We start from the raw sequence: 111029 nt of genomic DNA, 5'->3' as shown, positions 1-111029 counted from the left end.
TGTATTAGAGTACGGGAGGGAGGAGAAAGGGGTAAAGAGTAAAATAGACTATGATTATACACTATTGTTGGAAAAAATGTATTTTGATTTGGATTCGTACGAGTCTTTAAAAATCAATATAAAACATTCAAAAAGTAAGTTTTATTCTGATCTGTGCTGGATCTTTTAAATTTAACCTTCTACCACTTAGTATTTGTTTAATTTCCACATAGTAATGATCAACAACGGCCTTGTTCATGCTTACTGCAGTTTGTAATGATCAACAACGACCTTGTTCACGCTTACTGCAGTTTTGTAATGATCAACAATGGCCTTGTTTACGCTTACTACAGTTTGTAATGATCAACAACGGCCTTGTTCACGCTTACTGCAGTTTTGTAATGATCAACAACAGCCTTGTTCATGCTTACTGCAGTTTTGTAATGATCAACAATGGCCTTGTTCACGCTTACTGCAGTTTTGTAATGATCAACAACGGCCTTGTTCATGCTTACTGCAGATTTATAATGATCAACAACGGCCTTGTTCACGCTTACTGCAGTTTTGTAATGATCAACAACAGCCTTGTTCACGCTTACTGCAGTTTTGTAATGATCAACAATGGCCTTGATCAAATTTACTGCAGTTTGTAATGATCAACAACGGCCTTGTTCATGCTTACTGCAGTTTTGTAATGATCAACAATAGCCTTGTTCACACTTACTGCAGTTTGTAATGATCAACAACGGCCTTGTTCACGCTTACAGCAGTTTTATAATGATCAACAACAAACAGCCTTGTTCACGCTTACTGCAGTTTTGTAATGATCAACAACAGCTTTGTTCACGCTTACTGCAGTTTTGTAATGATCAACGACGGCCTTGTTCATGCTTACTGCAGTTTGTAATGATCAACAACGACCTTGTTCACGCTTACTGCAGTTTTGTAATGATCAACAATGGCCTTGTTCACACTTACTGCAGTTTGTAATGATCAACAACGGCCTTGTTCACGCTTACTGCAGTTTTGTAATGATCAACAACAGCCTTGTTCACGCTTACTGCAGTTTTGTAATGATCAACAATGGCCTTGATCAAACTTACTGCAGTTTGTAATGATCAACAACGGCCTTGTTCACGCTTACTGCAGTTTTGTAATGATCAACAATAGCCTTGTTCACACTTACTGCAGTTTGTAATGATCAACAACGGCCTTGTTCACGCTTACTGCAGTTTTATAATGATCAACAACAGCCTTGTTCATGCTTACTGCAGTTTTGTAATGATCAACAATGACCTTGTTCACGCTTACTGCAGTTTTGTAATGATCAACAACGGCCTTGTTCACGCTTACTGCAGTTTTGTAATGATCAACAACAGCCTTGTTCATGCTTACTGCAGTTTTGTAATGATCAACAATGGCCTTGATCAAACTTACTGCAGTTTGTAATGATCAACAACGGCCTTGTTCACGCTTACTGCAGTTTTGTAATGATCAACAATAGCCTTGTTCACACTTACTGCAGTTTGTAATGATCAACAACGGCCTTGTTAACGCTTACAGCAGTTTTATAATGATCAACAACAAACAGCCTTGTTCACGCTTACTGCAGTTTTGTAATGATCAACAACGACCTTGTTCACGCTTACTGCAGTTTTGTAATGATCAAAAATGCCCTTGTTCACACTTACTGCAGTTTGTAATGATCAACAACAGCTTTGTTCACGCTTACTGCAGTTTGTAATGATCAACAACAGCCTTGTTCACGCTTACTGCAGTTTTGTAATGATCAACGACGGCCTTGTTCACGCTTACTGCAGTTTTATAATGATCAACAACGGCCTTGTTCATGCTTACTGCAGTTTTGTAATGATCAACAACGGCCATGTTCACGCTTACTGCAGTTTTGTAATGATCAACAATGGCCTTGTTCACGCTTACTGCAGTTTGTAATGATCAACAACGGCCTTGTTCACGCTTACTGCAGTTTGTGCACATTAATCTCTCAAATGTAAAGAACAATTGTAGAAGGTCTTAGGTGGAGATTGGTTAGGTCAAGTTTTAGAATGTTACCTATTATTTAGTTGGAAATCTCCCTCCCAACCTATGATGGATTGAATTATATTATTTTGAGCGACAGTATTGTGGATGTAACATATTAAAGTTTTATTGCAATATTAATTACTTGAAAAGTTAACGAAATTACAGTAATTTCAAACATAACCATTGCTAATTTCAGTGGAATTTCAATTTACAGAAATTAAGTAGGGATTTTCCTCCAGTGATCCTGCTGTCTCTCGATATGCTCCTCATCTTCTCATTCCGTTTTGTTCATTGGCAATCTGAGCTCTAGATCCAAACCTCTGACACAATCAGGTGGCCTTGTGTCCAAGACCCTTTAGCAGCCCTTCTTGCCCTCAGCACCACCTCAAATCCCAGCTTTGATACCTGGTTCCTATGAGGTTAGGTGTGTCCTCTGACCAGTAGCTGCTCACAAACTGTGTGGGTCCCTCAGCTGCTGAACTCCTCCTGGTCTGCTGCTGTGGACACCACACTGCTTCTCCTTTTCAATGGGGGGTGTTATCAGCATTTCTGGTGCTCTGTGCCAGTTTGCTGCTCCCCCAGAGTCTGTAACCCCTCGTGGCTGCTGCCAAGCTCAGGTGCCTCTATCTTAGGCGCAGACCACGTGGTTTGCAGGATTATACTTGTAAACACAGTTGGCTCCTTTAATAGGCCTTTTAAAGCCCGTACAGATTCACCAGCATTAGGTCTGGGCATTGAACCCTTCAGAGCAGAACTCTGTCTCTGCTCTCCTGGGTCTGAACCAGTGGCAGCCATTTTTTTTTAACCTGTACCTTGGAGAGGTTGTCTAAAATAGGAAGTTGTAATGCTTTTTTTTAAACTTTATTTAAGATTTTATAACATGAATAACATATAGAATTACATTAAAAAAATTAAGAATAAATAATAAAATTACAATACAGTATCAGTAATCTAAATAAACTATACCCTCCCCAATAATTATTACACATTAATAACCCAACTCAAATTAGTCCAACCCCCCCTTTCCCCACCAAAATAAAGAGTGAAGAATTAATAAAGTTAATAATATATGTGAGAAAAAAAACCCACTTACAAAAAAAACAAAAACATAACCGATTAAAATACTAACAAAAAGAAAAGTAATTAATACTAAGATATCAGACTTAAAAAACATATTTAAATCAAACTTAAATGCATATATTTAACAAACGGGGTTAAGATGAAACATATATTTAACTCAAACTTAATATAAAAAATTAGTAAAGTTAGTAACATTATCTATCAAAAATTCTTAAACAATAATCAATTCTTAAAAAAACAATTGTAGCATGAAAAAAAAAGATGAAAAAAAATTTTCTCTATAGAGATAAACCTTCACCAAATATCAACTAACTTAACATCTATCATCATATTAGTCACATAAACCACCATCTTAAAACAAAATTTAAACCTCATTAAGCATTGTACAATTCAATTTTAGTACTCTTCCACCATTTTTCCCTTTTACTCTTGAATAGTAATCCAATAAAAGCTCCAATACCACATTTAAATATCCCCAATCATTACGTTAAAATTCAGATATCCAAATAATAAAAACACACCTACAACGAAATCTATATCTTCAACAAATGGAGCATAAACCACAAACAAAATTCAAGCCTCATTAAGAATTGTACAATTCAATTTATAACTTTCACCATTATTCCCTTCGTTCTATAATTAAAATAGCAAAATAATATACACCAGAATTACCACTCCTTTCACCTTAAAGTTAAAGAAAAAATATTAAAAAAAACTTATCCATCCCATTCACATTTAAATTTCAGATATTCCTTATCTACTGAATAAACTTTACAAAAAAAACTACATCAATTTTTAGTTTTTTAAACAATCAAATACTTTCTTATGCTTTTTTTATATTTAAACAAAAAAAAACCCTTCACTCTTTAATCTAATAATACAAAAAAAAAGGGAAAAAAAACGGGTAGGAGGTTAAAAATACCCCCTCCCGTCTAAACCGCGCAATGCGGTAACACCCAAAAAAAAATGGGTGTGAGATAACTCACACGTAACAGATGACTTTCAGGAAATAATGCCTATCCAGTTCTCTCCCACAACTCTCACTTCATCTTAAACTAACATCATCATTATTTAATATCCCTTTTTTTTAAAAAAAACATTAGAAAAAAAAAAGGACAACTCTTCTTTTAATCAGCTCCAACTGCCGAGTCACCATTACAACCATTCCTTTTTGGAGCACGGCTCTTTTCTTCCATCTCTTGTCTCCTTAGAGATCGCGGCGGATTATGTCTCTGTTGAAACTGAGTAATTGGCAGCTCTTGAGCAAATGCTATAGCTTCCTTTGGAGAATCAAAGAACTTTGGTTGGTAACCATCTTGAAAAACCTTCAAAACAGCTGGATATCTAAAGGTTGCCTTGTAACCTTTCTTCCACAACAACTCTTTAGCAGGATTGAATTCCCGTCGTTGGAACATAACTTTTTGACTCAAATCCGCATAGAAGAAAACTCGATTATTTTGAATCATCAAGGGTGATTTTCTCTGTTGTGCATTTCTAATAGCCACTCATAAAATTATTTCTCTGTCGTAATAATTCAAGCAACGAACCAAAACAGGTCTTGGACTTTGACCTGAAATAGGTCTTCTACGCAAGGCTCTGTGAGCACGTTCCAGTATTATACCTTCCGGGAAATGTTCTTGACCCAGCACCTGCGGAATCCATTCAGTAAAAAATTTTCTTGGGTCTGGTCCCTCCATACCTTCCGGCAAACCAATAATCTTTATATTGTTCCGTCTGGATTGGTTTTCCAAATAATCAATCTTTTTCACCAAATTTTTATTTTGAGTTTGTAAGTCTTCGACCATTTTGGTCACATCAAAAACTTGATCCCGTATTTCATCTATATCTTCTTCACACGAATTAAATTTATCTCTCACTTCAAGCTTAAAAGCTCCAAACTCAGCCATCTGTGTAGAATGTATTTTCACCAGAGTATTAAACCTAGTACCAAGTTCAGTCATAATCTTGGATAATCCCTGCATTGTATAAGATAATTTAGATTCAAGATTCACAAAAATCTTTTCAATTGGAAGAGATTTTGGCTCAACAGATTCCTGCTTCTTCTGCATAACCAAAGGATCTTTTGTTCCTTCCTTCATTCTGGTTGCCTTCCTTGTAGTATGACTGCGTGTGGAAACCCCAGCCACAGCCTCTCCAGCAGTGACTGGAGGACGCTGGCTAGGGTTTTCCCTAGTCCATAATGTATTAAGTTCTCCCAGTAGATCAAGTTTTATAGGTTCTTTTATCTCAAGAGATGCAGTTTGCAGCGCCACCTCTACAGTTGACAAATGCCTTTGAGTAACTCTTTGTTCTAAAGGCTGTTTGGTGCCCTCTTTAGGGGGCTCTACCGATGTAACATAGAGCTCTACATCCGAACACTGTACCTCTCTCCTGGGATCCATTTCACGCTGAGTCCCGGTGTCTTTCCTGTAGGTAGGCTCCAAAACTTGAACTTTTGGAAAATGTAGTTTTTTGATGATCTGTTGTCGTTTTTTTTTTGCTCTTTTCCACCAATTGTACCATCATAAGTTAAATTAACAGCACTGCAATTATCTAAACTTTTAAAGAATTTTAACGGGCATTTCTAGACAAAACAATAAGATAGAGTCAGGAGAGGACTGGAAGGCACGTCTGATCCTTACGCCATCTTGCCACGCCCCCGTTGTAATGCTAACTGTTCTGTCTGGGCCCATGATGGGGAGCAGCAAAGTGGCACAAGGGTGGCATATCTAGGTAAAATTGCAGCACCGAAATTTTCCCCCATTAAAACTTACTTCAACCCTTCACTCCTCAACCATCCCTCACCACTGCCACACCATCCACTTCGCCTTCCCTACCTGTTCCCACCGCCTCCGCTCTCAGCGATATGCTCCTCATCCTCTCATTCCGCTGACCCAGCATTTTGGGGGTAGGGAGGGACATGTGTATGAAAGCCGGTTGGCGGTCGCTGACTCTCCCTTCCCCCTTCCAAAGTCCCATGCCAACACTCAGTGCCCACCATGAGATGCCCAGTCCTTTGTGATGTCAGTGCCTGCCATCCTCCACTATGCAGAACCATTCATGAAAAGTATGCATGCTGTTGGTCTGTTGTTGCAGTGGTCCACTAGTTAAAATTCCCTGCTTGTTTGTTTTGCCTTACAATTTATGTACCTGTTCATTACATGAATGGGACAATGAAGTTGCCCAGTACATGAAATGAGCAGCAGGTACACAAATTGGCAAAACTAGACAGCCCCACGGAGTAAATTTCACTGTCAAGCTGGCAGAAAACAAATGGGCATTGCCTAGTACAGACTGAGGATCCAATAATTCCCCAATAGCACAGGTGTCAGAAAAACAACAATTTCTTGTTTGGTTTGCCTTTCGTGATATTCCATCAACCCTAAGTACTATCTATATCAGACCTGCCCCAGCATGAAGATTTGCATTTCAAGTTTGATTTTTTTTCCCACTGGAGAAAAGTCTGTAAATCATGGAGCAAGAACAAATTGCTGCAAGAACTCAGTGCGTTATGCAGTATATTCTGAAATTGTGTATTTAAATTATTCCAGAGAGCATTGAGACAAGGTACCTGCAATCCCTTTCTCAACTTTAGTGGCAGTATTAACCCTTTAGCTCAGTCAAAATAGCAACAGACATTTCAAACAGCTCCAGCATTCACGCTGTTACGAGCCCTAAGGACTCAAAACCAGCAGCATCAGAAATTCACCAAGACAATGGCTACTTAAACAAAATTTCTTTTATTTTCTTAATACAGAATAATAAGATCAATGTTTAACTTATCACTATCAAGTCACTTAATTTAACCCCCTCCTAATTCTAAGTGCGCATGTGTGTCAAAGATGGTTATTTTTTTCACTGTCCAGTCATTTACTGTTCACTTCTCCAAGTTTACTGGTATCAGGATCTGGTGCCTTAAGTTGTTACCAGTAATGACGGTCTTTGGTGGGTGCAGAGAGCTCTTCATTGTTCGTTGGGACACACAAACTGATTTCCTTCAATCAGCAACTGAAGGAAACGTGGCTTCTTCCAGGTTATCGCAAAGAGTTCTTCTTTTCCCCTATTTCAGGAGAACGCAACAACCAGCCACTAGAGCAATTTCGGAACTCAAAACCCATCTTGAAATGGGGTCTTTAGCAGGATTGTCACTCTGCCAGCCTTTCAATGACTGCTGCAGCTTTTATCTCCTTCTCTCTCTCTTTCTATTTCTCTTTCTGAAATGTGATGTTTCCTTGTGAAAAGTGATCTAAACTATCTAATCTTATTATGTTTTAAACATATTTTTTTATTCCCTTACAACACCCATAAGTCACAAAATTCCAAAAAAAATTCAGATTGAAATACAAATAAATTCAAGTTTAACAGAGGTGAACGAATTTACACTTAGATTATTTTTCCTATTTTAATTAACAAATTACAGCACTACATGAAAATTATAACTGCACCTTTCTTGGTTTCACTGATACAAATTGGTCTATGATCAACGTCCGTTTTTTTCCGTTTCTTCTCTTTCTACACTCAGCAGAGAAGAGCCATGGAATATGAAAGTATTAGTTTTAACTTGCTAAATGATCTGAATAGCAATGCAAAGATTAGGGAAGACACTCTCATCTACATTCTGAACAATAAATTTGAGAAGCTCTCTTCAGGTCTTCATATTTTCATGTTGGCTTGCCTTGAAAGTAACATTCTGCAATCCAAAATTTCTTCAGATAGCTGCTGTCCATCAACATCAAAGTTGTACAATTTGCTCAAATTTTCTTGAGGTTGTTACTCCTCAACATCGAGAAGTTTCGTGCAGATGAGTTAACCTTTCGTCCATTTCTCTGTGAAGACGGCCGAGTGTTCGTCTCATGACTCTTTTCATTTCCTCCTTTGCTATTAACCCAGCATCTCTTGATCTCTCATCAGCCATTCATTTCTATCACCTCTGGCGTCTTTCAACTTGAATATTCCATTCTTGACAGACAGAGTCCTTCTTCAAGTGACTCCCTGACCAGCACTTCTCTTTCATCATCAAAATCATCTTAGATGGCTTTTGTGGAAGTTAATGCTAGGATCCTGCAGCCTCTTTTGAATAAAGTCAATGCGAATGAGTACTTTGTTCCAAAATTATAGCAAAGTCAGAAAATTGTAACTCAACATGCTGCCTTGCGTCACTTCCTGGTTCACTAGCCTCGCTTTCATTGTTTGTCATGTCCTAGAGAACTTGAAGTATCTGCTCAAGGTGCTTGTTGACAGACTTCACTGCTTCTGTCCTTGCACTTCACCTGATTTCGCACTCCGACTTAACAACCACAGCGTTTTTGAGTTTTTCTCAGCGTTATGTTGAATAAAAGAAAAACACAGAGAGTTTCCATGGTTACAAAAATCATGACCATCATTATATCCTGCTTGGCTGCAGTGTGCATCCATCAAGTTGAGTGAATAATTGTCTCAATACACAAACACTGCCATGTTGTTGTCCATCCATCACAGCAGCATTGTATTAGCACTGTGACCGATAATCTTGTAGCTCTATTTCATCCTTCTCTAGTCTCAAGATGTCTTCAACCAAGCTCTCAGCATCCTTCTGGCTTACCTAGATAAAACCAAGGAAGGACTCTCAACACAGACTGTTTTCCTCTCAAAGTCAATGTCCATGTACCTCACTACTTCTGACATCTGCTCACAGTGTGCCTGATCAAGAGTCAAGTTGAACATGAGTCCATAGTACTTGGCTTTATAAATACTTCTCAGTAAACTCTGGCGAACAGTGGATGCTATCATGTGGTTGAATTTGTTCTGGACATCCGGTGACTTTCCACGTGAGTAAGGTGTTCCCTTATGATAGGATCAAAAATGGCTATTAGTTTCAGTAAGCCAAGGAAATTTCCCACATTGGAGTCATCATCTTCTAGCTAAGTAACTTCCTGTGTCCTTGCAAAACCAGTGATGCATCATCAATATTTGCAAAAGACTGAAGTTGTGAAAGTAACAGGGTTTTATTAACAATAGACTGTGTTATGAACTAACAACACTTTTCATTATATTTGGGACTAACAGAACTTTGTTAGCACTAACACAGGAACAGCAATGGAAAATTCACCAGACAATGATAAATTCAAAATAATAGTTCTTTTAATTAAACTATTAACAATATAATGTTTCTTACTTAACCCTACTATGTGCAAATGTAAGTGCGTGTGTGTTATTAAAGACCCACTCTGTAAAAGTCAATCTTTAAAAGTTCAGGATCATTTTAGTCTTGCTTGAAGGTCTTAATTTCTCAGTTCAGAAATAATTATAAAGCTTTTAAACATTATCTCTTCAGGCCTCTTTACTTACAATGTGGCTCTTCCACAATTAATTTGCCAACTCAGACAAGGGTTAAACAAATGTAGTTATCCTCTTCCATGATGAAGTCACAAACTAGACAAGGGTTAAACAAAGTTGCCATACAAAAATAGAAATCTGTGCTATCTTCCAGATTGATAGGAAAATGGACTTCCTTATTTCAAAAGCCACTGATTCTGTGTTCCCTTTTCCCAGGAGTAACACACAACAGCACCAATTCTGGGTACTGTAACTCAACCCTTGTGTTACAGGGGTTTTGACTTCTGTACTCTTTAAAATGAACTCTTCCAAAACTGAACTTAGAATGTCTGAATTTGGTAATGCAGTTCTCCAAACCATGTGACCATTACATCATCACCAAGGTGAGTCCCAATCCTTGGAAACCACATGACCATCAGTTTTATTTCTACCAAAATTCTGTTCCTTTTTCAAAAGCACTCCATATCCATAACAATCTCTGACCTCATCTCTGTTCAAGAGGCATAAGTGGCTTTGATTAAAAACAGATGGCTTCCTTCAGCAGTTTACTCAATTAATTACTCAAGATCCACTTGAAATCCATTATCTGTCCTTCCCAGACACATGGACTCCGAGAATGAACTCTCTTCTCTGAAAACAATGGTTCTCTATAAATGTGTATACCCTGTATCAACCCACAGGTAACTTACTAAGAATACATCAAAAATATTTTAACTCTATTTAATTTACTTTACTGAGACAATTGTTATATATGAGAAATATAGTTTAACATTAAACTAGATTAACATAAATCTGTTACAACTGGAACAGCCATAAACCTCATTGACTGATCAAGGCAGAGTGGAATGGGGGGGGGGGGGGTGTCCAGCTGGCAGCAGCCAATCATTGCATAACAGTGGTTTACCACAGCCAGGTTCTGAGTAGCAAGGAATACTATGCAGTGAAGGATTCTCGTCAAGATATCACCTCTCAATCAGTGACTGAAATCCCGTGTCAATAAATCCTCTGTTTCCAGCTACATTTCTTTCCACTGTGTGAAGCACTCCTGATGATTCTTGGGCATTTTCATGAACACTAATCCTTTCAGATGCTTTCCACTGGTTGAATTCACTTTCCTGCTCCAATGAGGATTGTTGGTCTGATCAGGAATAGAGAAGACAACAGATACAAAATGCAGACCTTTTAGAAAGGGGAATGCACCAGACATAAGAGGGTCGCTTCCTCACCATGACCATTTCCTAATTTCCTCTTGAACCACATTTTGTTCATTGAGCATTATTTATTGGTAGTAAAGGCCCCTCCAATTTCTGGAAATACTTCGAACCCAGTTTTATTATTTATGTTCTCAACGCATCAGGCAAAATTGCATTTCCAGTATCCTTGTCGAACTTCAGAAGTCCATTGTCATGCTGTTCGATCACTTCATGGCTTTTTGACACCATCCAGTTCAGTGTAGTCAGGTTCAATCTCATCAATAAACTCATCACAGCCATCGTCTTCCCTTCACGTTCTCTGTGACAGCCTCACTCCTAATCTCGTTGTGAGAAGCAGAGGTACCTTCACAGATTTCACTCGAGACAAAAATTGAGAACAAAGAACATTTATTATACTGTGAGAGATGGGAAAATTGATCTAAAATTATGAACATGGAAGAAACTAAAGTTCATCAGTAAATGGCTGTAACCAGTACAAACAGGATAAGCTTGGGGCTTAGGATGCAGGAAAGCAGAGTCAGCACGATTAACATAAGAATCTTCTAGTCTTTGTGACAAGACCATAAGACTAAGATAAGGAGTGGTAAGGAACAATAGAATGTAGGAAGTTGAGGTAGTCTGGATCAGATAAGGGTCTCCTAGCCCTGGACAGAAGTACCAAGTCCTACATATCTAATTAGCTAACCATACACAGATTTATACATATGAAATTAGCCAACCCTAGATAGAATGAGTCAACTCTGCATATCAAGAGACTGTAGACCCGAGAATCAGGAAGGTATGAATAAGGACAATAACATGAAGGGACACCGACAGGATACCCCCTGGTCCTCCAAGTATACTGAAATTGCACGTAGGCAGGCAGGATTGCCTAATGCCAAACCTCTCCAGCAGGAGGCAGAAGAATGTAAGGGGGAGGGTATTCCTATACTGAAATCAACTGTATAAAAGTTGGGTGAGCCCCAGTATGTGTGTGTATTCCCAGGGTAAGGGGAAGCACCCAACTTTGCATTGTTGTAGTAATAAATGTTCTTTGTTCTCAATTTTTGTCTCGAGCAATTTCTTTAAAGGTACTTTAATTTCTAACAAATGGGGGCTCGTCCGGGATCACACTCCCTCCACTGACAGAGTACCCCGACGACGAGAGTAGGTGCACCCCGGCTGATTCAGCTGGACTCACGGGCGACGGGTGGCTGGTCAGTGGAAGAAGCGAGTGATATCCGAGAAGAGGCATTGAGAACAAACGACGGAAGGAAGCGCACTAGAGCATTACTACTGGAACTCAGTAAGAGTAATTTTACTTGTTTATCTTTTTCTTTGGCTTGGCTTCGCGGACGAAGATTTATGGAGGGGGTAAAAAGTCCACGTCAGCTGCAGGCTCGTTTGTGGCTGACAAGTCCGATGCGGGACAGGCAGACACGATTGCAGCGGTTGCAGGGGAAAATTGGTTGGTTGGGGTTGGGTGTTGGGTTTTTCCTCCTTTGCCTTTTGTCAGTGAGGTGGGCTCTGCGGTCTTCTTCAAAGGAGGTTGCTGCCCGCCAAACTGTGAGACGCCAAGATGCACGGTTTGAGGCGTTATCAGCCCACTGGCGGTGGTCAATGTGGCAGGCACCAAGAGATTTCTTTAGGCAGTCCTTGTACCTTTTCTTTGGTGCACCTCTGTCACGGTGGCCAGTGGAGAGCTCGCCATATAACACGATCTTGGGAAGGCGATGGTCCTCCATTCTGGAGACGTGACCCATCCAGCGCAGCTGGATCTTCAGCAGCGTGGACTCGATGCTGTCGACCTCTGCCATCTCGAGTACTTCGACGTTAGGGATGTAAGCGCTCCAATGGATGTTGAGGATGGAGCGGAGACAACGCTGGTGGAAGCGTTCTAGGAGCCGTAGGTGGTGCCGGTAGAGGACCCATGATTCGGAGCCGAACAGGAGTGCGGGTATGACAACGGCTCTGTATACGCTTATCTTTGTGAGGTTTTTCAGTTGGTTGTTTTTCCAGATTCTTTTGTGTAGTCTTCCAAAGGCGCTATTTGCCTTGGCGAGTCTGTTGTCTATCTCGTTGTCGATCCTTGCATCTGATGAAATGGTGCAGCCGAGATAGGTAAACTGGTTGACCGTTTTGAGTTTTGTGTGCCCGATGGAGATGTGGGGGGGCTGGTAATCATGGTGGGGAGCTGGCTGATGGAGGACCACAGTTTTCTTCAGGCTGACTTCCAGGCCAAACATTTTGGCAGTTTCCACAAAGCAGGACGTCAAGCGCTGAAGAGCTGGCTCTGAATGGGCAACTAAAGCGGCATCATCTGCAAAGAGTAGTTCACGGACAAGTTTCTCTTGTGTCTTGGTGTGAGCTTGCAGGCGCCTCAGATTGAAGAGACTGCCATCCGTGCGGTACCGGATGTAAACAGCGTCTTCATTGTTGGGGTCTTTCATGGCTTGGTTCAGCATCATGCTGAAGAAGATTGAAAAGAGGGTTGGTGCCAGAACACAGCCTTGCTTCACGCCATTGTTAATGGAGAAGGGTTCAGAGAGCTCATTGCTGTATCTGACTCGACCTTGTTGGTTTTCGTGCAGTTGGATAATCATGTTGAGGAACTTTGGGGGACATCCGATGCGCTCTAGTATTTGCCAAAGCCCTTTCCTGTTTATAAGCATGGGAATAATGGGTAGAGAGTCCTGGTTCAGGATGTGAACACCAGATAGCTACGTACAGCCCGCTTGGGTTGATGTTATCTGAGTGGGGCACAGGAAAGACCCGTGGTAAAGAAAAACTGACAATGGTCAGGTATTGTTGTATTGAATGGGTTAAATACCCGGTTAAAGGGAGCTCCGTGTACTGGCCAAAATTCGGATCCGAGGATGAATGGATGTGTCAAGCTTTGAACCTATGGCTCTATCAAAACCAGAAAGACAATGTTGAGAGCGGGGAATATGCAGCCTGCTGGCTCAAGGGACCCATTGAACAACTGGTTTTGAATGAGAAAGAATTCAGGGATAAGAGAGAGGAGGAACCTTTTGTCCCTGAATCACAGGGTTGGGATGTGTTACATTCCCTCCCTCCACCTTATGTTCCTCCTATGCCGGCTCCTATCTTTCCTTCCCCTCCTATGACCTACCCTTCTGCACCTTCCCCACCTCCCCCACCACTAGAGAAGAGAGAAGAGAGCAGGAGTGGTATGATAACTTGCTCACAAAGCACTCGATTACCACCTCTGTTGGCAGGAGAGAGAGGTAACTTTAATTCAGAACAGCGTGAGACTCTTCAGGAAGAAAGGGCAGAACCCTTTGATTCATTTCCCAGGGAGCAGGAACCCAGACCTAATAAGCCAGAAACCAATTGGATGAGACCACTGCGGGACGTTCCCATGGGAGAGGGTCTCGGTTTCGTAAATGTGCCCCTGACCAGTACTGAAGTGCGTAACTTTAAGAAAGAACTGACCTCCCTGATAGAAGATCCCCAGGGATGTGCCGAACAGTTAGACCAATTTTTGGGACCAAATATATATACAATATGGGGGTCTCGACATAGAATCCCCAGCAGGGGAACAATTGGTACTAACAGATTTTGTTACCAACTCAGCCCCAGACATTAGGAGAAAATTACAAAAGACAGAAAATTGGCATGAGCAGGGAATAACCCAGCTTCTACAGATCACACAAAAAGCATTTGTCCAGTCATCTGAGGATAAGCAGAAAGCAAAGGCTAACATTTTGATGCAAGCAGTTAAAGTAATAGTAGATGAGTAACATGGAAAAGGCAGGGACTGTGTGCCAGCTCCTGAATGTTGGGAGAAGCGTCGGGAGTGGGAGAGTAGAGACCAGAGATAATTTCATAAATCACGACTTCCCACTTCAGTCACTGACCAATATTGATTAAAATTCATGCTAAAAATTAAATGTCATAAATGATCGTTTTTCAATACTGTAGAATTAGCGAATTTAACTACCAGTTAATTCCAATTTATGAAATAAATTGTATTTAAATGTGATTTTGCACAGGGAGTACCTGAGAGTTGTGATGTTATAACATTTGCAGGGAGAAATGTTTGCGCAAATAGGGTGAGTTCGACACATCTTATTTTAAGTGTATGTAAGATAAAGAAAGGATCTGATGTGTAAAGTGGCTGGATCAGCCAGTTGAAAGGGGAGTGTGCATGTCCCTTTAAGTGCACTGTGGCACTTGAAATTGAGGCTTCAGGCTCTTGTCTTGCAGTTAGAGGTATTTCTTCTACACATTCAGCAGTCAAGGTCCGTGAGTTTAAAGATCACCCACCTCTGGAGAATAAAGATACCTCTGGGGATTCCTATGGGGATTCCTATAAGTTTAATCATTCATTTCTCTGGTGCATTTTCCTCCGGAGTGAAATTAATGCCTCAGCACAATTTCTCTGTATTGCCGCTGTTATTTAATTCATGATAACTTTCCCCATTCATCAGGTTTATATTTAAATCCGGTAGTGCGGAAGTTACATTGTAAATAATCACGGAGGTAAACCCTGTGCGACTGGATTCAGCTTAATGGAGAAATAAACCTGCGAACTGGTCTATGGTGGTGTGTGAGTACTGCAATAGGTGGAATATGATTTACATTGGTGGCATCGTTCAGAACAATTGGGCGCATAGGAATAATAGCATTAATTACTCACAGATCTTGTACCTGATACTATTCACTACGTCCCGGCTTCAGGACTGGGAAATTGGCATGGTACAGAGAAATTGGCATGGCACCAATATTTCTTGATTCACTAATGACTCCACAAGCTCCAGGATTCATGCAGCTAAACTTTAAGTGCAATATTATAGAAACTAGCCGGTACTTAAATGATTGTGTGTGCAATCAACATTGGAAAAATATGAAAGGTAATACAGGTGCTCCCCTACTTATGATTTTACGATGACACAATAGCATGACTGTCATTTACTTTCATATAATGTGTTAAAGGTCATCACAAGCATCATTGATTTTTCCAATAAACTTTGATAATTTCTCTAAGGTGAATTTTTTTGTAGCCTCGTTGGTTAATCACATTTTCGGAAAGCTTACAGGGACTGTTGGGAGAGAGCAGGGTAGTGAGATCAGTATGAGGACTGATACAGTGCTGTCAATGTTAGACAAGGTACGTCTCCAATTAAGATTTTTTTTCAACTTATGCTGGGTCTGCTGGAACGCAACCCTATCGTAAATTGAGGAGCACCTGTGATGTTCTTCTATCTAAAGCCAGCTTTAGATAAACTCTTATCATTCTGACAAATCCAGGTCTAAGTCTAATTTTCCTCCAGCCTTTGAGCAAGCACTTCCACTGCTGCATCTTACTGATCACCTCCTCACCAATGAATCAGAAGACCATGGTGTATGGCACTCACTGCACAAGCAGTCTGAAAATGTGTACAAGCCTGTTCAACTTCATTTTACAAAATCAACAATCGGTTCCAGGCTCCCCAATGCTCTCTGTGGAGAGAAAATTGCCAGATTTTTACCCTTTTAATGCCCTTGGTTATGTTTGCCTCTTCTCAAAGATTACATGGCTGCACAGAGGAGCAAGGCTGAAAGTGCCTTGAAGTAATCTGTTGGCTGCACTTGTGACCTTTAGTCAGAAAATGCATGGGCTCTTGTCTCACTTTGGGTAGTGTAGCGGTTAGTTCAACTATATTACAGTGGCAGTGATGAGTAGATGGATGTGAGGGGGTTGGAGGGTTATGGGCAGGGAGTAGGTAGGTGGAACTAGTTGGAGTTTCATGTAAATCGGTGCGGACTAGAAGGGCCAATATGGCCTGTTTCTGTACTGTTATTGCTATATGGTTATTATATGGAATATGGTTGTGAGCTGTGGCACAAGGCATTTTACTTAAGGCAGAACTAAAGGTTGAATATGTTTCAAGTTCTCTTGCAGAGGCTCTTGTGCTATAATGTCTGTTATGTACTCTAACAAATTGCAGGGTTGTGCCCCATACAGACAAGCAGCTCCAACTGCATTTTAATAAGGTCTAACATATTCAAAACCCATGCAAATATGGTTTGTGTTTCATTTTACAATTTTTACACTAACACAAAGGAAAGTCAGATTGTTATTCATTTTATTAAAATCTAGTGATTGGTTATATGTAAAAGCATGGCAAGAGGATCAACTAAAACCTGCCTGGGATGGTCCCTTCTGTGTACTTTTAATTACAGACACCGCAGTAAGAACAAGAGAGAAAGGCTGGACCCACATTCAAAGAATTAAACCAGCTTCTGAACCACAACATCACGACACACAGATTCAACCCTCAACCTGGCGTGCAGTTCCTCATCCTTCAGACCTGAAACTTACACTGCGCCGTGACAAAGTGCCGTAATGTTACATTTATTGTGGTATTTTTTTAACTGTTTATACATTTATTGTTGTATTTTTAACTGTTTATTTTTTTAACTGTTTATTCATTTATTGGGGTATTGTTTGTTAACGTTTATGTCACTTCATTACTCGCTATGTTTTAAGTCCTCCTGGAATAGGGGCAGCAGAGGTTACAATTGTGCTCCTTTAGAATGTAGACAGGGCATAGATTTAATGTATAGTCATAGTGGGATATGGGTTAACAAGGGATTCCAATACGGACCAGGGGAACTGAACAGCTTTAGTGGAGTACATCTAATTTGTATCTTAGCCTACACAGGTATTAAAGACAGGAGTTTTAAAGCGATAGCACAAAGGACATGGTGGGACAAAGACAGACAGAATGGTAGTCAGGATTGTACATGTCGCAGAGAGAGAGAGTTAATATATATGCTAATGTACACAGACAGGCTGCAACTCACAAGTTCAATGATACCCATGCTAATGTTAGCAGACAAGCTGCAACACACAGTTAAATCACAAGAAACAATCCCCCCCCAGCTTGGTCTCCTTTCATCACCCCGTGAAGGGGAGCACCAGTTTCCAACAACGTGAGCTGCTTGACACTTTAATATCAGGCTCCAGACAGCCTTCGGAGATCGGTGGCCCTAGGGTTCGGGGCTGAAGAGGACATCAGATACTAGCCACAATTCAACGGAACCGCCTGACTACTGCCACTCGTTCGCTGCTGAAGGCAGCGTCTCTCACAGACTTCGTCAGGACAATGCTTACAAAAGTCGGGTGGTTAAAAGACACTGCTTCAATGTTTCAACGTGAATCTGCCCATGCCCATATTCAGACGTGGCAACTTCGGACTGATGTGGGATGGACTAGACTCTTTACTGAGAACTGCAGCCTGATACTCGCAACCCTAATAAGCAGCTGGACTCGCTACTCTGACCTTCATGGTGCTCCCCTACCTAAAGACTTTACACAGAGATTACAATTCGGTTATTGACCAGCTGGGTAAAACTACACCTTACACTTGAAAGATCAGTATTACTGATCTAAAAGAAAAGTGAGGAAGGGGGGGGGGGATCAGTCACACTGACACTAGTAACCAAAGATCAGTAACACTGATCATGGTGAAAGATCAGTATTACTGATCTAAAAGAAAAGTGAGGATTGTGAGAGATGGGAAAATTGATCTAAAATTATGAACATGGAAGAAACTAAAGTTCATCAGTAAATGGCTGTAACCAGTACAAACAGGATAAGCTTGGGGGTTAGGATGCAGGAAAGCAGAGTCAGCACGATTAACATAAGAATCTTCTAGTCTTTGTGACAAGACCATAAGACTAAGATAAGGAATGGTAAGGAACAATAGAATGTAGGAAGTTGAGGTAGTCTGGATCAGATAAGGGTCTCCTAGCCATGGACAGAAGTACCAAGTCCTACATATCTAATTAGCTAACCATACACAGATTTATACATATGAAATTAGCCAACCCTAGATAGAATGAGTCAACTCTGCATATCAAGAGACTGTAGCCCAGAGAATAAGGAAGGTGTGAATAAGGACAATAACATGAAGGGACACCGACAGGATACCCCCTGGTCCTCCAAGTATACTGAAATTGCACGTAGGCAGGCAGGATTGCCTAATGCCAAACCTCTCCAGCAGGAGGCAGAAGAATGTAAGGGGGAGGGTATTCCTATACTGAAATCAACTGTATAAAAGTTGGGTGAGCCCCAGTATGTGTGTGTATTCCCAGGGTAAGGGGAAGCACCCAACTTTGCATTGTTGTAGTAATAAATGTTCTTTGTTCTCAATTTTTGTCTCGAGCAATTTCTTTAAAGGTACTTTAATTTCTAACAATACTATTACAACAATGCAAAGTTGGGTGCTTCCCCTTACCCTGGGAATACACACTGATACGGGGGCTTACCCAACTTTTTATACATTTCATTTCAGTACAGAGGTACCTTCCCCCTTAACATTCTTCTGCCTCCTGGATTGGTTTAGCATTAGGTAATTCTGTCTACATGTATTCTAACTTCTTATCAGTTTCTGTGTCTTCCTGCAAACTTGTTTACCAGGAAATATCATGTCTTTGTTCTTTACTCATCAATCAACCCCCAAGACTTGCTAAATCTATCTACTTGCTATCCTGTTTTGAAGACCCCTATTTTATGATACTTGTTTAAACCTTCCTCACATTCCATGATCCCTTCACCCTGATTTAACCCATCATACTTCATTCTTAATTAGCACCTACTTGACTCCTCACATTCCAGTATCCCTTCATCCCGATTTAACCCATCATACTTCATTCTTAATTAGCACTTACTTGACTCCTCACATTCCAGTATCCCTTACAATCCACCCTTTTTCTTTAGCTACGCTTAGTAAACCCTCATTCGGTAGTGTTCTTTTAAGCTTGGTCCTTTTCCCAGCGAGTGAGTAAACGAACTGCAGCCTCAGCATCATCAGACGGAGTTTGGGAAGCATACAACATTTGGGTTGTAGTGACCTGACGAAGGGCCCGTTGAATTAAACACTGCACACAAGGCATTAGGCAGGGAATTATTATGAAGGCTAAAATAAAAAGTCCAGCTGCTATAAGGGCCGTGTATATCCAACTCCAGTCGCCAGTAAAAAGTTTAGTCCACCACATACTGGACCAAGGATGCCAAATCTGGACCGGGATATGGGAAAGTTTTCGAATTCCTGAAGAAATATTTTTTAATCGCCTGGCCATTGTCATCAATTTTCTTTTATTTTTAAATTTTTTTTTTAATTTTTTATTTTTCACACCATAAACCACATTGACCAAGATATATACATTTTCCTTTTGAAATATATACAGTGCCATTTTCTCCCCCTCCCTCCCTCCTCCCATCCCACCCTCCCTACCTCCCCCCTCATTCATTTAAAGTACAGAACCTAAGATACATTAAACCAGTCAAACAATGTTGTCATTCAATAAAAATAAACAAGAAATTCCATTGAGTCAATTCTTTTCATTTCCTTCTCCTTTCGTTATTTTAGGTGATAGATATCCCCGGTAGGTTTTCTCTATTGTGTTTCATGTATGGCTCCCATATTTGTTCAAACATTTCAATATTATTTCTTAAATTATATGTTATTTTTTCTAATGGAATACATTTATTCATTTCTATATACCATTGTTGTATTCTCAAGTTATCTTCTAATTTCCAAGTTGACATAATACATTTTTTTGCTACGGCTAGAGCTATCATAACAAATCTTTTTTGTGCACCATCCAAATCAAGACCAAATTCTTTGTTTTTTGTTACTTAGGAGGAAGATCTCTGGGTTTTTTGGTATATTGTTTTCTGTAATTTTATTTAATATTTGGTTTAGATCTTCCCAAAATGTTTCCACTTTCTCACATGTCCAGAATGCATGAATTGTTGTTCCCACTTCTTTTTTACAACGAAAACATCTGTCAGATACTGTTGGGTCCCATTTATTTAACTTTTGAGGTGTAATGTATACCCTGTGTATCCAGTTATATTGTATCAAAAGTAACCTCGTGTTTATTGTATTTCTCATAGTTCCAGAGCATAACTTCTCCCATGTTTCCTTCTTTATCTTTATGTTTAAATCTTGTTCCCATTTTTGTTTAGCTTTACCATTTGTTTCCTCATTCTCCTTTTCTTGCAGTTTAATATACATATTTGTTATAAGTTTTTTGATTATCATTGTATCTGTAATCACATATTCAAAATTACTTCCCTCTGGTAACCTCAGACTGCTTCCCAATTTGTCCTTCAAGTAGGATCTCAGTTGGTGGTATGCCAACACTGTATCTTGAGTTATATTATATTTATCCTTCATTTGTTCAAAAGATAGAAATTTATTTCCTGAAAAACAATTTTCTACTCTTTTGATCCCTTTTTTCTCCCATTCTCTAAAGGAAAGGTTATCTATTGTAAAAGGGATTAACTGATTTTGCGTCAGTATTAGTTTTGGTAATTGGTAATTTGTTTTATTCCTTTCTACATGAATCTTCTTCCAAATATTGAGCAGATGATGTAATACTGGAGAACTCCTACGTTGTACCAATTTTTCATCCCATTTATATAATATATGTTCAGATATCTTCTTCCCTATTTTATCTAGTTCTAATCTAGTCCAATCTGGCTTTTCCCTTGTTTGATAAAAATCTGATAGGTATCTTAATTGTGCGGCTCTATAATAATTTTTTAAATTTGTCAGTTCTAAGCCTCCTTGTTTATACCATTCTGTTAATTTATCTAGTGCTAGCCCCCTTTCCATAAAAAATTCCTTATTATTTTCTTTAACTCCTTGAAGAAGTTCTCTGTCAAGTGTATTGGCAATGCCTGAAATAGGTATTGTATCCTTGGGAAAATGTTCATTTTAATACAGTTTATCCTTCCTATTAGTGTTAGTGGTAAATCTTTCCAATGCTCTAAATTGTCCTGTAATTTTTTGATTAGTGGATAATAATTGAGTTTATATAGATGGCCGAGGTTTTTATTTATTTGTATACCTAGGTATCTTATTGCTTGCATTTGCCATCTGAATGGTGATTCCTTCTTAAATTTTGAGAAATCCGCATTATTCATTGGCATTGCTTCACTTTTATTTGTGTTAATCTTGTAACCCGACACTTCTCCATATTCCTTCAATTTCTTATGTAATTCTTTTATTGATAATTCTGGTTCTGTTAAATACAGAGGTCGACAGCATTGAGTCCACGCTGCTGAAGATCCAGCTGCGCTGGATGGGTCACGTCTCCAGAATCGCCTTCCCAAGATCGTGTTATATGGCGAGCTCTCCACTGGCCACCGTGACAGAGGTGCACCAAAGAAAAGGTACAAGGACTGCCTAAAGAAATCTCTTGGTGCCTGCCACATTGACCACCGCCAGTGGGCTGATATCGCCTCAAACCGTGCATCTTGGCGCCTCACAGTTTGGCGGGCAGCAACCTCCTTTGAAGAAGACCGCAGAGCCCACCTCACTGACAAAAGGCAAAGGAGGAAAAACCCAACACCCAACCCCAACCAACCAATTTTCCCCTGCAACCGCTGCAATCGTGTCTGCCTGTCCCGCATCGGACTTGTCAGCCACAAACGAGCCTGCAGCTGACGTGGACTTTTTACCCCCTCCATAAATCTTCGTCCGCGAAGCCAAGCCAAAGAAAGAAATATACTATAACATCATCCGCAAATAAACTGATTTTATATTCCTTGTCTTTTATTTTTATCCCTTTTATTTTATTTTCTGTTCTTATCAATTCTGCTAGTGGTTCTATAGCTAACGTGAACAATAAGGGTGATAGTGGGCATCCCTGCCTTGTTGATCTGCTTAAATTAAATTGCTTTGATATATATCCATTTACTGTCACTTTTGCCAATGGCCCATTATATAATGCTTTAATCCAATTAATATTTAATAATTAATAATTAATATAATTAAGAAACTGCCAAAATGTTTGGCCTGGAAGTCAGCCTGAAGAAAACTGAGGTCCTCCATCAGCCAATTCCCCACCATGACTACTAGCCCCCCCACATCTCCATCGGGCACACAAAACTCAAAACGGTCAACCAGTTTACCTATCTCGGCTGCACCATTTCATCAGATGCAAGGATCGACAATGAGATAGACAACAGACTCGCCAAGGCAAATAGCACCTTTGGAAGATTACACAAAAGAGTCTGGAAAAACAACCAACTGAAAAACCTCACAAAGATAAGCGTATACAGAGCCGTTGTCATACCCACACTCCTGTTCGGCTCCGAATCATGGGTCCTCTACCGGCATCACCTACGGCTCCTAGAACGCTTCCACCAGCGTTGTCTCCGCTCCATCCTCAACATTCATTGGAGCGCTTTCATCCCTAACGTCGAAGTACTCGAGATGGCAGAGGTCGACAGCATCGAGTCCACACTGCTGAAGATCCAGCTGCGCTGGGTAGGTCACGTCTCCAGAATGAGGACCATCGCCTTCCCAAGATCGTGTTATATGGCGAGCTCTCCACTGGCCACCGTGACAGAGGTGCACCAAAGAAAAGGTACAAGGACTGCCTAAAGAAATCTCTTGGTGCCTGCCACATTGACCACCGCCAGTGGGCTGATATCGCCTCAAACCGACCATCTTGGCACCTCACAGTTTGGCGGGCAGCAACCTCCTTTGAAGAAGACCGCAGAGCCCACCTCACTGACAAAAGGCAAAGTAGGAAAAACCCAACACCCAACCCCAACCAACCAATTTTCCCCTGCAACCGCTGCAACCATGTCTGCCTGTCCTGCATCGGACTTGTCAGCCACAAACGAGCCTGCAGCTGACGTGGACATTTACCCCCTCCATAAATCTTCGTCCGCGAAGCCAAGCCAAAGAAAAGAAGAAAGATACTTCTCTGGTAAACTGAATTTTTGCAATACTTTGAATAAATAATTCCATTCTACTCTGTCAAAGGCCTTCTCTGCGTGTAAAGCAACTGCTACTGTTGGTGCTTTACTCCCTTCTACTGCATGAATTAAGTTAATAAATTTACAAATATTGTCTGTTGTCCGTCTTTTTTTAATAAATCCAGTTTGGTCTAGATTTACCATTTTAGGTACATAATCTGCTAATCTGTTTGCTAATAGTTTAGCTATTATCTTATAATCTGTGTTAAGTAATGATATTGGTCTATATGACGTTGGTGCGAGTGGATCTTTCCCTGTCTTTGGTATTACTGTAATGATTGCTGTTTTACATGAATCTGGTAAGCTTTGTGTTTTGTCAATCTGGTTGATTACTTCCAGGAGGGGAGGAATTAATAAATCTTTAAATGTTTTATAGAATTCTATTGGGAATCCATCCTCTCCTTGTGTTTTATTATTTGGTAGTTTTTTTATTATCTCTTGTATTTCAACTATTTCAAATGGTTCTGTTAATTTATTTTGTTCCTCTATTTGTAATTTTGGTAGTTCAATTTTAGTTAAAAATTCATCTATTTTGTCTTCTTTCCCTTCGTTTTCAGTTTGGTATAATTGTTCATAGAATTCTCTGAAGTTTTCATTAATCTCCGTTGGATTATATGTGATTTGTTTGTCGTTTTTCCTTGATGCCAATACCATTCTCTTAGCTTGTTCTGTCTTAAGCTGCTATGCTAGAATTTTGTGCATTTTTTCCCCTAGTTCATAATATTTCTGTTTTGTCTTCATTATGTTCCTCTCCACCTTATATGTTTGTAGTGTTTCATATTTTATTTTTTTATCTGCCAATTCTCTTCTTTTAGTTGTGTCTTCCTTCATTGCTAATTCTTTTTCTATATTTACTATTTCCCTTTCCAACTGCTCTGTTTCCTGATTGTAATCCTTCTTCATCTTGGTTACATAACTTATTATTTGTCCTCTGATGAACGCTTTCATTGCGTCCCATAGTATAAACTTATCTTTCACTGATTCCGTATTTATTTCAAAGTATATTTTAATTTGTCTTTCAATGAATTCTCTAAAATCCTGCCTTTTAAGTAGCATTGAGTTTAATCTCCATCTATACATTCTTGGAGGGATGTCCTCTAACTCTATTGTCAATATCAAGGGTGAATCGTCCGATAATATTCTAGCTTTATATTCTGTTTTTCTTACTCTGTCTTGCATACGAGCTGATAACAGGAATAGGTCTATTCTTGAGTATGTTTTATGTCTACCCGAATAATATGAATATTCCTTTTCCTTTGGGTGTTGTTTTCTCCATATATCCAAAAGTTGCATTTCTTGCATCGATTTAATTATAAATTTGGTTACTTTGTTCTTTCTGTTAATTTTTTTTCCCAGTTTTATCCATATTTGAATCCAAATTAAGGTTGAAATCCCCTCCTATTAATATGTTCCCTTGCGTGTCTGCTATCTTCAAAAAAATATCTTGCATAAACTTTTGATCTTCTTCGTTAGGTGAATATACATTGAGTAGATTCCAAAACTACGAATATATCTGACATTTTATCCGCCTCACGGACTCGTCCCCTGAAACCCTCTGGGATCAGCTGAAGACTACCATACTGCAATCCACTGAAGAGGTACTGGGCTTCTCCTCCAGGAAAAACAAGGACTGGTTCGATGATAACAGCCAGGAAATCCAGGAGCTGCTGGCAAAGAAACGAGCTGACTACCAGGCTCACCTTACAAAGCCGTCCTGGCCAGAGAAGAAACAAGCCTTCCGTCGCGCATGCAGCCATCTTCAGCGCAAACTCCGGGAGATCCAAAATGAGTGGTGGACTAGCCTCGCCAAGCGAACCCAGCTCAGAGCGGACATTGGCGACTTCAGGGGTTTTTACAAGGCTCTAAAGGCTGTGTACGGCCCCTCACCCCAAGTCCAAAGCCCGCTGCGCAGCTCAGACGGCAAAGTCCTCCTCAGCGACAAGATCTCCATCCTCAACCGATGGTCAGAACACTTCCAATCTCTTTTCAGTGACAACCGCTCAGTCCAAGATTCTGCCCTGCTCCAGCACCCTCAACAGCCCCTAAGGCTAGAGCTGGATGAGGTCCTCACCCGGGAAGAGACAATATAAAGCAATTGAACAACTGAAAAGTGGCAAAGCAGCAGGTATGGATGGAAACCCCCCAGAGGTCTGGAAGGTTGGCGGCAAAACTCTGCATGTCAAACTGCATGAGTTTTTCAAGCTTTGTTGGGACCAAGGAAAACTGCCTCAGGACCTTCGTGATGCCATCATCATCACCCTGTACAAAAACAAAGGCGAGAAATCAGACTGCTCAAACTACAGGGGAATCACGCTGCTCTCTATTGCAGGTAAAATCTTCGCTAGGATTCTCCTAAATAGAATAATACCTAGTGTCGCCGAGAATGTTCTCCCAGAATCACAGTGCGGCTTTCACGCAAACAGAGGAACTACTGACATGGTCTTTGCCCTCAGACAGCTCCAAGAAAAGTGCAGAGAACAAAACAAAGGACTCTACATCACCTTTGTTGACCTCACCAAAGCCTTCGACACCGTGAGCAGGAAAGGGCTTTGGCAAATACTAGAGCGCATCGGATGCCCCCAAAGTTCCTCAACATGGTTATCCAACTGCACGAAAACCAACAAGGTCGGGTCAGATACAGCAATGAGCTCTCTGAACCCTTCTCCATTAACAATGGCGTGAAGCAAGGCTGCGTTCTCGCACCAACCCTCTTTTCAATCTTCTTCAGCATGATGCTGAACCAAGCCATGAAAGACCTCAACAATGAAGACGCTGTTTACATCCGGTACCGCACGGATGGCAGTCTCTTCAATCTGAGGCGCCTGCAAGCTCACACCAAGACACAAGAGCAACTTGTCCGTGAACTACTCTTTGCAGACGATGCCGCTTTAGTTGCCCATTCAGAGCCAGCTCTTCAGCGCTTGACGTCCTGTTTTGCGGAAACTGCCAAAATGTTTGGCCTGGAAGTCAGCCTGAAGAAAACTGAGGTCCTCCATCAGCCAGATCCCCACCATGACTACCAGCCCCCCCACATCTCCATCGGGCACACAAAACTCAAAACGGTCAACCAGTTTACCTATCTCGGCTGCACCATTTCATCAGATGCAAGGATCGACAACGAGATAGACAACAGACTCGCCAAGGCAAATAGCGCCTTTGGAAGACTACACAAAAGAGTCTGGAAAAACAACCAACTGAAAAACCTCACAAAGATAAGCGTATACAGAGCCGTTGTCATACCCACACTCCTGTTCTGAATCATGGGTCCTCTACCGGCATCACCTACGGCTCCCAGAACGCTTCCACCAGCGTTGTCTCCGCTCCATCCTTAACATTCATTGGAGTGTCTTCATCCCTAACATCGAAGTACTCGAGATGGCAGAGGCTAACAGCATCGAATCCATGCTGTTGAAGATCCAACTGCGCTGGGTAGGTCACGTCTCCAGAATGGAGGACCATCGCCTTCCCAAGATCGTGTTATATGGCGAGCTCTCCACTGGCCACCGTGACAGAGGTGCACCAAAGAAGAGGTACAAGGACTGCCTAAAGAAATCTCTTGGTGCCTGCCACATTGACCACCGCCAGTGGGCTGATATCGCCTCAAACCGTGCATCTTGGCGCCTCACAGTTCGGTGGGCAGCAACCTCCTTTGAAGAAGACCGCAGAGCCCACCTCACTGACAAAAGACAAAGGAGGAAAAACCCAACCCCAACCAACTAATTTTCCCCTGCAACCACTGCAACCGTGTCTGCCTCTCCCGCATCGGACTTGTCAGCCACAAACGAGCCTGCAGCTGACGTGGACATTTACGCCCTCCATAAATCTTCGTCCGCGAAGCCAAGCCAAAGATCTCCCTGCTGGATCTATTATTTCCTCTTCTATTTTAATTGGTACATTTTTACTGATTAATATAGCTACTCCTCTAGCTTTTGAATTATATGACGCTGCTGTTACATGTCCTACCCAATCTCTCTTTAATTTCTTATGCTCCATTTCAGTTAAATGTGTTTCTTGCATGAATGCTATATCAATTTTTTCTTTTTACAGTAAATTTAGCAGTTTCTTCCTTTTGATTTGGTTATGTATTCTGTTAATATTTAAAGTCATATAGTTTAACGTAGCCATTTCATACTTTGTTTATCTTCCCTTTCCGTTTCTCCATCATCACCTTTCCTTCTTATCCATTTCTGCTTTCTTGTTTTGAACACTTTATAAGACAACATTTCTGAAACATCAAACATTTTCCTTATTCTCCTATTTATAACTTCTTTAACCCCATTCTCCCCTCCCCCTCCTGAGTTGCCCTTTATCCCTTGTCGGGCAACCACATCTCCCCTCTCCATTTGGATTTGCGAATTCCCTCGCAAGCATCAACTGATTTTGCAGTGACCGTAACTCCTCCCCACCCAGCCCCCCCCGGAAAAGATTTCAATTTTCATATATAACAAAGGTCACTCTTTTAATTCCCTCCTTATTTCCTCTGTTCCCTTTCATTCCCTTATTAATTCTTATCTATACTCTATATATTTTCCTCTAAATACGGATACGCTCATGTACACACATATATACATACACATCTATATATATATACCCATATACACACATACATTTCGTTCATGGTCATTTTTACTCTCATTACATGTTTTAATCTCTCTGCTTGTTTTGTAGTTGTTCTGCAAATTTTCGTGCTTCCTCCGGATCCGAGAATAGTGTGTTTTGTTGCCCTGGAGTAACTATTTTAAGTACCGCTGGGTACTTTAACATAAATTTATATCCTTTTTTTCCATAGGATCGTTTTTGCTGTATTGAACTCCTTCCTCTTCTTCAGAAGTTCAAAACTTATGTCTGGATAGAAAAAAAATTTTTGACCTTTGTGTTCCAGTGGCTTTTTGTCTTCTCTTATTTTCTTCATTGCTTTCTCCAATATATTTTCTCTTGTTGTATATCTTAAGAATTTTACTAAAATGTATCTTGGCTTTTGCTGCGGTTGTGGTTTTGGGGCTAATGTTCTATGTGCCCTTTCTATTTCCATTTCTTCCTGTAATTCTGGTCTTCCTAGGACCCTGGGGATCCAATCTTTTATAAATTCTCTCATATTCTTGCCTTCTTCATCTTCCTTAAGGCCCACTATCTTTATATTATTTCTTCTATTATAGTTTTCCATTATATCTATCTTCTGAGCTAACAGCTCATGTGCCTCTTTAACTTTTTTATTAGATTCTTCTAATTTCTCTTTTAAGTCCTTTACTTCCATTTCTACGATTATTTCTTGTTCTTCCACATTATCCACTCTTTTTCCTATCTCTGATATGACCATCTCTATTTTATTCATTTTTTCTTCTGCACTCTTAATTCTTCTTTTTATTTCATTAAATTCTTGTAATTGCCATTCTTTTACTGATTCCATATATTCTTTAAAAAAATATATATCCATTGTCCTGCCTTTCCCTTCTTCTTCCATTTCTCTATGTTCTTCTTCTTCTTCTTCTTCCTCTGGGTTGGCCATCTGTTGTTTCCTTGTTTTCTTTTTGCTCTCTTCTTTCTCGTTCTCGTTGTTTTCAGTGTTCTCTTCCTGTTGCTGTGTTGCAGCTGTCACTCTCAGCTGTGGAGATCGACTCCTCAGCTGTTCCCCCCTCCCGTCAGTGTGTTTTTTTTCATGCGCGATTGCGCACTTTTAGTCAGCTCCGCGAGCCATTTTTGTAGTCCCGAGCTCGGGACTTCCACTGACTCGAGGGAGCGGGCTTCTCTCTCCGCGGCGGGCCTCTTCGGACAGGTAAGGCCTTCACCTTCTTCCGACGTTATTTCTTCTTCTCTTCTTCCCGTTGCTTTCGACTTTTCTCTCTTCGCTGCCATTTTCTTCTCACCTTTACTTTTACTTTGTTTTAATTTTTATTCTTGTACCTTTGTGCTTTGTGTGGTTTCCTTCAACTTTTCCGGAGAGGGCTGGAATTCCCTGACTGGCCACTACTCCATCACGTGACTCCTCGTCATCAATTTTCAAACAACAATTGGTAAGGTTCAGTTTTCCACAGACGCTGCCTTCAGCGGCCAACAAGTAATCAAGGGTCAGACGATTTTGATAAGCAGTAGCACGTATCTGTTGTTGCTCATCAGCCAATAAATTTAAGGCTGTCGCTGTCTGATTAGTGATAATTTCCAAAACTGCCTGGAGTCTGATCAAATGATTTAGTATATAAATGGGGGTTTGATATCCCCATGATCCATCCTGAGCCCAAGTAGCAGGGCCATAATATGAAATAATACGTTCAGTGGGCCAGTCTTCACCCCAACTTCCAATTTTAAGTTCTCTCTTTGGACGAGTATCCTGAGGAGATTGTGGGATCAGGCGCTTATATAACTTGGTGGAAAGGTGATGGTTGGCCTACAAAGGCAGTAAGACAAATTGAGGTTGAATGATTCCAAATCAACAAGTGCCGCTCCAATCAGGTTCTAAAAAGGTATAAGCCATATTCCCACAAATCCAATATAAACCCTCTGGTGCATATCCATGTGGGATAGTCTGGCTCCAGACTTGCTGAAGCGAGGGTATGCCCCGGTAAGGATTGTTACCTGAACAGTTCCATGTCAGTGGTGTCATTCATACTCTCATAAAGCACACAATCTGAATCTCTTTTCATAGAGAAATACCAGGTAGGGGTTGTGGGATACCAAACAGCTGTAGTATTCTTGAGCAGCTCAAGTCGTTTACAACTGGTATCCCCCTTATAGTGACGGCCTTCAGCCTTCCGGATGCATTCATCACTCAATGGATGATTTGCAAGATGCCAAGCTTGGGAGGGGCGTTCAATTTTATTCGTTGTACCATTAAAGCGTAGAAGTTCCCATATAGCCAAAGGCTCACCTTGCCAGGGCCAGGTACCATCTCTAGTTGGGCCTCCGCAAATCTAACAGTTCTTCAACCCCAGCAAGTCAGCTGTTTGTTGACTCAAATCTACCCACTTATTGTCACCTAACCGGTGAGTAGCAGCTTGTCTGCGAGCATTAGCATATATATCCCCGTTATCCCTACTCCAGGTATAGCCCTGACTAATATTTTGCTTATAATTCTCCCACCATCTTCTTTGTACCATATTTTTAGCACTTGTCTTTTTAATACCCGTAGAGGCCGGGACGCAGACCCAAGTCACTCCCCTAGGACAGTTTTGCTTCCCTGGTCCATGTTGGGATCCTAAATTAAAGCATATTAAATAAGGTACCCCACTGTGAATGCACTTCCTACCTGTGCCCCGTTTGCATTCTAAAGGTACACTCGTCCATTCTTCAAAGTAACTATCACCAATGCTGCCCCTATTCCAGGAGGACTTAATACATTGTGTACAACTGGGTAGTTTCCCAAAAATTGGGAACCAGCAAGAAAACAATACTGCAAATAGTAAAAATAACATTATAACAATTTTTTTCGGCGGAGCGTGACTTCCAGACTGGAAGGATGCGAGACTGCATGCCAGGTAGTGGGGACATTGTCAACGACTTTAGTCTGTGGATTAGCATGCTTAACACGTTGCACGTGAGTCCATCCCTTTTCTTTTGTTCGTACTGTAATCAAAAGTACACAATAAGGTTCTAGTTTATGGTCTTGCCACGCATTCACCAGCTTTAATGGAATGAATGGGATAGTCCAAGGGTGGGGTTTGAGCTAATAATCCCTTCTGTTTTAAGTCATTCAAAGAAGTGGAAAGCCCCTGTAAATATTTAGATATATATTGGTCGTTAGCCTCAGGGGTAGGGGAATCGGTGTGGAAGCCCATGTAGGGAAGACCAAACATTATCTCATATGGTGAGACAGCAAGGTCCTTACGAGGAGCTGTGCGAATCCTGATTAAAGCTAAAGGTAAGCATTTAACCCAGGAGAGGCCAGTTACCTCATGAAGTCGAGTGAGTTGATTTTTCAGGGTCTGATTCATCCGCTCAACACGGCCTGAACTCTGGGGGTGCCATGGGGTGTGTAACTGCCAATCTATCCCCAAGATTTTACACACATCCTGGAGTACCTGAGAGGTAAAATGAGTACCTGAGTCAATGGTTTGAACAATGCTGTAACGCGGAATAATAGCCTCTAGTTAGTAATATCCGGATAACGGTGCTAGCACGATCACTAGGGGTTGGGAAAGCCTCAACCCATCAAGTAAAATGATCCACCATCACCAGGAGATAGTTATAAACCCCTATCTTAGGTAATTTCGTGAAGTCAATCTGTATTCGTTGAAACGGGCGTATGGCCATATCACGACCCCCAGGCATTACATGGCGCATTACTTTCTTATTCACTGGCTGACAAATTGGACATCCCCGTGTACTTTGTTTGGCTATGGTGTATATTCCAGAACAATTAAAGGACCGTACAAAGGCATCAACAAGTGCCTGCGTTCCCCAGTGTGTCTGCTGGTGGAGCTGATCAATAATTTGACGAGCCAAGGCCTTATTCAGGACTTGGCATCCCTCTGCCGTCCACCATAACCCATCTGCAGTTTGACGCATTCCCTGGTTTTTCATATAAACCTCCTCTTCCTGTGAAAAGATGGGAGTCTTTTGAATCTCATGTGGGGTGGGGAGTAACAGCTGCATCTCTATTATTTTTGATAGTGCAGCCTGTTTGGCAGCTTCATCTGCCCATCTGTTACCCTGGGCTTCAGGACTGTCAATAATTTGATGGCCTCGTACATGAACTACAGCTATCTCCTCAGGTAACATAAGAGCATCTAAAGATTGAACAATTAAGTTCTCATGGATCAAATTTTGTCCTTTCCCGGTTATCATTCCCCGCTCTTTCCAAATCTTTCCGAAGGTGTGTACTACACCAAAAGCATATTTGGAGTTGGTATAGATTGTGCCCACCTTTCCCTCTAGACCCTGAAGAGCTCTACAGAGGGCATACAATTCACAGGATTGGGCCCGACCAAGTACGGGGGAGACGACCAGCATTAATCACAAGTCCTTCATTCCCATCCACTACACTATACCCACTATAACGAATGCCATCAATGCAGCGGGAAGATCCATCAATAAACCATCTTTCACCCTCTCGTAAAGGTTCATCGCTTAAATCATCTCTAATTTTAGTCTGTAAATCTATCACTTCTAAGCATACATGCTCTAAATCATCGGGGACAGTATCAGAATCTGGAGAAACCAAGAAGGCAGCTGGATTCTGATCTTTATTTGTAACCAGTGTCAAATCATCCCTATCCTTAAGGATTGCTTCATACTTCAAAATTCTGGAATCAGTAAGCCACCTTCCAGCATGTTGTAAGAGAATGGTGCGGACTGTGTGAGGGGTGTGAACTATCATCGGGGCACCAAACGTAATTTTTCGTCCTTCCTCTACTAAAATAGCAGTGGCTGCAATTGCTTGCACATTCTGGCCAACCACGACAAACAGGAACTAAAATCTTTGATAGAAAGGCAACTGGTTGTCTAAAGCCTGCCCACTCTTGTGTTAATACTCCCATGGCCACACCGTCTTTCGCATTGGTATATAGGTCAAATGGCTTATTTAGGTCAGGTAAGGCCAAAACCGGGGCACTAGCAAGATGCTGTTTCACCAAAGTAAAATCTTTAATCTCCTCCTCCGTCCAGACAACAGTTTCTCCCCCTTGAGTCGCAAGTTTATCATAAAGAAATTTGACCACGCTAGAATAATTCTCAATCCAAATTCTACAGTATCCCACCAAACCAAGGAATTTCCTAAATTCTTGAGCATTCTTTGGAAGCGGGACCTGCAAAATACCGTGTATTCTCTCTGGACTTGCCTTCCTAATTCCTTGACTAACCAAATGACCTAAGTATTTAACCTCAGATTGAACAAATTGCAACTTCGATTCACTCACTCTAAGACCATCATTCCCTAGAAAATTCAGTAAATCAACAGTGTATTGTTTAACCGAATCATACATTTCCCCCGTGATTAATAAATCATCAACATATTGTAGTAATTGACAATCCTCTCTCCGAGGGGCCTCATCTAGTACTTGTTCCAAAACTTGGCCAAACAAATTTGGTGATTCAGTAAAACCCCGGGGAAGGACCGTCCACCGGTATTGGTTTTTCTGTCCTGTAAAAGGATTTTCCCACTCAAATGCAAACATGTCCCTACTATCTATTGCCAAAGGACAGGTCCAGAAGACATCTTTGAGATCAATTACACTGAACCACTTACTATGGGGATCAATCTTACCCATCAACGTATAAGGGTTAGGTACAACCGGATAATGGGTAAGAATAATTTTGTTTAACTCTCTCAAATCCTGTACTAATCGGTATGTACCATCTGGTTTTTGGACAGGTAGAATTGGAGTATTAAAAGGTGACATACAGGGTTTGAGTATACCATCTTTCACCAATTGGTCAATTACTGGCTGCAGCCCCTTCCGGCCAGCCATAGGAATTGGATACTGTTTTCGTCGAACAACCTGGTCAGGGTCCTTTAGAGTAACTTGCAGGGGAGGAACATCTAACCCTCCTCTATTGCCTCTTTTCGCCCATACCCTAGGATTTATTAGTCCCCAATCCTCCTCCGTCAGTACATAAAATTGAACCCCGATACCTGATCCCTTTGGTCTTGTACCGATAGCCAATTGGTCCTGTAAATCACGTCCCAACAAGCAAACCCCAGCTTGGGGAACTAATAAAATATCCTCTGTTACAATTTTTCCTCCCATTTGTATCTTTACATTCTTTAATTTAGGGACCGCAAAATCTCTCCCCCCGACTCCCGAAATCATCACCGTTCCTTCTGTAGTAACACACTCGGGCCGTCATACAATACTAGACTGGGCTGCCCCAGAGTCTACTAGGAAAGTCATTTTGTCACCGTGGGGTCCTACGCTTAAACTTACCAATGGTTCTCCGTGCAGCCCCATGGTATGTATTGACTGAGAACCGTGACCCCCCTATTCATAATCTGCCTCCATCAATGCGTAAGATCGCGTCTCCCAGGCCCGCATCGGGCATTCCCTCTTAAAGTGTCCCTCCTTTTTACAATAATAGCAAACTAATGCTCCAGTCTCCCAATTTCTGCCAGGGTCTCCACGGGGTCCCGGGAACGGTCGCCATCCCCGGAATTCTCCTCTACCCCTACCTCTGCCCTGGTCTCTACTTCCCCACTCCCAGCGCTCCTCCCAACATCCCGGAGCTGACACACGGCTCCTAACACTTCCTTGCTTTCCATCCACAACTTCCTTTACTGCCTGCATCAAAATCTTAGCCTTCCCTTTCTGTTTTTCTTCAGACCTCTGGACGTATGCCCTTTGTGCGATCTGCAAAAGCTGTGATATTCCCTGTTCATGCCAATTCTCTGTCTTTTGTAATTTCTTCCTGATATCTGGGGGTGAATTTGTGACAAAACCCAACAATACCAACTGTTCACCTGCTGGGGATTCTATATCCAACCCCCCGTATTGCTGTATGGCCACACGTAATCTAGTCAGAAATGCAGAGGGGGTCTTCTTGGGGAACCTCAAATGCCTTCTTAAAGTTCTGTCCTTTTGGAACAGACTCCTTTATTCCTCTTATTAGATTAACCCTGAACTCATCTATTCGTGTGCGACCATCATTAGTAGTTTTATCCCAATTCGGGTTTACTAGGGGAAATTTAGCTTCTCCAGGTATCGCCTCTGGCCCACCTTGGTGTTCCCTATCCCAGACTCTGATCCCTGCCTGGCGGATCATTCCACGCTCGTCCAAAGTAAATAGAGCCTTAAAGATAGACATTAATTCATCCCAGGTATATATATTAGGCCCCAAAAATTGATCTAATTGTTCTGCACATCCCTGAGGGTCTTCTATCAGAGAGGTCATTTCCTTCTTAAAATTGCGCACTTAGTACTAGTCAAAGGCACATTCACAAATCCGAGACCCCCTGGATCCCCTCCCAAGGGAACCTCTCGTAAAGGTCTCATCCAGTTAGTTTCTGGCTTATCTCCTCCTCTATGATGGTTAGGTTCCTGCTCTCTGTGAGACAAATCAAAGAGTCCTGCCCCTTCCTCCCAAAGGGCCTCGTACTGTTCTTCTGAATGACCCTCACAATCAAAGTCTCCTCCCTCTCGTGTCAATTGAGGCGGTAATCTTGCACTCTGTGAGCGAGTCATCATACCACTCCTACTTTCTCCTTCTTTCTTTCTGTGGAGGAGGAGGAGGGGAAGGTGAAGAAGGGTAAAGCGTAGGGGAGGGGGAAGGAATGGGAGCCGGCACAGGGGAAACATAAGGTGGAGGAAGGGAATGTAACACATCCCATCCCTTTATTTTGGGTGCAGAAGGTTCCTTATCCTTCTTATTTCTAAATTCCTTCTCGCTCAAAATCATCTGATCAGACAATCCACTAAGCCAACAGGCTGCATATTCTCTACTCTCGGTATTATCTCCTTGATTTTGGTAGAGCCAGATGTTCAATGCCTGACACATCCAGTCCTCGTCGGATCTGAACTTTGGCCAATATACCGCACTCCCCTTTATCGGATTCTTAACCCATTCCTGACAATACCTGACCATGGTCTGCTTATCCTTCTCATGGGTTTTCCCCGCACCCCAATTGGATAACATTAATCCTAACGGATTATGTTTTGGTATCTTATTCCCCTTTCCTTCTTCAGGACTTTTTCCCTTGCTACTTCCTCCTCCCATATTAGCAGGAAAATAAAATTCCTCTTACCGGAATCCAGTAGCTATTCCTAGCGCGCTTCCTTAATGTCCTCCCGTCGTTTGTTCTCAATGCCTCTTCTCGGATATCACTCGCTTCGTCCTCTGACTAGCTACTCGTCGTCCGGGAGTCCAGCTGAATCAGCCGGGGTGCACCTACCCCCGTAGTCAGGTGCTCTTTCAGTGGAGGGAGTGCGATCCCGGACGACCCCCCAGTTGTGAGAAGCAGAGGTGCCTTCACAGATTTCACTCGAGACAAAAATTGAGAACAAAGAACATTTATTATACTATTACAACAATGCAAAGTTGGGTGCTTCCCCTTACCCTGGGAATACACACTGATACGGGGGCTTACCCAACTTTTTATACATTTCATTTCAGTACAGAGGTACCTTCCCCCTTAACATTCTTCTGCCTCCTGGATTGGTTTAGCATTAGGTAATTGTCTACATGTATTCTAACTTATCAGTTTCTGTGTCTTCCTGCAAACTTGTTTACCAGGAAATATCATGTCTTTGTTCTTTACTCATTAATCAACCCCCAAGACTTGCTTAATCTATCTACTTGCTATCCTGTTTTGAAGACCCCTATTTTATCATACTTGTTTAAACCTTCCTCACATTCCAGTATCCCTTCACCCCGATTTAACCCATCATACTTCATTCTTAATTAGCACTTACTTGACTCCTCACATTCCAGTATCCCTTACATCGTCATACTCAGATTTATCTGACTCTACTTCTTCCTCGGCTTGTGTCACATTTGCACTTGATCCAACTTTGGATTCTAACAAACTTGTAGCAGGTGCAGGTGATTCTACGGATCATGTCAAACGACGTGCTCCAGCCTTTTCATGGAGAACTTGCTCAACTTCTTGGCTCCCTCTACCTCCAACTTTGGTCTCTTCTGTCCTTCAGCTCCACTTTCCACCTTTTTCTTGAAGAAACGTTTCATGGTCGGGTGGGCGGGCATTGGGGATAAGATCAAAGCGGCCAGGCTCTAAGGTTAGATGTCAGGCAGCGCCGCAGCGGGGACAGGATCAGCGGTCGGGTCGGCGGGCGACGAGCACGAGGCGAAAGGCGAGGATCTGCTCTGTTGGGCTCAGCTTGGGAGTTCGAGATTGGGCGGGCAAGGACAGCGGTGCCCCTGCTGCCCCCTCCCTCCTTAAGTGGCGCCCAGGGCACACGGTCTGGCTGCCATACACGAGATACCTCTCTCAGGGCACTAGGATCAACAGTTTTAAAGGGCATGGTGGGGCGTGGGGGGCAAGAAGTAAGATAGAATTCGACTGCAGAGCAAGGGTCAAGAAGCCATCTGGCTAAAAATCGAAATCTCACTCAAATTAGAGCGCAGGGCCACACTTCAACCTCCTCTCAGGAAGGAGATGCTGCGCTGTAATTATGGGTTAAGACGAACTTTCTCACTGCACCGCGGGACACATGGCAAACTTGAAATGAGACTTGTTTTTTTGGATTTGGTGAATATAATAACTCACCATTTTTAATGGTGAAATAGCCATGGAAATGCATCTACTTGTCGCAATTGCATTTTGAACTGGAAATTGTCATCTGCAGTTTCCTTTTCCAAACGAGCTTTCGCTGCGAAATAGGCGGCCGTCTGCCTACAGTACCACCTCCCCACCGATAGGCGGGAGTGCTGCAGAATGAGGGGGGAAACGTTCAGCACGCGTCGCCTCTTGTTCACTCAGCGTCGGACAAAGGGGACGGGAAGGGGGGCTGGCGAGCGGCCGCTGCACGACTCGGCCGCGGTGTGCTCGAGCCTGTTGCCCGTGGCCCGGCCAGGAGCCCTCGCCCTCGCCATGGAGGCGGACATCCTGGACACGCTCAACGCCCTGGGGTGAGTCGCTGCGCCGCCGGTCCCTGCTGCCTCCAGCCGGACCTGGGCTCGGTTCATTATGGAAGGGGAAACAACGCGCCGAATTTTCAGAGCGACGACGTTGCAAACGGCGGCAGGAAAAGGTGGTTCGATCCAATGCTGGTGTCGAGCTCCGGACTCCCCTGTCCTCCTGGCTGCGGAAGGATGTTCAGGCTATGGAGCCAACAGCTCAAGGCCATGGAAATAGACGCTTGGCGGGAATTTTCTCTGGGGAAAAACCCCATCTGGGTTTAACTTCATGATGGGAATTCAAACTCATCAATGTGCTCATTGATTTGTGTTGAATGATTTCTCATCTGGTTGCGATCATTTTATGCTCTTCTGGAGAAGATTTTGGTTTTGTCCTGTCTGTGGGGGACTATTTCGAAGTATTTTATTTTCGTTAAGAGCACGTGAAATAGGAGTGGACCATTAGTCCCTTTCACACCGCCGATTGCGTGCGTGTGGGTTCACCGGCTAATTTAGCGGGTCTGTTCCTGGTAATCATGTGTGGTGTGAAGCGTCCCAAGCTGGCAGGGCGAGTTAAATTCAACTGGGCTCTGACACTTGTTTGGGGGGGGGGGGGGGGGGGGGGGGGGGGGGGGCAAGTGTTGGAGCCTGGCTGAGTTATAACTCACCAATCTCCTTCTTGTGAAAGCACAGCATTGTCACTGCTGGGGGCAGGGACCCCCCCCCCCCCCCTTAAAGTGCCAGGTTGCTGATTAACCAGGTAAATCATGGTGCAGTAGGAAAGGCTCCTGAGTGCAGCATGCCCAGTAAGTTTACCTGCTTCCAAGGAGGTTTGGCAGGGTGAAAGGCCGAACTGGCCGGGGACTTCACTTATCTGTCTCTTCCTCACCAACCCTTGTGATGCAAAATCTGATTCTTAAATAATTTTAATCAGGCTCTTTCTGCTTCCCTGAACATTGAATTCCACAGATTCACTTTTCTCTGGGAAAAGCAAGTTACTCTTCCATCTCTATCCTAAATTTGCTGCACTGAATTTTGAGGCTATGTGCCCCAGTTCCATTGCTGCCTCTATTTTATCCATTCCTTTCATAATTTTATTTGTTCAAGTTTATTTATTATCCAATTGCACAAGTACAACCAAAGGAAACAGTTCTTTGGTCCTCAGTGCAAAACCTGCAAACGCTCATACAACCAAGTGATGTATATGCAAAGTAAATGTTACATATATAAAAATAAATAGATATTGTTTAATAAATAGGGGAGACTCCGATGGATAGTATGAACAGTTCAGCCTGGTGTTACTGGCTCTGATACTCCTGTATCTCTTTCCCAAGTGGAGTAGCTAAAAGATGCTGCGTAGGGATCCTCAATGATTTTTGCATGCCTTGAAACAATGATCCTGATAGATCACATCCATAGTGGGGAGCGAGGCCCTTCTCTGTCACTCTTATGGTCCTGTTAACCATATAACCATTTACGGAGCGGAAACAGGCCATGTTGGCCTTTCGAGTCCGCACTGGTTCACTGATTTTGTGCGCCCTCTTCAGTGAACTTGCACTTTGCTTTAGTGCACAGAAGTACCTACCACATTTGTCATGATTTCTTTGGCCTTTTCAAGCTCCATTCGTGCATTTACAATGACTTTCTCTACATCCTGTATACGATTATTGGATCGGTCAGCCAAGTCTTCAGTATTATCTACAGTATCCTTTATGTTTTGCAGACGTCCCCACTGAGTGGATAGAGTGTTATTAATTTCAGCCAAGCGGTCCATGAGACTTTTGTCGTTTCATTGGCCAATCATATTTGAAGGGAAGCAAATGAAAACTGCTTCTGCACATTGAAGTACAAATTCTTGAGCACTGTATGTGCTGGCATACAGAATGAACTGAAACCTAAAAACGTCATCTTAAAATGAGTCGTCCCATCCATACTGCCTTAGTGAGTTGTACCCTTTTTGTTTGTACGAGTTCTGTATTAAAATCAATTAAAAAAATTAATAAGGGTAATCCTACACTGGGTCTAAAATCAGAACCTTCCCAGCAAAGACTCAACACTGCTCCATCTTTCTGCCAACTCCAATGTAATCTCGCTCATGCCCTGTTAATTATCACCGAAGTCTCAGTGTTCCTCCACGGGGTCCATCCGCTCAGTCCGATTGTTGTTTGGCCTCTGATCCAATTCACTACAGCAACCATCCACATGTGATGCATGTAGTAGCAGAAATAGTAGCAGGAATAGGCCATTTGCCCCATTGAGCCTGCTCCGTTATTCAATAAGATCATGGTATTCAGTAAGATCATGGCTGATCTGATCGTTGACTCAACTCCACCTACCTGCCTTTTACCCATATGCCTTAATTTTTTAAAATTAAAAATCTATCTAACTGAACCTTAAACATGTTTAATGAAGTAGCTGCAACTGCTTCCCTGAGTAGAGAATTCCATAGATTCACTACTCTCTGGGAAAAACAATTTTTCTTAATATTGTCTTAAATCTACTCCCCTCAGTCTTGAGGCTGTGTCCCCTAGTTCTGGTCTCACCTACCAGTGAAAACAATTTTCCTGCCTCTTAATCTATCTATCCTTTTCATAATTTCAGAATGCTCTCAATAAACTTCCTATAGAAGGTTGACATAATGGTGGCCAGTAGCCTTGCCTGCTTCAGTCTTCTCAGGAAGTGCAGTTGTGTCTTCCTGACAAATGAGGACATGTTTGTGTCCAAGATAGGTCACTAGCTAGGTGGGCTCTGAGTAACTTAGTGTTTTCTATTCTCTCCACTTCCAAATTATTAATGTATAGTGGAAAGTGGTCATTCTTGGTCCTCTGCAGTCCACAATCATCTCCTTTGTCTTGTCTGTATTGAGACTCGGATTGTTCTTCTCCCACCAATTCATGAGATTTTCCACCCCTTCTCTGTAGAGTGACTCATCATTGTTGCTGATGAGGCCAACTATTGTTGTATCATCTGCAAATTCGATGGCTCTGTTGGAGCTGGATCTGGTGTTGCACTCGTGGGTCAGTAGCATGAACAGGAGTGGGCTCAGCACACAGCCCTGAGGTGTTCCAGTGTTTGGCGTGGCAATGTTTGAGGTTCTGCTGCTGACCTGGACAGACTTTGGTCTTTCTGTTAGGAAGTCCAGATTCCAGTTTCTGAGGGGTGTTGAGTGCCAGCAAAGAGATCTTCTCCACCAGCCTCTGGGGAATGATCATATTAAATGCTGAACTGAAGTTAATGAACAGCACCACTCCCAATAAGTGGTGGTTCTGCCTTGCCCACAGGAAAAAGAATCTCATGGTTGCATGTGATGTCACGTACGAGGTCTGGCAATAAATCTGAAATATGGGATGTGTGACATCGTTCTCCAGGTGGGTCAGAGCAGAGTGGAGGAACAAGACTATTGCATAATTGATGGAATGATTTCATCTGTAGGCGAATTGAAATGTGTCCTGTGTCCCTGGGACATTTCATCACCAGACATTCAAAGCATTTCATAATGGTGGGGGGGTCAATGCCACAGTATGGTAGTCATGGAAGCCTGTTACTGTTGTCCTCTTTGATACCGCAATGATGGTGGCTGACTTGAAACCCATGGGGACGTGGACTGCTGTAGTGAAGTGTTGAAGATCCCCGTAAGGACCTCCATCAGTTTATCTCTGCAGTGCTTTGGTACCTAACCAGGTATGCTGTCTGGTCCAGCTTCCTTGTGTGGGTTCACCTTAGATAGGGTTCTCCTCACATTGGCCGTCACTATTCAGGGAGCCTGTTCATCAGGGACACAGAGCTTTCTTTGGCATCAGCCTGTTCTTCTCATCAAACCGTGCATAGAAGATGTTCAGTCAATCTAACCACCAGGAAGTAGCCTGGCTGGTGGAGAGAGAAGCTGTCCTTGTCAGATCCTTCCTGTAAGACAAATTTCAGATTTATTGTCAGAGCACACACATGACTACATACAACCTTGAGATTCTTTTTCCTGTTGGTGAGGCAGAATTACCACTTGGTAGTGCAAAAAAAACTACTCAAGTAAACATAAATGTAAACAAACTGCAATACAGAGAGGAAAAAAATGAAGTGGAAAATTAAGAGTCTTTAAGTGAGTTTGTTTTTTTTAAACATTTTTTTATTTTTCACACTATGAACCATATTGACCAAAATACACATAAACATTTCCCTCTTGAATATACACAGTGTCATTTTCTCCCCTTTTTTCCCCCCTCCCTCCTTCCCACTCCCCTCTCCACCCACTAAACGTTCAACATATACAATACATTAAACCCATTAAACAATGTCATCACACAATGAAAATAAACAAGAAAATTGTGTCATTTACTTTTACACACTGGGTCAGTTCATTTCGTCGTCTTCTCATTCTGTCATTTTAGGGAGTGGAAGTCTGCGGTAGGATCTCTCTGGTGTGTTCCATGTATGGTTCCCAAATTTGTTTGAATACTGTGATGTTATTTCTTAAATTACATGTTATTTTTTCTAATGGAATACATTTATTCATTTCTATGTACCATTGCTGTATTCTCAGGCTATCTTCTGATTTCCAGGTTGACATTATACATTTTTTTGATACAGCTAAGGCTATCACAATAAATCTTTTTTGTGCTTCATCCAAATCGAGGCCAAGTTCTTGTATTACTTAGAAGAAAGATCTCTGGATTTTTTGGTATGTTATTTTTTTGTTAATTTATTTAAAACCTGATTTGGATCTTCCCAAAACTTTTCCACTTTCTCACATGCCCAAATTGCATGTACTGTTGTTCCCGTTTCCTTCTTACAGCGAAAACATCTATCTGATACTGTTGGGTCCCATTTATTTAACTTTTGGGGTGTGGTGTATAGCCTGTGTAACCAATTATATTGTATCACGCGTAACCTCGTGTTTATTGTATTTCTCATAGTTCCGGAGCATACCTTTTCTCATGTTTCATTCTTTATCTTTGAGTTTAGATCTTGTTCCCACTTTTGTTTGGGTTTACAGCTTATTTCATCATTTTCTTTCTCTTGCAGTTTGATGTACATGTTTATTATAAATCTTTTAATTATAATTGTGTCTGTAATCACATATTCAAAACTGCTTCCTTCTGGTAACCTCAGCCTGCTTCCCAATTTGTCCTTCAAGTAGGTTTTCAGTTGGTGGTATGCAAACATTGTTTTTTTTTGAAACTTTATTTAAAGATTTTATTACATGAATAAAACAAAGAAATTACATTTAAAGAAAAATAAAAATAAAGTAATTATTGCAACACAACATTAATAACCTAACTTACCCCCCCCCCCCATATATACGGCCACTAAAAAAAACTATATATATTAAAAAAAACTCCACCCTTCCCCCCAATAAAGAGTGAAGAATTAATAAAGTTAGTAATATTGTATATAAAAACTCACAAACAAAAGAAAATGACAAGTAAAAATATTAATAAAAAAGTTATCAAATCTAAAATATCACACATAAAACTTATTTAAATCAAACTTGATTGCAATGGAGTCCACTTCAGCTTATAAAAAGACATCTTATCTTGAATTGAAAAAGATATCTTTTCCATAATTAAACAAGACTTCATCTCTAAATACCACCTATCTAAGGTTAATATATTTTTATCTTTCCAAGTAAGCGCTATACATTTCTTAGCCACTACTAAGGCTAAATAGATAAAAGAAATCTGATAATCATTTAAGCCTAAATCAATTAATGATTGCATATTCCCTAATAAAAATATATCAGGATCTAATACAACATAGATATTATATAAACTATTAAATATAGATTGAATACCTTTCCAAAACTTCCAATCGATCACAAAACCAAACTATGTAAAAAAAAAAAGTATTAGCCGTCTGATCACAACGAAAACAACAATCTACCTTGCTAAGACCAAACTTTTTTAATTTCTCTGGTGTTAAATATAATTGATGTATAAAATTATAATTAATCATCGCTAATCTAGCATTAATCAATTTCCGAATACTATTCTGACAAATTTCCATCCAAGCTTCTTCAGCTATTGTAGAACCTAAATCTTTTTCTCTTTTCAACTTATCTTTATCCCAATCTGTCTTGTTTTCATTTTCTTGTAAAATACAATACAAATCAGATATATACCCCTTTTTTGGTATGGAAAGTACATATTTCTCAAAACTAGTTTCAGGCAATAAAATCATATGTTGGCCACATACCTGTTTTACAAATGATCTTAACTGATAATATACAAATACAGAATTTACACTAATACCAAATTTCCTTTGTAATTCCTCGAAAGAACAAAAACATCCTTCAAAAAACAATCTGATCAATTTTTTATTCCTTTCCCATTGTTTCAAAGTAATATTGGAGACTGTAAAAGGAACAAGTTGATTATTATATAATGGCAATCGCCCAGACCATTTATTTTTAAGCCCCAATTTATTAAGTTTACTTGTCCATAAATTCAATAAATGTTTCAATATTGGTACATCATAAGTTTGTAATAAATTTTTATTCCATCAAAACAAAAACTCATGTGGAAATTTTTCTAAAATAACTGCCATTTCTATCTTTACCCAACTAGGTGGATCCTCCGTATTCATTTATGCACTAAGAAATTTAAATTGAGCTCCCTCATAATAATGTTGAAAATTCGGTAATCTCAAACCTCCAAATTGAAAATCCCACATCAACTTTCTCATTGCTACCCTCGGAAATTTCCCCTTCCATAAAAAGTCTCTAACTGCTTTATATAATTCCTTAAAAAAAACTTTTTTTTAAAGTATGCAAACATTGTTATACCATATTTGTACTTCATTTTTTCAAAAGATAATAAATTATTTCCCAAATAACAATTTTCTATTCTTTTGATCCCTTTTCTCCCATTCTCTAAAGGAAAGGTTATCTATTGTGAAAGGAATTAGTTGATTTTGCGTCAATATTAATTTTGGTAGTTGGTAATTTGTTTTTTTCCTTTCTATGTGAATCTTCTTCCAAATGTTGAGCAGATGGTGCAGTACTGGTGAATTCCTATGTTGCACCAGCTTTTCATCCCACTTATATAGTATATGTTCAGGAACCTTCTCCCCTATTTTATCTAGCTCTAATCTGGAATTGAGTTTGTTGTTGAGCAGTTTGATGGTGGAGGGATAACAGCTGTTCCTGAACCTGGAGGGGTGAGTTTTGTGGCACCTATTCCTCTTTCCTGGTGGTAGTAGCGAGAACAAAGCATATGGTGGGCAGTGTGGAGCCTTTTATTGAATATTTTATTTAAAAGTTTTAATCGTACATACATTCAAATATATTTCAAAATATAGACATAATATATTGAGTATCAAATACATCGTGACAATAGCCCTTCCGCCACAAGAAAAGATAAAAATAGAATATATAAAGTATAGAATAGAAAGAAAAAAGAAAAAAATTGAGTGGACTGCTGAAGTGTTAAAATCTATCTAATCTAAAATTCATATCTATTTTTATTGTTAATGGGATTCCATGCTGGTCTTAGAGACTAAGAAGAACATTTAGAAATCTAAAAAATTTAAAATTTAATCCTTTTATTTGTAGATATGGGTGTCAAATTTGTAAAAGTATATAATTTTTTCTTAAATTATATGTAATTTTCTCAAGGGGAACACAACCATTCCATCGTTCCAAACTTAAATGTGAATCTGATTTCCAAACAACTGTAAAACATTTTCTGGCCCCTGCTAATGCAATTTTGACAAATTCTATTTGATATCTAGTTAATTTCAATTTAAGTCTTAACCCTATAATGTTACCTAATAAAAATAATTCTGAATTTTGTGTAAGTTTGGCTCCTGTAATTTCTAAAAAATGTTCTAATTCCAACCCACAGTCTTATTATCACAAGACCATGTTGAGGGTTTTTAAAAAAGTTCTCATCTCTTCTCCACATCTAAAACACTGATTTGATAAATCTGATTTCAATTTATTTAATTACTGTAGCATGAGGTGTAGCTGATGTAAAAAAGATTACAGTATGTTGTACCAATCTATCTTACATTTATTGTATTAGTCATGCAGTCTCGACATAAATCAACCTAATTCTTCTCATCTAATATCACATTTAAGTCTGTCTCCCATCTTTGTCTAGATTTATGAATCCCTGGTGTGGGGGTCCCAACTTGAAGTAAATGATACATTGCCAAAGTAAATTTCTTTGTATTTCCCTTAATTGAATCTCTATATCACTACACTTAGGTTTATACATTGTTGGACTCAACTTATCACTAAGGTATGCTCTAATCTGAAAATAGAAAAGTATCATATTATTAATAATATCATATTCTGAAGTTGTTCAAATGTTATCAATTTCCCTTGATCATAACAGTCTTCAATATATCTGATTCCTGAGAGACCAAATTTCAAATATTTTATTATCTAATCTACAAGGTCCAAGTCTGCTATGAGTCAAAGGATTTCTGAGAGAGAAATGACTTCTTATTCCAATTTCTGTGTTCATATTGTATGAGCCCAGAGGACCCATAAACCCAACAGCAATAGAAATTCACCAAGACAAATGGTTACTTAAACAAAAGTTGCTTTTAATTTTCTTTAAACATAAAAAAGGCGTGGCAAGGTGGCGTAGAGTCTAGACGTGTAATCTCGACCTCTCTGGCCAGACTTTTAAGAACCCGTTTTTAACTCTTTGTTTTCCAGTTTAAACTTTTTAAAAACTTAGTTTAAAGTATTAAGGAACTGTTATGGCCATTAATTGTAAAAAGATTAAACCTCAAGTGCAGAAGAAACTACATTTTCGGAGTGTTAAAGATTTAGGGCCTAAACAGCCTGCTACAACTTCAGCTTTAATTTCTTCTGTGTCTAAACTACAAAGATTGCCTGTGGGAGCTGAAAAATAAATGACTACTACTCACCAGGAGAAGGATATCGCTGGAATTACTTGTTCTCAGGAGGAAGGTGCGTGTTCCCAAGAAGTGGATCCTGATTCTGGCAGGGAGCACGCAGGAAAATGACTCCATTGTTTGAAACCACTCAGGCGGTACTCCAACCTGAAGAGCTCAGTCTTATCCGTGAGTTATTGAAACAACAGCGAGTTGTGGGGGGAGACCAGCATCAATCTGAGGAGGTCGGGGTGTCGTCGCTGGGAGTTCAGACTCGCAGTAAGACTGTTAAAATGCCTGCTGTTAAGCTGCAGCAGGAGCTGCAGTTACCTGGTTCTGTCACTACGTTAAAGAAAGCAGGTTTGAGTCTTTCTGAATTACAATTTAATCTGTTAAATTCTGTCACTCAGCTGATAATGCAAAAGTTGGCTCAAATGAGGTCAGAATTCACTACAGTTAATGCACGTGTGGAAGCATTTTCTGAAGATTTTTTTTAAAATTCACTCTGCTTTTTTGGAATGTAAACAGCAAGTGGCCTCTAATACAGAAAAGGTGACGGAGGTGGAAAAATCCGTTAAAGAATTGCAAGAACGTGAGAAGGAGTTAGAGAGGAAAGTAGACTATTTGGAGAATCAAACCAGAAGGAATAATGTGAAGATTGTTGGTTTGCCGGAAGGTATGGAAGAACAAGATCCTCTTCGTTTTTTTTACAGAATGGATCCCACAAATATTGGGGCAAGAATTTTTCTCTGGAGGCTTGGTATTGGAAAGAGCTCATAGAGCCTTAAGAAGAAGACCTCTGCCTGGTCAATCACCGAGACCCGTGATAATTCGATGCTTGAATTATTTGGACAGAGTAACAATGTTTCGTCTAGCAGTGCAAAATGCGAGACAACGACAAGCTCTGTTAATGATTCAGAATAGTAGAGTTTTTTTCTATCCTGATTTGAGTCAAGAGGTTATTCAGCGTCGGTGTCGATTTAATCCAGTTAATGAAGTTTTGTGGCATAAAGGTTATAAGTCTACTTTTCGCTATCTGGCAGTGTTGAAGGTGTTTTGTGGAGACTTTCAATCTCAGTTTTTTGAGAATGAGCGTGAAGCAATGATTTTTGCTGATTCGTAGACGTAGTCTACCATTGTCTCCTAAAGAAAAATCTGGTTGTTCTGGAAATGGAAGAAATGGGAATGGAAAGAGTCTAACTTCTCTTGAAATGGGGTCACTGAGTTTGGAATCTCTTGGATGAATAGAAGAACTATCTTTTTCTTACTTTATTTTTATGTCATTATGATGTCTTGTTATTCTTTGTTTGGCTGGGGAGGGAAAGATTTGCTCTATGTTCTATTAGTCATCAGCCACTGGTGGGTGATCCACACCCAAGTTTGGTTTAGGGATTACTACCTTTTGGTAGTTTTTTTTTAAACTTTATTTATTTTTTTTTTCATTTTCATTTTGTTTAGTCTTTAATTTGTGGTTTCTTCTCCTATTGGAGGGCCTTTTTACGATGATTTGAGTTTTTATATATCGATATTATTAGTTCTTAGTAATATTAGTAGATATGTCAAAGTTGAGGTTTGCTACTTTTAATGTTCGAGGTTTAAACAGTCCGCGGAGATTGGTTTTATTTTTTCCGAGGATGCTTGGTCAGATATTTGTTATGATAGTGTAACTAGACTGATAAATGCACGTTATGCAATGATTAATTATAATTTTTTACATCAATTATACTTAACACCTGAAAAGCTTAAAAAAATATGGTTTTCATGAATCAGATTTGTGTTTTAGATGCGGTAACACTGTTGGAACTTTTTTTCATGCGGTTTGGCCATGTGTGTGTGTGTGTATATATATATATATATATAATATACACACATACATACATACATACAATCTTTTTGGAAGAAAGTACAATTGTCTCTGGAATACCTGTATAAGATTAAAATACCTTTAGATCTGACAGTATTTTTATTGGGTAGTTTCCTCTGAAAGGTCTTGGATTAGATAAATTTCAACTTGCTTTTGTATATTTAGCATTAGCTAGTTCGTGGAAAGATACGAATATGATTAATATTAATAGATGGCATAATGAGATGAAATATTTTTTAATAATGGAAAAAATCACATATGTTTCACGTGATAACTGGTTTTTTTATTAAATGGTTGTTATATTCAGAATATTTACATTTTGATTTACATTGATTAGATCTTAATATGTATGCTTAATTTTTCTCTAATTTTTTTTCTTTATGGCTCTCCTTAGGAGAGTTGGCTGAAAGGGGGGGGTTTCCTTTTTTTCTCTTTTTCTTTTTTCTTTTTTTCTTTTATATATAAAATATATAGTTCATGCTTAGTTTATTATATATGTTACTTATTATCTGTATTTTGAACGAATAAATAGTTTTTAAAATAAAACATAAAAACAGGATCAAACTTTAACTTATTACTATTAACCTAACCTTACTTAACCCCCTTCTAATTCTAAGTGCACATGTGGGTAATGTGTATATGTTCAGGAAAGTGCTTGACAGTCCAATCTCACTTCTCACTCCTCCAAGTTCACTGGTATCAGGCCATTCTTGTACTATGCGCAGAATTTAACATTTATAAATTTTCACCTGTCTCTGGTGCTTACAGGTAAATGGTTACCACTCAGCAAGGTTCTTGATGGTTTCAGAGAGAGAAATTTGTGCTCATTGGTCACACACAAACTGATTGCCTCCAACCAGTAATTTCAATGTCTTGCGGAAGAAACTTGCCTCATTATGGGTTTTCCAAACGATAACCTCTTCTTCCAGGTCACCACGGTGTTCCTCTAGTTTCCCTTATTTCAAGAGAAACACTAGCCAGCCATTTCCTCTTATGAAATACCTACAAGGGTTTTGAACAGGTTGAATTCAGAACTCACAACCCGTCTTCAAAATTGTGCTTTAACAAACCTGCCAGTTTGCCATGTTGCAGCCTCAAAAGCCACTGTAGAACTGTCTTCTCACTCTCCAAAGAATCATGTTTTTTTTCTCTTTCTGTTTGCAAAACCATATGACCCCTCTTCGAACAGCAAACTGCATCCAGACAGATTGCTGCCACTAGAATCAGTTTCTTGAGTCTGGCCATCTGTTGCTTTAAAGACAATAGTCCATTTATTTCCCACCATCAATCCAGTTCAATTAACATCTACTTGTGAAGTCTTCATAGGTATTCTTCAAAGTTTCTGTAAAGTCACTGTGGACGTGACGTCTCTGCTTATGCATAGCTCTTGCATTTCAAATGAGATGTCTTTTGTCAAATCTTAATGTCTGTGAAGTGATCTACTCTAAACCCCCACAATCTATCTCTTAAAAACATTTATATATAATATAAAATATAATATAACCTGTAACAGTATCATGCCAAATTTTAATCATATGTTTCAATAAACTAGTATGTAGTGCATGCTATGACAGTGCGTGAAAGCAAGACTGATTTATTGACCTCCTGGTGGATCTTACTGTTTCCCGCCATGCGGCCTGCAGCCCTTGAAGAAAGTCCATTTAACTGGCATGGCCCTTGCAGGATCGCCATATTTGGACATCATTTTGTGTGCCAGGACACCTACCGGATAGCTACCCACCAAACAATTCCCCCACCCCCCCCCCCCCCCCCCCCCATCCCCCAAAGAACCGGTAAAATCCTGGCACTGTCCTTGGTTCTGGGCAGTCTGCCTCTGCAGCGTGGAGGTGGTGGGTTGATTGGCTGGCTGGTGTTCAGAGGTGGTCAATAGTAAATGTTACCTCCTTGCCACTGATGTCCAGCACACATGCAGCACCGTTAGGCCTGACCACCCAGTAGGGCCCTTCATATGGCTGCTCTAGCGGCTCCTGGTGCACCCTTGCCACACGAAAACATATGTGCAGTTTCTCAGGTCTACAGGGATGAACATCTTGGGCTGGCTGTGTGATGAGGGCTGTGCTGGGGCCAACTTGCCTAGTTGTTCATTTAGTCTTTTAAGGGCTGCACATGGATGACTAGGGTGCTCTGTACACCATCTCCACTGCAGAGGTGTTGAAGTCTTCCTTTGGTATGGTGCGGATCCCCAGGAGGACCCACGACAATTCATTAACCCAGTTTGGACCTTTGAGTTGACCTTTAGGGCCGCATTAAGGTGCTTATGGAACCTCTCCACCGACCCATTGGCCTGGAAGATGGTATGCTGTAGTGTGGTGGTTTGGTTCCTAGGAGGCTGGCTCGGGCTCCCCAGGGCCCTGAAGTGAATAGTGGACCCCTGTCTGATGCCAGGTACTCCAGGACTCTGAACCAGGCCACCCATGTGTTTATTAGGGCTTGGTGCAGACCTCTGTTGAGGTTTCCGCTGAGGGACGGCCTCTGGCCAACTTGTGAGATGGACTACCATCATCAACAAGCCTGAAACGTTGGTGATGTATCTTCACCTTTGCTACATAAAGGTACTGTTTCCCTTGCATTTGTGTGTGTATTTTTAGGTCAAAAGGATGATGGCTTTAATGGATCTCTATCTTTTTTGGGTATGACAGTAATTATTAGTGTTCAGAATGATTCAGGGAGAGTATGGATTTGCAATGCCTGATTTAAAACATCCATAAACAAAGGTATCACTAAACCTTTTATAACATTCAGGTGGAAATCCATCCAGGAGATGTATTATTTTGTAAAGAACTTAGTCCTTCCTCCACCTCTCTTAAAGTAAGGGGAGTATTTAACTCTACTTGTTCAGTTAAATCTAATGTTGGTAACGTTATATGTGACAAAAATTTTTCATTTCTGTTAACATCTACCTAGGATTCTAATTTGGCATAAAATAGTTTAAAAGTTTCATTAATTCCTTGAGATTTATAACTAACAAAATGTGTTAATTGTTCTTGGGAAATGAGATAGCTAATTTGGAAAATGATATCCAATGAAGTTATTCCGAAGAGAAAAGGGAAATTTAAAAAATTAGAATGTAATACAATACAAACCTATTATAGAACAGAAAAAAAATAACAAGAACCAAACAGGAATATTATGAGTTGGGTGAAAGGGCATATAAGTACTTTCTTGGCAATTGATGATTGCTGTTGCTCTCTGATGGCAGCATTCCCTGTAGATGTTCTTGGTGATGATGGTTTTGCCTGTGATGTCCTGGGCTGTCCACTACATTTTGTAGAGCTTGCATACCACCCACAATGCAAGTTATCCCTGAGATGACTGTGATGGAGTGGAGATAGACACCCACCTCTGCAGAATGTGGATTTGCTGAGTGTGTGGAGATGGATGTAAGGATCCATGTCATGTTTCATCGTCTGCAGCAACTTAATGGAGGATTCTCTGATTTGCAGACTACTCTTGGGGACACATTCAGAGGCTGACATTCAGAGCTGCTGGATGATATTCAATTTGGTGAAAGGCGGACTTGATCTGCGTGGAACTTGTTGGTCTTTTAGGGCACAATGGCGGTGAAGGAATGCTGCAAACTGGTGTATTCCAAGCCACAGAAGTATATGCTTAGGGACGTTCTGAGGTTTGGCGCAGCCAATAGGAAGGTGCTGTAGGGAAGGTCCACAGTCTAGAGTCCATATCCCAGACCCTTGCCTACTCATTTAAACTACCTATGACTCTTTGCAGTCTCTTAGCATCTTCTACACAATTTACTTCACTGCTAATTCTTGGATAATGGTTACAATATTTTCAAAACCTGCTGGCATCTATTCATAAAATTTGATGAACCATTTAAGCTTTTGAAAATATAGAGGGTGTCTGATTATTTAGATAATTTATTTATCTTGGACTTTGATCTTTTTACTTTCTTAATTATGTATTTCCGTAAAGTTGTGCTTATTCCTCCTTTGGATATTATTTATTTGTAAATTTAGGACATATTTTGATATTCAATTTTTACCCATTTTCTTTGTATTGTAGATACAATGGACCCTTGATGGAAGAAGAAGCTCTTTTGAATGCTGTTGAGATTGGGCCATCTTCTTCAGAATTTACTGAACTGTGTGTGTGGTTATCTTCGCAAATTAAAATGTTATGTAATTTGGAAGAAAGCATAAATAGTATTAGTAGTAAGTATAATCTTCCTTCACTTCACTGTCGTTCAAGAATTGTCTTCATTCACTTTCCCTTTATCCTAAATTATCACAAAACTCCACAGGCTTGTTCAGTGTCTGGTTAATTTTAAGAAAAAAAAAATTGTGATGTATTCATTATACAGTTAAATCTCCATTATCTGGAATTCAAGCAACTGGCAGCCTCAAACAAAAGGCAAAAATATTGCAGAAAAAAAACAGGTTTAAAAAAAAAAGTTAGTTTAAAATGGGTGCCCCTAGCAGTTAGCTCACCAATCATGCAACATACAATCTCAAGCAACTGGAAAATTCACTTATTCAGCATCTACAGGAGCTGGATCCCAGAGGTTTCACTGTATACGACTTGTCTGTAAAGCTATGTATCTCAGCTGTTTATTTCTGAAGTTGGGAATGCAAGCAATTAATATTTTAGTAAAATTCCATTGTAAAATAGAATTTTAAAAAACCCCTAAAAATGAAGACAATGTACTCACATTCTTATCTGAACAGAAGTTGATATGATGGTTTTAACTCTGAGGTTTCTGCATCCAGTGACATTTATTGGGTGAGAGCAAAGAAAATATTTTCAAATTAATAGTTACACATCAATAAGTTATCTTTTTTGTCTGTTCATTCAATAGAATTCCTTTTATGTGGTTGTGATCGAATGCTAGGAAATGAAATAGAACTGTGGCAGTTTTACTAGATACTGTAGTTGGAACATCAATAGTATTGAGGATCATGAAGGGTTTGGTGCCATCCTGGTAGCTGTAGAGGAGCAATCTTGAAACATCTGTTTGTTATATAGGTGCCTAAACTTTTATCCAGAATTCCGAAAACCAGTAACCTCCAAAAACTGGCTCTTTTTTCGGTAGATGACATCTGCTCATCAAAGATGGAGTTTGGAGTCAAATGTGACCCTCATTCAACTCCTGAGTATCCCATCACATTCCATGTCAATAATATGTGGTATTATCACCTAATAAGTGGCCATTCATGGCTTGTGCCATCGCTAATCAGTGTGATTATCACTTTATAAGTGGAGTTAGGTCATAAATTAGATCAGCCATGATCGTATTGAATGGCGGAGCAGGCTCGATGGGCCATTTTTGGCCTACTCCTGTTCCTACTTCCTATGTTCCTATGTAACTCCCTGTTGGGCGCTGTCAGTGATTAGCACGATGGTTACTTTATAAGAGCCCCTCACTGTTAAGCATCATCGCAACCCAGCCTCCCAGTCGACACTATCAGCCAGAAGCCTCTGTGAAACCTATGAATGTGGCAAAGTCAGCTGCAGAGTCCCCTACGAGTAGCAGATGCATAAAAGGAAGCATCTTTCATTTACAGTTGTGCAGAAGATGGAGTTTTTGCAGAAACTTGGTGGCGAATGTGTGTCGTCTAATGGAAGATTATGGTGTGGGATCGTCCACCATAGATGATTTGAGGAAACAACAGTTGATGAAGTTTTACAGTGAGAGTGATGACCACAGACTGATGAATAAAAGGAAAACTTTTCATAGAGCAAAAAAATGTAGATATTGACCAAGTGCTTATTGTGGGTACAACAACAAATGTTACTGACTGGTCTGCTTGTAATGAAACAAGCTTGAAAATTCCACTAAGAACTGAACCTTGAGGATGAGTGTGAATATTCACAAGGTTGGGTGCAAAGATTTAGGCAGCGTCACGGTACAAAATATCTTAAAATCTGTGGTGAAAAAGCTTTTGCACTTGTTAATGCATGGAGAAATTTAACTGAAGCAACATTAAACATGCTTGGCATAGATTTTGTCCATCAACAATATTTGATGAAAATGAGCCAACAGGTGAAAACTTTGAAGGTTTTCATGTTGGTAATGAGAGGAGGATGATTGCCAACCTCACTGCCTACGCCAAAAATGTTACAGCAGAAAATGTAAACATGTTAGAGGTAGCTGACATTGAAGAAGTGCTGAATATTGATAATGATGCACCTGTTGTGCATTTTCCTTGAGTGAAGGGGAAATTGTTGAAATGGTGTTACATATCGATAAGCAGAAGGAGAGTAGTGATGAGGACAAAGACTTTATGCGCACAGGTGAAAAAATGTCCATTGATGATATGGTTAAAATGTGCAATTAGTTAATAGATGAGATGGACAACATTCATTTATCAGTGTGCATGAGATTATGGCTGTTTATTCAATTAAAAAGAGACTGCCTAGATATAAACCTGTTAATTAAACAGACAACCCTGGAAGAAGTCTTTAAAAAGAGTTCATTCTGACACAGTGCGTTTACTGCATCTGCACTGTTTGAGATGTCTTTAATGTCTGAGCCAGTTTCATTTTGAAGTTTTACTTTAAATTTTAAAAAAATGTTAGTGATATTATGGTATTTATTTATCTAAATTCATTTAACACACCACGCCCCCTGTTATGTGCGATTTTGCACTATTTTGAAACATTGTATTTGTTTAAAGGGACCGCCATTTTAAAATGATTCCGAAATCTGGAAGATTCCGAACAATGGCAGGTATCCGGTCCTGACAATTCCGGATAAAAGGTTAGGCACCCATATATGTTTTTCGTTTGAAACACAGAAATTCCATGATATTTACGTAAGGCAGGACCCCCCTCCCCCATTAAGCCGACATTTTTCCAGGTCAGTGTGTCTTTTTACACAGAAAGCCGGCATTCCGCAAGCAAAGGAGGCAGCTAGTGTAATTTTTAACGTACCGTATTTAATGGTATGTTAGACCCACTTTTTCCATCAAAAAATAGCTCAAAAATATTCCCCTGGTCTGGTATGTGAGGTTGAAATTAGGATGAAATTGTGAGTAATGCTGCTGGTCCCCGCACTAATCATGATTATGTTGAGTAAGTGTCAGGTTCGTGAGAGATGAGACTAGACACAAGGGTCTGCAATCAAACGTTACTTTTATTAACCTACAACAATTAATAGAGGAGTGTGGGAAAATCGTAGTGGGAATAAAAAACGAGCACAATGTATGCGTAGGAAAATTCATGCAGAATTTAATAAAACGTGCACACAATGTGTTATTTTTAATGCTCTTTTATACAATTTAATAAAATGTGTACAATTTATAAGAGCGTGGGAAAATCTACTGCAAATATTGATATATAGCAGTGGATTTCAAACTTTTTCCACTCACATGCCACCTTAAGTAATCCATTACTAATCATCACTATCATTGGGGGCTTGTGGTGGGCTGTCAAGGGGGGTGGGGAAGCAGGGTGGTGAGCAAACTGAGAACAAACTCACAGACCTGTTTGATACCTAGGGACAGCTGAGAGCAGGGTGGTGGGAATCAGTGTGAGGGCTGGTCTTTGATCACAATGACACTCCCTAACACTAACCTCCTCTTCCTTAATATCTGATGGTTTGTTAATGACTCTCTTGAATACATTCAGTAACTGAGCATTCACACCCTCTTTCTGTAGTATCCCAGATTCAGTAACTTTGATACATTTAAAAAAAAATCTTATTCACAAATGATCAAGCCCTATTTTGAAAGACCAGCAGCCACCCCACATCTGTCCTGTCAAACCATGAATTATGTACTTATGAATTAAAGGATCTCTCATTCTCCTCCCATCAACACATGAAACAGTGAGTCTAGTAGAGGATGCATCACTATTTCACCAACAACTCATTTCATCTCCAGTTACAGCCATTTCATCTACAGCTCATTTCAGACTTTTGCATTTATGGGAGTGTGCATAGACATCTGAGTTGAGTTAAACCTCAAGTGCCTGTGTAGTGAACTACTTGCTGTCAGCCAGATTGTCTCTGCCTTTTACCTTTGCTGTATATTTGCAACTCAATCTGGCAGACTATGTGTCATATCAGTGATGTATTGGAATGAAATCTTGCTGGGTTGGTGCTGGACCCAGCCACGCTTTGTGATTGCCCTCATCCTTCTCTATGAGCAGCCCACAGCATCGGAGAGCAGGACAGAAGGCCACCATGGCAGTGGGACAGTAGTAGTATTATAAAAAAGATTTTTCCTTTTGTCCTTCTTGGATGTTTTGTCCAGTGTTTTAAATACTTACCTGTATATACACTAAAAAAAAATTGCAATACACATACACATCCTTACCTGAATTGGTCCGGAATGCCAGAAGTGCCTTTTACACAGCCAGGTTTATGGAGCTGTTACTAGGTCTGCTGCCGGGGAAAAAAAAGCCAAGACTGGAATGACCTCACAATTCAGTCTTGGTGCTTTTTAGGCAACAGGCATTCTGTTAAAAAGGAGCCAATGTCCAGGAATTAAAGGGCTGTGTGAAAAGCATAATAACCTTCACCTGGAAAGAAATAACAGTAAATTTGGGCATTCAAAACTAAAAGGGTAGGATCTTGCAGTAAATAATCTTAGCAGTGATCTTGCATCAAATTAGTACAGAGACATCCAGATTAAGAAAATGGATCAGTGGTTGAAGGATCATTATTGTAGAGTTTCATTCAATAGGACATTTTTAATTATACTGGAGCAGACAGGAGCAGTACTGCTTTGAAGGGTTGCCCTCTGAACCAGGCTCAAACCTCGGTATAAGGTGAAAAGGTTGTAGCGTTAATTAAAAATTGAAATAGTAATTTAAAAAAAAAAAACAAATTGCTTGCAAAGAAAAGTAGGAGAACAAAGTTCACATTTTGGTCTCCCAAGTAAAATATAAACTGTGAAGAACTTGTTGCAATACAGATCGATCTTGTGAACTAGGAGATGTGCAATGATGAGCAAAGAGAGTACAAAGAACATGGTTCTTCTTTCTTTGGCTTGGCTTCGCGGACGAAGATTTATGGAGGGGGTAAATGTCCACGTCAGCTGCAGGCTCGTTTGTGGCTGACAAGTCCGATGCGGGACAGGCAGACACGGTTGCAGGGGAAAATTGGTTGGTTGGGGTTGGGTTTTTCCTCCTTTTCCTTTTGTCAGTGAGGTGGGCTCTGCGGTCTTCTTCAAATGAGGTTGCTGCCCGCCGAACTGTGAGGCGCCAAGATGCACGGTTTGAGGCGATATCAGCCTCATGGAACATGGTAGTAGCTACATAAAGGGGCATAGAGGGATATTAATTTTTAGCAAGTGTATTAAGAGGAAACTGACAGCTTAAGATAGGGGTTGCCAGACTGCAGCTCGCGAGCTACATGTGGCTCTTTGACATATAATGTGTGGCTTGCGAAAATACGGTGACTGAGTCAAGAATTGTACAAGCCAGTACTCACAATCATAGTTTTAGTGGGCCTGGCTTGCAACTTAAAATGCCTTGACCACAGACTATCGCCTATCTGAGCTCCAGACACCTCGAACGTGGACTTACCACCCAGTCCCAGCCAGCTGCCCTTCAATCTGAGCTCTGGATTCCCTGACTGCCTTATCTTGCCCACCCTTGCCATTCGCTCATCCGAGCTCCCAACGCCACAAGTGCAGATTCTAGCTTAGCCCAAGGCCATCTGCCCTCCAGTACTCCAAAGCAGTGACCATGAAATTTTACCTAGGCCCCGGCCGCTCGCCCATCCGAGCTCCTGATGCCTCAAACATGGACTTAGCACCATGTGGCTCTCAAACATCTGAAGTTTATTGTACGTGGCTCTTACGTTAAACAAGTTTGACCACCCCTGGCTTAAGACATGGGCAGCTGATATTGAAATTGAAAAAGAGGTTGCTCCATTATATCAGCTGCAAATAGAATGAGACTGAATTGCCAGGTTTGGGACAAAAGCAATGAATAAGTCAGATGAAGGGCTTGTTAGAAGTACAATAGTTTAAAAATATCAGGGAAAATACTGAAAGTTGACTAATCAAGTTCTTGTCACTTTCAAAAGTATTGAAAGTTGTAAGTGAGCAAATGTTTGCTCTCCAGCTCATTGTCTTTCAGTGTTCTCTTGATTGAAGAAATGTCCCTGAGAATGAAAAAGAATCAAAGTTGTTAATAATTCCTGAAATAGGGAATCTTGGAAATTAAACATTAGAGTCTGCGTAGGGAAGTACAAGTATTAATTACCAGAAGAATTTTCGCTTCAATGTAATTGCTATTCTTTAATTTGACCTATTCCACAAAGGGAGCATGACCAAAAGCTTACCCAAAGAAATAGATTTAAAGGAGTGCTTAAGGGAAATGAATAAGATGGAATGAAGGGGCTGAGGGAATCAAGATCTGTTTGGTTCATAAAATCTTGTAGCTTATGAATTCTTTGCATTAAATAATTCATTAATAACAGTGTGCCTTAAGCCACTTCAGATCTTAAAAGGCACATTAAAAAAATAGGAGGAGCTGTGTGCTACTCCACTCTCAACCCTGCCCCATCATTCAATATGATAATTGTTGATTTGCCTCAGACCTTGGTGTTGGAATTCTCTCCTTAAAGCTGTTTATCAAAGCTTCTGGTTGTATATCCTAGAGATTTTATTTAAACAAGTGCTGAATTTTGTTTGTAACTAGTCCAGTGAAATTCCTCTGGATGTTTTATAGAAGTTTCTGTATAAATGGAACTTAATATTGACAGATTTAGGTAGGAAATTTAAAACCTTTAGGGATACTGTGAGAAACAGAGTACCTTCACAGAATTTGCTCGAGACAAAAATTGAGAACAAAGAACTTTATTATACTATTACAACAATGCAAAGTTGGGTGCTTCCCCTTACCCTGGGAATACACACAGATACTGAGGCTGACCCAACTTTTATACATTTCATTTCAGTACAGAGATACCTTCCCCCTAACATTCTTCTGCCTCCTGGATTGGTTTGGCATTAGGTAATTCTGCCCACGTGGATTCTAACTTCTTATCAGTTTATGTGCCTTCCTGCAAACTTGTTAGCCAGGAAATATCATGTCTTTGTGCTTTACTCATTAATCAATCCCCAAGACTTGCTAAAGCTATCTACTTGCTATCCTGTTTTGAAGATCCTTATTTTATACTTTTATAACCCTTCCTCCCATTCCAGCATCCCTTCACCCTGATTTAACCCATAATACTTCATTTCTAATGAGCACTTGCTTGACTCCTCACATTCCAGCATCCCTTCACCTTAAGTTAACCCATAATACTTCATTTCTAATGAGCACTTGCTTGACTCCTCACATTCCAGTATCCCTTCACCTTAAGTTAACCCATAATACTTCATTTCTAATGAGCACTTGCTTGACTCCTCACATTCCAGTATCCCTTACAATAGTCAACATTGTATTGTGCATGGTTGGCCATGTCTAACTAATAGAGTTTTTTTTATGAAGGTTACTAGGAAAGTTGATGAAAGAAAGGCAATGGATGTTGTCTTCATGGACACTAGAAAGGCCTTTGACAAAGTCCTGTATGTGAGGTTGGTTAAGAAGGCTCATTCACTCAGAATTTAGGATGAGGTAGTAAATTGGATAAGTCATTGCATTGCGGGAGAAGCCAGTAGTAGATGATTGCCTCTCTGACTGGAGGCCTGAGACTAGTGGTATTCTTTACAGATTGGTGCTGGATCCATTGCTGTTTGACATCTATATCTGGATGGATCTGGACCAGCTGGGAAAATGGGCTGCAAAATGGCAGGTAGAATTTAATGTGAGTTGTTGCACTTTGGGAGGAGAAATCAGGGTAGGACTTGCATGGTAAATGGTAGGGCACTATAAAATGCAGTAGAACAGAAGGATCTGGGAATGCAGATACATAATTCCTTGAAAGTAGTGACTCAGGTAGTGAAAAGAGCTTTGGTACATTGGCCTTCATATATTAAAGCATTGAGTGCAGAAGTTGCGATGTTATGTTGAAGTTGTTAAAAGATTGGTGAGGTCAAATTAGGAATATTGTATGCAGTTTTAGTCACCTATCTATAGGGAAAGTATCAATAAGATTGAGAGTGCAGAGAAAATATACAAGGATGTTGTGAGGACTTGGAGGAAGGATTCAATAGGTTAGGATTTCATTTCTTGGAATTTTGGAGAATGAAGGGAGATTTGATGCAAGTATACCAAATTATTAGGGGCACAGGGAGAGTAAATACAAGCAGGCTTTTTCCACTGAATTTGGACAAAACAAGTATGAAAGAAGATGGTCTAAGTGTAGAAGGTGAAATATTTAATGGGAACACAAGGGGGATCTTGGAGTTGTGAAGTGCAGAACGAGTTATCAGCAGAAATAGTGGATGTGGATTTCATCATTTGACGGAAATTTGGATAGGAAAATGGATGGGAGGGGTATAGAGGGCTGTGGTCCACATGTGTCAATGGAACTAGGCAGAATAATAGTTTGGCAGGGGATTGATGGGCCAAAAGGCCTATTTCTGTGCTATTGTGTTCTATGGTGCTTTGGGTGCAGGTAACTGAAGACCTGATTACCAACATTGAAGCAATTTTAAAATCAGAGAGGTGAAAAAAAAATAAAAACAGCTTTGTAGGGCAGCAAATGGCCACAGAAATTGGGAATGACAAATAGTGGAGATCCTTTTCATTAAGGAAGTATAGTAGAGCAGTTAGCCAAATGAGATATGAAGAGAAGGGGAACAGATTTGACCAAGTGAGTTCGGTAGATATTGCTTGTGTTGTTCCAATAGATATTCTGAGTTAGGGGTTGATTACAAAAATTAGAGCATATAGAGTGACAAGTAACCTGTCAGAAAGAGTGGGGATTTGTTGGACTGTAGGAGGCACATTATATGGCAATATGGCTGTATACTGGAAATTTATTAGATGTGAATAATAAATTAGCTCATCATTCTATATTGACTTTTACTCCTGTCTCCATTTGTGCAGAAAAGAGTTGGAAACTTGTCAAAGAAAACTGATGGATTGAACAGGAAGAACTGGTAGATGTAGTTCAGTGTGTGGTGTAATGCTGGAAATTTGGAATTCTCTTTCCTCCAAAAGATGTGCTTGGTGAAATGAAAGTTTGAATATGGGATTGATGGATTTAGAGCCAGAGTGGGGGAAGGGATTTAAGATATCAACATAAGAGGAAGGTAATATAGTTTGAGCAATAAATGGCTTGTTACTGTTTTCAAAACATTTTTTCTTGATTGCTGATCATTTTACTTTATAAGCTTCAAGATTGTCAGAACTCTATGAAAATGAAATTATTGACCCACTAAAGACTTCAGGAACAGAAACTCAGAGGCTACACTGCATGCAACAAACCACTATTTAGCAACAGAAACAGGATGGACAGATTGCAGAATTCTGGAAAAAGGTCTTGTGGATAGATGAGATCAAGATTAACCCTTATCAGATTAATGGCAAGTGCAAAGTGTGGAGGCGTAAAGGATCTGCCCATGATCCAAACCTCGTTTGAAACATGACGGTGGGGATATTATAGCCTGGGCACGTATAGCTGTCACAGGTACGGGCGTTCTTATATTTGTTGATGATGTAACTGCTGACAGCAGTAGCAAGATGAATTCTGAGGTGTGTGGAAACATCTGCTCAAGTTCAAGCAAATGCCTCCAAACTCATTGGACGGCACTTCATCCTACATCAAGACAATGATCCCAAATATACTGCTGAAGTAACAAAAGAGTATTTCAAAGCTTAAAAACTGCAAAATTATTGAATGGCCAAGCGAGTCACTCGATTTAATTCCAATTGAGCATGCCTTTCATATGCTGAAGAAAAAACTTAAGTGGAGAAGCTCCTGAAACAAAGAGGAGCAAAAAATAGCTGCAGTAAATGCCTGGCAGAGCATCACTGTCTTCAAGCAGTCATTGCATACAACGCATATGCAACACAGAATTAAACATGACTACTTTAACATAATATTATGGTGCTCTGAAATGAATGAACTTTGCACAAAAGAGCTATAATTTCTACATGGTTAAACCAAAATATATACAAATAACCTTGAATAAAATCTGGAATGTGCACTTTAATCACATGTGAATTGTTTGTTTGCAAATAAAGGAGCAAATAAAGGAAAAATGTGTTTGTCCCAAACATTATGGAGGTGCTGCATAAGATCAAGAACCTTGAGCTTTCCGCCTCCTGATGAGTTCATTGTGTAATATTCTGTCAAATTAGAAGGCTTTGTTATTGATGTCAATATCAAGGTTGCATTATTTCCTGCTGTCTCCAGAGAAAGCATAACCACTTACCCTGATTATTTAGCAGATTTTTTTGTGGTATTGTCCCCACTGTCACCATTGTGCAAAAACTCTAGTGGGACAGCTACATAACATAGCAGTTCAGAGGCTGGATTTTCTGAAGCGTGACTCACTTCCTGAAAATCAATTATTCTTGCCATCTGGAAAGACACAAATTATGGTGCACTGTAAGGCCTGCATGATTGAATGTGGTGTCAACACTCGAGGCTTGACTTCATCTAGAAACAAAGGAACCTGCTTGATCAGTACCTGTACCATTACCCTGAACAGTTGTTCCCTCCATCTCCAGTGCACTGTTACTGCAGTGGGTTCAAACGACAAAATACACTACCGACACTGTTGCAATAGCATGAAGGTCCAACCTCTATCATCAAGAAGAGGCATCAATCACACATGAACATGGTAGTTTGCATGTTCTCCACCATATTTCATTTCATTCTAACTTGGAATTGTATCGGTGGATTTGGACTGCCTAGCCAATAACAATGTAAACATATTGTCACTCAAAAGACTGCAGTAGTGCAAGAAGGTAGCTTAGGGATGGGCAATAACATTTCTTAAAGATGAAGCCACGTTGCGATACTTTATAGATATGTTTTTGGGAGATAAATTGGGGCAGATTTTTTAGTGTAGGTCACATACAAACTCTTCAAAACAAATGTTATTTAAAATACTGGAGCTCTGCTCATGCTAGACAGGCTGACTCCAAGAGCATTTGCAAAATCTTTGGAGAGTGCCTAAGAGACTTCACTGATGGATTGTTTACAAAACGGCAACATATGAAAGAGCTTGTCGGAGCCGCAGGCTGTCTGGAGTGGGACTTGCTGTTCTAAGAGGGTCGTGTGGTTTTGCAAGCAGAGAGAGTAAAACAGGCTTTTTTTCTCTTTGTATGTGTGTGAGGGAGAGAGAGAGAATGTGCAGTGCAACAGTCATCATCAGCAGCTGGGACTGGAACAGGACAAGCTGGAAAGTTTGTGGAAAAACCCCATTTGGCAGATGAGTCGTGAGTGCTTAGTTCAGCCTGGTCAAAGCCCTTGTGGTTCATGCAAGAGGAGAGGACTGGCTTGAAATAAGAGAAACAAAAAGGAACTCTGGTGACCTGAAAGAAAGAGGTTACCACCTGGAAAACTCTGATGGGGCAAGTTTCTTCGGCAAGACACTGAGGTGGCTGGTTACAAGGCATTAGTTGTGGATGTCCAGCGAACAACAAATCTCTCTGAAAACCAACAAGAACCTTCCTGAGTGGTAACCATTTACCTTTCAAGCACCAAAGCCTGGTAAACTTCATAAATGTTAAATTCTCTGCACAATATAAGAATTGCCTGCAACCAGTAAACTTGGAGGAATGAGAAGTGAGATTGGACTGTGAATCAAAGAACTTTTCTAAACTTGCATACACATTACATACACGTGTGCTTAGAATTGGGTGTTAAGTAAATAGTAATAAGTTAAAGTTTGATCCAGTTTTCATATTTAATGATAATTAAAAGCAACTTTTGTTTAAGTAACCATTTGTCTTGGTGAATATTCTAATGCTGCTGGTTTTTGGGGTCCTCTGGCCTCATAAAAATGTAAAATTCATAATCTATGCTAAATTTTATTTGAATATGATTCAAATATTGAAAAGTAAAAGATCAGTACATTGTCCACAGCTTCATCAATCTTTGTATCATCTGCAAACTTTCTAACCCACCCACTTTCTTTTTTATCCAGGTTATTTATATAAATCATAAACAATAGTTTGTGTCACTTCTGCCACTCTAAAATGGGCATCATGTTTGGTTCACAATGCGATTTGCTGTACTATGTTCTATTCTCTAAAATAGTGAAATCTATTATATCAAACTGGAAACAATCAAACATGGTTCAAATCACCAATTTCTTGATGCAGTGTAATTGTTTTATTGAAAAGAATGCCCATAAATTTTGCTTGAATGAACTGGTGGGGAAATGTAATTGTCCTTTTTGACCAAAGTTGTGAAAATGCTCTTCTTTGATTTGTACCTGGCTCTACAGAACTTAGATGCCCAATGATTTAGGACAAATTTGCCATATTTTATTGAATAAGCTTTGTAAAATTTGAAATGAGATTACTTAGTGACATGGGATCCATGTAATTTGATTATAAGACTGCTAATTTCAGAAGCATTAGCTAGATTTTATTTTGCAGCTCCTATTTCTGAATGAGTTTTATATGCTCCTCACATGATAGGTTATTTGGTTGTTTGGTACTTAAATTTGATCAAGCGAGATATGTAAAGTGAAATATACTCTTGGATAGTTTCAACATCTTGTCAAATATTGAATGTACTCGGACCTCAAGTGCCTGCAGAGGATAGTGAAGTCATCAGAAAAGATCACTGGGGGCTCTCTTCCTACCATGAAGGACATCTACAACACTCGATCCAGGCGAAAGGCAATAAACATTGTGAAGGACTCCACGCACCTCTCAAGTAAATTGTTCTCCCTTCTGCCGTCTAGTAGCCCTTTATGCCCAGATTGGGCAGCAGTTTTTTCCCTAGTCATCAAACTCCTGAAGTCCCAGAACAATTTTGGATAGTGTACCATGGACTGTTACTGTATACGTCTTAACATTTTAATGTGCTTAACTTCTATTCTAACTTCTGGTTATGTAAATATGCTCTGTGGTCCTGGAGAAACACGATCTCATCTTTATTGTGTGAGCATCGTATAAACAATAAATTAAAAGTTACTTGACTTGAAATGTAAGCTTCATATTCGCTGAAGTTATTTTGTAGTGAAGTACATTTTTAATTCTACTGGCTCTTACTGTTCAAGGTGCAGAAGATGTTGAAAGCTTCCTGCTGGAGATGAATGGTTTCCTAAAAGAAATGTCTTGCCCCTATTCAACACTTCTGTCAGGAGATTTTAAAGAAAGACTAAAAGAGAAGGAAGACTGTTTAAAACTTCTATGTAAGTTATTATATTCTGTCTTGAATTCTTAAAATTTCCAATGTTGTCGGTATTGTCACAAATTATTGTTGAGGGTATTCTTAGCACAAGTTATGCTTAATTAGTAAAATGTTACAAATTAAATACAACTTGTGGTAAGAAATGGGCACACGAAATAAATTTTTAGAAGTATTGGAACTGCCAGGCACTGCAATGTAGTGTATTTATAATATGAAGTATTTAGACCACATCTGGTACACCACAAGGTGTCCTCAAAATACCATAAATATAGAAATTCAGTGACATTTTGAATGGAAATGTGGAGGAGCTTAGAATGTACAACTAAATCATAGCTTGCTATATATATTATTATAATAATAGCTGCTAAATTGCTTAAATTTATACACACAAAAAAAAATTGGCAGCCAAGAATTTGGGAGATCAGATTTATTCCAGTAATAATATTAAGAGTGACAGTATTGTTTTACTGTGAAGGCATTGGGTCTAAAGTTGATGATGTTTTGTCTCACCATCCAATTCAGTTTCTCTAATCATTGTTAATGGATTGCATCAAGACTGGGAGACTCTTGCCTATTCTTCTGTCTTTCTCAGACAAGGAGAAGAGGCTAAGCTGAGCAAAATCAATCTTAAGATATTTAACTGTTCTAATAAGCTTCTATTCCAGGGTCGATCTATATTTCCTGGTTTTGTTCTATTCCTTTCTCGCATTATCACTTCACTGCCAACTTCCACCCTGATCTCAAACTCACCTGGTCCATCTCCGACAACACTCTCCCCTTTCTGAATCCCTGTCTCCATCTCGAGAGACAAGCTTTCCTCTAACTATTCCCTTCTCACAATTTCTCTGTCTCCGCATCATCAGTTTCCAAGATGAGGTCTTCCAGTCCAGATCATTTGAAATTTCTTCCTTTTTCCACAATTTTGGCTTCCCCTCCATCACCATCAACTTGGCCTTCCCCCGCATCTTCTATATTTCCTGCTCATCTGCCCTGGCTCCTCATGCTCCGAGATGCAGCAAACACAGGATTCCCCTTGTCTTTGCCTCCCACTCATCAGCCTCTGCTTTCAACACATTATCCTTCTGAATTTACCACAGAATCCCACTACCATACACATCTTCCCATCTTCTCCCCTCTTCTCTCTGCCATCCATCGAGACCACTCCCTCCATGACTCCATATCAATCACAGCCCCACCCTGGCTCCTTCCCCTGTAGCCACCACACTTGCGCCCACACCTCCTCCCTCACCACAGTCCAGGGCCCAAAAAAGGCCTTTCAAGTGAAGCGACCTTTCATTTGTGTATCCACAGGATTGATTTACTGCATCCAGTGCTCCCTTTGTGGCCTTCTCTGCATTAGAGAGACTGGGCACTGACTGGAAGATTGCTTTGCTGAACACATTCACTCTGTCCACACCAGTGACATGGATCTTCCAGTGGCCAACCATTTCATTTCTGCATCCCACTCCCTTACTCACATGTTTGTCCATGGCCTTCTGTACTATCCCATCAAAACCACACATACATTGGAGATATAATACCTGATTTTTTTTTTCCATCCAGCCAAATTTTCATTAACATCAACTTCTCTGGTTTCTGCTAACCTACTCTCCTCACTCCCTTCCCTTACCCATCTTCATTCCCTCATCTCTCCATCCCTTCCCTCTCTTTCCATCTAGTCATCTCTGCTCCCCCTGCTTGCTGCTGTGCCTTCCCTCCTTCCTCCACCTATTACCTCCCGCCTTTGCGACCACGCTCTTCCCCCACCATCCCCTTACCATTTTATTTGGGCGCCTGCCGACATTTTTATTCACACCTTGATGAAGGGCTCAAGCCCGAATTGTCAATTTCTATACAGTGTAAAGGACACTGACCGATCCTCTGAGTTTCTCCAGCTTTGAGTTTTTACTTTTGTTTACAACATTAGCATTGTAAGGTTCTTGTGGAAATCTCCGCCAGACATTCAGGTTGTTCTTTTTCTGTCTGCCACTACCTTCCTCTGAGCATCGAAATTCTACATTTTTTTCATCTTTCATAAACACTTTTACATTATTCTCTTTGAATATTTACTCTTTGCCATCAAACCCATGATCAATTGCACCCTCTCTATGCTGACCATTATGCTAAGGCTTACCCTAAATGACAGGCCTTTTGTTGTAGATGCTGCAAATTATTTGTTATATTCTGTGGGGTGAAAGGAACCAAAAGTATTTCCAAATAAACTTAATTGTTTTTTTTAAAAAATCTGTACTTTTAATATGAAAACCTACTTGCCATTACCTGTATATTGTTTTGAAAATTATAATTGTGATAATAAACAGAACTCTGGCATTTTTAATGTAAATTTTCATTTGAAGCATTTTGATTCTATAGTAGGAATTACATGAACTTTTTCCATAATGATTCATTATATAATTTATGACAAATTTCCATTTTAAAGAGTATTGATAATTTGACAGACAGAGGAGCTGCAATTGCAGGAAATCTGAAATAAAAACTTAAAAGAATGCTGTAGATCTGCCAGCATTTGGAAAGAGTGACAGTGCTTCAGATGGAAGATTCATCAGAACTTCGACAGACAACAGTTCTTTAATCTGAAATGTCAACTGCCTTTCGACAGATGCTGCTTGATCTGCTGAGTGCTTCATTAAACTTCAAATGTTTTAACTAAGGATGTATTAAATTGAAATATCAAGTTTTCTTGACTTAATATGTTTACTTACAGTATATCTATCATCTGAGCTTCAAACTGCTAGGATCCTACAGTATAAATCCTCAGCATCTAAAGCTGAAGGCAACAAAGATATTTTTCGGGAAATTAAATCGATCTTTGCTACACTGGGTTTGCCCTGTCCTGCATCCGGTGTTGCCGATGTACACCTATTTAAGCCTGTAGAGGAAAAGGTAAGTGTTGCAATTTTGTTTTTTTGAAACCTTGTTAAGCATTTACTCTGGTATAACCACTTCTATGTATATTTTGTTCTTCCAGGTGAAAAATATTATTTCCAAAACTCCCAAAAGTCATATGAGTCAGCCCTTGCTGAAGCTAACACCTAGTTCTGAACAATGGGTAAGTGATTTGTTATTAAGATGTGATTTTGCTCAGAATTATTTAGTTTTAATTACATTTGCAAGTATGTAGATAAATATAATGCAGTACAGAACCTTCAGGAGGGTGAAACCTCAAAGAGCATCCAACTCAGATGGTGTACATGGCTTTTACCTTACAACCAGTGTGAACCAACTAGCTAGAATTTTTGTCGACATCTTCAACTTTTTGTTACAATGGTCAGAGGCCTCCACCTGCTTCAAAAGGACATTCATTATTCTGGAGCAAGGTAATGTGCCTCAGTGGCGATGGACCGGCGGTATTGACTTCTATCTGCAGGAAGTTCTTTGAGAGGATGATTATGAAGCATGTCAAGTCCTATCTCAGGAAGTCCATAAGATACAGGAGAAAAAGTAGGCCCTTTGGCCCGTCAAGTTCTCTCTGCCATTCCATCTTGAGCCTCTGCGCCACTCCCCTGCCTTCTCCCCAAAACATTTCGTGGCCTGACTATTCAGATACCTATCAATGTCTGCCTTAAATGTACCGAATGCCCAGGGCTCCACAACCACTTGTGGCAGCAAATTCCAGAGGTTCACCACTCTGTAACTAAAGAAATTTTTCTGTCCAGGCGACGTTGGGACCTTCCCATTGCCGGACCACAGAAAATGCCAGAAACAGGGATTGATCCCCAAGGGAACACAGAAAACAGGAAATGATACTGTGGGGCAGCACAGTCAGTATAGCAGTTGGCGCAATGCCTTTATAGCGCCAGCAATCGGGACGTTAGTACAAACTCCTTACAGTCAGCACGGGACTTGATTCAACCTTTACAGTCCCAGCGACCAGGTTCAAGTCCCGCACTGTAAGGAGCTTGTACTAACAGCGGCAGATTCAAAATGTGCTGGGCCACAGGAGTGGCTGGACCACAGAGTGCAGGATAATAGAGGTTTAACCTGTTTCTCTGTTTTGAATGGGTGCCCTTCAATCCTGAAGTTGTGCCCTCTTGTTCTTGACTTTCCCACCATTGGAAACAACTTTGCCATATCTACTCTACCAGGCCTTTCAACATTCAAAATCCTTCTGAGTTCCCAACACCACCAACCACCCTCCCCATTCTTCTGAACTCCAAGTAGTACGGTCCAAGAGTTGTCTATCATTTTTCAGATGTTAATCCCTTTCATTCCAGGAATCACTTTTGTAAAACTGCTCCGATTGGTTTCCAATGCCAGTACATCCTTTCTTAAATAAGGATTCCAAAACTGTACCCCATACTCCAAGTGAGGCCTCACCAGTGCCTTATAAAGCTTCAGCCTCACATCCCTGCATTAATATTCTATTCAGAGTGACACATGAAAGTCTGCAGGTACTGTGAAATGCTGGAGGAACTGTACCAGTTTTTATCCCCCTCACTCATTCCCAATCTCACCCCCTTGCAATGCCTGGCCCTCCATTCTCTCTTCATGAACCCAACCTCACCATCAAACCTGCATACAAGGATGGTGCTATTGTAGTAGTTTGCACCGACCTATACCTGACCGAAGCCAGACAACAACTCTCAGGCACTTCCTCTTACCCTACCAACAGGACCCCACCAAAATGCATCAAAATACTGTATCACGTACTGTCTCTGAATTCATCACTTCTGGTCAACTTCTGAGCATTGCCTCCAATGTTATTGCTTCCCATCCCCTCACTGCCCATTTATATTTCCTACAAACCCAATTATTCTGATAGACTCATCATTTTCGGCCGATCAAATTGGTATCTATTTACATCGACTCTTTTTTGTGTCCCTGGTCCTGTCCTTCCCTACACCCAGGACACTTCACATCCCCTCCATCACTTCAACAACTTCCAGTTCCCTGAACTCGATCACCTCGTTTACCATGGACATCCAATCACTATAAACCTCAATTTCCCAACCCACCCCCCCATACCCAAGGCCTCAAAGCCCGTGGTTTCTTTCTGGAAAATAGACCCAACCAGTCCCCCTCCACCACCACCCTCCTCCGGCTGGCAGAACTTGTCCTCACCCTCAATGACTTCTCCTTTGACTTATCCCACTCTTTCTAGGTCAAAGGGGTAGCCATGCCTGCCTAATATGTTGGCTACGTGGAGCAATACATGCTACAAGCCTACACAGGCAAGGCCCCTCAACTTTTCCTCTGCTAAGTCGACAACTTCTTTGATGCTATCTTGTGCACCCATGATGAGCTCAGCGACTTTATCCACTTTGACTTGGTCCACCTCTAGCAACACTCCCTTTCCTCACTCTCTCTTTCCTTATCTCAGGAGATAAACTCCTGACAAACATCCACAAACCCACCAACCCCCACAGCTATCTCAACTACACCTCTTCATAACCTGTACCCTGTAAGGATTCCATTCACTTTTCTCAATTCCTCTGTCTCGGTTGCATCTGCACCCAGGTCAAGGACTTCCATTCCAGATCATCGTAGATGTTCTTCAAACAACGTGGGTTTCCCTCTACTAACGTTAACGGCCCTTCACCTGCATATCATCCATTAACTGCATATCTGCCCTGGTGTCCTCCATCCCCACATGCAACAAGGACAGATTTCCCCTTGTCCTCAACACTAGCCTCCTCCAAGATATCCTTCACCATTTCCATCACCTGCTACATGATCTCACCACTAAACACATTCCCCCCCCTCTACTTCTCCAGGGACCACTCCTCCCTCCCCACCAATCATCCTCTTGGCACCTACCCTGGGCCCCACATGATTCAGGGCCCCAAACTGTTCTTCCAAATGAAGCAACATTTCACTTGTGAATATGCTGGGGTCACCTACTGCATCCAGCTTTCCCGTTGTGGCCTCCTCTACATCGGAGAGACTGGGCGCAGTCTGGGAGATCACTTTGACTGCTGCAATAACATGGATCTTTTAGTGGCCACCCATTTCAATTTCCTGTCCCATTCTCTTGCTGACATGTCTGTCCATGGTCTTGTGCACTTCTAGACTGAGACCACCCACAAATTGGAGGAATAACTGGGCACCCTTCAACTGGATGACATTAACATTGACTGCTCCAGCTTCCATTAAAAACCTTTCTCCCTCTGTTCCCTCTCCCTATCAACCCTCCCCCTCTTTTTTTTCCTATGTCTCCTTTCACAGAGCCAAAATCAATTCTCACTTCTTAGACAGCACAGTTGACAAAGCAGTTAGTGCAATGCCGTTACAGTACAGTGATTAGGAGCGGGGTTGGAATCACATGCTGTCTGTAAAGAGTTTATACATTCTCCCTCTGTCTGCGTGGGGTTTCCCCAGGGGCTCCGGTTTCCTTACACTGTTCAAAATTTACCGGGGGTGTAGGTTAATTGGGTGGAATGGGCTCGTGGGCCAAAATGGCTGTTACCATGCTGCATGTCTAAATTTAAATTTTATCAAATCTATTTGTTGGCCTGTACTCCTCCCCAGCCAGTCTTGTCTTTATTCTGGTGCCTTCCTGTTCTTTGCTTATTCCTTGAAGAAGGGCTCAGTCTCAAAACATCAGTAATACATCTTAACCTCCTCTTGATCCTGCAAGAACTGCTGAGATCCCCCATTATTTCTGTATTTTTTTTCTTATATTCTAGTCCTCTAGAAGTGAATGCCAATATTGCATTAGTCTTCTTCACCACTGACTCAACCTGAAAGTTAACCTTTAGGCTATCCTGCACAAGATTTGTGCCTTTGAACCTCCAAGTTCTGAATTTTCTCCCCATCCAAATAATAGTCTGTCCTTTCATTCGTTCTGCCAAAGTGCATAACCATACACTTTCCAATGTTGTATTTTATTTACCACTTTTTACCCATTCTCTTAATCTATCGAAGTCTCTATACACCCTTTCCATTTCCTCCTCACTTCCTGCCCTCCACCTCTCTTTGTAACATCTGCAAACATAGCCACAAACCCATTTATTCTGCAATCCAAATCATTAGTATACAACATAAAAAGAATATGACCCATGTGGTACACCACAGGTAAACAGTTGCCAACCAGAATAGGATCCCTTTATTTCCACACTCTGTTTCCTGCCAACGTGTTTCTCATACTAGTATCTGTCCTGTAATTCCATGGGCTTTCATTTTTGTGAACCAGCCTCATGGACAGTCCCTTTTCAAAGGCCTTGTGGAAGTCCAAATATCATCATCATCTTCTAGCTCTCCACCCCATAGGATGATGATGATGGTTCCTTTCAGTCAGTTTGTGGGGCTTGATATGTGGCTCTACAGGTCGATCCTTAGCAATTCCCCACCCTTCAGAAAGGAACAATGTGTGCATGAATGGGTTTTAGGTGTGTAGGGTTTTGCACAGGTCCAGACTCAACCTCTCGACATCCCCTCCCAGATCCAGTGACATGGTGAGATCCAAGATGGCTGAGGAAAGTTATGTTGCAGTGAATGGCCAGAGCAAGCCTTGATGCAAGGGATGCCCTTTCCGTGCTTCACGGCACGTTTGCTAAATGGCCGTTGAACCTGTGAGAGGGTTTGTCAGCCCTTTGACAGGTCTTGTTTTTCATCCTGCAGGGTGTTTAGCCACCCTCTGCACCAGGCAGGCCTGGTGGGGGAGCCAATTTAGTCAGTGGAAAAGAAACACGTGTAAGTAAAGCCCATCTTCAAAAGACCACATTAAATGGAGGATTATCACTTCCAGATTTTAGATTGTACTATTGCGCAATTAACATGCATAATTTACTTTTATTATTACATTTGGATAAGTCGGTGAATCGCCCCTCTTGGGTAGAAATGGAATTGCAGTTCTCTTTATTAAAAAAACGTCTATGTTGGCAATTTTAGGATTTTTTAAATCATTTTCCTTTTCCAAGTTAACACATAATCCACGAATGAGAAATAGGTTGAGAATTTTGGTTCAGTTTATATAATTCTTCGGATTAATGTTTTTTTTACTGGCCAGTCCAATATAGATAACTATCTTTTTCCACCATTTTTGTTGGTCGCAGGTTTCAAGGAATGGCATAGAATAGGTAATCAAAGTTTTAATGATTTCTTTATTCGAGATAATTTTGCCTCTTTCGAAAAATTATCAGCTAAATTTAATCTTTCCAATAGATGTTACTCCTTTTTAATAATTTAAAGTTATTCCTTACCAATAGAGTCATACCACCCCCTTTGATTACCTTCCTTTCCTTTCGATACTGTGTATTTTTGGACATTCAGCTCCCAATGACATCTATCCTTTAGACACAACTCCATAATGGCCACGACATCATACCTGCCAATCTGTAGCTGTACTACAATGTCATCTCACTTTATTTTTTTATGCCGTGTGTATTTAAATAAAAAACCTTTTGCCCTGTAAATGCCACTTTTTAAAAAAAAAACAACTTTGGGTCCTTATTGCACTGCAACTCATCCCCATGGCTGCAATTTTGCCCTATCTTCAAGTCCTTCCATACAAGCTTCCTACCAGATGTTTCTACTTGTGCGCAATCTGACTCTTCCTCTGCCTTTCCTCACCAACTGCTTTAGCAAATCTCCCTGCCAGGATATTGGTGCTCCTCAAGTTTAGGAGCAAATCTGCTCCACTAGTACAGGTCATTCCTTCCCCAGAAAACTTCCAATAATCCAAGAACTTGAAACCCTGCACATTTCCTCAGACACTTATTTGTCTGCACTATATTCCTGTGCTTATGGCACTGGGAGTAATCCAAAGATTACCACCTTGAAGGTCCTGCTTTTCAGCCTCTTTCCTAACACCCTAAACCTACTTTGCAGGATCTCTACCCTACCTTAGCCTATGTCATTAGTACTAATATGCACCACGACCTCTGGTTGCTCGCCCTCCGATTAAGCGTATTCTGCAACTGCTAAGACATCCTGGACCCAATCATTCAGAAGGCAACACACTATTCTGGAATCTCTTTTGTGGCCGCAGAATATCCTATCTGTTCTCCTAATTATAGGGCCCCCTATGACCAGGGCTATTGTCATAACAGGTGCTGTCTCACTTACCATCCACTCTGTGCAACTGTGAAGAAGGCACACAAATGCCTCTGCTTTCTCAGTAGTCTGAGAACATTTGCCATGTCGTTGACTCCTCTCTTCATACTTCTGCAGGTGTACAGTAGAAAGTAAACTGACTGGTTGCATCGCACCCTGGTCTGGGGATTTGACTGACCAGGAATGCTGAAAGCTCCAGAAGGTAACAAACTTAGCCAGATTCATTACAGGCTTGTTACCTCCCATCCATTGAATGCAATTATACAACGTACTGCCTCAAGAAGACAACCAACATCATAAAAGTTCCCATCGCCTTGATCATAACCTTTTCTCACTGCTACCTTTGGGCAGAAGGTACTGAAATCTAAAAACCAGCATCTCTTTCAAGAATGGTTTCTTTCCAACAGCTATAAGACTTCTCCCCACCCCCCCCCCCCCCCCCACCCAGCCTCAGGTACATTAATCAGTGATTCTTCAACACCGCAAAAGGGCTGCTGCACTGCTTAAGATTTTTTTTTGCGCTGGGATAACTGAATATTTATCGTCTCTTTTAATTTATTTAAGTGTATTATTGTAGGTGTTTTGTTTTACAAAGTACATGTTCAGCTACAACAAGTAAGAATTTCGGTGCATATGTAAATCGTACAATGTATAAGACAACAAATGCAGTTTCAGTATTTTGTATGCATTGACATCTCTTAATCAGCCCTTGCATAAATGGCCATTAATGTATGTATTGAGGTAATAGACAGGTATTAGGTGGTATATTGAGTTAACTGGTGTACATTCACAAGACACCGGATCTGTGTTTGATGTTACACGTGGAATTTTAATCATTAGTGATTTTAATAGGTTTTGGAATAGGGGATCTTGATTGGCAGTAAAGTGTACATGCATTTTTTTCAGATACGTCTAAAATTATAAAGTGTCATCTCATCTGTTACACTGTGAAACTATCATGATGATAAACTTATTTTCATGGTCAAAATTAAGAGCAAAATAAATAAAATCCATTAATGCAAAGGTTTGTTTTTCCTGTCATCCTTCTGAACGTGTAAGTGCAAATTTATTTTTGAGAGTTCATTGAGGAAATACACAAGAATAATCAGGAATCAGTAGATATATTGTACAGTTCTAATATTTCAGAAGTTCTGATTGTAAAGGTTAAAATGTTGTGTTTTTGATTTTTGTTAATTTTGTGCCTATCCCTTTAAGGAAAAGAATTGTTTGTAGTGTTACTATAGTTACTATTATGTCATAATATCCAGGTGTATGGGGCTTGCTTTCATTCTTCAAAGAATCCTGACAGTTGTAAGCTGTTGAGATGCTTTGAATTCATCTTAATTCATTTTACTTTGTTTATTTCTTATATATGTTTAAAGTTGAATATCATTATCATTATACAGTATGCTTTGTTACTCATCATTATGAAAATATAAATGAGAAGTTTGCAAAATGTTTATACGTTATCAACAAATTAAAGCTACGTACAGCTGCAACTACGAAGTTTGATTTATTGAATTAATAAGATGGTAATTTGGAATATTGTCGCTTATGTTTCTGTGAAGATGACGTTTTGAAATTGGGAAATACTAGAAATTGGCGAAGTGTCTATATTCTTATTCAAAGAAAAGTTATGATTGTGAACTTTGTTTGGAAGAAAGGCTCGTAATTTGTCTGAAAGAACTCAATTTATTAGGCATTTAAGCTTTGAAGAAGTTTAGTTGTCTGTGAGAAGATTCCAGAAGCCTCTATGAGAACATGTCTGTCTGGAAAGGTCGCCTGTAACCTTGAGAGATAACATAGAGCTCTGGTTAGCTGAATCTGGCAGGAGATGATAAAGCCAATTTGTGGAGTAACACAGAAACAAGCTGCAATCCTCTTAAAGGGACCACACAAATACAAATTTGTTTACATTTACATGGAACCAGGAAGCCAGAAGAAGACAGGCTGCAGTGTGAAGAACCCAAGATGGAGAAGTTGTTTCATCGGGCTAAAGACCTTGAGCAAACCGCTCCTTTCAAAGAAATGTTTGATCGCTGTTTAGGCCAGCATGACGGGACTGACAACACTTGGCAGCATTGAAGAAGCAGCCTTAACTACAAAGCAAGAAGAAGACTCCAATGAGGCATTGAATGCCTCATTTGCTGACTTAAAAGTTAGTGGAACTGAAACAGATGAATGTACATTGCAAAGCCCCACTGGTGCTGTACCAAGCGAAATGCTGAAGATAGGGACTCAACCAGCAGTATCTGAAAGTTCATATGTGAATCCTGATGATACTATTTCCAGGGTTATGAGTGTAGGAAGAACTTCAAAGTCTTCAAAGGCATCCAGAGTAAGTACAGCTTTATGTGCTTCAAGCATATCAGCTATGCATGCTAAGGAACAAGCAGACTTGGGTACTATCGAGACACAATGCGAGTGGTTGGAGAAAAGACATGCTTTAGAAGATAAAGAAGCTGAAATGTTGACTCAGCCACTAAGGCAAGAGGCTGAAATGAAGACTCAGCCACTAAGGCAAGAGGCTGAAATGAAGACTCAGCCACTAAGGCAAGAGGCTGAAATGAAGACTCAGCCACTAAGGCAAGAGGCTGAAATGAAGACTCAGCCACTAAGGCAAGAGGCTGAAATGAAGACTCAGCCACTGAGGCAAGAGGCTGAAATGAAGACTCAGCCACTAAGGCAAGAGGCTGAAATGAAGACTCAGCCACTAAGGCAAGAGGCTGAAATGAAGACTCAGCCACTAAGGCAAGAGGCTGAAATGAAGACTCAGCCACTAAGGCAAGAGGCTGAAATGAAGACTCAGCCACTAAGGCAAGAGGCTGAAATGAAGACTCAGCCACTGAGGCAAGAGGCTGAAATGAAGACTCAGCCACTGAGGCAAGAGGCTGAAATGAAGACTCAGCCACTGAGGCAAGAGGCTGAAATGAAGACTCAGCCACTAAGGCAAGAGGCTGAAATGAAGACTCAGCCACTGAGGCAAGAGGCTGAAATGAAGACTCAGCCACTGAGGCAAGAGGCTGAAATGAAGACTCAGCCACTAAGGCAAGAGGCTGAAATGAAGACTCAGCCACTAAGGCAAGAGGCTGAAATGAAGACTCAGCCACTAAGGCAAGAGGCTGAAATGAAGACTCAGCCACTGAGGCAAGAGGCTGAAATGAAGACTCAGCCACTGAGGCAAGAGGCTGAAATGAAGACTCAGCCACTGAGGCAAGAGGCTGAAATGAAGACTCAGCCACTGAGGCAAGAGGCTGAAATGAAGACTCAGCCACTGAGGCAAGAGGCTGAAATGAAGACTCAGCCACTGAGGCAAGAGGCTGAAATGAAGACTCAGCCACTGAGGCAAGAGGCTGAAATGAAGACTCAGCCACTGAGGCAAGAGGCTGAAATGAAGACTCAGCCACTGAGGCAAGAGGCTGAAATGAAGACTCAGCCACTGAGGCAAGAGGCTGAAATGAAGACTCAGCCACTGAGGCAAGAGGCTGAAATGAAGACTCAGCCACTGAGGCAAGAGGCTGAAATGAAGACTCAGCCACTGAGGCAAGAGGCTGAAATGAAGACTCAGCCACTGAGGCAAGAGGCTGAAATGAAGACTCAGCCACTGAGGCAAGAGGCTGAAATGAAGACTCAGCCACTAAGGCAAGAGGCTAAAATGAAGACTCAGCAAGAAGAACGAAAAAGATATTGCAGAGAGAAAATTTAAAAAAAACGGATCTTGAGGAACAATATGCTATGAATATGGCCAAAGTAAAAATATTACCTCTGGCTTCTGCAAGATCTATCACTCAAAGTGAAATACCCAAAAAGGGCTCACATCTAACATTTCAGAAGATCAATGGGTACCGCAGCCACGAGAATTGAGTATTCTTGAGCAAGTAGACACGGTTGGCGCTGCTAGTGTTCGAATGTCAATGACTAACCCTGTGGAAAGGGCTAGCGACATTCAATCTTTTCCGAGTGCACGATTTATGAATCTTCCCAAAAGGAGAGCATTTCAACCATGCAAATTTATCATACTCAACAATTGATGTATCTTCACGTTGCTGAAGAACCAGCAACAAGTCAAGGATCTCCACCAATGCCATCACTTGCATACCAAGGATCCCCATTAATGCCATCAGTGACAACTCAATGTCCTACACCTATGGCACCAGTTCAAGTTCCATAATGCTCCATTCACAACAAGGCAACCATTCACAACCCATGGGACAAGGCAATATATTATTGCTCATAGCAAAACAAAATGAAATTTCTGCTATGTTAACACAGTAACAAGATTCATATGGTTTACCTAAGAAGGAAATTCCAGTTTTTAATGGAGATCCATTACAATATCTGACGTTCATGAAATACTTTGAACCTCACATTGAAAGTAATATCAAAAACTCTAAAGATCATTTGTATTAGCTGGAACAGTATACTGGAGGACAGGTGAAGGAGTTGGTCAAAAGTTGCCAATATATGGAGCCAGACCAAGGTTTTAAAAGGGCAAAAGAATTATTGTGTCGTCATTATGATAATGAACATAAAATCACAAAGGCCTACATAAACAAGATTCTTTCTTGTCCAGCAATAAAATCAGAGGGCTCAAAGGCTTTACAAGCATGTACACTCATTCTGAGAGGATGTTGTAACGCTATGGGAAGTAGTGTGTATTTGCAAGAGCTAAATTTGCTTCCTAATTTGTCAATTATTGTCAATAAATTACCTTCTTATAATGAACCAAAGTTGCTGAGCTTAAAATTCTTTCTGAAAGGGATGTCACTTTTGGGGATGTTCTACAATTCTTGGAATGGCATGTATATGCTTACACCATGCCAGTATTTGGAAATATTAAGGATACTTCAATAGTTCCCAAAGATGTAAAGGTATCTAAATCATCATCTCAACAGAAACCAAAGGAAAGTAGCTTTTTTTTTACTGCTGTGTCAGATACAAGCACAAGAAAGAACAAAGGAAAAAGAAAATCAGACTTCAGGAAAGCTATTTGTATTGCAAAGATAAGCATGCTTTAGAAAAATGTTCACAATTGGAGAAAAAGTCGTATGATAAGAAATTAACCTTTTTATAGAAGAATGGAATATGTTTTGGTTGTTTGTGAACAGGACACATCAGCAAAATTTGTAATAAGCGACTCAGTTGTGTTTAAAGCATCCCAAGTTACTGCATACTCAACGAAATAAAGTTGAGAAAGAAGTCAAACAATCTGAATCCAAGACTAAAGACACAGTCAAAGAAAATGCCTCAGCTTTGGTTCAGACAAAAAGCCTTACTGAGGCCTGTGACAAAGCTCTCTCAATAGTTCCTGTACAAGTTAAATCTTTAAAAAAAAAAGTCATACTGAAGACTTGCGCATTTCTTGATCCAGGAAGTACCGCATCATTTTGTACTGTTGAATTAATGAATATACTTAATCTTCATAGTAAAAGGTCACAAATCATGTTGAAGACAATGAATGATGAAAGGAACATTGAAACTAATATAGTTTCAGGTTTACTGATTGCTGAATTGACTAGCAATGAATTTTTATGATATTCTAAGTGTATATCCTCAGAAGACTATGCCTGTGGATGAGGGGAATATTCTCTTTCCGGATGATATCATACAGTGGGATCATCTAAAAAAAAAAGTTTGTTTACCCAATATTGATGCTAAGATCGAGCTGATAATTGGATTAGATGTACCAAATGCTTTTGAACCATGAGAAGTAATAAGGAGTCAAAATGACAGACCTTGTGCCGTGAGAATGTTGCGTGGATGGACAATTCATGGACCATTAGGAGGAAAAATGAGTAATGATGTCTCAAATATATTCAAGAACCTTCAAAGGGGGACAAACAGTTTCTGGATTTAGTTTCAAATTCTGTTAAGCATGTTGATGGTCATTACTGTACGGCATTACCCTTGAAGAAAAGAGAAATTTGTATGCCAGATTATAAAATAATTGCAGAACAGCATTTGCTGAATTTGAAGAGAAAATTTAAAAGAAATTCTTTCATTTCGAATATACCAGTGTCATGTCGGATATGATAACCAAGGGTTATGTGGAAAAAGTATCGGAAGATATCTTGGAATGTAAAGATGGTAGAAAATTGTATTTACCTCATCATAGAGTTATGCATTCACAAAAGGAAAAACTTAAGTAGTATTTCATTGTGGTGCATCATTTCAAGGAGTTTCATTGAATTCTCAACTTTTACAATTTTCTACAATGGTTATGGCGGCATAATAGCGATTACATTAAAGATGTGATTGAATACAGAATGACAGTTCCTTTATTTGGAGCATCTTCGTCACCAAGTTGTGCAAATTTTGCTCAGGAATATGCTGAAGATAATGAAGAGTAATTTTATTCTCAAGCTATAAGCATCAACAGAAATAATTTCTATGTTGATGATTGTCTTACTTTAGTGGTTTCAGAAAAAGAAGCAATAGATCTTTACCATGAGTAATTAAAAAGAGGTTTCATCCTTACGAAATGGATTAGCAACAGTTGAGATGTGTTGGCTGTTGTTCCTGAGGCAGAAAGAGGAAAAGGGATGAAGCATCTAGACTTGGATTGCAACGTTCTACCGGTTGAAAGAATTTTAGGAGTGCAATGGTGTGTTTAATCTGATGTTTTCAAATTCCAAATTGTTTTGAAAGAACGACCTTTGACAAGAAGAGTTATTCCTTTGATTGTAAGCTCAATATTTTATCCTTTGGGACTATTGGCACCAGTAGTATTAATAGCCAAGAAAATTCTGCAAACATTTTGCAGAAGAAAATTTGATGTGATGAAACAATACCAGATTCCATCACACAAAATTGGATTAATTGGATTGAGAGTCATGAAATGTTTGAAAGTTTTGAAGTCAATATATGTTTTAAACCTTCAGACTTTGGAATTGCCACATTGGCTCAGTTACACCATTTTGCTGACGCAAGGGGAGGTGGTTATGGTACTGTCAATTATTTAGTACTACGAAATAACCAAGATCAGGTACATTGTGGATTTATAATGGGAAAAGCCAGTCACCATACCTGAATGAATTGACTGCTGCTACTATGGCGAGTAAAATTGTCACTGTGTTAAGAAGAGAATTACAGATGAAGTTAGCAGATTCTGATTTGAACTGAAAGTACATCAGTGCTTAAATACATTAATACAAAACCATGAAGTTTCATACCTTTGTGGCTAACAAAATTAGTGAGATTGAGATGGTTTTGCATGCTAGTCAATGGAGATATGTTAAAACCGTGGATAATCGAGCTGACATGGGTTCACAAGGATCAAAAGTTCAATTGTTTCAGTAAAGTGCCTACACTTGGGTGTTTGATCCTCAATTTCTTTCACAATCTCGAGAAGAATGGCCTCAAAATCCAGAAGAGTTAAGAATTTTCAATGGTGGATCCAGAAATAAAAAACACTATCCAAATATCTAATGAGAATTATTCGATTATTCAATTAATTTGCTATCATTCTTCATGGTTTTGTTTGAAAAGGGCTGTACCATGGATTCTTAGATTAAAAACTGTTTTTGCATCATATCAAGAAAGAGAATCTGAAGTCTCGAAAGAGCTGTTATCTAACAGTTGATGAATTGGTGAATGCTGAATTGGAGATAATTCGTTTTTGTGAGAGAAAGGTGTTTGATAATAGATATAAAAGTTGAAGAAGAATTTCAATGTTACAAAGCCAAGTCATATATACAATCTATATCCTATTCTTGTAAATGATATATTGAGAGTAGGAGGAAGATTGGAAAAAGCAATAATACCAGAAGAAGTGAAACATCCAATTATATTAGCTAAGGAATTTCATATTTCTGAATTGTTTGTCCGATATGTACATGGAAAAAAAAACCAGGTCATGGTGTTTTTAATCACCTGTTGTCAGAATTACACCAGAAATATTGGATACTTAGTGCTTCAACATTGATCAAAAGAATTATATCAAAATGCATTTATTGTTGACATGCAAATGCTAAACCTGGACAACAATAGATAGCGATTTCTCACAAGACAGTGTTTGACTTGATGAACCCCCATTTACATACTTGGGAGTTGATTACTTTGGTCCTTTACAAGCAAAACGAGGAAGAAGTGTTGAAAAAGATACAGAGCTATTTTTACCTTTTTGATTATGAGAGCAATTCATATTGAAATAGCATTATCACTTGATACAGACTCTTTTATTAAAGTTCTTTGACGTTTTTTCACCAGGCGCAGTCAAGTAAAAGAATTACGTTCTGATAATGGATCTAACTTTATAGGAGCTCAATTAGAGTTACGAAAAGCAATTCAAAATTGAAATCAACATCAAATTCATGATGCATTACTTCATAAAGTAATTAATTGGATATTTAACCCACCCACAAAATCACATCATGGAGGTGTGTTGGAAAGAATGATCAACAAAATTCTTAATTACATTTTATATAGTCAAATACTGAATGATAACAATCTTCAGACAGTATTGTGTGAAATCAAAGCTATTTTAAATAGTTATCCAATAACGAAAATTTCTGTCGATTCAAATGACAATGAGGCGCATACACCAAATCATCTCCTATTTCTTAAATCTAAACCTTTAATGCCTCCAGTCCAATTTCAGAAGGAACATATTTATGCCAGACGCAGATGGAGACGAGTGCAGATTATTGCAGATTTATTTTGGAAAAGATGGGTTAAAGGATATCTTTCATTATGACAAGAAAGACAAAAATGGTCTAAAGCTAAATACAATTTTGTGTGTGGAGACATTGTAATTCTGGGAGATTCTGCACCAAGAAATTTTTGGTTGCTGTGGAAAATCATAGATATAGTTCTGCACAAGAAAGGTTTTGTTCAGCAAGTACGAATTAGAACCAAGACTGGTTACTTAAATCAACCTATTTCTAAAATCTGTCTTTTACAAGAAGAAAGTTTTGCTTTCTAATCTTGTATTTACCATATTTAATTTTGTATCTGTAATAGTATTATATATTGGTCATTAATGTCTATTATAATAATTAGGGGCTGGAATTTAAAGGTTAAAACTTTGTGGTTTTGATTTTTGTTAAGTTTGTGCCTATCCCTTTAAGGAAAAGAATTGTTTGTAGTGTTACAATAGTTACTATGATGTCATATGTCATAATATCTGGGTGTACAGTGAGCTTGCTTTCATTCTTAAAAGAATGAAAAAAATGCAAGTTCTCGAGATGCTTTGTTTGAATTCATTTCATTTCATCTTAATTATCTTAATTCATATTATTTTGTTTATTTCTTTATATGTTTAAAGTTTAATATCATTATCTTTATACAAGATGCTTTGTAACTCATCATTATGAAAATTTCAATGCAGTTATGCAAAATTTTTGTACGTAATCATTGAATTAAAGCCACTTTAATTCAAAAATCAAACTACGAAGTTTGATTTATTGAATTAATAAGATGGCAATTCAGAATATCATCACTTATGTTTCTGTGAAGATTGCATGGTTTGAAATTAGGAAATACTAGAAATTGGAAAGTGTCGTCTATACTGATAAAGTGCTGCATCAAAGATTATTGCAGAGAATATTGCAGAAAATAAAAACAGTGTCGAAGGAAAAGAATCTTGTGGTTGTATGATGTCCTGTATCCACTATGACAATAACTTTGAACTTTAATATATTGGCAAGGAAAGAAATTTGGCTAACAGCAAACAGAAAGCATAAATGGGCCTTTTTTAGCAAATTTACAATTTATATAAATAACTCAGATAGTAGTAGCAAAGGAATAATTGATGAATTTGATGAACAGATTGGAGAGTAAATTGTGAATTTTGAAGAGAACATTAGGAGGCATCAAAAGGAAAGGAAAGTTTAGGTGATTGGGGCAAGGTTTGGAGTGCACAGTGGGAAAATATGAAATTGTGCATTTGGGCAGGAAAAGATAGAATTGCATAAACAATGAGTGATGTTAGAGCTCTGAGATGCAGAGGATCGGAGTTAATTAGCCTGCATTTCATGCCTGTGTTTTAAAAAAAAATAGAATGCTTTCTGTGCCATCTCTACTGCAGCTATTTGCAATCAAAATTATAATGTTGCATAATGTGCCGAACTTCAGGCTGTTTATCTCCAAAGGTCTGCACTATCCAGATCTGAAGATGCGCAATGAATTTCATACCCACTGGATTTGCGTTGGGTGGTCAGACTCTAAAATAATCCTTAATTCTTGCAAGTTTTGATTTTTTTAAAGACTATAATCAAGGTCTTTGCTCTTCTCTTTGTTAATCCATGCTTTTCTTGTACATTAACCTATTGCATTGCAGATCATATTGTTCAAAATCATTAGTAGGGCATGCATAATAGAGTAAAATCCATAATATTGGTTGGATATGTCAAAAAATGTTTAAAACCGATTCACACAAAACTTTCATTCAACATAAAGAAAATCTTGATGTTATCAGGTTTTAAATTACAGCAAAACAGAGGCAGAATAACAGTAATTTTAATGTGACATAAGAATGTGGAAAAGAAAAGCACACATAGTAAATTCATCAATGATTTTCCATTATCCAATGAGAACTTGAAAGTCAGAGATTTAATCAACATTTTAAAAGATTTGAGAGAGGAACAGCAATTTGTGAAACCAACACAGCATGAAACCACACAATTAACATAGTGCAATCTGGTTTGAGAGTTAATATTCAAGTACAGGTATTCACGTGCTCTTTTTTTCCAAACTGCAATTTGGAATACAGTCTGTTTTTAGATATCAGGATGTTAAAAGGCATTCAAGCTCAGTGGCTACCTGGGATTGATGAGAATAGTTGTTGGCTTGCTGTTTCCACTCAATGGCGATGAAATGCTCATCTCAGAAAGATGTCCATATACTCATAGCATGCCAGAGGATAGAATATAGACTTTTTTCACTTGGTTTGAATTTATCGTTTCTTCATGGTATCTGTGAAAAAAGGGATACAGCAGAAAGGTGGTTCAATCAATCAAATAGAAGAATTTGTGGAGAAGGAAATGAAGGATCTTTAAAAACTGAATAAAATCATAATTTGAAAAGGCAAGTGATATTAACAAAAGTATTGGATTCAGAAAAATAAAAATATCAAACAGAATACTTTTAACAAATTCTGCAATGTTTAAATTTTAGGAGACATTTTTTGGGGTCCAGCAGTAATTGAGAAACCTCTGTACAATGAATCTCTGACGATTTTGTGAAGATTGTAACACTACATTTTTAGCTGTGCATGTGTGAATGTTATTTGCCCAGCAATAACAGCCATTTCTGCCGGCCTTGCTGTTATTACTGCAGCAGTTTTCAGAATGATAAGTTGACTTTTGGAGCCGATTGATCCTAGCTTTCAAGAATCAAAGAAATTCATAAATTTGAGAGTTGATCAATCCAAAAAGTGGTGATCTCATTATTAAAGATGTGGAAAAATTATCCTCCAATATGACTTAATTTGCGTTTTCCTCAATTAAAGTATTAAATTGGTGTTTTGCTTAGTGTTCAGGACACATTCCAAGGTTCATGAATGCTAATGGTATTGGTGCAAAAAGGGTTTGTTGTAGCACTCAATCTCTGTACATTTCTGACAGAATTGCTGTCATGAATCTGATACACATCTCTGCCCTCTGCTGGTACTCTCATTGTAATGAAAAGAAATCCTATAAACTCCAGGTAGATTAAACTAACTATGAGGAATGATGTTGGCTGCGCTGATTAATTGTTTTTAAAGGCTGGTGGTGAAGCATATCAGCTCCTGTCTGAGCGGTGACGTGGATACATTCCACTTCGCCTATCGTAGAAACAGGTCTATGGCAGATGCCATTTCACTGGCCCTACACAAAGCACTGGAACAACTGGACAGCAAAGGTGCATAGAGCAGGATGCTCTTTATCGACTACAGTGTGGGATTTAATGCCATCGTCCCCATAAAACATGAGCCAACTCCAAGACCTGGGAGTTAACACTCCACTGTGTAATTGGATCATGGATTTCCTCACCTCCAGACCATAATCAGTGAAGATTGGTAAGGACTTATCCACAATCTCCAGCAGTACTGGAGCACTACAGGGCTCTGTTCTTAGCCCCCTAATCTACTCACTTTACACCTATGACTGTATAGCTCAGTATGAAATTAACACAATTTTGCCGACGATACCATGGTAGTAGGTCGAATAAAGGAAGAGGATGAGTCAGCGTACACAATGGAGATTGAAAACTTGGCTGAATGGGGCACCAACAACAACCTTGCACTCAATGTCACCAAAACTAAGGAGCTGATTGTTGACTTCAGGAAAGGAAAGCCAGAGGTATACAATCCAGTAATCAATGGGGGATCAGAGGTTGAGAGGGTGAGGAGAAATTTCTTTAGCTAGAGGGCCGTGGATTTGTGGAATTTGTTGCCACATACAGCTGTGGAGGCCAGATCATTGGGGGAGTTTAAGGGGGAGATTGATAGGTATCTAATTAGTCAAAGTATCAAGGGATATGGGAAAAAGTCTGGATCTTGGAACAAGATGTGAGAAGTTTAGCTCAGGGAGGATTTGTGGAGCAGAGTTGATGGGTAGAATGGGCTACTTTGTTCCTTTATATTGTGATCATATTTAAGTCCTTGGGAGTCATTGACTTTTAGGAGGATTTTTTTATGGACCGAACACACCAGTGGCATTGTGAAGAAAGCATGTCAACATCTCTACTTCTTCAGGATACCAGAAACCCAGGCAAATTTCTGCAGAGGTGTGGAGGAAACTGCTGACCAGCTGCAACACAGTCTGATATGGGAACACCGACACCCCTGAGTGTAAAGCCCTCCAGAAGATGGTGGACACAGCCCAGGACGTCATCGGCAAAACCCTCTCCACGATTGAGTACATCTACAGAGAACGCTGCTGTCGGAGTGCAGCAGTAATCATTAAAGACCCACACCACTCAGCACATGCTCTGTTCTCGTTGCTGCCATCAGGAAAGAGGCATATGTACCTCAAAACTCACACTATCAGGATTAGGAACAGCTGCCACCCACTACCACCTGATTCCTCAATGACAAACTCTATCAGAGACTCATTTAAGGACTCTTAATTGTGCACTTTATTGATTTTCTTTTCTTCTCTCAGTTTGCTTATATTTGCTATCTTTTACAGTTCTTTTATTTGTTACATGTTTACGCTGTGTAGAGTTTATTTTTTGAACTACCAGTTAGAGGTAATTCTGCTGTGCCCACAGGAAAAAGGAATCTCAGGGTTGTATGTGATTTCATGTATGTAGAGTATTGACAATAAATCTGAAATCTGAATCAGCACTAGTAGGGTAGTGTTAAGTGCAAAACTTTGGTCAGAAGTTTGATATTTGGAATCTCATCTTCATTTGAATGATCAATGTGTGTAATAAACCAGATAATCTTCAAAGCATTTTTAAGGTATATTTTGACATTTTGGAGCAAAGACATAATGTTAGTAGGATAAATTGGGACAATTTTTAATAATGTATTGTTCTTGCTAGATGGGATGCAATGTAGTAACATTTGAACTTGTGATAACCTTGAGTGATTTTAATTAAAGAGAAACCTTTGGGTTGGTCATACACTTGTACTGCCAAATCAACTTTTTTTTTTCTTTCTCTTTCTTCTTTGGCTTGGCTTCGCGGACGAAGATTTATGGAGGGGGTAAAAAGTCCACGTCAGCTGCAGGCTCGTTTGTGGCTGACCAGTCCGATGCGGGACAGGCAGACACGATTGCAGCGGTTGCAAGGGAAAATTGGTTGGTTGGGGTTGGGTGTTGGGTTTTTCCTCCTTTGCCTTTTGTCAGTGAGGTGGGCTCTGCGGTCTTCTTCAAATCAAACTACTGCTATTCCATTAGTACCTTGGTCATAACTTTGGAGTGGTAGAAATGGGTTATTAATAGTTGTATACAAAATCAACTGCATCCTGAAAATATATTCTTTAAAACATTTATTCAAGCAGATTTGTCGAAAGGAAAGCTTGACTGTAATGTTTTTATGTATCCTATATTCAGATCTGTTGAATACAGTAAAAACTCTGGAATTCAAGCAACTGCAGCCTCAAGCAACTGGCAAAAAAAAACTGCAGAAAATAAATTTTAAAATTAGAATAAATAAGAAAAAATAATAGGTAAAAAATAAATAAGTTTAATATTGTAAAAATAAATGTTCTCTGAAGTAACAATCCTTTAGTGAAGATGGGAGCAAATAATCAGCCAGTGGAGTGCCTTGGTTGTGCTTTGCTAGTAGCAGCTGTGTGAATAAGTTTGAATAAAATTGCCCTGGATAAAGAGCTGGTTGATGCTGCTCGCCATAGGGGTGACACTCTTAAAAGTGTCTCCTCATTACTGCTTAAGAGTCACCCAAGTCAGAGGCTTTATCTGTAAACATGGGGGAGGGGTGTTAATTATCTATAATTTTATTGTTTGCCTTTTGATCAGCTCCGTGGAGTGGAGGAATCTGCCGATGCAGCGATGGTAAAATGTTTTTAAGAATGTGACTGAAAATAAAGTAAAATGCTCAAAGGTTTATATATTCATGCAAGTGAAGTTTGTTCAGTGTAAGTACAGTATAGTATTTTTGTCTTTTAAACTGTTTATTCTTAATGCAGGTGTATTTGCCATTTTAAGAGCAAATGTCAAGCAACCGGAAAATATACTTATCTGCATCTACCAATCCCCATAGGTGCTGGATACTAGGGGCTTTATTGTATAAAACATGATTTAACTTGCTTCAATATGGATGATAACCCACTATTGGAAAATCTTTTTTACGTAGGAGAACCTCGAGGCAATAAATAAAGCTCTCGCTAGTGAATATGAATGCCGTAGAAGAATGTTGATCAAACGTCTAGATGTGACTGTCCAGTCATTTGGCTGGTCTGACAAAGCCAAGGTAAGAATCAAAGTCTGAGGACATAAGCTACCATATTTACAAGAGCCTGCTTACTTTTGTAGCATTACTCAAAATCACGGTCAATGTCTGACTCCATTCCAACTTTCAACATTAAACATCTTTTATACATGACCTGTCGCATGTACGGGCTGAATAGATGTTAACAATGAAGGTATTTTAACATGGATCTAGGACTGTTTAATATTTTGCTGCTTAGGTTAATGCTGATTTTTCTACCTTGCTAATTGAATCTTTTACTAATTTTGCCAGTAATTGAACAAATATCGTTATAAGAATTTTGAGTAGAAGTCGGTATATTATTCACTAATTCAAGTGACATCAGAACAAGTTTGATGTTTGTAAAGTTCACTTCAATATTTGGAAAATTTAGTGAATGTAGGGAAAGACAGGCATTGATTAATGATCAACCCCTGAAATACTTGATAAAACACTCCTGTGAATTTTTCACAGATAAAATCCAATGGAATTTCCCTTTTTTGAAGTCCCTTGGGATCCCAGATGACTTGCTTCCACTCTATTTCTAACAGTTTTCAGATTGCTGAAGAGGCCAATACTTAATATGCAGACACTATCAGGTGGAGCATGTGTTTCTTGACTAGGCACGCATATGGGTAGTTTTGGAGGTTATCATTTAGAAAACCCATGATGGGGCAAGTTTCTTTGACAAGATACTGAAGTGGCTGACTGGAGGAAATCAGTTTGTGTGTTCGACGAGTAACAAATTTCTCTCTGAAACCAACAGGAACCTTCTTGAGCGGTAATCATTTAACTTTAAACACCAGAGCCTGGTGAAGATTCATAAATGTTAAATACTGTGGACAATATAAGGGATTGCTTGAGGTGGGATGTGGATGGAAAGAAAAAGTTTGAAAGCCACTGTTTTAATCATCCCTTGTTGACTTGTTATGTGCACAGTTTCACAACTCCAAAGGAAATGGGCCAATGACAATTTTTCTTAAGCCAAATATTTCAGTAACAATTGGGTCTAGAGCAATTATTCTCAACCTTCCCTTCTCACCCGCAGCCCACCTTAAACAATCCCTTACTAATCACACAGCACCGTTGGCATAGGAATTACTTAAAGTGGGATGTGAGTTTTAAAAAATAGGTTGCGTTTTTAAAAAAAATAGGTTGCCCACCCCTGACCTACATTAAACCCCCACAATCTGTCTCTTTTAAAGAGCTATTTTACCCATAATTATGCTAACATATCCCATAACAGTAGTCATGGACTGGAGATAACCCGCAAGTTATTTTCTCTTTGAGATTCTACATAAATCATCTCTGTGATTGAATCCTTGGCTTACTTGTAATGTTGCCTGTCATCAGAGCTTATTAGGGCCTTAATGCTGGGAGTGTACGACTGGGGGAGGTTGTTTTGGTTTTCTTAACTTGCCAGTAGACTTTGAGGCTTTTCTCATATTGCTCCAGCAATTTGAGATGTCTGCGATAGGTGGTCCATGTGTCAGAAGTGTACATGGCAGCATGAGCCTTAAGCTGAGTTTTGAGGTGTTGATCTAAAGCACACACTTTTCATTCCACAAGAAAAGCCAGCGATGAAAGTAATAAGCAATGTCATCATAAATGTCTGTCGTCTTTGAGAGGTAGTTTCCAAGGCAGTGAAAGCCATCCGTATTTTCCATGGTCTCATCATGGCTTTTATTGTTTCAAGGCAGTGTTGTCCAGCTGGGACAGGTTGGTAGAAGACCTCTGTTTTGTGATTAAGTGTCAGGCCCCATGTCTTGTATGCTTTATTAAACAAGTCAGCGATGACTTGGTGCTTGGCCTGTGAACATGCAAGCATGACCATCTGCCTGTGTACTCCAGCTCAATGATTGAGGTTGGAGTGACTGATTGCTGAAGACGCATGTGGAACAATTTCCTCTTTGTCCTGTAGATTACATCCCAATGCAGTGGGAAGATTGTTGGTAGTGAAGATTGAGAAAAATGTTTTCAATGTTCCCTTCTTGACATCAGTCTGCATTAAGCTTGGTTCAGTTGTGGACCCATTAGTTAAGATAATAACTTGCTTTGTAATGTGTAGCAGACATAGAATGTGGAGCATTTCCACAGGCAGTCAAAGTTATGGATGATAGTCCACAGTCCCTTTTAATTGTGTCAAAGGCTTTTGCTACTGGATCAATACCTCACCCCAGTTTTGTGTGATATTTAGTATGCAACAGTTATTCCACTTTAAAAGAAGTTGTGCACGTATAACTTCTTTACAATATGATCTTTAGCGGTCAGGTCCCCGATGGACAACTCCATGAGGAATGGACCTGAATGCTGTAAGCCTAGCAACCAATGAAACTTTTGGATAAAGTCAGCCCTTATACCCCCATCAAAAAAAAATCTAAATAATTTAAAATGTGCATTTTAAAAATTGGGAAAAGAATTATGTCCTCATTGTGTTGAAGTAAATATTTGTATTGCTTAAGTATAATATGAAACATTTGTTATTTTCTGTTGTAAAAGTAATTGAATCATGGTTACATTTCATAAAGCTGGTGGATAATAGAATTTAATGTATAAATTTTATATTTATTGAAATAAGCACCTCTGATTTAAAAATGATCTGATGTTGAGGCTGAGTGGTAAAACTGTATGTGAATAATCATGTATGTCTCTTTAAAATTAACTTGGTTATTCTCAAGCGCCCAAAAATTTTATGACAGCAGTTCATGTGCATCAACTTTGCATCTCTAGACTATAGATAAGGTTAGAGAGGAGTAAAACAGGAAAATCTGCAGAGATCATGAATGTCTGTCGTCTTTGAGAGGTAGTTTCCAAGGCAGTGAAAGCCATCCGTATTTTCCATGGTCTCATCATGGCTTTTATTGTTTCAAGGCAGTGTTGTCCAGCTGGGACAGGTTGGTAGAAGACCTCTGTTTTGTGATTAAGTGTCAGGCCCCATGTCTTGTATGCTTTATTAAACAAGTCAGCGATGACTTGGTGCTTGGCCTGCCAAAGCACAATGCTGGAGAAACTCAGCAGGTCAAACAGTACTTTGTATTGCAAAGATAAAATACAGAGCAGGCTCCCAAATAAAATGGTGGAGTGAGGGGAGGGGCAGAGGGAGGAATACAATCTCATAGGCAGGAGATGATAGGTGATTAAGAATGGTAGGGTGGGAAGGCACACCAGCAAACAGGGAGGGGGAATGGTTCTGAATGGAGAAGGAAGGGGTGGAGGAAAGAAGGCAGGATTGGGGATGAACAGGAGAACGGACTGTAGGCTAATAAAGATTCTCTTCATATTTATTCTCTTTCCCCTTCTCCATCCTACTGTTTGTCTCCAATTACCATGCTGTTGGTCATGCATATTGTTTAAGCGATACCTCAAAATGCTTGTTGACCTGGCATCAAGATACTGTACTAGTGAATTTCCCAACTCATTATGATTAATGGCATTAATTAATGTACTTCTCATATTCTGTGTAATGTACTGCTTTAGATTAAAGGGCAATACTGCTTTAGAAATGTGCACCGTACACTGTTCAAGGGAACTCTTCAAATGAGGCCAAATAGGTAGTGTTCAATAACAAAGAAATGATCAAATTGCTCTGGACTACTGCACGCCTCAACATAGTCAGTGGGAGGCAGAACCAAGTCAAATTTATTGTCATCTGCTTGTACAAGTACAACTGGATGAAAGAGCATTCTCAGGTCCTTGGTGCAAAACATGCAGGCACACAACCAGACATAACACACATACAGAGAAATAATACACACACAGGACAAATATCACAGCTAGGGAAATAAATAAATAAATGGTGTTTTGTCCAAATGAGAGTCTCAGATGCTTAGTCGTTCCTTTAGTTCTTCAACATTCTCACTGCCCATGGGAAGAAGCCGTTCCTTATCTTGGTGGTGCTGGCTCTGATACTCCTGTATCTTCCCCGACGGGAGCAGCTGAAAGTTGTGTGCCGCATAGAAGGGGTCCTCAATGATTTTGTGCACCAGGAAAGAGGAGAAGCTATGGAAACAAATCACAGAGAGCTATTAGAATGATAGAATTATAGTTGCTGGTATTTCCAGTTAACTCACTATCATCTGGGATCACGTTATCATGAAGGGCTTAGGGGCTGACATGTGAAGCATTGTAGAGGAAGTGGTCAGAGTTTAAGGATAATTACAGAAAAGCATCAGAATGTAACAGAAATTAAGGTTTTATAATGAGCAGGCTAACTTTAATATCACAAGACAGGGTTGGAAAACTAGATTGAGTAGATGTATGCAAGTAAGCTTACATCTGACATGGGAGTCATTCAAAAGTGAAGTAGGGCAACAAGCAATTTGCTGGAGGGATGCTGTATTGAATAACATCCAAGGAAAAAAAAAAATTGTTTGTGTTTTGGGCTGGAATCCTTCCTCTGACATCTCTCCCAAACTTTCCTCCACTCACCTTTAATGGGTGTCTTTTGGTATTGGCTATTACTGTCTTAGGAAAAAGGTGCTGGCTGTCCATTCTATCTATCCCTCTCATAATTTTGTATGGAATGAGGCCAAATAATCCCATATGTTTTCTTAAGTGCTTTATCTACCGTGATCCTTGGGTGACTGCTCAAGTTTCCTTAAGTGATTCCTTGTTTCTATTCCTTTATACGATGAATTGTAAATGTCCTAACCTTGTTGGTCCTCTCTTAATGCATTCTTAAATTCCATCTGCCATTTTATCTTTCAAGGTTTATTTTCTTTCTCGATGTTCCTTTTATTATCATGTAATATACATGATAAACTTAAACTTTTGGCTGCTGCAGGGCAAATAAAGATCTACCATGAGCATTGTGCCATGCCCCTATCAATAAGAGAAAGAGAAGCCAAAAATAGCCCCATCATATTCTCATTACGTTACTCAAGGCTCCAGTCAACATCTTCAAAATTGCTAATCATGCCTCCAGCATAGGCATCCAAACATTTATGTAATAAATGTAAATGATGGAAGGTGATAGGTTAAGTGGCAAAAGAGCAAAGATTAAATTGATATACTAGAAATCTGACAGAAGAAAACATTGGAAATATTCACCTGGTCTTATTGTTTTAGTGGAGAGAGAAGCAGTTAACTTTTCAGTTTTCATGTGCGGTCATCAGATCAACATAGGATCTGTTTCTCTACATTTGTGGAGTGTTTACAGTAATTTTTGAGCTTTGTTCCATAAAATATTTGTGTAGGTGTATCTCTGCTCTCCAAATCTCTTCTGGTTACTTAGCACCTTTGTTTACGCTAATATATAGCGTCATCACTTCAAAAATCAATTTCCAATTTTAATTTATCATCTCACTCAACTTCTGCTTTTTTCAGATTTCAAATTTATTGTCAGAGTACATACATGACATCACACAACTCTGAGATTCCTTTTTCCTGCGGGCGAAGCAGAATAACAGTGCAAGTCCAATTATCTGAAATGGTCAGGACCGGCCTATTTCGCATAAACAGGTTTTTTGGAAAGCTGGTCATTTAAAAAAAATAGCCCAGTAGCAACAGCAAATCGCTTGTAACAGTGTTTAAACAATAACAAACAACAAGGACATTTTTTTAAAGCATTAAAATAATGTTTAATTCTCACCAAAAAATTGCTAGCCACCACCGATCACCGACATTTCCCCACCGAGGTCCGTCTGCTGCTGCCAGCGCCGGGAGCCTGATGATGCCCCCAGTCAGTTCAGCTCGAAAAAGTTTTGGGAAAAATGAGGATCCCTGATTTGTTTCCAATAATTGAAGATTTCGGAGAGTCCGATTTCGGATAATCAGTGTTGTACTGTACCACTAATTGGTAGTCCAAAAATAAACTACGCAGCATAAACATGTAAACAAATAAAGAACTATAAACAGATAACAAATGTAAACAAACTGACTGTAATACAGAGAGAACAAAAAGAAATGCAATAAAGTGCACAAGTAAGAGTCTTTGAATGAGTCTCTGAGTTTGTCTGATGGTGGAGGGGTAGCAGCTGTTCATGAATCTGGTGGTGTGAGTCTTGTGGCACCTATGTCTCTTTCCTGATGGCAACAGTGAGAACAGAGCATGTGTTGGGTGGTGGTTGCTGTTGCCCTCCGATGGCAGTGTTCTCTGTAGGTGCACTCTTTTCATCTGCAGCTATTGTTTGCAGCAGCTCTTCTTAATCAACTGTTCTTTTCCTGACTTTCAAAGCTTACACTCTATTTTAATAATACTATCCCAGAACTTGCCACCACATAGTGACAGCACACTACAGCTGGTTTTGGTGCCCTTCAGCACCACTGCCTTAAGTTTGATCCTGACCTTTGCATTTGCCCTGTAATTGCATGAGTTTCCCCTGAATGCTCTGTTTTCCTCTTTGCATGCCAAACACATGCTTGTGGTTAAGTTAATTGGCTGCTATAAATTGGCTCTGGTGCAGGTGGGGAGAGAGGGATTGAGGGAGGCGATAGGCAAGTGATAAAGATTGCGTAAAATTGAAATGTGGGAGAATGGGTTTGCTCTGAGAATCTGTTCAGACTCAATGGGCTGATTGGCTGTTTCTTGTGTTGTGAGAAAGTATGAGTTTTATTCTCCTTCCAAATCTACAAATGCTTAGCTTTACTCAAATCTAGAATCAGTTTCCCTACCTTTCTGTGATGAAATAGTTTTTGGTCCAAATTCTGCTTCATCTTACAATGTTAGAACACTTTGGTAAAACAGAAGTTTTCAGCAACATCAATCTGTAGTTTAAGTTTATTTTCTACAATCCAAGCTCCACTCTCCACACGATTTTCAATTCCCGTGATTTGTGCCTTTAGTAATAATATTGCTTGGGAATATTCTACCAATAAATCATCAATAGTAGTAGATTAACTTTTAATCTTCCAAGACTACATCTTGGAAGTTGTGGGTGAGTGTCTGTCAGCCTTCAGCAGCGACCAGCGGAAGCAGAAAATGAAAGGCAGACAGACTCTTGCAGAACAGCCATTTTGACAGTGGGAGTGTTTGCGGTTCAAATATAGTGATTGAGCTCAGTATGGATGCTTTGGCTCAAGAGGCTTCATCAAAGTGGGCTAAGCGGGTGGGGGGGGTCACAAATAAGGTTTTCTTTTAATTGTTCGTCTTCAGACAGAGTAGTTGGCATGGCAGTTAGAGCAGAGGTACGTTCTTCTTGCAGGATGGACAATGTATGGGAAACTTTTAGTGGCCCTCATACCTACATCTCCAGCTGCATCTCCTGACTGACTACCAAGGAATTCGGAACTGTCATTGGATAGACTCTGGATCGTTCAGGAGGCTCAGATCATAGGAGTTAAAGTGATGTGGGCATACCTAAGAAGCAGGGAGCAGGTAGTTGGATGATAACTTGGGAAGAAAAAAGGACAAGGCAGATTATGATGGGTTTCCCTGTGGCCATTCACCTTATTAACAGATATATTGCTTTGGATACTGATGGGGCCATGATTGGCCCATTTATTCAGATAAAGTGATAGTATAGGAGACTCCATAAGGGCACTGATGGGTATTTCTGTGGCCACAAGACTCCAGGATGATCTGTTACCTCCTGAGTATCAAAGTCAATAATGTCTCCGAGTGGGTACAGGACATTCAAAGAAGGGAGGGTGAACAGCCAGAGGTCATGATCCATATCAGTGCCAGTGATGCAAGCAGGAAGGAAATGGTATCCTGCAGTTATTTTTTTTACATATCTATATATATATATATATATATATATATATATATATATATAATTTAAAAAAAAGACTTCTAGGTTTGTTATCTCAGGATTATAACCTGTGTTGCATGTTAGTGAGAAATAGGAGGAAGTTAGAGCAGTTCAATATCTGGCTAAGTAAAGGGTGCAAGGCAGAGGGTTTCAGATCAAATACAAATTTACTGTCATCTGGTTGCACAAGTATAACCCGATGAAACAGCATTCTCTGGTCCTTGGTGCAAAACATGCAGATGCACAATACATGCGGTCGACAAACGTATATAAAAATAAATAAATGTTAATTTGTGAATGTTAGAGTTTGGGTGGTTCGTGGAAGCAGTTCTTGGGCATTCTGTATTCTCATTGCCTGCAGGAGGAAGCTGTTCTTCATCCTGATTGTGCTGACACTGATTTGCCTGCATCTCTTTCCTGACGGGAGTAGCTGAAAGATGCTGTGGGCAGTTTGGTGGGCGTCCTCAATGATTTTGTGTGCCCTTTGCAAACAATGATCCCAGTAGATCACATTGATGGTGTGGGGGGCACGGAGACTTGAGTGATCTGCCACTTTTATGGTCCTGTGGATTGACCTCTGATCCAGTTTTCTACAGCAACTATACGCCACTGTGATCCAGTCAGCCAGGACACTCTTGATAGAGCTCCTGTAGTAGGTTGACAAGATGGTGAAGCCTTGTCTGCTTCATTCTTCTCAGGAAATGCAGTCGCTATTACACCTTCCTGACAAATGAGGAAACGTGTGTCCATGATAGGTCACATGTTAAGTGAATGCCATGAAATTTGGTGCTCTCCACTCTATCAATTGGCCAAAAAAAGTACCGCAACCGAAGACTGGGAGCAGTTCAAGATGCACCAAAGGAGGACAAAGGGATTAATCAAGAGAGCAAAAATAAATTACGAAAGTAAGCTTGCGGCAAATATAAAAACGACTGCAAAAGCTTTTATAAATATGTCAAGAGGAAAAGATTGGTGAAATCCAGAGTAGGTCCTTTGCAGTCGGAATCAGGGGAATGTATAATGGGAATAAGGAAATGGCAGACCAATTAAATTCTTACTTTAGTTCTGTTTTTACAAGAGAGGATACAAATAACCTCCCAAGGATGTTGGGAAACATAGAGACTAATGCAAGGGAGGAACTGAAAGAAATCACTATCTCTAAGGACATGGTCTTGGGGAAATTGATGGGATTGAAGGCAGATAAATCCCAAGGGCCTGATAATCTACATCCTAGGGTACTCAAGGAAGTGGCCATTCAGATAGCAGATGCTTTAAGAATTATTTTCCAGAACTCGATAGACACAGGATCAGTACCCATGGATTGGAGGGTAGCTAATGTTACCCCACTATTTAAAAAGGGGGGTAGAGAAAAAGCAGGGAATTATCGGCCGGTGAGCCTTACATCAGTAGTGGGCAAAATGATGGGATCCATTATTAAGGATGTAATAGCGGAGCATATGACTAGCAGAGAAGGGATCGGACGGAGTCAACATGGATTTACAAAAGGTAAATCGTGCTTGACAAATCTATTGGAATTCTTTGAGATGGTGACAGGTAAAATAGATGGGGGAGAGCCAGTGGATGTGGTGTACCTGGACTTCCAAAAGGCCTTCGATAAGGTCCCGCATAAACGACTGGCTTCCAAAATCAAGGCTCATGGGATTGGGGGCAAAGTATTGATGTGGATTGAGAACTGGCTGGCAGGTAGAAGACAGAGAGTTGGGATAAATGGCTCGTTTTCTGAGTGGCAGGTGGTGACCAGTGGGGTACCACAGGGATCTGTACTGGGACCCCAGCTGTTCACAATTTACATTAATGATCTGGATGAGGGGATTGGATGTAATATCTCCAAATTTGCAGATGTCACTAAGCTAGGAGGGGTTGTGTGCACAGAAGAGGGGGTCAGGAAGCTCCAGTGTGATTTGGATAAATTGAGGGACTGGGCAGATACATGGCAAATCCACTACAATGTGGATAAATGTGAGGTTATCCACTTTGGTAATACAAACCGGAGGGCAGATTACTATTTGAATGGCAATAAATTAAGAGATGGGGAAGTGCAGAGAGACCATGGGGTACTTGTGCATCAGTCTCTGAAGGCGAGCATGCAGGTACAGCAGGCGGTTAAAAAGGCAAATGGTATGTTGGCCTTCATATCAAGAGGGTTTGAGTATAGGAACAAGGATACCTTACTGCAGCTGTACAGGGCCTTGGTGAGACCACACCTGGAGTATTGTGTGCAGTTTTGGTCACCTTATCTAAGGAAGGATGTTCTTGCAATGGAGGGAGTGCAGAGGCGATTCACCAGGCTGATACCTGGAATGGCAGGAATGACTTATGCGCAAAAGATTGCGCAAATTGGGATTGTACTCCCTGGAGTTTAGAAGATTGAGAGGGGATCTCATAGAGACATATAAAATTCTGGCAGGACTGGACAGAATGGATGCAGATGGGATGTTTCCAATGATGGGAAAATCCAGAACCCGGGGCCATGGTTTGAGGATAATAGGCAAACCATTTAGGACCGAGATAAGGAGGAATTTCTTTACCCAGAGGGTGGTGAATCTGTGGAATTCATTGCCACAGAGGGCAGTAGAGGCAGGTTCATTAAATATATTTAAGAGGGAATTAGATCTATTTCTTCAGTATAAGGGTATTAAAGGTTACGGAGAGAAGGCGGGGACGGGGTGCTGAACTTTAAGATCAGCCATGATCTCGTTGAATGGCGGAGCAGGCTCGAAGGGTCGAATGACCTACTCCTGCTCCTATCTTCTATGTATCTATCCACTACCAAGTATTAATGTGTAGTGGAGGGTGGTCATTCCTGGTCCTTCTAAATTCCACAATCATCTCCTTTGTCGAGTCCATGTTGAGATTCGGGTTGTTATTCTTGCACCATTATCAGGAGATTTTCCACTTGTAGACATTGGGCTGGCATGTTCCATTAAAGGGAAAGGACATGGTTGGCAAGGGAAGATATTTTTGGACGACAAGTGAAATTGTGAATTTAGTCAAGAAAAAGGAAGCACATGTCCCTTGAAGTATATAAATATTGCAGGAAAGAACTCAAGCAGGGTATTAGAAAGGCTAATTATGTCCTTAGTGACTTGGATTTATACTTGCATGAAAGACCAGCGGATAATCAGGAAAGGATAGGACTTAATCCAGGACAAAGGAAGGAATTTATGTTTGGAGTGAGAGAAAGAAGGCAAGATATTAATTGAATACTTTCAATTGGTATTCACCAAGAGCAATGTAGAGAATGTTAATGTGGTTGGGCGTTATGAGATCAAGCAAAAGATGGAGCTGATATTTTTGGAAATGTTTCCAGCATCTGATAGTATAAATGCCAGGAAAGAGGTGAAAGGAAATTGCAAAGCCCTGGCAAAGATCTTTGTATCCACACTAACAAAAGACGCAGTCTTGCAGGACCGGAGAGTAGCAAATGTTGTTCCTTTCTTCAAGAATGAAATGGAGATAATCCAGGAAATTATTGACCAGTGAACTTTACATCAGTATTGGAGTGGACACGTAGGGATAGGATATGTTCTTCTTTCTCTTTGGCTTGGCTTCGCGGAAGAAAATTTATGGAGGGGTAATGTCCACATCTGCTGCAGGCTCGTTTGTGGCTGACAAGTCCGATGCGGGACAGGCAGACACGGTTGCAGCGGTTGCAAGGGAAAATTGGTTGGTTGGGGTTGGGTGTTGGGTTTTCCTCCTTTGTCTTTTGTCAGTGAGGTGGGCTCTGCGGTCTTCTTCAAAGGAGGTTGCTGCCCACCGAACTGTGAGGCGCCAAGATGCACGGTTTGAGGTGATATCAGCCCACTGGCGGTGGTCAATGTGGCAGGTACCAAGAGATTTCTTTAGGCAGTCCTTGTACCTCTTCTTTGGTGCACCTCTGTCTCGGTGGCCAGTGGAGAGCTCGCCATATAACACGATTTTGGGAAGGCGATGGTCCTCCATTCTGGAGTCATGACCTACCCAGCGCAGTTTGATCTTCAGTGTGGATTCGATGCTGTCGGCCTCTGCCATCTCGAGTACTTCGATGTTGGAGATGAAGTTGCTCCAATGAATGTTGAGGATGGAGCGGAGACAACGCTGGTGGAAGCGTTCTGGGAGCCGTAGGTGATGCCGGTAGAGGACCCATGATGTGGGTATGACAACGGTTCTGTATACGCTAATCTTTGTGCGGTTTTTCAGTTGGTTGTTTTTCCAGACTCTTGTGAGTCTTCCAAAGGCGCTATTTGCCTTGGCGAGTCTGTTGTCTATCTTGTTGTCGATCCTTGCAGCCGATGAAATGGTGCAGCCGAGATAGGTAAACTGGTTGACCGTTTTGAGTTTTGTGTACCCGATGGAGATGTGGGGGGGGGCTGGTAGTCATGGTGGGGAGCTGGCTGATGGAGGACCTCAGTTTTCTTCAGGCTGACTTCCAGGCCAAACATTTTGGCAGTTTCCGCAAAACAGGGCGTCAAGCGCTGAAGAGCTGGCTCTGAATGGGCAACTAAAGCGGCATCGTCTGCAAAGAGTAGTTCACGGACAAGTTGCTCTTGTGTCTTGGTGTGAGCTTGCAGGCGCCTCAGATTGAAGAGACTGCCATCCGTGCGGTACCGGATGTAAACAGCGTCTTCATTGTTGAGGTCTTTCATGACTTGTTTCAGCATCATGCTGAAGAAGATTGAAAAGAGGGTTGGTGAAAATCTTCGCTAGGATTCTCCTAAATAGAATAATACCTAGTGTCGCCGAAAATGTTCTTCCAGAATCACAGTGCGGCTTTCGCGCAAACAGAGGAACTACTGACATGGTCTTTGCCCTCAGACAGCACCAAGAAAAGTGCAGAGAACAAAATAAAGGACTCTACATCACCTTTGTTGACCTCACCAAAGCCTTCGACACCGTGAGGAGGAAAGGGCTTTGGCAAATACTAGAGCGCCTCGGATGCCCCCCAAAGTTCCTCAACATGGTTATCCAACTGCACGAAAACCAACAAGGTCGGGTCAGATACAGCAATAGGATATGTACACATTTGGAAAAGCATGATTAGATTACGGACAGTCAGTATGGCTTTATGCAGGGTAGGTCATATGTTACAAATTTAATTTTTTTTAGGAGGTCAGCTGGGTTAGGTAGTGGATGTTAACTTTGTGGACTTTAGTTGGGCATTTGACAAGGTCCCTCGTGGTAGGCTAATCCAGCGTGGTATCTATGGTGAACTGACCGTTTGGACTCCGAGTTGGCTTCCTCACAGATGATTGAGTACGATGGTGGATTGGTGTGATTCTGGGTTTGAGGTCAATGACCAGTGGTAAATTTATAGATGACACTAAGATTGGTGGAGTTGTGGCCTGTGCATGGGGCTACAAAGAATGCAAAGCAATATAGATCAGTTGCAGATGTGGGCAGAGCAATGTTAGATCGAGTTCAAGCTGTACAAATGTGAGGTCTTGCACTTTAGGAGGTTAAATGTCAGTGTTAATGATAGGACTATTAAAAAGCATTGATGTACAGAGGGATCTGGTGGTCCAGGTACATAGCTCCTTGAATATAGCCACATAATGAATTTAGAGTTGATTAATTAATACTGGCCTAAACAGTAAAATAATTAGAATGTGAAAGCAGAAGCATATGAAAAAAATTTGATACACCTACTGAATCAGCAACAATCATGTTATGTCCTGAGAATAATTTTCAGATGTCAGTGATAATCATAAAGTGTGAATTATAGAAATAAAAGTTAAACTCTTGCTTTTATTAGGCAAATACAGACAAAATGGCAAAAATCTATCAACCCAAAAGGCAGTCTTTATCCTTGATGTCAACTGTAACCCTGGCACACCTTCTGGCCGCTCGTGATGATTTGTCCAAGATTATGAAGACCAGCAGTGGTTCCTTAAGGCAAGGGACATCCTGTGCCATTAACAAGGTAGGCTTACTTGCATTTCAACGCTTATGAATTTGGATAGCATTTATTGAGGTGATGATATTTCAGCTAGTGCAGTTGCCACATGCGGTTCTTGCAGTGTCATGGAAATACGATACAACTCCGATTATCCAAAAATCGGATTATCTGAAATCCTCAGTTATCCAAATTTTTTGGACCCAGAAGTGACATCTGTTTAGCTCCAAAAAAAAATTTTCAGATAATTGAGGATTTCAGAAAAATCAAATCCTTATTTATCTGAAAAAAAATTTGAAGCTGAAATGGCATCATTTTGCCTCCGAAACAATCAGAAACCCTCAGTTATCTGAAAATTTTTTTGGACGAAAACTGATGTCACAGGTTGGAAAAAAATAATTTGGAATTTTGGGAAAACCTCTGAATAGAATTCTGAGTTTTTGGTGTTGTATTTATTTTATTTTGTTCAGATTTTTTTGGTGAGAATTAAACATGCTTAAAAAGCCTTCCCTTGTTGTTTGTTATTTAAACACTGTTATAAATGATTTGCTATTGCTACTGGGCTGTTTTTAAAAAATGACCAGTTATCCAAAAATATAATTTATCTGAAATAGGCCTGGTTCTGATCATTTTGGATAATTGGAGTTATATGGGAACAGCATTTGCAAATCATACTTGAGATAATATGGGGCAGTTGCATGTTAAATATGGTTTTATTCTGGGAATGCAGATTATCACTATATTTTGTGTCCTGTGCATGTAACTGAACACTTGAAACTTATTTGATAGTGGACCATGTGGAAAGTGAAAAGGATACTGCCCTGAAGTTATAATATCTGAATATCATAAAGCAAAAATGTTCAATATTTTTAATCCTTCAATTATTCCTGGGTGCTGTGGTATATGATCTTAACGCTACTAATCACAGGTAGGCTGGATTTGATACTTTGCAATGAACTTGGAATTTGGCAAAACAACAAGTGATAATGATGACAGAGTTTATTTTCTAACACAAATGTACAATGTACATATGTACAAAATTCTTACTTGCTGCAGCCAAATAGGTACTTTTTGTAAAAGAAAAATACAAATGTATACACAAAATTATTCATGTATGGACAGATAAATAAGTATTTGTATTTGTACAGTGCCACTATGCTCAGGATGTATTGAGGAATCAGAATTGTACATTCGACCAAATCCAAAGTTTCACATGTGGGTGAAGGATGAGTGTGAATGTCATAACAATTACAGCACGGAAACAGGCCATTAGGCCCTTCTAGTCCGCACCGAACCAAACACCCCTTTCTAGTCCCACCTCCCTGCACAATGCCCATAACCCTCCATCTTCTTCTCATCCATAGATCCAACCTTTTCTTAAATAATACAATTGACTCCGCCGCCACTATTTCTCCCGGAAGATATTCCATACGGCTACCACTCTCTGAGTAAAGAAGTTCCCCCTCATGTTACCTCTAAACCTCTGCCCCTTAATTCTTAACTCATGTCCTCTTGTTTTAATCTTTCCTCCTCTTAACGGAAATAGTCTATCCACATCCATTCTGTCTATCCCTTTCATAATCTTAAATACTTCTATCAAATCCCCTCTCAACCTTCTACGCTCCAAAGAATAAAGACCCAATCTGTCCAATCTCTCCCCATACTCCAGATGCTTAAACCCAGGCAACATTCTGGTAAACCTTCTCTGCACTCTCTCCACTCTGTTTATATCCTTCCTATAATTAGGCGACCAGAACTGCACACAGAACTCCAAATTAGGCCGCACCAACGTCTTATACAATCTCAACATCACCTCCCAACTCCTATATTCCATGCAATGATTGATAAAGGCCAGCATACTAAAAGCCTTCTTCACCACCCTATTCACGTGAGTTTCTACCTTCAGGGAACGATGTACCGTTACTCCTAAATCTTTCTGCTCTTCTGTATTCCTCAATGCTCTCCCATTTACCACGTATGTTCTATTCTGATTCTTCTTACCAAAATGAAGCACCTCACATTTATCAGCATTAAATTCCATCTGCCATTTTTCAGCCCACTTTTCTAAGCAGCCCAAATCCCTCTGCAATCCTTGAAAACCTTCTTCATTATCCACTATTCCACCTATCTTAGTATCGTCTGCATATTTACTAATCCAATTCACTACCCCATCATCTAGATCATTAATGTATATAACGAACAACAATGGGCCCAATACAGATCCTTGAGGCACACCACTGGTCACCGGCCTCCAACCTGACAGACAATTATCCACTACCACTCTCTGGCCTCTCCCTTTCAGCCAATGTTCAATCCATTTGACTATCTTAAAATTTATACCTAAAGACTGCACCTTCCTAACTAACCTTCCATGTGGTACCTTATCGAAGGCCTTACTGAAGTCCATATAGACAACATCCACTGCGCTACCCTCATCCACATTCCTAGTCACCTCTTCAAAAAATTCAATCAGATTGGTCAAACATGACCTTCCTCCCACAAATCCATGTTGAGTGCTCCTGATCAGACCCTGTCTATCCAGATGTTTATAAGAATATTATTTTGTACTTTTAATTAAAAAAAAATCTCAGGTGTACCACATTTTATTCATTAGTCAGGAACAGGTATAGCTCACAAGTACCTGCATACATTTTAGATGAGACTTAACACTCTTAGTTTTTCTGGTTGATATTTAGTTAATAAATTGCATTCAGTTTAATTATCCTTTTAATCAGGGCTGATGAACTAAGTACCTGTTCACAGAGTCGATTGCATTGCATATTGGAGGAAAGGCAGGCTGGTACTTGTAAAATGGCAAACTGCTCAACATGAAAGACAAGCAAGGTAGAAATTAGAGGACATGGGGGTGAGCGAGTTGAATGAAAATTGGTGATTGAATTATGAGAGTAAAGAGTGAAACTGACAACGGAAGCAATACCTGTCAAGAAGTTGGACCAAATTGCACCTATTTAACATTCTTAAAAATAATGGCTGAGTTGATCTTTCTGGCTGATGGTCTGTGCATACCATTGGACAGAGCAAGTACACTTTCTATTGTTTACATATTAAAGATGGAGGAATGGCAAAGACATAAGTGGAAAGGTTGAACATAGTGGGAATAATGTTTTGAGATGCATCTATTTCAATGCGAGGTGTATTTTAGGAAAGGCAGATGATCTCAGAGCATGGATCAGCATGTGGAATTATGATATTGTGGCCCTTAGAGAAACTTGGCTATAGGAGGGCAGGACTAGCAGTTCAGTGTTGTGTGTACTGTTATTTTTGATGTGATTGAGAGGGAGGGATGAAAGGGGAAGGGCCTGGCTAGTCAGAGAAAATATCAACACTGCTCAGTCAAGACAGATTATAGATCTTGTCTATTGAGGTTGTTTTGGTCGAACTGAGCAATGAAAATGACCGCATTAATGGGATTTTCTTAGTAACTCCCAATAGTCAGTGGGAATTGGAAGAGCAAATTTGTGAGATAGCAGAAAGTTACAAGAAACAAAGTTGTATTAATAAGGTATTTTAACTTCCCACATATTGACTGAATAAGGAGGGCTGGATAGGTTAGAGTTCGTCAGATTTGTTCAGGAAATTAATATATAGCGGTCTCAATTTGAGAGAGCGCAATACTGGATCTCCTATTGGAGAAAGGCCAATTTTGATAGAACCTGCCAAGTGTGGATTAGGGCAGTTTGTTTTCAGGCAAAGGTGAGATTGGTGGGAGGCTTACAAAGCTGAAATTTCGAGAGTACAGAGTTTGTTCCTGTCAGAATTAAAGGTAAGATTACCCTTGGTTTTCGAGAGATATTGTGGCTTTGGTTAAGAATAAGGAAGTACATGGCAGGTATAAGAAATGTAAGAATAAACATGAAAGAAATCAGGAAGGCTGAAAGAAGGCATGAGGTGCCTCTGTCAGACAAGATAAAGGAAAATCTCAAAGGATTCTGCAGATATATCAAGATCAAATAGAGAGAAAGGAACAAAATTGGTCCTAATGAAGACCAAGGTGGTCCAAATTAATTTTTGCAACTGTCTTTGTTCAGGAGATGGATGCAAAGTCTATAGAAGTGAGGCAAAACAGCAATGAGATCACAACCCTATACAGAGGAGGCGGTGCTTGCTGTCTTGAGACTAATAAAGGTGGATAAATCCTCAGGGCCTGACAAGATATTCACTAGATTCTTGAGGGAAACAAGTACAGAAATTGCAGGGGCCCTCCTGGGAGAATATTTTCCTTCTGTACAACTCTCTGATTTCTTCCGACATGCCAATTTTATCCACACAGCCACGGTTCCACTGATCCCATGTCTCATGATTTTCTGGATGAGTCATTTGCTAAAAGCCATGTAAACCACATCTACTGCCCTATCCTCATCAATTTCATTTGTTACCTCAAAAAACTCAATTAGGCTCATAAGGCACGACCTTCCCTTCACAACACCATGCTGACTATCCTTGAGTAGACTGTACTTCTCCAAATGCTCAGAGATCCTATCCTTAAGAATTCTCTCCATTAGTTTACGCACCACTGACATAAGACTCACCTGTCTATAATTCCCTGGATTTTAAACAAGGGGACTATATTTGCCAGTCTCCAATCCTTTGGCACCTCTCCTGTGGCCAAGAGGGATTCAAAGATCATAGTAGCTACTGCCCCAGCTACCTTTTCTCTCACTTCCCACAGAAGCCTGGGCCATATCAATCTTGATGTTTTTAAGAAGATCCAACACTACCATTTCATTAATCTTCACATTGTCCAGCACACGGGCCTGTTCAATTTTGACCTCACGATTATCAAGATCCTTTTTCTCTTGTTTTCATTGAGGACCTCCCCATCCCCCTCTGCCTCCAGGCACATGTTGCCTCCCTTATCCTTTAGCGGCCCCACCTTGATTCTTGTAATCCTGTGTTCTTCACATATGCATAGGACACTTTGGGGTTCTCCTTAATTCTACATGCCAAGGTCTTCTCATGCCCCCTTTGAGGTCTTTTAAGCTCTTTCTGGCTACAATATGCTTCTCATGAGCCCTTCCTGTTTCCTGCTTCCTATATCTGATGTATGCTTCTTCCTTCCTCTTGTTGCCTGACCTGTTTCATCAGCCACGGTTCCCTTTTCCTACCGTCTTTTCCTTGTCCCATTGGAACAAACCTATCTTGTTACTTCTCCGCTTTCACCCATACACATTTCTTTCCAGTTTATTCTTGCTAGTTCCTTTATAATTATCTCTTCATAATTAGCTTTTCCCCTGTAAAACACTTTCCCAGTTTGACTTTTATATCCTTTTCCATTGCTATGTTGAAACTAAGGGAGTTGTGGTCACTCTCACCAAAATGCTCCCCCACCATGAGGTCTGCCAGCTGACCAGGTTCATTTCCCAGCTGCAGTATCGCCTCTCTTCTAGTTGGCCAGTCCATACACACCTTTTTGTACACAACTGGCAAATTCAGCCCCATCTATCCCTCTTGCTGCCAGTAGGTGCCAGTCAATATTAGGGAAATTGGTCTCCCTGTTTTATAGTGCCCAGTCCTCTTCTTCCCCAGAGTCCGTAACCCCTCATAGCTGCTGCTGACCTTGGGCTTTGCCATCTGGGACGCAGAGGCTGAGGTTGCAGTATTTTAAAATAAAACCTCTGTCCCATTTACAGGCCGCTTAAAGCCTGTACGGAGCTAGGAGCAGTTGGACTGGACAGTTCGACCCGTGAGAGGACTGTGGCTTTGCTCTCTGCTTGTTCTCACCAGCGACAGTGCTGCCCATTTAGACATTCTTGGTTCACCTTCCCAAATAAACTATATCCTAATGTTAACTTGGATACCCTTCCTTACTGCCCACTACACCTTCAATCTTGGTAACATCTGCAGATTTACTCATAATGTTAACTACATTGTAATCCAGATCTTTAATGCAGTCAGCAATGGACCCAGAACTGACCCCTGCAGCAGAACACTGGCCTCCAATCGAAAAAGGAATTCCTCCAATACTACCCCCTGCCTTCTTCCACTGAGCCAACATTGAATTTAATGGGCCAGCTCCCCATGGATCCCAAGTGACCTAACATTCCAGTCTAACATGTTAAAGTCCATATATACATGATGCTATACACTCATCAACCTTTTTTGTGGTTGGTGAATGGAGAGAAATAATGTACGTTTCCTTCTAATTTACTTTCTTTTGCTTCAGGTGAACCATTGACTTTGACCATAATTTTAATGATACCCTGATGAGTGCTCTAAACTCTTGCTTTGGATTATAAAAGACTCACTCCTTGCTGTGTTGAACTCTGAATTAAATTTGTTCCCTTCTTTGGCAGGTTCTAATGGGAAGAGTGCCAGACCGAGGAGGGAGACCGTCTGAGATAGAAGCACCACCGCCAGAGATGCCTCCATGGCAAAAGAGACAAGATGGGGGGAGAGGTGGACGTGGTGGTGGTGGAGGAGGTGGTCGTGGTGGAGCTGGTTGGGGAGGTGGTCAAGGAGGTGCAGGTGGCAGGGGTGGTGGAGGAAGGGGTGCCCAAGGTGGGGGTGGTGGCTACTGGGGGGGTGGAGGAGGTGGCGGGTGGGGTGGTGGAGGAGGTGGCGGGTGGGGTGGTGGAGGAGGTGGCGGGTGGGGTGGTGGACGTGGCCAAGGAAGTGGAGGTGGTTGGGGAGGGGGAGGAGGTGGCTATGGTGGGAGAGGTGGCTATGGTGGGAGAGGTGGCTATGGTGGGAGAGACATGGGAAACTCTGGTGGACGTGGAGGTTATGGACGATATTGAATGAATGGTAGACTTTACAAGCTGTTATAAAGAGCTGCATAAACTGAAGACACTTCACCCTACAGTTAGTGCAACAGTGAAGATAATACCTGTGGCTGTAATGATTTTATATACCTTTGTTCAGAAAATTACAGCATACTGTTATCCTTTAAGATACATGATAAAGGGTATAAAAGATAACTGCTAATGCATACATGATGCATATTGTTTACTACCGAAAACAGAATACATTTTTTATGTTCATTGAAAATGATTATTGTAAGAATGTCTTTTTTATGAGAATGTAATGAATAAAATTATTTTACTGTGCGAATATAGGAAGATTCTGGAGAGCTGTGACCGGTTGTAATTAAAAAAAAAATACTGTTACGATTTAGGTCATGTAGTAATTAAAAATGAACTAAAGGAATTGACATCTGTTTGAGTTTTGTTTTGAATTTTAATGTGCTTGAATGATGCGGTTAAATTCTAAGTGCTTCAGTAACACAACAATTGGGATCCTTCCCTGTCATTCTACTGGTCAAGTATTTGGATCTGAGGTGAATTTATTATTCTTGAATGCATTTGTATAATGAGTCACCTTTAAATCTGACCCTAGTTATAAGTCGGAATGTTTGACCCAGGAATAAGTTGCTTTCTTCTTCTTAAGCAAGAACAACATTAGTGTAATTAATAAAAATGAGTCCTCTGCTGGCCTGCAGTTTATAGATTTTCATGCATTATGAAGAGTGGGTTGATTTTCTCTCTGTGCCTAATTAGGCCTTGAGCAAATGGCCATTAACACCAGAATGAGTGTATGTTTCCACTTCAGAATTGCCTTCAGTGATGGTTTTAACAAAGAAAACAAATGATCTAATTGTCTACTTTTAGCTGTAATTTAAATCAGAATTACATGTTTGACAGCTGAAGATGCACCTAATTGTTCCAACCAACTGATATTGTTGTCTTTCTCTCCCTGTTTCATCGTTCAATTTGTTAACCCATGGACACTTCAATGCTTTAA

The 111029-nt window shown here is 40.2% G+C and overlaps 1 protein-coding gene across 2 annotated transcripts; it reads left to right on the top strand.

The window, feature by feature from the left end:
- The first annotated feature begins 37730 nt into the window (after positions 1–37730).
- fam98b (family with sequence similarity 98 member B) lies at positions 37731–110439 on the top strand. 2 transcript variants are annotated; one of them, XM_069916639.1, is made up of 8 exons: positions 37731–37914; positions 52652–52800; positions 65677–65811; positions 68536–68714; positions 68800–68880; positions 89571–89687; positions 103128–103295; positions 109583–110439. In XM_069916639.1, the coding sequence occupies exons 1-8, from the start codon at positions 37877–37879 to the stop codon at positions 110024–110026; spliced, it is 1311 nt and encodes a 436-aa protein (XP_069772740.1). In that variant the 5' UTR covers positions 37731–37876; the 3' UTR covers positions 110027–110439. The 2 variants fall into 2 exon arrangements, with proteins under 2 accessions (XP_069772740.1, XP_069772741.1); XM_069916640.1 differs by lacking the exons at positions 37731–37914; positions 52652–52800 and adding an exon at positions 55280–55346.
- The last annotated feature ends 590 nt before the right edge of the window (positions 110440–111029 follow it).

The sequence above is a fragment of the Narcine bancroftii genome, chromosome 2, assembly GCF_036971445.1.
Source record: "Narcine bancroftii isolate sNarBan1 chromosome 2, sNarBan1.hap1, whole genome shotgun sequence".
NCBI lineage: Eukaryota > Metazoa > Chordata > Chondrichthyes > Torpediniformes > Narcinidae > Narcine > Narcine bancroftii.
Note: the sequence above shows the minus strand (reverse complement) of the source record. Positions and strands in the feature narration are given on the sequence as shown.

Excerpts from the sequence above, each read along its gene's own strand:
- fam98b (XM_069916639.1), top strand. The coding sequence starts at position 37,877 with ATGGAGGCGGACATCCTGGACACGCTCAACGCCCTGGG. Across the intron at positions 52,801-65,676 it reads AAGCATAAATAGTATTAGTA|GTGCAGAAGATGTTGAAAGC; the intron begins GTAAGTATAATC and ends TTACTGTTCAAG. Across the intron at positions 68,881-89,570 it reads CACCTAGTTCTGAACAATGG|GAGAACCTCGAGGCAATAAA; the intron begins GTAAGTGATTTG and ends TTTTTTACGTAG.